This window comes from Amblyomma mixtum, chromosome 7, assembly GCF_055824585.1.
Source record: "Amblyomma mixtum isolate Tamu chromosome 7, ASM5582458v1, whole genome shotgun sequence".
In the NCBI taxonomy this organism is placed as follows: Eukaryota; Metazoa; Arthropoda; class Arachnida; order Ixodida; family Ixodidae; genus Amblyomma; species Amblyomma mixtum.
Window position 1 is genome coordinate 28,068,813 of NC_143018.1, and position 142,138 is coordinate 28,210,950.

General features: G+C 48.4%; 9 protein-coding genes and 3 pseudogenes across 15 annotated transcripts in view; 7 read left to right on the plus strand and 5 right to left on the minus strand.

Moving 5' to 3' along the window:
- The first annotated feature begins 9,417 nt into the window (after positions 1 to 9,417).
- Positions 9,418 to 13,318, plus strand: LOC149335440 (uncharacterized). Of its 2 annotated transcripts, none has more exons than XM_089552130.1 (2): positions 9,418 to 9,554; positions 10,720 to 13,318. In XM_089552130.1, the coding sequence occupies exons 1-2, from the start codon at positions 9,540 to 9,542 to the stop codon at positions 12,766 to 12,768; spliced, it is 2,064 nt and encodes a 687-aa protein (XP_089408256.1). In that variant the 5' UTR covers positions 9,418 to 9,539; the 3' UTR covers positions 12,769 to 13,318. The 2 variants fall into 2 exon arrangements, with proteins under 2 accessions (XP_089408256.1, XP_089408257.1); XM_089552131.1 differs by having other exon boundaries at positions 9,462 to 9,554; positions 10,723 to 13,318.
- Positions 9,450 to 60,586, plus strand: LOC149335441 (uncharacterized). Of its 4 annotated transcripts, none has more exons than XR_016284061.1 (3): positions 9,450 to 9,554; positions 36,215 to 38,353; positions 60,469 to 60,586. XR_016284061.1 is itself a non-coding variant. In XM_089552132.1 (2 exons), the coding sequence occupies exons 1-2, from the start codon at positions 9,540 to 9,542 to the stop codon at positions 38,261 to 38,263; spliced, it is 2,064 nt and encodes a 687-aa protein (XP_089408258.1). In that variant the 5' UTR covers positions 9,450 to 9,539; the 3' UTR covers positions 38,264 to 38,839. The 4 variants fall into 4 exon arrangements, 2 of the variants coding, with proteins under 2 accessions (XP_089408258.1, XP_089408260.1); XR_016284062.1 differs by lacking the exon at positions 60,469 to 60,586 and adding an exon at positions 39,560 to 40,961; XM_089552132.1 differs by lacking the exon at positions 60,469 to 60,586 and having other exon boundaries at positions 36,215 to 38,839.
- LOC149335442 (cuticle protein 10.9 pseudogene) lies at positions 21,480 to 29,626 on the minus strand (annotated as a pseudogene).
- LOC149335443 (uncharacterized) lies at positions 38,213 to 63,282 on the plus strand. Of its 2 annotated transcripts, none has more exons than XM_089552136.1 (2): positions 38,213 to 38,353; positions 60,469 to 63,282. In XM_089552136.1, the coding sequence occupies exon 2, from the start codon at positions 60,478 to 60,480 to the stop codon at positions 62,512 to 62,514; it is 2,037 nt and encodes a 678-aa protein (XP_089408262.1). In that variant the 5' UTR covers positions 38,213 to 38,353; positions 60,469 to 60,477; the 3' UTR covers positions 62,515 to 63,282. The 2 variants fall into 2 exon arrangements, with proteins under 2 accessions (XP_089408262.1, XP_089408261.1); XM_089552135.1 differs by lacking the exon at positions 38,213 to 38,353 and adding an exon at positions 59,211 to 59,365.
- On the minus strand, positions 41,830 to 49,884 carry LOC149335444 (cuticle protein 10.9 pseudogene; annotated as a pseudogene).
- Positions 63,283 to 67,186: 3,904 nt separating the features above from the next.
- LOC149335445 (uncharacterized) lies at positions 67,187 to 68,388 on the minus strand (the record flags this gene model as incomplete). Its single annotated transcript, XM_089553806.1, has 2 exons — positions 67,187 to 67,546; positions 68,227 to 68,388. Coding segments are annotated over 2 exons (522 nt in total), but the record flags the coding sequence as incomplete, so codon positions are not given.
- A 15,135-nt stretch (positions 68,389 to 83,523) lies between these two features.
- On the plus strand, positions 83,524 to 86,070 carry LOC149335446 (uncharacterized; annotated as a pseudogene).
- Positions 86,071 to 87,094: 1,024 nt separating this feature from the next.
- On the plus strand, positions 87,095 to 91,570 carry LOC149335447 (uncharacterized). The gene is made up of 2 exons (XM_089553922.1): positions 87,095 to 89,048; positions 90,828 to 91,570. Exons 1-2 carry the CDS (start codon positions 87,095 to 87,097, stop codon positions 91,568 to 91,570), a joined length of 2,697 nt encoding a protein of 898 aa, XP_089410048.1.
- Positions 91,571 to 96,422: 4,852 nt separating this feature from the next.
- Positions 96,423 to 98,017, minus strand: LOC149335448 (uncharacterized). The gene is made up of 3 exons (XM_089553923.1): positions 98,006 to 98,017; positions 97,440 to 97,619; positions 96,423 to 96,788 (listed from the first exon to the last, which is right to left on the minus strand). Exons 1-3 carry the CDS (start codon positions 98,015 to 98,017, stop codon positions 96,429 to 96,431), a joined length of 552 nt encoding a protein of 183 aa, XP_089410049.1. The 3' UTR covers positions 96,423 to 96,428.
- Positions 98,018 to 107,757: 9,740 nt separating this feature from the next.
- On the plus strand, positions 107,758 to 112,748 carry LOC149335449 (uncharacterized). The gene is made up of 2 exons (XM_089553808.1): positions 107,758 to 107,803; positions 110,964 to 112,748. The coding sequence occupies exons 1-2, from the start codon at positions 107,792 to 107,794 to the stop codon at positions 111,600 to 111,602; spliced, it is 651 nt and encodes a 216-aa protein (XP_089409934.1). The 5' UTR covers positions 107,758 to 107,791; the 3' UTR covers positions 111,603 to 112,748.
- A 7,322-nt stretch (positions 112,749 to 120,070) lies between these two features.
- LOC149335450 (uncharacterized) lies at positions 120,071 to 127,193 on the plus strand. Of its 2 annotated transcripts, XR_016284063.1 has the most exons (3): positions 120,071 to 120,290; positions 121,521 to 126,317; positions 126,569 to 127,193. XR_016284063.1 is itself a non-coding variant. In XM_089552137.1 (2 exons), the coding sequence occupies exon 2, from the start codon at positions 121,533 to 121,535 to the stop codon at positions 123,570 to 123,572; it is 2,040 nt and encodes a 679-aa protein (XP_089408263.1). In that variant the 5' UTR covers positions 120,071 to 120,290; positions 121,521 to 121,532; the 3' UTR covers positions 123,573 to 127,193. The 2 variants fall into 2 exon arrangements, 1 of the variants encoding a protein (XP_089408263.1); XM_089552137.1 differs by having other exon boundaries at positions 121,521 to 127,193.
- Positions 127,194 to 128,191: 998 nt separating this feature from the next.
- LOC149335451 (tRNA (guanine(6)-N(2))-methyltransferase THUMP3-like) overlaps positions 128,192 to 142,138 on the minus strand; it is a 14,448-nt gene continuing 501 nt past the window's right edge. Inside the window, exons 2-8 of the mRNA XM_089552138.1 lie at positions 139,915 to 140,148; positions 137,222 to 137,532; positions 135,865 to 135,934; positions 133,908 to 134,032; positions 132,717 to 132,804; positions 130,863 to 131,000; positions 128,192 to 128,586 (exon numbers count right to left, since the gene is read on the minus strand). Coding sequence (XP_089408264.1) covers positions 128,476 to 128,586; positions 130,863 to 131,000; positions 132,717 to 132,804; positions 133,908 to 134,032; positions 135,865 to 135,934; positions 137,222 to 137,532; positions 139,915 to 140,148 — 1,077 coding nt within the window. The 3' untranslated portion in view covers positions 128,192 to 128,475. The remainder of the gene's footprint in view (positions 128,587 to 130,862; positions 131,001 to 132,716; positions 132,805 to 133,907; positions 134,033 to 135,864; positions 135,935 to 137,221; positions 137,533 to 139,914; positions 140,149 to 142,138) is intronic.

The following is a 142,138-nucleotide window of genomic DNA, read 5'->3' on the forward strand; positions in this document are numbered from 1 at the left end:
CGACATGAGCTTTTTGAACCAGCTTTGAAATATTGCTCCAAGCGATTTTCTGAGGCGGATAACCTAATAAAGGACTTTCAACTGAACTCCGCGTTCTTGGGCGAGGAAGTGGGAATGGCGCATAGGTTCGAAACAAATAAAAAAATGGTTAAGGGGGCTTGGACGTTTCAAAGCGACTCGGGATATGACGGACGCCGTTGTGAAGGATTGTGAGACCTCCGGGGTCGAACCCATTCTTGATACATGGGTCTTATACCTGTCTTTATACATGAAACCCATGCCATTATATACCATAGCCACTGAACCACCACAGTGGCTAACAAAAAAAAACGTTATTCCCTTTATAGTGGTCCACTAAGGTGTTCTTTCTATTGTCATTGATGAAGTGTTTACTAGTGGACTTATATAGTGGCTGAGGGAAAAAACTCGGGTTAATGAAATCCTTGCGCTAAAGAAAAAAATAACGAAACAATTTGTGCACACACAAATCAACAAGAACTCGAAAAGGGCGAAAACAATAACACCAGCGATGAACAAGGCTACTCCTATTCATGCTCATTAGTCAGTAGTGAGAACTGATCATATTTTTTGTTCATCGAGGAAAAAATATTCGTTGCAGTTAATTGCAGGCTTTGTTCATTCCGTTTCCGGAGATTTCGAGCGATCTCAACGGCACTGAGCTTGTTTTTTACTCAAGAGAGGAAACGATTATATTGCCGTTGAGTTCCTCCAAATTTTTTACCGACATTGGTCGTTGATTCAGCAGTGCCTTTCGAAAATGTAATGCTATATGTTTGCGTTGAATTATTTCTAGCTTGCTGATGTTCCATTCGAGTGAAAATTTTACCGCCTGTTACCGCGAACACAGCGAATTGATGTAGTGAAAACAGTTAACAGTCTCTATAAAATTTGGTTCATTAAGACGTCTTGCCGAGAGAATTTAACAGATACTGTTTTGACTGCGCACAGAGCGAATTCATTTAGCCAAGGCACGAAACAAGCTCTTTAAAAAATTCGACTCCTTTTGAAGTCTTACCGAGTCATTTCAATAGAAGTTCTTTTGACTGTCAACGAAGCGAGTAGCTAAGGCACAAAACATGGTCTATAAAATTCGACTGATTTGGAAGTCTTACGGAGGAAATTCAATCTAATTTCTTTTGACTGCGAACGGAGTGAGCTCATATAGCAAAGGCACAAAAAAGGTCTATTGAATTCGACTCATTAAAAGGTATTACGGAGGAAATTCTATTGAATTTGTTTTGACTGCGAATGGAGCGAGTTCATATAGCAAAGACACAAAAACGAGATATATAAAATTCTTTTCATTATAAAGTCTTACGGAGGAAATATTATTGAACTTCTTTTGACTGCGAACGAGTGAGTTCAATAGTGGAGGCACGAAAGAAGTTCTGTGAAATATGGCTGTTATGAACTCTTATTGAGCAAATTCTAAAGCATCCCTGTTGACTGCGCACAGAGCAAAATTATATAGTTAGGTTTCGTTAAAGAGTAAATATACTACTTAATGAGCTGACTCGATTGGCAGCGAGTTCTTATTGAGATCCTTTAGAATCATTAGGCTCCCCATAGATGTTCAAAAGAAACTCGAAATCCATTTTTGTAAGGGCGTTGGCCCACGTAACGCTTGGTCCGTTCACCATTCGTTCAATATACATTTATTTTCGAGCTTGTCTCCGTCCTGCTTAGTCGTCTTGTTACCAGTCACCCTTGTTTCACTAATTTCACCCAGTTCAGCTGCAGGTAGCGTCCTTATTTATAGCCACACACTACAGAATTTACCTGCACTTCACCACATTTGCAAATGGCGGACATGCATTGGCCTACACTCCCTCCACAAGAGCGTTACCTATTTACAAGTCTGTTATGAATCTGCAATACTTGATAGGCCACGTAACACTTGGTACCTTCACCTTTCGCTCAATATAAATTCTCATTTTCATGCTTGTCTCCGTCCTGCTTAGTCGTATTGCTGCCAGTCACCCTTGTTACACTAATTTCGCCCAGTTCAGCTGCAGGTAACTTCATTTATAGCCACACACTTTAGTTTATCTGCACTTCACCGCATTCGCACACTTCGTACATGTATCATTTGCACCTACACTGGAGTTAGACTTCAAACAGTAAGCATTACTTTTGTATTCGTAACATTCTTGGTACCCGCAAACACTTTCCTTCTAAGAAGCCTCTTGCTGACATCTTTATGTGCTAAAGTTGTTTCCCTTTTCATTTTCATAGATTTGGCTTTTCATCGTTGTTTTTGAATATAAGGTCGAATGTGCAGATGTTTCGCGTTTCTTTACATCATCAGCGTGACTACGCCCACTCCAGGGCAAAGGCCTGTCCCATGTCCCTCTAATTAACCCTGTCCTTTGCCAGTTGCGGCCACTGTACCGCGGCCAACTTCTTACTCTCATCCGCCATCCTAACTCTCTGCCGCCCCACAGCTACCCTTCCCTTCTCTTGGAATCACCTCGGTTACGCTTAAGGACCAACGTTTATCTTGTCTTCGCGTTACATGCCCTGCTCAAGCAAAGTTCTTCCTCTTGATTTCGACTAAGATGTAATTAACCCGCGCTTGTTCCCTTACCCACTCCGCCCGCTTCCGATCTCTTAATGTTATACCTATCATTTGTCTTTCCATAGCTCCCTGCGTTGTCCTCATAATTATTTGTTCATTCCTTGATCATTCTCTCATTTACTGCAAACTCTTTCACCCGTACCTGTGCAATTCAAACGCAAACAGACGTTCTCATCAGTGCAGTCATTCCAGATCACCTGTATATGCTAATTAGCACCTTTTGCGTACTTTCAAGGGGGCCTCTTGACCAGGCAAGGTGGACGTCAGTCCGGCTCTTTTGTGGTGTGCAAGGTTGCTTTCTTTTATAAAATACTTTTGTCTCTATTTCTCGACTTCTTTCCCTGCCTTTCCTGTCTCCTTACGTATTTCGACTGTATGTTCATATCTCAGCCTTTGTTGTTCTGTTCGAGTGTACAGAGATGTTTAGTGTGCTTCCTACTGCTGTGAGCTGGAGCACAAAGTTGGATAAAATGATACTTGTGGGACGTGCTCAGAAGAAAAAAACCGATGCGAGGATTACAAAAAAAAGAATACCGACGTGGCACAACTACTCCACACATGGAGAGAATAACGTTCTAATAGCCAGTGGTGCAACGTGGCAAGCGGGCTTCTTCGTCTCCTTCCCGAAGCCTACCGACCGGGTGTGATCACCAACCGTTTCCACGCTGCTGCTTCCCGTCAACGCAACGAGGGTTCCTGGTCAGCGCCTCTGGGAAATCGACGCCGTGATTTTCTGCTTCCGGACCGTCGTCGTCACTTCGAGGGCTCCAGTGTGCCAGCTCCTAGTTGCTGCCGACGGGGCGTCCCTGTCCGCGGCCACCAACGACGGGAGGCGGCGCGTCGAGGCCTTCAGTGTCTACCCCAAGTGAGCAAACGGCTTTCGCACTTCCAGTGATCATTTACACTTATCAGTGCTAGCTGTTAGGGTGCCCTGAGAGGTCGCATTATCCACGCACACCCTTACACCCACCTAATGTAGTGCACACAGCCTGCACAGCCACCACACTCAAGGTCAACCTGTGCCGCAAAATCCTCTTATGCACTAAGAAACCCCAAAAAAAAAAAACGCACACCCGCATCGTTGACTGCTTACTGTATCCGGGTGGTCCTACATTGTCAACGCTGCATTTCCACACCCGACCATGTTCCTAGATATATGGATAGATGAACGACCATTACCTACCGTGCCCTAATGACACAACGCTACCCTTTGTCGCTTTGTCACCGGGTAAGTGTCCGGTCACTCGTCGTCGACCACGCACGACAGCTATCCATGAAATTCACCTTAATACAAAGCCAAATGTCGGGGGGTCTTAATTTTTTGCTACAAAATAAATTTGCTGGTCCCATAGTTACATTGGTTGAGTGCGGTCAGAGTACTCGGAATTCCTGGCTTGTGTCATATTGTTTTTTGTTTACATCGCCTTTTGTGTCTGCAGGTGGGCTGGCTGCGTATTTCGTGTATCGGGCGGGGCCGCCTCTGATCTCGGATCTGGCCCTGCAGTGACAGCCGCGGGTCGTGCAAGAGTACTCTGTTCCTCACGGTACTCGGAAGAATCTGGTTGTCCTCCTCGATCTGGAATGTGCACCGTTACTGCATTCAGCGTGCTCTTGCCATGAACGGATCGTCTTCGCTGCGGTGTTAAGCCTGTTCTTCCAGCAACGTACTCCACCGCCTTCATTTCAGATCCATACTCTAAATAAAAAAAGACTTCTGCCCTGCAGTGGGAGTGCTCAGGCTGATGATTATGATCATGAATGCACGCTTTGCTTGCAGGGATATATTTGCTTCCTAGGACAATACTTAAGGGTAGCGGAGTGGGTTCCAAGAGAAGGCAAGCGTAGCAGGGGGCGGCAGAAAGTTAGGTGGGCGGATGAGATTTAGTTTGCGGGGATATGGTTGCCGCGGCTGGCAAAGGACTGGGTTAATTGCAGAGACATATGGGAGAGACTTTGCCCTGAATTGGGCGTAGTCAGGCTGATGATGATGATGATGATGACAATAGTTATCGTCTTGTCCAAACGTTCATCAGCGAAGAGAAGCTCCCTCCCTAACCTTGTTCATTTGGTGCTATTTATGAGCCCGGAAGTTAAATAAATCAGCTCTGGCCGCAGTGAAACTGACCAGTCAAGTCTCATATCTCACTTAGAAAATAAGCAAAACCCTCATTCGAGAAGGAGGCCAGTTGGGATCTGCACGAGACTGAAGGAAAGGCTCGTCTCCTCTGCCAGCCACTCATATCCGTCAAGAAGAAGAAAACTTTATTAACCAAAGGTCCCCACTTCGAGGCCGGGATGGGATTCAAAGCGACTCATCGCTTCCAGAACCAGGCGTCTGGATTCCCCGTGCGTCTTGCCCGTAGCCTCATCGACTGCATCGATAAGCGATTCGCACGTCGCCAGCAGTCGGAGGGCCTGCACCGACTCATCGTCACCGGAACAGTTTAGTACGCACTGGACTGCTCGGTTGAGAAGAAACCGATTTCTCCTTAAGGCATTCAGGAGCGGGTACATGTTAACATCATCAGAATCGTAACTGAACTCGAGGCTCAGAAGAACAAAGTTGTCCCTGAGTGCCCGCGACAACGAGGGGAGGGCGCTGTCCGCAAAATAGTGTGTCCTAAATTTTAAAGTCTGCAACGTTCTGTTTCCACAAAGCAAACCGATCAGAGCCTTGAGATCTTTCTGTCCGCTAAGATGATATAAGAAATCCGCATCAACGACACTTTTCTTTCGGACAAGACCACGCATGAAGGCAGTTGAAAGCCCGGAAGAACTTTCCGACTCTTCGACGGTAAGCTTTTTCAAGGAGTTTGTTGACTCCAGAATGGCCACGAAGGCGCTGGAGCACGCTTGCTTACCAGCACCACGAGAGTCGATGACGATCTCTGTAACTGAAACGAAACTCATGCTCAGAGCGGAGAAATAATTGACCACAGCTGCTAGCTTAATGCTTTGCGTCCAGCTAACGTACAATCAAGTAGAAAAGTAGTTTTCTTTTCATTGACAGGCTGTCCAGTGTTCTAGACCAGACGTGTTCGACGCCATCCCCAGACGAGCATACTGGTCCGCTGTGAGAGTCGAGGGTGGAGTCCAGTCTTCAGGAACATCGACGCTATCCAGACGCACGTACTCAAGAGCGCTGTTTCGTGCAAGGGCTTCAGCAAAACTCGGCACGCATTCAACCGTCAACCTACAATAAGACAAATCCAGACGCCGTAAGGAAGAATTGCGTTCCAGCGCCCTGGCTAGAGCGCAAGCGCCCAAATCGCCAATAGTATTTACAAAGAGGCACAACTCCTGAAGGGTGTTATTTTCCTGAAGAATGTCCGCGATCACCAATGCCACGCTGGTGGCCAATTCTAGGTTCTGAAGCTTGAGGTACTTGAGCCCCTTATTTGCGCGCAGTGCTTGCAAGCCGTCCCACATACCGGACTCAGGAGGTGACCTACTTGAGGAAAAAAATAGCGCACACGAGAAGATGGGACAAGCGAGGACACACAGACAAGCGCTAGCTTTCAACAGACGGTTTATTGCAAAATCGGGAGCATATATACACATGTCCAGAAAGGCAACAAAGAACAGGAACGAAAATAACATAAACAAGACACACACCCCCTCGGCAGCCATCTGCTTATCGTGCCAGATATGCAAGGTCTTTTTTTGACAAATTAACGGAATGTTCACTGACACAATCCGGTCCAGAACGCACTATGTTCGACGCTTCAACAATCTCCCTGCTAAGTTGGTCGCGGTGATGGTACAAGATTACAGTACCTTCAAAAATTGGACGGCAAGGAGGGTCACCGTCACATGTCTTGCAATGCAAAGCCAGATGCCCGTCGACACCACCTCTGACTTTCTTCGCATGCTCTTTTAGGCGTACGTCTTTCGATTTATGAAAGAACTGGAGACCTTAATTTTGGGATGACCCTCGTACATCACTCTGCCATCAATGCAGTACATGACATTATGTACCAATGGCTACCAGGGCACAGCGCTTAAGGCAGATTCACACGACGGGCCGTTCGCCCGCGGCCCGCGCACTACGTGTTGATGCGTCAGCACATTTAGAGGCGCGCTGCCGGCCGTGAGAGGCCGCGGCCGGCAGAGCGCCTCTAAGTGTGCTGACGCATGAACACGGTAGTGCGCGGGTCGCGGACGAACGGTCCGTCGTGTGAATCGGCCTTTAGCAGGCAATCACCGCGCGGATGAGGTCGTGCGAATTGCTCACCAGGACGGCGATTTTGTGTCGATCCCCCTTTCGAGATCAGACACAGCGGGCAGGCTTCGCGCACTTGCGCGGGACATCCCGATTGCCGCGTGGAATTCCGGCCAATTTGCTAATTCACGTTTAAAATCCTTGGACCCAGATCTGAAGCTCCGGCATACATCCGGGCTACCACGACGTGAAGAAACTTTACTGTGTCGCCTGTGTCTTAGTGTGGCTTTCACCAACCATTACTCTTTCATAATCGGAATGGCCGATAGCCCTGCATGAGCCATCTGCGGGTATGACGAGGCTATATCCCACATTATTTGACTGCCCTGCCTACAGCGCCGAAAGGCAGCCTCTCAGCCGTGCGCTGGAGCGTCTGGATCCACGCCCACTGGCGGAAATGAAGATTCTCGGCCACTGGCCACGGCGATCGTCGGCGGTTAAGGCCTCCAAGGCACTGCTCCGTCTGTTGCGAACTTCTGGCCTGCATGATAGGCTCTGACTTACCGAACGTTGACTTTACATGCGACTTCAATTTTCAGTTACTCTCCTTTCTCTTTCATTTTTTTTATCCCTTCAACCCCTTCCCCCCGTGTAGGGTAGCAAACCGATAATTGTACCGGTTAACCTCCCTGCCTTTCCTCTTATTCCTCCTCATCCTTTCTACAAGATTTCTATATTGTGTGTGAATTACGTCATATGGGGTCCATAACTTCCTCTACGCGCTATCCATACAGTTAATGACTCCATGTGCTCTATGTAGACTCTATATGACCTATGTGGAGAATATGTGGAATTACGGGATTCATCATATGGAAAGTTTCAGTAGTGTATGTATGTCCATATGTGGGCTGTTCAATTAGATGCAAATCTGATGACTTTCTATTTCATTGTCCCAACTTCCTCTGCACCTCAATTTCTTCGCGTTACGAGGTTCCTATGTAAGTATTTAGATTATTTGGGCCGTACTTTTTTGCTTAGCACTTTTTCTTCATATTTAAAAAACTTTTATCACACGCAAAACGTCGAAGTATCCTTGCTGCCTATTTTTGCTTTCGTTTCACAAGTCAAGAATGAATTGTTGCGTGGTATATCGGCAATCATCACCTTTTCATCGTGGTTATGCGGCGCAGAGTTATTTTCTAATCATATTTTTTTCGGTTCATACACCGTTCACGAATTCAGTTTTGCTTCCCAGACTCTTTTCTTCACACAAGTCTAAATGCGTGTCGGCACGTTCGCATGTCTGTTTCAAAGTGACACGGAAATGCAAAAGTTACATGAAAGAAAACGCAGTCAATCGGATGTTATGTCACGTAAAGTAAAGTAATTTAAATCCTTCACACGGCCATCAACAATTTGCGTATTTTCTGTTACCGTGCCCGGGGGCCCTTACCTACTCCCTGTGCTGATCACTCGGCCAGGATTCCCCTACCCATGCAACCTTACTTATCCATCAAACCGTATCGGTCGCAAATGGTACGGGGACGTTAATTTTATTTCTTGTTTACTGTCCAAGCTAACGAATATCCCGCCGCCGCGGTGGCTCAGTGGCTATGGTACTCGGCTGCTGACCCAAAAGACGCGGGTTCGATCCCGGCCGCGGCGGCTGGAATTTCTTTGGAGGAGAAATCCTAGAGGCCCGTGTACTGTGCGATGTCAGTGCACGTTAAAGAACCCCAGGTGGTCGAAATTTCCGGAGCCCTCCACTACGGCGTCTCTCATAGCCTTAGTCACTTTGGGACGTTAAACCCCAGAAACCAAACCAAACTAACGAATATCAAAGAGTCAATGGGCCGGGACATCGTCCACTCCTCTCAACATATCAATGCCAGTGCAGTCTTGCAATATGATAACTTCATAATGGGCCACTTTGTTGCATCAGTACGCCCATGATTATTAGGTAAGACCCTTTAACCACCCATGTAAGAGCGCACGGACTCGGACACGGATTGCCCAAATAAAACAGTCCATTTCGTCATTCAAATTTTCTTCTTCGGGATGTTCTCCAGCTCAATAGTAATCTCATGAGCAGACACGTAAACAGTATATATTCCTCCCACCATGCATTGATCTGTTTGTTTAATGTCAACCGTTTCAATGTCACATGCACAAGAGCAGCCTGGTCCTTACACGAGCACATAATCTGAGTGTTCCTTGAGGCGCAGCGGGAAGTAAGGCTGAAAATATAGACGGAATTTCCTTTCTCTTCATAACTATTTCACAGATCTACTTACTCAAGTTGGAGTACGTTACGATCACAGCTGTACTACGGTGCATATAGCGCTTAATATTTCGTCAAGCCGGAAGCCACGCAGCTGTACGCGCACTGCCGCTGGACTCGTGGAAATGACAAAACTACAACAGCGCCCCAAGCGGACACACGCTTTCGTCTGCAATCGGGCAGAGTGAGCCTCGCCGCCCTACTAAGCAAACGCTGTGAACGAGAGCTCTGAAGTGCTGATCTCGGAGGCGAGAGGAGTGTTGTTCGGCATAAATCAGAGATGGCGACAATGCAGCTGTTTATGGGGCGTGTACGGTTATTGGGACAAGGGCGTTTTGAAGGCTTTCGGGCATGGTGCCGTCGCCGCTGTGTGAGAGCGGCGCAATGTTAAGCGCTTGCTGCAGTATATGCAATAATCCGTGCGATCACAAGTGCCTCCTCTGTTACATCCGCCACTACTCGCCAGCTGAACTGTAGACTGCAACCCCTGTGCCTGTATGCTTTTGCCCCACGTGAGTTTTGTAGGTCCCCGTGCAAGCGTTTCTTCTATCGTCATCCACTAGAGTAGCAGTCATGTTTTTTTTTACCCGTGTGCACTGCTTGACGCCGCGTTTTGCCTTGATAACTGTAGAGAACTGGGCTCTGATTTCATTATTCTCTGCTGCATTTACGGAATACGCACCTTAAAACTGTGCTTGCAACGTTTTGAGGAAAAACACAGCGCACTCCTAAGACACGGACAAAGAAAGGCTGACGGACAAGGAAAGGCTGATCTGTTCTGACTGACATTTCCCTCCGTCTGAGGACGTCAGTGCTACATTCTGCTCCGCTGAATGACGTTTAAAATAACTGTCTGAAGCAACCGGTGAATATAATTAATATTGAGCGTTTCGACTCACCAAAGACTGAGCCCTTTCCAACGCTGATCGCTGTAGATACAGCAACCTCCGCTTACAATTTAAAAAAGCGCGGGTGTTTTGAATATACTCAAATCACAAGGTCAGGTTATTTGGCCCTACTTTAGTTAGGCGCTTGTTGGCGTATGTTCACAAACTTTGCGTTACGTGTGTCTGCTAACAATAGGCTTGATGGCCTGTCAAAATGCGTTTCAGTAATGCTTACTGGCGGACCAGTTGGTGCATATTTTCGTAAAAGGACTTAGCGCCGAAACAGACAGCACAGAGTATAAAAGAGACGAGATAAGCGCAACTTTCAACTATCATTCACAGCGTATGCGAGTGATCATATGACAGTCTGAAGAGGGAGAGGAGGAGCCAGGAGGGAAGAAATGCCTTTTCACACATACCGATCTCCTATCACCAACAGATACTCCCAATAAGATGACCAATCTTATATGCGAGGCTTTCAGCCTTGGTCAGCTAGCCCATGATTGTGAGCACACGGAAGTGTTGCGTAACACATCCACGGTTACAGCTGCATGGCTCGCTCGCATCCATTTGATAAGTTCTTTTTTTTTATTTGTTTCAGAGTATGACGATCTAAGAGCCTCGTTTTCCAAACCTGGCAACAAAGTGCTGTTTGGTGACCTAACACAAATTCGCTAACGTGTTGTGTCCTCATCTATACCCCCATATGAAAGCGCAGTTTTCTCATCATGTTCTCCCTTTTGATGACATCACTTGATAGTTGAAGTTACTCTGCTTGCTTTCATTCCAGAAGAACATCATGAAGATGGCGCAAAATGATCTTCGCAGTATAGAAAGGGAAATACATTGTTTGGATTCTACACGGATTGCTAGCAAAATCAAGAGTTTGTTAGCCGCGTTCAATGATCGTGGCGTGGACCTCAACGCACCTTGCGGCGGCACTGGGAATCGTACTACGTGCTGGCTGGCCTTGCACCTGCCCGATTTGAACAGAGTTCTCTGCACAGTCTCAGTGCAGGTCGTGGAGCACACGCCTGGTGCATTTACTATGAACTGTGTTTCAAATGGTGACACGGACTACGACAGCTTTTATCTCGATAGTGCCCTACTGGCGTACTGGCTTCTCAGATGCCATCGTTGCATCAAGCGACTTGAGCTCGCTGGTGAAGTAGTTTTCCTAACCAACTTCTCTATGCTGTTTTGCAAGGCGCTAAGGGCTAATAATGGTCTAGAGCAAGTCCTAATAGACACCACTCATATGTGGAATACTTGGCATGGAATGCACGTGTACAGTGCCCTGGCTTCTACCCTAGCAAGTATGTCTGTTCGCCTAAAATTTTTGGACATCCAAAACCTAATGGCATCCAGCATCGCCGTGCAAGAAGTGGTCAATACTATCAGGAGAGGTGCAGTGGATCGCTTGGCCGCGTGGAACGGCATGTCAAATAGAAGTGCATCGAAGCTATTACGTGCTGTGGGCAATTCTTCTTGCTTGAATGTTCTTGAGATGCAAGGGTCTCTGATATCACCTTCAAGCGCTGCTCTTCTTGCGACAGCTTTGAAGGAAAACATGACACTACGGAAGTTGTCTGTGTGCTATCTGGGCGCAGATGTTGTGGGTACCATCCTTACCTCTCTAAAACACAACAATACTCTTGAGGAACTGTCACTCCTATATGCCCATGAAATATCGGACAATACAATGTGGGATGGCTTGCAGGCATTGCGGACGAACACCAGCCTCAAGTGCCTGAAGCTCGTCCAGACATTCTTTACAAGCAGCTGTGCAATAGTCATAGCAGAAATTTTGTGGGAAAACACTGCACTTGAAGAGCTCTATCTTTCGGACAATCCGATCAGCAACCTCGGAGCACAGGCATTAGCTAAGGCTCTGCGCGAGAACGCTTCTTTAAAGCGTCTCGATGTGTCCAACTGCAGATTGACTGAAGACATTTTGTCAATCTTCGTGAAATCTGTTGCCCGAAACACCACTGTAGAGTGTGTGCGTCTCGGGAACATTGAAGTTTCTGAGGAATGGACACCGTCTTTTGCTCTCACACCAAGTGTGTTTACGCGTCTCGATGTGGCATGGAACACGCGTGGGCTTGAGCAGTGGGTGACGTGCATGCCGCAAGATGATCAGAGCCGCTCTCGACTGAGCATTTCCTGGACAGAGAGCGCCGATCCTAGCAGCATTGCAAGGTGGTGTCACTCGGCACTTGTCAGCTGTGCTTCGCTTACGGAGCTGGTCATTACTTGTCCCGACACACTTGCACCGGAGTGTGTGGAAGGTTTTGTCTCCTTTCTGGTGACGACAGATGCGCTGAAAAAGTTTACTCTAGGTAGAGTCACGCGACGGTACAACGTTGTGACCGAGATTATCTGTGGCCTTGCTCGGAACAAGACTGTACGTGAAGCGGAGTTTTGTCAGCATCTCCACACTGACCAGGATGTCAAGGCACTCCAGGAATTGCTGCGCACCAACCGAACCTTGCACCGACTGAAGTTCAGGACGTACAATCTTGGCAAGAAAGCCATTCGTTTGCTTGCTCAGGGATTAGAAAGCAACTTTGTGTTTCTTTCTCTAGACTTTGAAAACTTCCCTGCATTGAAAACGTACCCTCTTCAGTGCGCCCTCAACAGGAATCAGTCGCTTCTCAATCGTGCAGTGGAGTGCGTGTTGAACTCCTGTGTGGATGTCGAGTCGATGCAAGCTTTTTCTCTTCTTTCCACTTGTGACTCGCTTCTGGATGCCGTGGCAGTTGTTTCCGGCAAGACACAGGAAGAATGCAAACGCCTGGTGCAAGAAGCAGAATGCCGGCTGTCGGGTAATGTTTGAAATCGATGACAATGTGTTCTTTGAAGCAGCCTCAGTGCGACGTCTGGATTTCAATTCGAGGCTACCGCTTAGGTCAATTCACAAAGTCAGTGTAAGCATGTTCCTTCCCCCAAAAGATATGTCCTTTGCTCATTTCGTGAAATATTTCAAATTTTGTAGCAGTAAAGAAGTAGAATAATGGTTTTCACCGGAACGGCGCGCACTAGGACACGGACACGAAGGGAGACGCGACACACACGAGCGCTGTGTTTGTCGCTCGTGTCGATTGGCTTGTGTCGCTTCACTCGCACACAAATTTTAAGTAAACACAGTGACCAATTAACACGCGAAATAATCGAAGCAGCGCACATCGTCTGGGCTAAAGACGCATGCGTCAGTAGCCCCTCCTTATCGATCGGTTCTAAAGAATTGGCATTTTTAGCAAAGGGAAAATGATGATGTTGTTATCGTCCTTGTTCAGTGCGACATGCATGAATTGACTATGAATCTATGAATGGATGGTTTGTTTTCTTTGTGTTGTTGGAACTGTATATATGCCTCGTTCCAAACAATAAACACCAGTTGAAAGTACAGCGCTCGTGTGTGTCGTGTCTCCCTTCGTGTCCGTGTCTTAGTGCGCGCTGTTCCGGTGAAAATGAGTTACCAACTTGACCAAGCATCTGTTTTGTAGAATAATGGACCGTACAGTTCCTAGAGAATCTCCAGTTCTTCCTTGAAACTAAGGATGTTGTCGCCGTTTATTCAGTGCACACAGCCTGTAGTTTGCTTAATGCGAAATTCCAGCACCATTTCTGTACTCCCATCTGCTAATGCTTTTTTTCTAAAGATATGGGTACCTTGTCCTTGTACACATATGGTAAGTTTTCTAACCGAGATGTAAACTAAGAATTAGCAGTAGTTCAACTCTCTCTGCCTTTTCTTGCATCCTGTTCTTCATTAATGCTTCCTTCTTGCTCACCATTTCACCTAGTTTCGTCCCCGTCGGTAGCGGCTGCCTGCTCTGGTGTGGCAGTGTTATAATTTTTCCTAAACTTGGTCCAATCTGGAAGTCGGGCTTGTGTTGTTGGTCGCGCGAAAGGATGGGTCCTAATCGTAGTGTTCAGGAGGCAGTGGTCGCTGCCGAGGGTTTCCTCGGTGTTGACCCAGTCTGCATACTGAATGTTGCGGGTGAATGTCTTTATCCCCGCCCGTGTAAAACTCTCTCAAGGGCGGAGGAGCGGCTTCTGCTTCGCCTGTATACTAATACTTTGCTGTGCCCGGCGGCTCTCAAACACTTCGACCCTTCGTTCTCGGGCAGCTGTGCGCACTGTGCGGAGAAGTCTTCGGACATCTACCACATGGTGTGGGCCTGCCCTTCGACCCTGCTGTCCCCCTCACCCCAATCCAACCCGGGAGGACCGGGATGCGACCCTACTGGGCTGCTCTGACCTGCAGGCCCAACGGGCCTTGGTCGCGCGAGCCCGGGCTGCGGCCGACGCCTCTGGGGTCCCGAACTACGGACCTCCTCTAGTACTTGTAAGGGCTGACCCCCTCTGGGTCAGCTCATGCATAACCTCCTGAAGTGTATCTGTACATAAATCTGTACTCTTCCACCACCACCTGCTGTTCTAGTAGTTATGTAAACTAATATGATTGTAGTTGCGGAATTTTTCATGCCGGCTGCACATTCAAGAAACCCACCTACTCGGCAATGTTTCAGGCCCTCGGCTACGTCGTTCATCGTGGCAAGGGCTTTTTAATTATATAACTATAAATCAAAACCTGTTATGCGCTGCAATTTTCCGCTCGCGCCTTTCAACGACTAAGCATGCAAGGCAGATTGCTAGTTAATTACGCAAGTATATTGCATTAGAGATGGTGGGTTATTCCAAACGGAACACCAAACCCGCTTGCATCCTATAGGAATACATGAAGTTCTCAAAACGACAATTCCTAGGTCAATAATTGGCAGTAAGTCCGACCCCTCCATTAAACAGATAGTCCACAGATACCGCAGCCAGAAATACGTTAACCAAAAAATGACCTTGTCGGTGACTTATCTTTTCGGTGCCTAAACTGTGAAGTCTGAGAGAAAATTTGGTTCACTTAGTGTTCTCACGACCTCTAAGTACAATACCAAGTCCCTTTCGAGATCTATAATTAATAGAGAAGCCACGTTAGAGCCCGAACTGTCAGCCTGCAGGTAATGTTGGCATAGCAGCATACTTCTGCGCCTACCGAAGTACAGGTTTCTGAGTGCTGCGACTTCATCCACAGTATCATTCATCCAGGCAAGCTAGAAGAGAATTCATTGGAGTAAGAGGACTTACGAGTAAAGGGGTGAAATTCTGTGCTTCAGCCGTTGGGCTATCGGAAATATTGGGAATGTGTAGGTATGATATTCCTTTCAATCAAATCTGTAGTTCACTTGAGGCTGTGGGTAAATTCGCATTCGGACCTCAGCTGTTTCCTTCGCCACTAAAGGACTCCTACTTCGCATTCTTCGCGCAAATTCTATGAACTGTCTATCAAGTTCGAGCTCTTTGAAGCTATTGTTGGTCCTGAAAAATGCAAGGCCTTGTTTCTGAATCTGTCACTATCGTTTAAGAGGGGGCGCTAGCGTCGGTGACGGGAGCGGTCGCATACCGCGTCGGCTCCGTGACAAATCGCAATCAATTGCGATACACCAACTTTTTCCCCTGCAAGCCTGGTATTATCGTCTCCAGGAACCTCAGCGGCACCCGTCTACACCACGTTTGTTAAGGTGGGGCCAATTTTCGACCACTTTTCGGTCATTTGAAGCTTTCGTCACGCCGCGGTGGTGCTAAGCCTAACGGCGCCGGGGCCTGCGATGGCCCCGGTCGGCGATCCCTCGGCCTCGGCGGCTCCAAATCACGTCACCGGGTACGACCCACAGTCCTTGCGGATCGTAACAATGGATACAAACCAATCCGAGGGTACTACTCAAGGCGAGGATCCTCTACCAACCGAGGACGATTACCTTGAAGATATGGTCCGCGTCTGGCGCGGAAAGAAGAACGCGGCGGCGGCATCGAGGGACGCTGGTGCTGCTGCCACCCAGCAACAGGCGCCGGCTAGCTCTACGAACGCAACCTCGAACGCAACCTCGAAGCGCTCCAGGCAACTCCGGTGGCGGCCGCAGAACACGCCGCGTATCGAAAAAGACGACATCGTCGTGGTGCTGAAACCGCGAAACACGGTCGACCTCAGAGCAACTTTTGGTCCCGGACAAGCCGGCGCTGCAATCCGCAGCATCCTCGGGGACGACGCAAATGCAGGACTTGCGGTGTGGCCTGTTTGGGACCAAAACGTGCTGGTATGTGCGTTGAAATCAGTCGACGCCGCGGAGAAGCTACTCCGGGATGTTGTGCTGCGGGTTGGGGAACGCGAGCTACCGTTCCGGGGACACCCCAAACTCTCCGGTGCGTTCTGTCGCGGCGTCGTGAGTGTTTCGCCTGACGAAACGTCTGAAACCGTTAAAAGAAAACTCTGTGCGGAACCAAATGTGGTGTCTGTGCGCAAGCTGGGGGGAACCCCGGTTGCGGTGATCACCTTCGCGGGGACTAAGGTGCCACGGACGGTGTTGTACAGCTACGAACGGCTCCCTGTTCGCCTGTACAAGAAAACAGTGCCTGCATGCCACCGCTGTGGCACAGTGGGCCATCGGGCCGATGCGTGCCCGCGACCGCAGCCGGGGCGCTGCAAAGGCTGCGGAGTCCAGGTTCCCGATGCCACTCCTGACGGCCCGGCGGAACATGACTGCGTTCCGAGCTGCCTCATCTGCGGAGGCGGCCACCCTACCGGAGCTCCTGGCTGTGCCGGGCGGTTCCGGAAACCCATCAAACCCAGCTCCCCATCAGGATCCAAACCGAAGACAAAGACGGGGCCCAAGCAGGCTCCTCCGCCCAAGACCAAGAAAGCGTCAGTCGATCAGGAAACCAAGGCCAAAACCGGGCCATCGAAACCTGTCAAGTCCGCGACCCAGGCGGCGCCCCCGGTCCTCAACGCCAGGGACTTCCCGCCCTTGGCACCCGTCCAACCACAGGTGAGCAGTTGGAGTAGGGCAGTCTCCGGGCCCACTACCCGTCCCTCCCCCACCCGCCCTCCCCTACCGAAACCGCCCTACAGCAGCAAGTAGAGGAGCTCAGGCGCCAGAACCAAATTCTAGCGCGCAAAATTCAGGAATTAGAGGCCAAACAGGCCGGGTCATCTGAACCAATGCAAGAAGCTGAGCCAGACGACGAGGATGACGGATCATCCGTAACATCTTGCCTCACTAGCGTCTCGCGGCAGAGCGGGGACACGGTAGTTGGATCAGCTGGTCGCGTCGCCGGCCTAGAGGCACTGCAGCGCCAAACCGAGCAACTGGAGGAGCAAGTGGCGGCCCTCCCGAACCAAATCATGTCAGCAGTCAGCGAGTCCTTCCAGGATATGTTCAAGGCAGCTTTAACGCAAGCACTTCCCGACCTTATGGCCCAGGTCACTGACTCGGTCCTTAAAGCCGTGCAGCCCTGGGTCAGCACCCAAATTAAGAACGCCACAAGCTGCGAATCACATCACCTCAAACGTAAGACAGCCTTCCGTCAGGCAGCGGAGGAACATGGTTCAGGCTCGGCAGCTGGTGGGTCGGTGCGGCCCCTCACTGGGGTTGCGCCGGCTTCCGGCCAGAGCTATTCCGATCACCCTTAAATAAATACGACAAGATGGCTAGCAGATGTAATAGGAATGCTAAAAACTTTGAAAAATTCCAGATCATTCAATGGAACTGCAGGGGTTTCAGATCTTGGAAAAAGCGGTCACACCTCCAGCTTTACCTGCAGTCCCTAGGTGACATGCCGGCGCTCATTGCCCTACAGGAGCCCGGCATAGACGCTAAATTATCAGGCTACAGCACCTTTCAGGGGGGCCCCTCTACGTGCATCCTGGTGAATAAGGCTTACACCGTGGTTCAGGTCGACTTAGACTTGAGTACCGAGCAAGAATATACAATGGTCCGAGTATTGCCTCTCAGACGCCGCGACCCGTCAATACATATCCTCAACATATACTGCCCTCCGCGTAAGCCGCGCGTAACTTTCAATGAAATCTTCCTTCGCGCGATAAAATTGGCAGCCAAAGAGCCTCTAGTGATCGTTGGAGACTTCAATGCTCCCAGCCTTCATTGGGGCTACCACTTCGAACAGGCAAGAGGACGTAAGCTGGCGGAGCTCATCTCAACCCTCAGCCTCACGTTGCTCACGGACCCGGCGTATCCCACTCGAGTGGGGAATTCGGTAACCCGCGACACGTGTCCAGACCTTTCTCTCGTTAAAAATGCTAGAGCGGCTGCATGGGAGAACTTGGGAGATTCTCTAGGCAGCGATCACCTCCTTCTCCGGATTACACTCGAGGCAAAGGCAGCGCGCAAAAAATGGGGTCAGGCCAAGCTGACCGATTGGCACAAATTCCGGAATCACACTATCCCTCCCGTACTATTTTCCGGCGGCTACGCGGAATGGGCTAACCACATATACAACATTCAGAAACAACACGTCACAACACTACAAACCACCGAAGAGATCCCCGCAGTGGACACCCACCTCCTGCATTTGTGGGAGGCGCGCCGGAGCTTAACTAAACGGTGGAAAAAGCAGAAAACTAATCGCAAATTACGCGACCGCATAGCCAAACTCACAGAGCAGGCTGCAGCGTATGCTGCCGAGCTCTCAGATTCAAATTGGATAGCACGCTGCGACGCCGCAGCTCATCAGATGAGCTCGAAGGGGACGTGGCGTCTCTTTCGCAGTCTAATCGACCCCTCCCAAACGAGAGGGGAGACGCAAAAGCAGCTCCGGCGGGCTCTGCAAGGGTATCAAGGTACGACGGCGCAACTTGCGGACACTCTGTGCGACAGATATCTCTGTCGTATGGAGGACCCGCCTGGGCAACAGTACATGTACTCTGGCAGGCCTAATGAAACACTCGATGCCCCTTTTGAGTTGCACGACCTTAAGGCGGCCTTAGCAAAAATGCGCCGGGGTACGGCTCCGGGACGGGACCACATAACAGTGAACCTGTTGGCGAACCTACCGGACTCAGCCTACCTTCATTTATTAGAATACATCAACCAGATCTGGGACGGGCGTCCACTCCCTCCCGAGTGGAAAACGTCACTTGTGACGTTTATCCCTAAAACAGGTAAGGCCGTGAATACGGACAACCTGAGGCCCATATCACTGACCTCATGTACGGGCAAGCTTATGGAGACGATGGTACGGGATCGCCTCTCTCCATACCTGGAGAGTAAGGGCTTCTTTGCAGTCACCATGTTCGGGTTTCGCCCTCACATGTCTGCACAGGATGTCCTTCTCCAGCTGCACAGGGATGTAATACGACCCACAACTATGCAACACAATGACAAACCCATCCTCGCCCTTGATCTGAAAGGGGCTTTCGACAATGTGAAACACGGAAGCATCCTGGCCAACTTGAGTTCTACCGATTGTGGGGCTAGGACCTACGCGTATGTAAGAGATTTCTTGTCAAATCGCCAGGCCTTTCTTCGGATTGAGGGCGAGGAATACGGCCCTTACATGATGGGAACACGGGGTACCCCTCAGGGAGCAGTGTTATCACCGCTCCTGTTCAACATTGCTATGATGCGCCTCCCAAGCCAATTGGCCCGGGTGGAAGGCATTCAACACGCGTTATATGCAGATGATATTACAATTTGGACCACTCAGGGTAGCCTTGGAGACATGGAGGACCGCCTTCAGCAGGCTGCTTCCATAGTCGATGCGTATGCTAATGACTGTGGGCTCCAATGTGCTCCAGCGAAATCAGAGCTTCTGCATGTCAGAGCGAACCCAAAGGATAGGACAGCAATACACATCTCTCTGTCAGGAGGTCCTATTAGAGAGGTGGAGGAGCTCCGTATCCTGGGCCTTTTCATTCACCAGAGACTCAGACCGGACTCCACTATTGCGAAACTCAAGAGAGTAGGCGAACAGGTAGGGCGCATGATCCGCCGCGTTTCCAACAAGCGGGGTGGTCTGCGGGGCAGGGACGCGCTTCGGCTCGTCTATGCCTTCGTGACTAGCCGGATCCTCTACGCCGTGCCATATCTCCGCACTACTAAGCAAGACGAGGCGCGAATAGACGCCATCATCCGCAAGGCAACTAAGCGAGCCCTGGATCTCCCGGTGGCTACCTCTAATGCCAAACTCAAGGCATTGGGGGTGCTAAACTCCTACCAGGAGCTGCGGGAGGCCCACCTCGTGAACCAATACACGCGGCTCACGCAGACGGCTCCTGGGCGCCGCCTGCTAAACCGCTTACACATCCAACACGACTGCACTCCAGAGGAGGCGGAGCGTGCCCAGTACTATGGCGCCATATGCTCTGGGTCTCCCCGCTCCCCCGTAACATGGACACCGACATGCATGAAAACAGACGACAAGCGCGGGCTCGGGCTCTTGAGAGACAACACGGCTCCCGACCCGGTGTATATTATGTAGACGTAGCAGGGCCATCGCCCACGGGATTTTACTCGGCCGCTGTCGTTCACCAGGAAATGCACGTTGATGGACTCTCCTTTCGAGCCCCGAATTCAATGCGGGCCGAGGAAGTAGCGATAGCGCTTGCTGCCGCCCACGCCAATTCGAGAATAATCATCACGGACTCCCGAAAAGCATGTGAACATTACTTGGCAGGGGAGATCTCCCCCTTAGCTGCTTGTATTCTACGACGGACTGCCACTGATCCAACACCCAAACGAATCATTTGGGCTCCTGGCCACCAGGGCTTACGAGGTAATGAGGCCGCTGACGTGGCTGCCCGAGCGCTTACTCACCGGGCTCCTCATCCCAGCTCTTCTGGCTCGGAGACTAACCAGCCGCTGCTGCGATTCAGGGAAATATTAACACATTATAGCGACAACCACCGCCTTTTCCCGGCCCCTGCAAAAGGGCTGAGTAAGACGGAGGAGCGAACTTTAAGGCGCCTGCAGACAGGTACTCTACTCTGTCCTGCAATAATAAAACATTACGATCCTAACACGGATGGGCGATGCCCACACTGTGGGGAGACCTGTGATATCTTCCACATGGTGTGGGCATGTACTCAAAATCCCCACCTCCCCCCTTCCCCTACCCCTTCCAGAGAGGCATGGGAGACTGCCCTCCTCAACTGCTCCTCGCTTGAGTCCCAAAGGGCTCTGGTGAAACGGGCGAGAGACGGGGCCTCGTCGTGCGGTGTCCCGGACTAGGGACGCCGACCATGTAGCGGGGCCACTCTGTGGCTCCCAAACTCTTTTTTTTTTTACAATATAAAAGTTTTCACCACCACCACACCGATAGCGAGTTTTCACCACACCGATAGCGAGAGTGCCAGGAACATTCCATTTCCTAAAGCGGGGGTGGCCGGCAGAAAGCAGCACATATTCTCGTTTTAATTTTTTTTTTGCGCTGGCGGGGCGAGCAACGTTATCTTTATTGCCGTTTTCCTTTAAAAATTTTTTGTGGATGCTCTGTCAAAAGTAATGTGTGGCAGTGCCGGCTTTCGGATGGGCTGCTTTCTGTCGGCCACCCCCACTTTGGAAAGTGCAATGTGCCAGGTATCTGCGCAACTGCTACAATAGCGCCGCGTCTCGCAATTTTTCCGCTCCGGTCATGAGTCACTTGTGCTAATCTTTTTCCGTTGCAGCTAAGAAGCTGGCAAGGAAGCCTGCATGGTCGCAGTTGCATACATTTATTTACAAATGCTCTTTACAACGTAGCTGGAGCTTAACGAGATTCCGGCTTATGAAGACCACGGAGCACGCAGGGCGTACGCGTTGTGTGCAGCGGCGTATGCCGGGGCCACAGCGTACACAGGAATTGGAGCCGAGGCCGACTTGGCTGCGGCGGCCACGCGGATCGGTTTGGCGTTGTAGGTTGCGTCGGCGCTCTAACCGGGGGCCGTGCCCGGCTCATTGCTGTCGACAGTGGCCCGGAAACCGTTGGCGTCGGCGACGTAGGTGACCCGCCTGTAGATGCCGTTGGCGTCCCGGTAGCCGTACGATCCAGTCTTCACGTTGTTGGCGTCGCCTTTCTCCTTGTGGTATAGGACTGGGTGCCGTACTCGTCAACATTGTCGTAGCCGAAGCTGTATGGCTGCGGCGGCTGCAGATTTTTTTTTTCATTGCAAATGGTGTTTTGTCACCTTCTCCTTAGAAAAGAATAATCAAATGTACTGGAGTAACTTAGTATATAAAAAAACTGATCTAGACTTGAGCATCCTTTACATTACCACCGCCAATTGCAAAAATAGTTCGCGACAGTGTTCTTGCTCCAAAACGACAGTTAAATGGATGTCTCCGCAATGTCCCTACCAACAGCCTTATCTGCTTTCACAGCGTTTGAAGCTCACAAGCACTAACTGCTTGCAGTGCGCTCTATTGACAACAATAGATACCTGCCTAGAATGCGTAGTTTATGGCTTCCAGCTTTCTTTTCTTCAAATAATCTATTTCCTAGAGCGAGTGGAGGTCTCTCTCTATCAAGCAGGTTAGGTCGGACATGAACACACTATTGAAGCGGGTTGATGCTCAAGACGCTAGAATTGATGCCCTTACCGCTAGGGTAGACAAAATAGCCGAACGTGCTGACAATCTGACGGCGGAATTCGTCATGTTCAGGGAACGAACCATGGGTTGCTTCCAGCAAATTCTGGAACAACTAGCAAACATAGAAGCCAGGCTTCCCCCTGTTGCCGGCAACACCCTCCCCTCGCTGCAACCGCAGCAGCAGCCTCTATAGGACATCATGGCCCCTCGCCAACAAATTAGAATCTGGCAGTGGAACTGCAGAGGCTTCCAGTCCAAAAGATGGAACCTGCAGGCATACATTCAAAAAAACATAACACCGGACGTAATCACGCTGCAGGAGGCAAGCGGCATGGTCAAATTAAATGGCTACGCCGCGTACACCCCGCTAGAAGTGCAAAAAGAGCACAAACCCAAGTCGTTCACGGCCACGCTAGTGCAAAGAAATCTAACGGCAACACAACACGCACTCGAAAACACAAGCGAGGACTTCGTGATGTTAGAAATAATCCCAAACAGAAAAGGGGACAACAGTCTCTTTGTTCTGAATATATACAACTCACCGAAAAACCGGGGCACAGGGCTGGCGGACCTATTACGTAAAGCCATTAGACTATCTTATAAGAAGGGATTAGTAATCACGGGGGACTTCAACGCCCCGCATCCGGCATGGGGATATCGGACGGCCTCCCCTAAGGGAAACAAACTATGGACAGAAATCGAAATCTTAAGGCTCACGCTACTAAACAACCCGCAAGACCCCACGAGGATAGGCAATAGCGTCAGCGTAGACACGTCCCCAGACTTGACGCTAGGCAAAGACCTCGAGGTTGAAAGATGGTCAAACACAGGACACACCTTGGGTAGCGATCACTACATCATAGAGATTGAAACACAAACCAGGCCGATGAAGGGGAAGCTGCGCGAAACGAAGCTGACAGACTGGGACACCCTCCGAAAAGTCCGGGACAGAACCGCTCCGAGGGAGATATCGGATCTAAATCAATGGGTTGAGACACTCAAAAGAGACGTAAACAGTCACACTAGACAGACCCCAACCACCGAACATGACATCACAGACTCGAGGCTGGCCCACATGTGGGAAGCCCACGAGGGCCTCTTGAAGAGGTGGAAAAAACAGAAACACAATAGAAGGCTAAAGAAGAGAATATCGACACTCGAAAAACAGATAGAAGACTACACAAACGAGCTTCAGCGTCATCACTGGGGACAAATTTGTGATGAAATGAATGGAAAGCTAGGGTGCAAGAACACGTGGCATCTTCTTCGCCACTTACTAGACCCAGGACAAACAAAGTCGGCGGCACAAGGGCAGCTTAAACGATTGATTCACAAATACCAGGGAACAGCCGCGGACCTAATAGAGGAACTGAAGAGCAGGTACCTTAACACAGACAAAGGGGGTTCATCTCCAGCTTACCAAGGAGCAGAGAACACACAGCTAGATGAGGACATCTCGATAGCGGAGGTATGGAGAGCAATGAGTCAACTAAGAACCACGTCGGCAGCGGGGACAGATGGGGTAACCAACAAAATGCTAAGGAACCTAGATCTAGCCTCGGTCACGGCAGTCACAGATTACCTAAATGAGATATGGAAACGAGGTAGTCTACCTTCACAATGGAAACATGCCAAAGTAATCTTTATTCCAAAACCCGGGAAGAAACTTGAAGTGGGCAACCTCAGGCCGATATCGCTAACGTCCTGCCTGGGGAAGCTGATGGAACATGTCATATTAAACAGACTCCAGGAATACGCAGAGGAAAGGGAGGTATTTCCTGAAACGATGCTAGGCTTCAGGAGCAAGTTGTCCACACAGGACGTCATGCTCCAGCTCAAAGCAGACATCATAGATCCGCCCAACAAAGGGGGCGCCAAAACTATACTAGGTCTAGACCTACATAAAGCCTTCGATAACGTCAAACACGAGGTCATACTAACTAATCTGGCGGAGATTGCCCCTGGAAAGCGGACCTACGATTACGTAAGGGACTTTCTAACCGGCAGAACCGCAGAAATAAATCTAGGAGACATCCAGTCAGAAACTATTAAGCTGGGAGACAACGGAACTCCGCAGGGCTCAGTGCTCTCTCCTTTCTTATTCAACCTGGCTTTGAATAACCTACCGCCGCTATTGAAGACTGTCGAAGGTATAAACCATACGCTATATGCGGATGACATAACAATATGGACGCATACAGGAAACGATGGTGGCATAGAACAAAATCTCCAACACGCGATCGATATTGTCCAGGATTACGCGGAATGGGCAGGACTAAAATGCTCGCCAAGCAAATCCGAACTTCTGGTGATCCGGGGGGCTAGCAAACGCGATACCAACGCAGGAGACATTCACGTACTGGTAAATGAGACTCCGGTAGCCAGAGTTGACAAAATCAGGGTCCTAGGACTTATAATACAGGACAATAGAAAGAACACAGACAATAAACAGGCTTAAGTCCACAATTAACATGACAGCCACGCTCATAAGGCGAATAGCTAACAAAAGACGGGGAGTCAAAGAGAAAGATCTCTGCCGAATGGCAGAGAGTCGACGAAAGAGATCGCGAAAAGACTGCGTTCATCACACCAGACGGACTCTTCGAGTTCAAGGTGATGCCATTCGGTCTCTGCTCTGCCCCAGCGACGTTCCAGCGAGTAATGGATACGGTGCTCGCAGGCTTGAAGTGGCAAATTTGTCTACTCTACTTAGATGACGTTGTTGTCTTCTCCACAAGCTTTGAAGACCACCTCAGAAGGCTTCGGACAGTGCTGGAAACAAGTCTTCAGGCCTAACACTGAAACCAGAGAAGTGCCACTTCGCCTACGAGGAGCTGCTGTTCCTTGGTCCCGTCGTAAGCAAGGATGAAGTTCGCCCAGACCCTCAGAAGACAGCTGCGATCGCAGAGTTTCCACAGCCTAATGACAAGAAAGCTATACGCAGATTTCTTGGATTGTGCGCTTATTACCGGCGATTCGTCAAGAACTTTTCGCGCATCGCTGAGCCTTTGACCCAACTTACCAAGGCGGACGTGCTTTTAAATGGGAAATGCCGCAAGAGGAAGCTTTCAAAGAGCTAAAGCGCCGCTTACAGTCTCCTCCTGTGCTCGGGCAATTTGATGAAAACGCCGAAACCGAAATCCATACCGATGCAAGCAGTGTGGGCTTAGGAGCGGTGCTCGTTCAGAAAAATGGTGGAGAGGAAAAAGTTATCGCGTACGCTAGCCGTTCACTGTCGAAAGCCGAAGCCAACTATTCGACGATGAAGAAAGAATGTCTCGCCATTATTTGGGCCACGTCCAAATTTCGCCGCTACCTATACGGACGACCATTCAAGGTTGTGAGCGATCACCATGCTCTGTGCTGGCTGGCCAATTTGAAAGATCCCTCCGGCCGCCTTGCTCGTTGGAGCCTGCGTCTTCAAGAATTCGACATAACTGTAGTCTACAAATCTGGCCGCAAGCATTCCGATTCAGACTGCCTATCGCGAGCCCCCGTAGACGCAGCACCGGAAGAGGAAGACGACGACGCTTTCCTAGGACCGGTAAGCGCCAGCAGTTTCGCGCAGCAGCAGCGCTCGGATCCTGAGTTGCAAAGCATAGTTGATTATTTGAAAGGCAAGACCGCATCGCCTCCCCGGGGGTTCAAGCGCCAACTGTCGTCCTTCGTCCTTCACAATAATGTCCTTCTGAAGAAGAACTTGGCGCCCAACAGGACAGTGCATCATCTTGTCGTGCCCAAAAATCTCAGGCAAGAAATTATGCAGGCATGTCATGATGAGCCGACTGCAGGGCATCTCGGGATTGCTCGCACGTTGCACCGCATCCAGGAGAAGTACTATTGGCCGCGGCTAGCTACCGACGTTTCCCATTACGTGAAAACGTGCCGTGAGTGTCAGCGACGCAAAACGCCTCCGACTAGACCAGCCGGACTACTGAACCCCATACCACCGCCAACTAAGCCCTTTCAGCAAATAGGGATGGACCTCCTCGGCCCCTTTCCGACTTCATCATCAGGTAACAAGTGGATCATCGTGGCCACCGACTACATGACCCGCTACGCCGAAGCAAAAGCGTTGCCTAGTGGTACCGCAACAGAAGTTGAAAAATTTTTTATCGAACAAATCCTCCTGCGACACGGCGCCCCCGAAGTGCTCATCACAGACAGAGGAACGGCGTTTACAGCGGAGCTGACGCAAGCCATTTTAAACTACAGCCAGACAAGCCATCGGAGGACAACTGCCTATCATCCGCAAACCAACGGACTCACAGAGCGTCTGAACAAGACCATCGCAGACATGCTCTCCATGTACATCGACGCCGAACACAAGACGTGGGACTCCATTCTGCCCTACGTGATCTTCGCTTATAATACTGCCGTCCAGGAGACAACCACGTTTACCCCATTCGAGCTGGTATACGCCAGGAAGCCCACGACAACACTCGACGCAATGCTCCCCCACGTTTCCGATGAAGACAACCTCGACGTCGCCGCATAGCCTACCTTCATCGCGCCGAGGAAGCCCGAAGACTTGCGCGGCTTCGCATTCAAGACCAGCAGCACACCGACGCCCGACGCTACAATCTGCGCCGACGAGACATGCATTACAAGCCAGGTGATCGTGTTTGCATATGGACGCCAGTTCGCCGCCGTGGATTGAGTGAAAAGTTGGTGCGACGCTACTTTGGCCCGTACAGGGTCCTCCGTCGCATCGGTGACCTGGACTATGAAGTCATCCCCGACGGCACGACAGCATCTCAGCGACGCCGCACACGCCCGGAAGTCGTACATGTCGTACGCCTGAAGCCATATTATGAACGCTGAAGGACCCAAAGTTTGCATTTTCCGTGTTTATTTTCATTTTAAAGCATCGAGACGATGCTTCTTTGGGAGGGGGGTAATGCCACGTATCATTGTAGCGTCCGTTCGTTCGCGCAAGGCCGCAGAAAAGGGGTGTTATCATTTTTGTTCGAGACGCGAGAAGCGACCGGTCTAATCTCCATTGTTCACAGCCATGAACAGCTGCATCTACGTGTTTCCAGATTACTCTAGATGATCTCGACCTGTTATCTCGAAGTTTCCTTGGCGACTTTAAATTGAACGATGCCGCGAGCAGCGGGCATTCGTAGTTCGACGACCGACGAGCACGCTTGTTGCTTACGCCGCTGCCGAGTGATTCAGTTCTTTTCCGGGCGCAAGTCAGCCCAAATAAAGAGCTTCATTTGCAAGTCTTTCTGATGTCTTCCTGACCGCTGGACTGCCGTCACTACAACGTGACAATATTTCCATGAGCATCATGCAAACCGGGTGCACGTCTACACCGACGGCTCAGTGAACCGTAACAGTTCTTCGGGCTCCGTAGTCATCCCTGCAAGGACTACAGAAATCAGAGTTAGGATAGCTCACCAGGCTTCTTCGACGAGTGCAGAACTCACCGCTTTTCGTGTCGCCGTTGATCACATCAAACAGCAGCGCCCTCAGCAGTGGTCCATTTTCACCGATTCCAAAGGTGTCCTCCAAGGCTTACAAGCTGTTCTTCGCCGTGGAGCCCATAAACAACTGGTCGCGGAAATTTGACAACTACGTACATCACTCTGCCATCAATGCAGTACATGCCATTATCTACCAGTGGCTACCAGGGCACAGCGGCTTAGCAGGCAATCACCGCGCGGATGAGGTCGCGCGAACTGCTCGCCAGGACTGCTATTTTGTGTCGATCCTGTAATGCCAGCCAATGGCGCTGTGGGTATGATGATAAATAAATAAATAAATAAATAAATCCCCCTTTCGAGATCAGACGCAGCGGGCAGGCTTCGCGCACTTGCGCGGGACATCACGGTTACCGCGTGGAATTCCGGCCAATTTGCTAATTCACGTTTAAAATCCTTGGACCCAGATCTGAAGCTCCGGCATTCATCCGGCCTACCACGACGTGAAGAAACTTTACTGTGTCGCCTATGTCTTAGTGTAGCTTTCACCAACCATTACTCTTTCGTAATCGAAATGGCCGATAGCCCTGCATGTGCCATCTGCGGGTATGACGAGACTATATCCCAAATTCTTTGTGACTGCCCTGCCTAGAGCGCCGAAAGGCGGTCTCTCAGCCGTGCGCTGGAGCGTCTGTATCCACGCCCACTGGCGCAAATGAAGATTCTCGGCCCCACGGCGATCGTCGGCAGTGAAGGCCTCCAAGGCCTGTTGCGAACTTCTGGCCTTTAACGAACGTTGACTTTACATGTGACTTCAATTTTCAGTTACTCTCCTTTCTCTTTCATTTTTTTATCCCTTCAACCCCTTCCCCCCGTGTAGGGTAGCAAACCGATAATTGCACCGGTTAACCTCCCTGCCTTTCCTCTTATTCCTCCTCCTCCTCATCCTTTCGATAAGATTTCTATATTGTGTGTGAATTACGTCACATGGGGTCCATAACTTCCCCTACACGCTATCCATACAGTTAATGACTCCATATGCTCTATGTAGACTCTATATGACCCATGTGGAGAATATGTGGAATTACGGGATTCGTCATATGGAAAGTTTCGGTAGGGAATGTATGTCCATATGTGGGCTGTTCAATTACATGCAAATCTGATGACTTTCTATTTCATTTTCCCAACTTCCACTGCACCTCAATTTCTTCGCGTTACGAAGTTCCTATGTAAGCATTTAGATTATTTGTGCTCTACTTTCTGCTTAGCACTTTTTCTTCATATTCAAAAAAACGTTCATCACACGCAAAACGTCGAAGTATCCTTGCTGCCTATTTTTGCTTTCGTTTCACAAGTAAAGAATGAATTGTGGCGTGGTATATCGGCAATCATCACGTTTTCATTGTGGTTATACGGCGGAGAGTTATTTTCTAATCATATTTTTTTCGGTTCATATACCGTTCACGAATTCAGTTTTGCTTCCCAGACTCTTTTGTTCACACAAGTCTAAATGCGTTTCGGCACGTTCGCATGTTTGTTTCAAAGTGACACGGAAATACAAAAGTTACATGAAAGAAAACGCAGTCAATCGGATGTTCTATGTCACGTAAAGTAAAGTAATTTAAATCCTTCACACGGGCATCAACAATTTGCGTATGTTCTGTTACCGTGTCCGGGGGCTCTTACCTACTCCCTGTGCTGATCACTCGGCCAGGATTCCCCTACCCATGCAACTTTAAACTTATCCATCAAACCGCATCGGTCGCAAATAGTAAGGGGACCTTACTTTTATTTCTTGTTTACTGCCCAAGCTAACGGATATCCCAGAGTCAATGGGCCGGGACATCGTCCACTCCTCTCAACACATCAACGCCAGTGCAGTCTTGCAATATGAAAACTTCATAATGGGCCACTTTGTTGCATCAATACGCCTATCATTATTAGGTAAGACCCTTTAACCACCCATGTAAGAACGCACGGACTCGGACACAGATTGCCCAAATAAAACAGGCCATTTCGACATTCGGGATGTTCTCAAGCTCAACAGTAATCTCATGAGCAGACACGTAAACAGTTTTTATTCCTCCCACCATGCATTGGTCTGTTTGTTTAATGCCAACCGTTTTAATGCACATGCACAAGAGCAACCTGGTCCTTACAAAAGCACATTATCTGAGTGTTCATTGAGGCGCAGAGGGAAGTAGGACTGAAAATATAGTCGGAATTTTCTTTCTCTTCATAACTATTTCACAGATATACTTACTCAAGTTGGAGTCCATGGTAGAGAGAGGGTGCGGTAGATGGTCCTTGGCGATCACAAAATGAACAAGGGTGGGGAAGGGCCTTGCACCCTTCCCACGTCATATCTTCCACCACATTTCCGGCCTTGTCACCCTCTCCCTTTGTTCACTTTTTTTTTTCTCCTAATCCCCTGCTACCAGTTCTCGGAAACCATGACACTCCTGTTACCCCCTCCGCCCCCACTTTTTGGCTTTCTCTGAACACGAGCCATTTCCCCCCCTCCCCCTGCCTTGTCCTTCCTTGGAAATGCCCCCCTTCCTTTCTCCTTCCAGTGCCAGCTTCTTTTTTTTTCCCTTGTTCTCATTTCCCTGTACCACGCTGACTAATCCTTTTATCTGAGTTTTGCAGGTTCACCCAGCGCCTCCTCCCCCGTCGCAGCCCCTTCAAAGCCTTTTGTTCATTACACACCCCCCGGATATAAGTTGTTCCACTATTGCAGCCTAAGGAATCATGATTCACCTCCCTCCCCTTCCTGACACGCATCCCCTCCCACATCACTTTCCTTCCCCACCCCCGGGGCCTTCCTCCTCGGAGCGAAGGCCCTATTTAATCCCTGCCGATGATGAACGCTTTGCCCAGACGAAGACAAGTCCCCTTGTCGAAACGTTGGCTCTAGCAACCTGAGGTTTTCCCCTCCCTTGTTCATTTTGTGATTACTCAAGTTGGAGTACGTTACGATCACAGCCGTACTACGGTGCACATAGCGCTTAACCCTTGCGGCCCTGGCGGTGTCAACTGACACCACAACACAAATATTACCCCCACGCCTCAGTAACAGAAGAAAATAGTATTAATTTTTAATACAATAGTTCCTTAGGGATCCCTGCTGCTATCGACATCGCTGTTCACGGACTTCCATTGAGCTGTGCGGTCTAAGGAAGAAGAAGTAGCAGCATGGGAGGCATGGAGTGAAGAAGCCGAGGTGTAGCAAATTTGTTCATTTTTATCTCACTAAACCAATACCTTTAATAGCATCACAGACATTCAGAAAAAGAACAAAAGGATCTATCCTCCTCCGGATAGATCGCTTAGCTCGGCTGAGGCCTATGACTGGAGAAGACTCCAAGCTAGAAACTTCGCATCCCCGCTCTGGAGGAGCTGGACAGGAGGTGACACGAGGGAGGATGCGGAGGTGTGCGAGTTCTGCGGGCATACCGCTACACTCGAACACATACTATGGAGATGCCCCAGTGCCCCAGGATATAGCAGAATCAATAATGCAGAGGAATGGGAGACCATACTCAGAAGTGCCGACCTTAGCATACAACGATATGCTACCCGCCTGGCAGTAGAAGCTGCGCGACTATACCGTTGCTAGTCTTCCAGCTGCGACGCTGCCCCTCCCCGGACGCCTGCGTGCGGACCCGGAGGGGCACGGGTCTTCTTCTGGCGGAAATAAAGTTTCTTCACTCACTCATTCGTTCTTCTGCGCTCAGATTTTTATATGTTGTGCGAAACGCCTATCCAAGCTCACATCCCCGTCGTAAATATTACTGAATGCGTAGACGCTGCGTTTGAACACATTTTTGGCATGTGCGATTTTGACACCATCAGGGCTCAACGGTTGCCAGCGGTGGCCATTGAGTGATGATAGGTCATCTTTGTAGAATATTATCTGCTAGTATTTTAGCAGATGCACCTATACTAACGGCCTTTTTGGACTGCTGACATGAATGTTCATTACAGAAAATGGATAAAAGCTTAAAATTTGCTTTCAGATGAATTGGAAAATTGAAATTTTGGCTATCATATATGGTGAATATTCGGATTGAGCCTGGAAATAACCATGCGGATGTCGGCGAACAGCAACCGGACCAAAGGAATAGCGAGAACAAATGCACGCCTGACCTTGCGCTTTTATTCCTTTTTTTTACCTCCCTCCTCCTCCTCTCAGCTGTGAGCATCGACACTGAGCTGCAAGAAGCGACCGGGGTATTTGCACTGAAACTCGCGCTCCGCCGCTCGTGCAGCACGTGTGGCGCGCCCTCGACGCTCGGATCAATGCAGCGTCTTTGGCTGTGTTTTCTTGAGAAAGCGTATTTGGTGTGCTGATAATCAGCTTCTGCTTTCTCCCTGGCCGAGAGATATCCCGAACTCATAAGTCTAACGCGCAGACAACCGATGTGGGCGCAGAACACATGGAAGACATTGATATTGATTTGCGAGGAATTCAAACATTGTTAGAAAAATTGAATGCTTCAAAAGCCACGGGGCCAGACGGCTTACCGGCTGCATTACTTTCTTCGTGCGCAGGCCCGGTATCAAAATACTTGTTTGTTATTTTCACGAAATCGCTTCAAGAAAGTGCTTTGCCAGATGACTGGAAATTTGCTCACGTCGTGCCCGTGCACAAGTCGAGGCCCCGCAGTATCGTTTCAAATTACCGTCCAATCTCGCTAACGAGTATTAGCTGTAAGGTGCTTGAACATATCTTCTTTACTAGCATAATAAATCATTTGAACGCTTTTTCGTTACTATCCCCCCAGCAACATGGTTTCCGTAGTGGATTTTCTTGTGTCACGCAATTGAGCGAATTTACATATGATCTGGCTGGTGCCTTGGACGACGGATTCACTAATGACTGTTTATATTTGGATTTCAGAAAAGCCTTCGACTTAGTCCCCCATTCTTTACTGCTTGAGAAACTATCGTGGTACAACATAAATTGTTCAGTTATTGCCTGGATTAAAGAATATTTACATTTGAGACGTCAGATAGTAGTGTTAAATGGAGCGCAGTCTGATCAGGCAGACGTATCGTCTGCTGTACCTCAGGGGTCGGTTCTGGGGCCACTCCTCTTTTTAATCTATATGAATGACATATGTTGTGGTATTTCTTCAAAAATGCGTCTGTTTGCAGACGACTGCGTTCTATACAGGGTCATCCATACTTCCAACGATTGCAGTGCCCTACAGAATGATTTGTCCTTGATTACTAACTGGTGCAATACTTGGCGCATGGATATTAACGTGAAAAAATCTGTGTACATGTGTTTTACTAGGAAAAAAAAATGTCATGACTTTTCATACAGTATTAACGCGGAAACATTGTCAAAAGTGTTCAAACATAAATATCTTGGTATTTTCTTTACTGCAAATTTATCCTGGCGTGACCATATAGATTACATTACTAACAAGGCTTCCAGAGTGCTGGGTTTTCTTCGCAGAAATGCGAAGAATTTACCGCCTAAAGCCAAAGAGCTCCTGTATAAAACTAACATTAGACCAGTACTTGAATATGCTTGTTGTGTCTGGGACGCTTGGCTGCTGGTAGATATTCATAAGATTGAAAGGATCCAGAACTTGGCCGTGCGATTTGTTAATGCCAACTACTCCAGAAATTTTAGCGTCTCCGCTGCAAAGAATGACCTTGGATGGGAATCACTCCAGCAGCGAAGGAAACTTCTTAGACTAAAATTTCTCCACAGTGTCTTTCACAATAAGACTGGTATTAACAGGGATCATTATTTGCGACATCCCGATTATGTCTCACCGCGTCTTGATCATGAATTAAAATTAAAGAGATCAGGTGTAAAACGAACTTCTTCAAGATGTCCTTCTTCCCCCAAACAATTCGAGAATGGAATAAACTCCCCCATGATATTGCTACCATTACCTCCACTGATGTTTTTTTTCCTCACTGCGAAATATGCATTGTAATTGAGCCCTTGTTTCTACAATGATTGTAAAAGTGTTACCTGTCTGCTTGTTTGATTGTAAATTCAGTTGCTTGCCTATCTTCTTTTTATCTGCATTTCCTGCTTTTTCGACTGTGTTTGAGTCGTCTTCCCCCCCCACTGTAATGCCTAACAGCGCTGTGGGTACTGTAATAAATAAATAAATGGATGAGAGGGAATTTCCTGTCACCTGTAGGGAATATCATTCGGTCAAGACACAGAAACGACGAGGTTATGTTCCACTTTATGAATTTTTCTATAGCAAACAGCTGGTTTGAAAACAAGCGCGAGCGAGATGCAGTATGCCGCGCGCAAGCTTAGAACTTAGATTTGCCGACCTTCGCGCTGGGCGCTACGGAAGTGCTTCGTGAAGCTCGATAGATGAGGGCGTTACAGATTCGAGGGAAGCCTTTATCTTGACCACAGTCGCCTTCCAGGAAGGCTACGCAAGTTTTGAACATGTGAGCTGCTGACGTGACGTACACAAGCTGGAACACAAACCTGGCAGGAACAAGAACGCGGAGGTATGATACAAAACGCAAGGTAAACAGGAGAGAGCGAAGTTTTTTGTGGAAACTGCGAGATTATCTATCCCTTACAAAGTAAAAAAGCTTCTTTATAGGTCTCCACACTGCAAAATAAGAAATTTTTTCGTTAATTTCTTTCTTGTCGGTTGCGGTTACCAAAACGGTCCCACTAGCATTTTACACCCATTGAGCCCTGATGTCCGATTTTGACACCATACCTGTAAATCGATTAATACTCGCACCACAAGCTTTAAATTTTCACTGCGTGGTTATGGGGCCTTGGGCATTGTAAAAACGCGGAGCAAAAGAATCTACGGCCGAAATAAAAAATCCAGGGCCGAAAGGGTTAATATTTCGGCAAGCCGGAAGGCACGCAGCTGTACGCGCACTGCCGCTGGACTCGTGGAAATGACAAAACTACAGCAGCGCCCCAAACGGACACACGCTTTCGTCTGCAATCGGGCAAAGTGAGCCTCACTGCCCTACTAAGCTAACGGTCTGCACGAGAGCACGAAGATGCCGATCTCGGAGGCGGGAGGAGTGTTGTTCGGAAGAACTCAGAGATGGCGACATTGTAGCTGTGTATGGGGCGTGTCCGATTATTGGGACAAGGGCGTTTCGAAGGCTTTCGCTCATGGTGTCGTCGACGCTGTGTAGGAGCGCCGCAATGTTAAGTGCATGCTGCAGTACCTGCAATAATCCGTGCGGTCACAAGTGCCTCTGTTTGTTACATCCGCCGCTTCTCGCCAGCTGAACCGTAGACTGCAACCCCTGTGCCTGTATGCTGAGGGTGGCCTCCTTTTGCCCCACGTGAGTTTTGTAGGTCCCCGTGCAAGCGTTTCTTCTATCGCCATCCACTAGAGGAGCAGTAATGTTTTTTTTACCCGTGTGCACTGCTTGACGCCGCGTTTTCCCTTGATAACTGTAGAGAACTGGGCTCTGATTTCATTATTCTCTGCTGCATTTACGGAATACACACCTTAAAACTGTGCTTGCAACGTTTTCCTGTTTTGTTTTCCGGTCTGATGTGTTCTGACTGACATTTCCCTCCGTCTGAGGACGCCAGTGCTACATTCTGCTCCGCTGAATGACGTTTAAAATAACTGTTTGAAGCAACCGGTGAATATAATTAATATTGACGTTTCGACTCACCAAAGACTGAGCCCTCTCCAGCGCTGATCGTTGTGGATACAGCAACCTCCGCTTACAATTAAAAAAAGCGTGGGTGTTTTGAATATATTGAAATCACAAGGTCAGGTTATTTGGCCCTACTTTAGTTCGGCGCTTGTTGGCGTATGTTCACAAATTTTGCGTTTCGTGTGTCTGCTAACAATAGGCTTGATGGCCTGTCAAAATGCGTTTTAGTAATGATTACTGGCGGACCAGTTGGTGCATATTTTCGTAAAAGGACTTAGCACCGAAACAGACAGCACAGAGTATAAAAGAGACGAGATAAGCGCAACTTGCAACTATCATTCACAGCGTATGCGAGTGATCATATGACAGAGACTGAAGAGGGAGAAGAGGAGCCAGGAGGGAAGACATGCCTTTTCACACATACCGATCTCCTATCACCAACAGATACTCCCAATGAGATGACCAATCTTGTATGCGAGGCTTTCAGCCTTGGTCAGCTAGCCCATGATTGTGAGCACACGGATGTGTTGCGTAATACATCCACGGTTACAGCTGCATGGCTTGCTCGCATCCATTTGGCAAGTTCTTTTTATTTTCATTTGTTTCAGAGTGTGACAGTCTAAGAGCCTCGTTTTCAAACCTGGCAACAAAGTGCTGTTTGGTGACTTAACACAAATTCGCTAACGTGTTGTGTCCTCATCTAGAGCCCCATGAGAAAGCGCTGTTTTCTCATCATGTTCTCCCTTTTGACGCCACTTGATAGTTGAAGTTACTCTGCTTGCTTTCATTCCAGAAGAACATCATGAAGATGGCGCAAAATGATCTTGGCAGCATAGAAAGGGAAATACATTGCTTGGATTCTACACGGATTGCTAGCAAAATCAAGAGTTTGTTAGCCGCGTTCAAAGACCGTGGCGTGGACCTCAACACACCTTGCGGCAGCACTGGGAATCTTACTACGTGCTGGATAGCCTGGCACCTGCATGATTTGAACAGAGTTCTCTGCACAGTCTCAATGCAGGTCGTGGAGCACACGCCTGGTACATTTACTATGAACTGTGTTTCAAATGGTGACACGGACTACGACAGCTTTTATCTGGAGAGTGCCCTACTGGCGTACTGGCTTCTCAGATGCCATCGTTGCATCAAGCGACTTGAGCTCGCTGGTGAAGTAGTTTTCCTAACCAACTTCTCTATGCTGTTTTGCAAGGCGCTAAGGGCTAATAAAGGTCTAGAGCAAGTCCTAATAGACACCACTCATATGTGGGATACTTGGAATGGAATGCACGTGTACAGTGCCCTGGCTTCTACCCTAGCAAGTATGTCTGTTCGCCTCAAATTTTTGGACATCCAAAACCTAATGGCATCCAGCATCGCCGTGCAAGAAGTGTTCAATACTATCAGGATAGGTGCAGTGGATAGCTTGGCCGGGTGGAGCGGCACATCAAATAGAAGTACATCGAAGCTATTACGTGCTGTGGGCAATTCTTCTTGCTTGAATGTTCTTGAGATGCAAAGGTGTCTGATATCACCTTCAAGCGCTGCTCTTCTTGCGACGGCTTTGAAGGGGAACATGACACTACGGAAGTTGTCTGTGTGCTATCTGGGCACAGATGTTGTTGGTACCATCCTTACCTCTCTAAAACACAACACTACTCTTGAGGAACTATCACTCCTATATGCATATGATATATCGCACAATACAATGTGGGATGGCTTGCAGGCATTGCGGACGAACACCAGCCTCAAGTTCCTGAAGCTCGTCCAGACATTGTTTACAAGCAGCTGTGCAGTAGTCATAGCAGAAATTTTGTGGGAAAACACTGCACTCGAAGAGCTCTATCTTTCGGACAATCCGATCAGCAACCTCGGAGCACTTGCATTAGCTAAGGCTCTGTACGAGAACGCTTCTTTAAAGCGTCTCGATGTGTCCAACTGCAGATTGACTGAAGACATTTTGTCAATCTTCGTGAAATCTGTTGCACGAAACAACACTGTAGAGTGTGTGCGTCTCGGGAACATTGAAGTTTCTGAGGAATGGACACCGTCTTTTTCTCTCACACCAAGTGTGTTTACGCGTCTCGAAGTGGCATGGAACACGCGTGGGCTTGAGCAGTGGGTGACGTGCATGCCGCAAGATGATCAGAGCCGCTCTCGACTGTGCATTTCCTGGACAGAGAGCGCCGATCCTAGCAGCATTGCAAGGTGGTGTCACTCGGCACTTGTCAGCTGTGCTTCGCTTACGGAGCTGGTCATTACTTGTCCCGACACACTTGCACCAGAGTGTGTGAAAGGTTTCGTCTCCTTTGTGGTGACGACAAATACGCTGAAAAAGTTTACTCTAGGTAGAGTCACGCGACGGTACAACGTTGTGACCGAGATTATCTGTGGCCTTGCTCGGAACAAGACTGTACGTGAAGCGGAGTTTTGTCAGCATCTCCACACTGACCAGGATGTCAAGGCACTCCAGGAATTGCTGCGCACCAACCGAACCTTGCACCGACTGAAGTTCAGGACGTACAATCTTGGCAAGAAAGCCATTCGTTTGCTTGCTCAGGGATTAGAAAGCAACTTTGTGTTTCTTTCTCTAGACTTTGAAAACTTCCCTGCATTGAAAACGTACCCTCTTCAGTGCGCCCTCAACAGGAATCAGTCGCTTCTCAATCGTGCAGTGGAGTGCGTGTTGAACTCCTGTGTGGATGTCGAGTCGATGCAAGCTTTTTCTTTTCTTTCCACTTGTGACTCGCTTCTGGATGCCGTGGCAGTTGTTTCCGGCAAGACACGGGAAGAATGCAAACGCCTGGTGCAAGAAGCAGAATGCCGGCTGTCGGGTAATGTTTGAAATCGATGACAATGTGTTCTTTGAAGCAGCCTCAGTGCGACGTCTGGATTTCAATTCGAGGCTATCGCTTAGGTCAATTCACAAAGTCAGGTAAGCATGTTCCTTCCCCCAAAAGATATGTCCTTTACTCATTTCGTGAAATATTTCAAATTTTGTAGCAGTAAAGAAGTAGAATAATGGTTTTCACCGGAACGGCGCACACTAGGACACGGACACGAAGGGAGACGCGACACACACGAGCGCTGTGTTTGTCGCTCGTGTCGATTGGCTTGTGTCGCTTCACTCGCACACAAATTTTAAGTAAACACAGTGACCAATTAACACGCGAAATAATCGAAGCAGCGCACATCGCCTGGGCTAAAGACGCATGCGTCAGTAGCCCCTCTTTATCGATCTGTTCTAAAGAATCGGCATTTTTATCGAAGGGAAAATGATGATGTTGTTATCGTCCTTGTTCAGTGCGACATGCATGAATTGACTATGAATCTATGAATGGATGGTTTGTTTTCTTTGTGTTCTTGGAACTGTATATATGCCTCGTTCCAAACAATAAACACCAGTTGAAAGTACAGCGCTCGTGTGTGTCGTGTCTCCCTTCGTGTCCGTGTCTTAGTGCGCGCTGTTCCGGTGAAAATGAGTTACCAACTTGACCAAGCATCTGTTTTATAGAATAATGGACCGTACAGTTCCTAGAGAATCTCCAGTTCTTCCTTGAAACTAAGGATGTTGTCGCCGTTTATTCAGTGCACACAGCCTGTAGTTTGCTTAATGCGAAATTCCAGCACCATTTCTGTACTGCCATCTGCTAATGCTTTTTTTCTAAAGATATGGGTACCTTGTCCTTGTACACATATGGTAAGTTTTCTAACCGAGATGTAAACTAAGAATTAGCAGTAGTTCAACTCTCTCTGCCTTTTCTTGCATCCTGTTCTTCATTAATGCTTCCTTCTTGCTCACCATTTCACCTAGTTTCGTTCCCGTCGGTAGCGGCTGCCTGCTCTGGTGTGGCAGTGTTATAATTTTTCCTAAACTTGGTCCAATCTGGAAGTCGGGCTTGTGTTGTTGGTCGCGCGAAAGGATGGGTCCTAATCGTAGTGTTCAGGAGGCAGTGGTCGCTGCCGAGGGTTTCCTCGGTGTTGACCCAGTCTGCATACCAAATGTTGCGGGTGAAGGTCTTTATCCCCGCCCGTGTAAAACTCTCTCAAGGGCGGAGGAGCGGCTTCTGCTTCGCCTGTATACTAATACTTTGCTGTGCCCGGCGGCTCTCAAACACTTCGACCCTTCGTTCTCGGGCAGCTGTCCGCACTGTGCGGAGAAGTCTTCGGACATCTACCACATGGTGTGGGCCTGCCCTTCGACCCTGCTGTCCCCCTCACCCCAATCCAACCCGGGAGGACCGGGATGCGACCCTACTGGGCTGCTCTGACCTGCAGGCCCAACGGGCCTTGGTCGCGCGAGCCCGGGCTGCGGCCGACGCCTCTGGGGTCCCGAACTACGGACCTCCTCTAGTACTTGTAAGGGCTGACTACCTCTGGGTCAGCTCATGCATAACCTCCTGAAGTGTATCTGTACATAAATCTGTACTCTTCCACCACCACCTGCTGTTCTAGTAGTTATGTAAACTAATATGATTGTAGTTGCGGAATTTTTCATGCCGGCTGCACATTCAAGAAACCCACCTACTCGGCAATGTTTCAGGCCCTCGGCTACGTCGTTCATCGTGGCAAGGGCTTTTTAATTATATAACTATGAATCAAAACCTGTTATGCGCTGCAATTTTCCGCTCGCGCCTTTCAACGACTAAGCATGCAAGGCAGATTGCTAGTTAATTACGCAAGTATATTGCATTAGAGATGGTGGGTTATTCCAAACGGAACACCGAACCCGCTTGCATCCTATAGGAATACATGAAGTTCTCAAAACGACAATTCCTAGGTCAATAATTGGCAGTAAGTCCGACCCCTCCATTAAATAGATAGTCCACAGATACCGCAGCCAGAAATACGTTAACCAAAAAATGACCTTGTCGGTGACTTATCTTTTCGGTGCATAAACTGTGAAGTCTGAGAGAAAATTTGGTTCACTTAGTGTTCTCACGACCTCTAAGTACAATACCAAGTCCCTTTCGAGGTCTATAATTAATATAGAAGCCACGTTAGAGCCCGAACTGTCAGCCTGCAGGTAATGTTGGCATAGCAGCATACTTCTGCGCCTACCGAAGTACAGGTTTCTGAGTGCTGCGACTTCATCCACAGTATCATTCATCCAGGCAAGCTAGAAGAGAATTCATTGGAGTAAGAGGACTTACGAGTAAAGGGGTGAAATTCTGTGCTTCGGCCGTTGGGCTATCGGAAATATTGGGAATGTGTAGGTATGATATTCCTTTCAAACAAATCTGTAGTTCACTTGAGGCTGTGGGTAAATTCGCATTCGGACCTCAGCTGTTTCCTTTGCCACTAAAGGACTCCTACTTCGCATTCTTCGCGCAAATTCTATGAACTGTCTATCAAGTTCGAGCTCTTTGAAGCTATTGTTGGTCCTGAAAAATGCAAGGCCTTGTTTCTGAATCTGTCACTATCGTTTAAAGATGTATAAATATAAACAACATCGTCATCACTTATCAACGATATTATCGGTGGGTCACATGGTTTTATCGAGATGGAACGGTGGTTGTTCACTTGTCTAGATATCTATGTATCCAGGGCACGGTGATCCAGGGACAACCTATTTCGAATATGTTATCGTCAAGCATGCGTTTTTTTCCTTGCCACAGAATCTCCTAGTGCCTGTTGTTCGTAAGCTGTTAGTCGTTGTTCGTTGAGCTGTTGTTTTATTTTTTAACAAAGGTGTATCCTAGTAGAAAGAACTAAACCAAGATCCCTGTCGCACGTTCACACCGCGCCTAGCCTTAGTATATCGCATGCCACTTGGCAACTCTGGAACAAATGTCCCTTTATTCCTGTCAGACCAATAACTACAATAAATGTATCCCTTCTGAGCTTTAATCAGCTCTACACATAAAGAAATATGTATTGTGGCGAATAGCTTTCTAAGGCCGATATGTTAGTACAGCTGCAACGGAAAAAGAATGACACAAGTGAACCATGACCGGAGCGAAAAAATCGCGACACGCGGCGCTATTGTGGCCGAGTACACCGATAGCGAGAGTGCCAGGAACATTCCATTTCCTAAAGCGGGGGTGGCCGGCAGAAAGCAGCACATATTCTCGTTTTAATTTTTTTTTTGCGCTGGCGGGGCGAGCAACGTTATCTTTATTGCCGTTTTCCTTTAAAAATTTTTTGTGGATGCTCTGTCAAAAGTAATGTGTGGCAGTGCCGGCTTTCGGATGGGCTGCTTTCTGTCGGCCACCCCCACTTTGGAAAGTGCAATGTGCCAGGTATCTGCGCAACTGCTACAATAGCGCCGCGTCTCGCAATTTTTCCGCTCCGGTCATGAGTCACTTGTGCTAATCTTTTTCCGTTGCAGCTAAGAAGCTGGCAAGGAAGCCTGCATGGTCGCAGTAGCATACATTTATTTACAAATGCTCTTTACAACGTAGCTGGAGCTTAACGAGATTCCGGCTTATGAAGACCACGGAGCACGCAGGGCGTACGCGTTGTGTGCAGCGGCGTATGCCGGGGCCACAGCGTACACAGGAATTGGAGCCGAGGCCGACTTGGCTGCGGCGGCCACGCGGATCGGTTTGGCGTTGTAGGTTGCGTCGGCGCTCTAACCGGGGGCCGTGCCCGGCTCATTGCTGTCGACAGTGGCCCGGAAACCGTTGGCGTCGGCGACGTAGGTGACCCGCCTGTAGATGCCGTTGGCGTCCCGGTAGCCGTACGATCCAGTCTTCACGTTGTTGGCGTCGCCTTTCTCCTTGTGGTATAGGACTGGGTGCCGTACTCGTCAACATTGTCGTAGCCGAAGCTGTATGGCTGCGGCGGCTGCAGATTTTTTTTTTCATTGCAAATGGTGTTTTGTCACCTTCTCCTTAGAAAAGAATAATCAAATGTACTGGAGTAACTTAGTATATAAAAAAACTGATCTAGACTTGAGCATCCTTTACATTACCACCGCCAATTGCAAAAATAGTTCGCGACAGTGTTCTTGCTCCAAAACGACAGTTAAATGGATGTCTCCGCAATGTCCCTACCAACAGCCTTATCTGCTTTCACAGCGTTTGAAGCTCACAAGCACTAACTGCTTGCAGTGCGCTCTATTGACAACAATAGATACCTGCCTAGAATGCGTAGTTTATGGCTTCCAGCTTTCTTTTCTTCAAATAATCTATTTCCTAGAGCGAGTGGAGGTCTCTCTCTATCAAGCAGGTTAGGTCGGACATGAACACACTATTGAAGCGGGTTGATGCTCAAGACGCTAGAATTGATGCCCTTACCGCTAGGGTAGACAAAATAGCCGAACGTGCTGACAATCTGACGGCGGAATTCGTCATGTTCAGGGAACGAACCATGGGTTGCTTCCAGCAAATTCTGGAACAACTAGCAAACATAGAAGCCAGGCTTCCCCCTGTTGCCGGCAACACCCTCCCCTCGCTGCAACCGCAGCAGCAGCCTCTATAGGACATCATGGCCCCTCGCCAACAAATTAGAATCTGGCAGTGGAACTGCAGAGGCTTCCAGTCCAAAAGATGGAACCTGCAGGCATACATTCAAAAAAACATAACACCGGACGTAATCACGCTGCAGGAGGCAAGCGGCATGGTCAAATTAAATGGCTACGCCGCGTACACCCCGCTAGAAGTGCAAAAAGAGCACAAACCCAAGTCGTTCACGGCCACGCTAGTGCAAAGAAATCTAACGGCAACACAACACGCACTCGAAAACACAAGCGAGGACTTCGTGATGTTAGAAATAATCCCAAACAGAAAAGGGGACAACAGTCTCTTTGTTCTGAATATATACAACTCACCGAAAAACCGGGGCACAGGGCTGGCGGACCTATTACGTAAAGCCATTAGACTATCTTATAAGAAGGGATTAGTAATCACGGGGGACTTCAACGCCCCGCATCCGGCATGGGGATATCGGACGGCCTCCCCTAAGGGAAACAAACTATGGACAGAAATCGAAATCTTAAGGCTCACGCTACTAAACAACCCGCAAGACCCCACGAGGATAGGCAATAGCGTCAGCGTAGACACGTCCCCAGACTTGACGCTAGGCAAAGACCTCGAGGTTGAAAGATGGTCAAACACAGGACACACCTTGGGTAGCGATCACTACATCATAGAGATTGAAACACAAACCAGGCCGATGAAGGGGAAGCTGCGCGAAACGAAGCTGACAGACTGGGACACCCTCCGAAAAGTCCGGGACAGAACCGCTCCGAGGGAGATATCGGATCTAAATCAATGGGTTGAGACACTCAAAAGAGACGTAAACAGTCACACTAGACAGACCCCAACCACCGAACATGACATCACAGACTCGAGGCTGGCCCACATGTGGGAAGCCCACGAGGGCCTCTTGAAGAGGTGGAAAAAACAGAAACACAATAGAAGGCTAAAGAAGAGAATATCGACACTCGAAAAACAGATAGAAGACTACACAAACGAGCTTCAGCGTCATCACTGGGGACAAATTTGTGATGAAATGAATGGAAAGCTAGGGTGCAAGAACACGTGGCATCTTCTTCGCCACTTACTAGACCCAGGACAAACAAAGTCGGCGGCACAAGGGCAGCTTAAACGATTGATTCACAAATACCAGGGAACAGCCGCGGACCTAATAGAGGAACTGAAGAGCAGGTACCTTAACACAGACAAAGGGGGTTCATCTCCAGCTTACCAAGGAGCAGAGAACACACAGCTAGATGAGGACATCTCGATAGCGGAGGTATGGAGAGCAATGAGTCAACTAAGAACCACGTCGGCAGCGGGGACAGATGGGGTAACCAACAAAATGCTAAGGAACCTAGATCTAGCCTCGGTCACGGCAGTCACAGATTACCTAAATGAGATATGGAAACGAGGTAGTCTACCTTCACAATGGAAACATGCCAAAGTAATCTTTATTCCAAAACCCGGGAAGAAACTTGAAGTGGGCAACCTCAGGCCGATATCGCTAACGTCCTGCCTGGGGAAGCTGATGGAACATGTCATATTAAACAGACTCCAGGAATACGCAGAGGAAAGGGAGGTATTTCCTGAAACGATGCTAGGCTTCAGGAGCAAGTTGTCCACACAGGACGTCATGCTCCAGCTCAAAGCAGACATCATAGATCCGCCCAACAAAGGGGGCGCCAAAACTATACTAGGTCTAGACCTACATAAAGCCTTCGATAACGTCAAACACGAGGTCATACTAACTAATCTGGCGGAGATTGCCCCTGGAAAGCGGACCTACGATTACGTAAGGGACTTTCTAACCGGCAGAACCGCAGAAATAAATCTAGGAGACATCCAGTCAGAAACTATTAAGCTGGGAGACAACGGAACTCCGCAGGGCTCAGTGCTCTCTCCTTTCTTATTCAACCTGGCTTTGAATAACCTACCGCCGCTATTGAAGACTGTCGAAGGTATAAACCATACGCTATATGCGGATGACATAACAATATGGACGCATACAGGAAACGATGGTGACATAGAACAAAATCTCCAACACGCGATCGATATTGTCCAGGATTACGCGGAATGGGCAGGACTAAAATGCTCGCCAAGCAAATCCGAACTTCTGGTGGTCCGGGGGGCTAGCAAACGCGATACCAACGCAGGAGACATTCACGTACTGGTAAATGAGACTCCGGTAGCCAGAGTTGACAAAATCAGGGTCCTAGGACTTATAATACAGGACAATAGAAAGAACACAGACAATAAACAGGCTTAAGTCCACAATTAACATGACAGCCACGCTCATAAGGCGAATAGCTAACAAAAGACGGGGAGTCAAAGAGAAAGATCTCTGCCGAATGGCAGAGAGTCGACGAAAGAGATCGCGAAAAGACTGCGTTCATCACACCAGACGGACTCTTCGAGTTCAAGGTGATGCCATTCGGTCTCTGCTCTGCCCCAGCGACGTTCCAGCGAGTAATGGATACGGTGCTCGCAGGCTTGAAGTGGCAAATTTGTCTACTCTACTTAGATGACGTTGTTGTCTTCTCCACAAGCTTTGAAGACCACCTCAGAAGGCTTCGGACAGTGCTGGAAACAAGTCTTCAGGCCTAACACTGAAACCAGAGAAGTGCCACTTCGCCTACGAGGAGCTGCTGTTCCTTGGTCCCGTCGTAAGCAAGGATGAAGTTCGCCCAGACCCTCAGAAGACAGCTGCGATCGCAGAGTTTCCACAGCCTAATGACAAGAAAGCTATACGCAGATTTCTTGGATTGTGCGCTTATTACCGGCGATTCGTCAAGAACTTTTCGCGCATCGCTGAGCCTTTGACCCAACTTACCAAGGCGGACGTGCTTTTAAATGGGAAATGCCGCAAGAGGAAGCTTTCAAAGAGCTAAAGCGCCGCTTACAGTCCCCTCCTGTGCTCGGGCAATTTGATGAAAACGCCGAAACCGAAATCCATACCGATGCAAGCAGTGTGGGCTTAGGAGCGGTGCTCGTTCAGAAAAATGGTGGAGAGGAAAAAGTTATCGCGTACGCTAGCCGTTCACTGTCGAAAGCCGAAGCCAACTATTCGACGATGAAGAAAGAATGTCTCGCCATTATTTGGGCCACGTCCAAATTTCGCCGCTACCTATACGGACGACCATTCAAGGTTGTGAGCGATCACCATGCTCTGTGCTGGCTGGCCAATTTGAAAGATCCCTCCGGCCGCCTTGCTCGTTGGAGCCTGCGTCTTCAAGAATTCGACATAACTGTAGTCTACAAATCTGGCCGCAAGCATTCCGATTCAGACTGCCTATCGCGAGCCCCCGTAGACGCAGCACCGGAAGAGGAAGACGACGACGCTTTCCTAGGACCGGTAAGCGCCAGCAGTTTCGCGCAGCAGCAGCGCTCGGATCCTGAGTTGCAAAGCATAGTTGATTATTTGAAAGGCAAGACCGCATCGCCTCCCCGGGGGTTCAAGCGCCAACTGTCGTCCTTCGTCCTTCACAATAATGTCCTTCTGAAGAACTTGGCGCCCAACAGGACAGTGCATCTTCTTGTCGTGCCCAAAAATCTCAGGCAAGAAATTATGCAGGCATGTCATGATGAGCCGACTGCAGGGCATCTCGGGATTGCTCGCACGTTGCACCGCATCCAGGAGAAGTACTATTGGCCGCGGCTAGCTACCGACGTTTCCCATTACGTGAAAACGTGCCGTGAGTGTCAGCGACGCAAAACGCCTCCGACTAGACCAGCCGGACTACTGAACCCCATACCACCGCCAACTAAGCCCTTTCAGCAAATAGGGATGGACCTCCTCGGCCCCTTTCCGACTTCATCATCAGGTAACAAGTGGATCATCGTGGCCACCGACTACATGACCCGCTACGCCGAAGCAAAAGCGTTGCCTAGTGGTACCGCAACAGAAGTTGAAAAATTTTTTATCGAACAAATCCTCCTGCGACACGGCGCCCCCGAAGTGCTCATCACAGACAGAGGAACGGCGTTTACAGCGGAGCTGACGCAAGCCATTTTAAACTACAGCCAGACAAGCCATCGGAGGACAACTGCCTATCATCCGCAAACCAACGGACTCACAGAGCGTCTGAACAAGACCATCGCAGACATGCTCTCCATGTACATCGACGCCGAACACAAGACGTGGGACTCCATTCTGCCCTACGTGATCTTCGCTTATAATACTGCCGTCCAGGAGACAACCACGTTTACCCCATTCGAGCTGGTATACGCCAGGAAGCCCACGACAACACTCGACGCAATGCTCCCCCACGTTTCCGATGAAGACAACCTCGACGTCGCCGCATAGCCTACCTTCATCGCGCCGAGGAAGCCCGAAGACTTGCGCGGCTTCGCATTCAAGACCAGCAGCACACCGACGCCCGACGCTACAATCTGCGCCGACGAGACATGCATTACAAGCCAGGTGATCGTGTTTGCATATGGACGCCAGTTCGCCGCCGTGGATTGAGTGAAAAGTTGGTGCGACGCTACTTTGGCCCGTACTGGGTCCTCCGTCGCATCGGTGACCTGGACTATGAAGTCATCCCCGACGGCACGACAGCATCTCAGCGACGCCGCACACGCCCGGAAGTCGTACATGTCGTACGCCTGAAGCCATATTATGAACGCTGAAGGACCCAAAGTTTGCATTTTCCGTGTTTATTTTCATTTTAAAGCATCGAGACGATGCTTCTTTGGGAGGGGGGTAATGCCACGTATCATTGTAGCGTCCGTTCGTTCGCGCAAGGCCGCAGAAAAGGGGTGTTATCATTTTTGTTCGAGACGCGAGAAGCGACCGGTCTAATCTCCATTGTTCACAGCCATGAACAGCTGCATCTACGTGTTTCCAGATTACTCTAGATGATCTCGACCTGTTATCTCGAAGTTTCCTTGGCGACTTTAAATTGAACGATGCCGCGAGCAGCGGGCATTCGTAGTTCGACGACCGACGAGCACGCTTGTTGCTTACGCCGCTGCCGAGTGATTCAGTTCTTTTCCGGGCGCAAGTCAGCCCAAATAAAGAGCTTCATTTGCAAGTCTTTCTGATGTCTTCCTGACCGCTGGACTGCCGTCACTACAACGTGACAATATTTCCATGAGCATCATGCAAACCGGGTGCACGTCTACACCGACGGCTCAGTGAACCGTAACAGTTCTTCGGGCTCCGTAGTCATCCCTGCAAGGACTACAGAAATCAGAGTTAGGATAGCTCACCAGGCTTCTTCGACGAGTGCAGAACTCACCGCTTTTCGTGTCGCCGTTGATCACATCAAACAGCAGCGCCCTCAGCAGTGGTCCATTTTCACCGATTCCAAAGGTGTCCTCCAAGGCTTACAAGCTGTTCTTCGCCGTGGAGCCCATAAACAACTGGTCGCGGAAATTTGACAACTACGTACATCACTCTGCCATCAATGCAGTACATGCCATTATCTACCAGTGGCTACCAGGGCACAGCGGCTTAGCAGGCAATCACCGCGCGGATGAGGTCGCGCGAACTGCTCGCCAGGACTGCGATTTTGTGTCGATCCCCCTTTCGAGATCAGACGCAGCGGGCAGGCTTCGCGCACTTGCGCGGGACATCACGGTTACCGCGTGGAATTCCGGCCAATTTGCTAATTCACGTTTAAAATCCTTGTACCCAGATCTGAAGCTCCGGCATTCATCCGGCCTACCACGACGTGAAGAAACTTTACTGTGTCGCCTATGTCTTAGTGTAGCTTTCACCAACCATTACTATTTCGTAATCGAAATGGCCGATAGCCCTGCATGTGCCATCTGCGGGTATGACGAGACTATATCCCAAATTCTTTGTGACTGCCCTGCCTAGAGCGCCGAAAGGCGGTCTCTCAGCCGTGCGCTGGAGCGTCTGGATCCACGCCCACTGGCGGAAATGAAGATTCTCGGCCACTGGTCACGGCGATCGTCGGCAGTGAAGGCCTCCAAGGCCTGTTGCGAACTTCTGGCCTGCATGATAGGCGGTGACTTAACGAACGTTGACTTTACATGTGACTTCAATTCAGTTACTCTCCTTTCTCTTTCATTTTTTTATCCCTTCAACCCCTTCCCCCCGTGTAGGGTAGCAAACCGATAATTGCACCGGTTAACCTCCCTGCCTTTCCTCTTATTTCTCCTCCTCCTCATCCTTTCGATAAGATTTCTATATTGTGTGTGAATTACGTCACATGGGGTCCATAACTTCCCCTACACGCTATCCATACAGTTAATGACTCCATATGCTCTATGTAGACTCTATATGACCCATGTGGAGAATATGTGGAATTACGGGATTCGTCATATGGAAAGTTTCGGTAGGGAATGTATGTCCATATGTGGGCTGTTCAATTACATGCAAATCTGATGACTTTCTATTTCATTGTCCCAACTTCCTCTGCACCTCAATTTCTTCGCGTTACGAAGTTCCTATGTAAGCATTTAGATTATTTGGGCCGTACTTTTTTGCTTAGCACTTTTTCTTCATATTTAAAAAAACTTTTATCACACGCAAAACGTCGAAGTATCCTTGCTGCCTATTTTTGCTTTCGTTTCACAAGTAAAGAATGAATTGTGGCGTGGTATATCGGCAATCATTACGTTTTCATTGTGGTTATGCGGCGGAGAGTCATTTTCTAACCATATTTTTTTTCGGTTCATATACCGTTCACGAATTCAGTTTTGCTTCCCAGACTCTTTTGTTCACACATAAGCCTAGATGTGTTTCGGCACGTTCGCATGTCTTTTTCAAAGTGACACGGAAATGCAAAAGTTACATGAAAGAAAACGCAGTCAATCGGATGGTCTATGTCACGTAAAGTAAAGTAATTTAAATCCTTCACGCGGCCATCAACAATTTGCGTATGTTCTGTTACCGTGCCCGGGGTCCCTTACCTACTCCCTGTGCTGATCACTCGGCCAGGATTCCCCTACCCATGCCACTTTAAACTTATCCATCAAACCGCATCGGTCGCAAATGGTAAGGGGACGTTAATTATATTTCTTGTTTACTGCCCAAGCTAACGAATATTCCAGAGCCAATGGGCCGGCACATCGTCCACACCTCTCAACACATCAACGTCGGTGCAGTCTTGCAATATGAAAACTTCATAATGGGCCACTTTGTTGCATCAGTACGCCTATCATTATTAGGTAAGACCCTTTAACCACCCATGGAATAACGCATGGACTCGGACACAGATTGCCCAAATAAAACAGGCCATTTCGTCATTCAAATTTTCTTCTTCGGGATGTTCTCAAGCTCAACAGTAATATCATGAGCAGACACGTAAACAATTTATATTCCTCCCACCATTCTGTTTGTTTAATGCCAACCGTTTTAACGCCACATGCACAAGAGCAACCTGGTCCTTACACAAGCACATATTCTGAGTGTTCCTTGAGGCGCAGATGGAAGTAGGACTGAAAATATAGTCGGAATTTTCTTTCTCTTCATAATTATTTCACAGATATACTTACTCAAGTTGGAGTACGTTACGATCACAGCCGTACTACGGTGCACATAGCGCTTAACCCTTTCGGCCCTGGCGGTGTCAATTGACACCACAACACAAATATTACCCTCACGCCTCAGTAACAGAAGAAAATAGTATTAATTTTTAATACAATAGTTCCTTAGGGACCCCTGCTGCTATCGACATCGCTGTTCACGGACTTCCATTGAGCTGTGCGGTCTAAGGAAGAAGTAGCAGCATGGGAGGCATGGAGTGAAGAAGCCGAAGTGAAGCAAATTTGTTCATTTTTATCTCACTAACCATTCGTTCTTCTGCGCTCAGATTTTTATATGTTGTGCGAAACGCCTATCCAAGCTCACATCCCCGTCGTAAATATTACTGAATGCGTAGACGCTGCGTTTGAACACATTTTTGGCATGTGCGATTTTGACACCATCAGGGCTCAACGGTTGCCAGCGGTGGCCATTGAGTGATGATAGGTCATCTTTGTAGAATATTATCTGCTGTAGTGTGCCAACTGTGACAGGTTCCGCTACCGCCATGCGCCGACACTGCGCTGCGCCTGACGACGACGAAGTTATGCGCCGACACTACGCTGCGCCTGACGACGACGAAGTTGCCCCGCTCTCTTGGTGCTGGCTACGCCCGTCTACGCTGCCAGATCCTGCACGGCGGTTCGGTCTCTTGAGGACGCCTAATAAACGCACCCCTACAATTGGTGGAGGTGCTGAGTTCGTCCCCTACCAACCTGAAACTCCGGAGCCGTACGCTGCCGCCTGTGTCAACCATGCCAGATGAGACTGCCCCAACACCGGCGGCCAGTTCAACCACCATCATTTGTTCTGGCGCCATCCGGCAGCGTGACCCTGCCCTCTTCAGTGGGACTGCCGACCAAGATGTTGACGACTGGCTGTCATCGTATGAGCGAGTGAGCAGCTATAACAAGTGGGATGACACTATCAAGCTGAGTAACGTCATCTTTTATCTCACGGACGTGGCGAACCTCTGGTTTCGAAACCATGAGGCGGACCTACCCACTTGGCCCGTATTTAAGAAGAGCTTTGCGGAGGTGTTCGGCCGCCCTGCGGTGCGCAAGCTCCGTGCCGAACAGCGCTTACGGGACCGCGCTCAACACACCGACGAGACCTTCACAAGTTACATTGAAGACATCGTTGACCTCTGCAAACGTGTCAACGCCGCCATGCCAGAAGCGGACAAGATCCACCATATCCTCAAAGGCATCGCTGACGACGCATTTCGGATGCTCCTCGCGAAAAATCCCACCACCGTCAGTGAGGTCATTAAGCTTTGCCAGAGCTACGACGAGCTCCGCAAGCAGCGCGCTTCTACACGGCGTGCCGGTGTCTGCGACGAAGCCCTCTCCACTCTTGCCCTGAGCGGTACTACTCCTGAGGACTCCCCTCTTCTCAACCACATCAAAGCTTTCGTTCGTGAAGAGGTCGCTCGCCAGCTGTCCCTCATATCCCATTTTCAAGACCCCGCCCGCCAAGTTCCTGACTCGACCCCGTCTTTGGCTCCTACCATTCGCCGTGTCGTGCAAGACCAAGTCGCTGATCTGCTACCGTCCAGCCCTGTGCCCGCGCCTGTGACAGCACCCCTGACGTACGCCCAAGCGGTGGCCAGGCCACGACATACGCCGGCAACCGATTCCTACCAGGCCGCCCCTTCTTTCCGTCCTCCGCCGCCGTCTGAGCCCCCGTCTCAAGCTCCGTTTTCAAGGGTTCGCCCACATCCTACCAATCCCTGGCGTACTGCGGACAACCGACCTATCTGTTACGCCTGTGGTCTGCCCGGCCATGTCGCGCGGCTTTGCCGCCAGCGCCTTCCGCCTTCTCGACCTGACCTGCGCTCCTACCCGTACGATGCCGAACTATCCTCGCCGAGAAGGCCACCTGGTCCCCCCTTTGTTTCCCCTGATAGCCAAATTTACACCACTCGCCGATCGCCTTCCCCTCGACGCCGTTCCCCTTCTCCGATGCTGCGACGTTCTAGCTCCGCGCTTGAGGGAAACTAACAGCCGCAGTTCCGGGGGCAAGAACTGCGCTTGTTTCGAACTCCTCAAGTCCTCCGTGTCGTCCCGCTAATGTAATCGTAGTGTTCGTGGAAGGTGCCAAGGTTCTCGCCCTCGTCGACACGGGCGCTGCAGTATCTGTCATAAGTGAAGCTCTCTGCCGCCGACTCCGCAAAGTGACTACCCCAATTTCTGACTTTTCGCTTCGCACCGCCTCATCACAGCGCATTCATCCCTCCGCCGCATGTACGGCCCGTGTCCTCATTCAAGATGTTTTGTACACCATCGAGTTTATTGTGCTGTCTCACTGCTCACACGACATCATCCTGGGATGTGACTTCCTTTCGACTCATCGTGCCGTTATTGACTGCGCTCGAGCTGAAATCGCCTTTTCTCCGCTGTGTGACTCTCCCTTTTGCGACGTACCTACGCAGTCTGCCAAACTTGTGGTCGCGACTGATACCGACATTCCTCCGTTTTCTGCTGCCCTCGTGCCGCTCTCCTGTGTCGGCGTCCCTCATTCAACTGTTTTCTTCACGCCTTCCGAAACCGCTTCCCGCCATCCCTGTCTCCTGCTTCCCTTTGCTGTTCTGACGATCGACCATGGACAAAGTGCAATTTACGTCTCGAACCCATCTTCGTGCCCGTCAGCAGTGCTCCGAGGTGAATGCCTCGGGCGTATTGAAGAACTTGATTCCTGCCTTCCCTACCCTATTCTCGATACCACCGCTTCCTTCGATGTCGATGTGCTCAGCTCTTGTGATGTTCAGAATGATCCACCGCCCTCCGACGTCTTCCACCGTGCCATTGACGCCGACCTTCCACCCGCGCTACGTGATCAACTCGTCGCCCTCCTCCAGCGCTTCAGTTCTTCTTTCGATCTTCCTCAGACTGCCTTGGGCCGTACGTCTGTCGTTGCGCACACCATCGACACCGGTACACGCGCCCCTCTTCGCCAGCGCCCCTATCGTGTCTCGGCTTCAGAGCGCCGCGTCATTTCTGATCACGTGGACGACATGCTCCGTCGGGGTGTCATACAGCCCTCCCACAGTCCCTGGGCGTCTCCTGTTGTGTTGGTAAAAAAGAAAGATGGTTCCATCAGGTTCTGTGTTGATTACCGCCGGCTCAACAACATCACACGCAAGGACGTCTATCCCCTGCCACGAATCGATGACGCCCTGGACTGCTTGCAGGGAGCTGAGTATTTCTCCTCGCTGGATTTGAGGTCAGGCTACTGGCAGGTGCCCATGGCTGACGCTGATCGCTCAAAAACTGCCTTCGTAACACCTGACGGCTTATATGAGTTCAACGTCATGCCGTTTGGCCTTTGCAACGCCCCGGCAACTTTCGAACGCCTGATGGACACTATCCTTAGTGGACTCAAGTGGGAGAGTTGTCTTTGCTATCTCGATGACATCGTCGTCTTTTCTGCGGACTTTTCTTCTCATCTCATCCGCCTCGAGCGCGTTCTGACTTGTCTTACTGACGCTGGGCTCCAGATGAATTTGAAAAAGTGCCGCTTTGCTGCCCGACAACTCACCATTTTAGGACATGTAGTCTCTAAAGACGGCATTCTTCCGGACCCCGCCAAACTTCGTGCAGTTGCCGAATTTCCGAAGCCCACCTCACTGAAGCAGCTCCGTTGCTTCGTTGGCCTTTGCTCTTACTTCCGTCGCTTCATCTTGAATTTCGCCACGATCATCGCTCCTCTGACCCAGCTACTCGCAGGCAGCTCCAACCTCTCCGCTTGGACGCCTGCTTGCGATGACGCCTTCGACACCTTGCGCCGCCTTTTGGTTTCGCCTCCCATCCTGCGACACTTTGACCCGACTGCGCCTACTGAGATCCACACTGACGCCAGCGGTATTGGACTGGGTGCCGTTCTCACTCAACGCAAACCTGGCTTCCGTGAATATGTGGTCGCCTACGCCAGTCGGACCTTGAGCAAAGCGGAGGCCAACTATTCTGTTGCCGAACGAGAATGTTTGGCCATCATTTGGGCTATTGGAAAATTTCGTCCCTATGTCTATGGTCGCCCGTTCTGTATAGTAACCGACCACCATGCCCTGTGCTGGCTGGCCTCTCTCAAAGACCCGTCAGGCCGCCTAGCTCGCTGGGCTCTGCGATTGCAGGAGTATGACATTCATGTCATTTACCGCTCTGGAATCAAGCATAATGACGCGGACGCTCTTTCCCGCTCGCCGCTACCTAGTGCTTCATCATCTGCTCCTGTGTCTGCTTACGACTTGTCCTCGTTTGCCACTGCCGACATGGCCACCGAGCAGCGGGAAGACCCTTGGATCGCCACTCTTATTAACTTCCTTTCAAGTCCTACGACTGATAATTCGTCCCGTTCCCTCTTACGTCAAGCCCGTCACTTTTCTATTCGGGACGGTCTCCTCTATCGTCGAAATTACCTGTTCGACGGACGCAAATGGCTCCTAGTGATCCCCCGCCATCTACGCACCGACATTTGCACCGCTTTCCATGCGGACCCACAGTGTGCACACGGCGGCGTGTTGAAAACCTATACGCGTCTGCGTCTCCGATTCTACTGGCGTGGCATGTACCGCTTTGTTCGCCACTTTGTGCGATCTTGCCCATCCTGTCAACGGCGTAAATGTCTGCCTCACACCTCGCCTGCTCCACTGCAGCCGTTACCCTGCCCTGCCCGCCCGTTTGACCGCGTTGGCATAGACCTCTACGGCCCCCTCCCTCCCACTCCCGCTGGTCACCGCTGGATTATCGTGGCCGTGGATCATCTCACACGTTATGCTGAAACGTCTCCATTACCATCTGCCTCCGCCCGCGACGTGGCTTCCTTTCTTCTAAAGAACCTGATTCTTCGCCATGGTGCTCCTCAAGAACTGCTCAGCGACCGTGGACGCGTATTCCTGTCTGACGCTCTTGAGGCCCTCCTCAAGGAATGCCGCATTATCCATCGAACCGCTTCGTCTTACCACCCTCAGACCAACGGCCTGACCGAGCGTTTCAACCGAACCCTCAGTGACATGCTGTCCATGTACGTCGACGCCAACCACTCCAACTGGGACCAAGTTCTTCCCTTCGTCACCTACGCATATAACACTGCGACACAAACCACCACTGGATTCTCTCCCTTCTTTCTTCTGTACGGCCGCGAGCCCCCCTGCACGATGGATACTCTTCTTCGCTACCAACCCGACATTTCCGAGTCCACGCCACTGTCCGACGCTGCCAGGTACGCCGAAGAATGCCGCCAGCTTGCTCGCTCGTTTACCACGCAGACCCAGTGGCAGCAAAAACATGACCGCGACACTTCCGCGGCCTCTACCTCCTACCCTGCCGACTCCCTTGTGTGGCTCTGGGTGCCTCCCACAACTCCCGGCCTTTCGCGGAAACTGCTGCATCGGTATCATGGCCCCTACCGGGTTCTCAAGCAAACATCTCCGGTCAATTATATTGTTGAGCCTGTTGCACCCGCTGCGGACTTGCGTCGCTGTGGCCGCGAAACCGTCCACGTCGACCGACTGAAGCCGTACTACGACCCCTCTGTTCTTCCTTCCCCTTAAGACGCCAGGATGGCTCCTTTTCACCGGGGGGAAACTGTAGTGTGCCAACTGTGACAGGTTCCGCTACCGCCATGCGCCGACACTGCGCTGCGCCTGACGACGACGAAGTTATGCGCCGACACTACGCTGCGCCTGACGACGACGAAGTTGCCCCGCTCTCTTGGTGCTGGCTACGCCCGTCTACGCTGCCAGATCCTGCGCGGCGGTTCGGTCTCTTGAGGACGCCTAATAAACGCACCCCTACACTGCTAGTATTTTAGCAGATGCACCTATACTAACGGCCTTTTTGGACTGTTGACATGAATGTTCATTACAGAAAATGGACAAAAGCTTAAAATTTGCTTTCTGATGAATTGGAAAATTGAAATTTTCGCTATCATATATGGTGAATATTCGGATTGAGCCTGGAAATGACCATGCGGATGTCGGCGAACAGCAACCGGACCAAAGGAATAGCGAGAACAAACGCACGCCTGACCTTGCGCTTTTATTCCTTTTTTTTTTACCTTCCTCCTCCTCCTTTCAGCTGTGAGCATCGACACTGAGCTGCAAGAAGCGACCGGGGTATTTACACTGAAACTCGCGCTCCGCCGCTCGTGCAGCACGTGTGGCGCGCCCTCGACGCTCGGATCAATGCAGCGTCTTTGGCTGTGTTTTCTTGAGAAAGCGTATTTGGTGTGCTGATAATCAGCTTCTGCTTTCTCCCCGGCCGAGAGATATCCCGAACTCATAAGCCTATGGATGAGAGGGAATTTCCTGTCACCTGTAGGGAATATCATTCGGTCAAGACACAGAAACGACGAGGTTATGTTCCACTTTATGAATTTTTCTAAAGCAAACAGCTGGTTTGAAAACAAGCGCAAGCGAGATGCAGTGTGCCGCGCGCAAGCTTAGAACTTAGATTTGCCGACCTTCGCGCTGGGCGCTACGGAAGTGCTTCGTGAAGCTCGATAGACGAGGGCGTTACAGATTCGAGGGAAGCCTTTATCTTGACCACAGTCGCCTTCCAGGAAGGCTACGCAAGTTTTGAACATGTGAGCTGCTGACGTGACGTACACAAGCTGGAACACAAACCTGGCAGGAACAAGAACGCGGAGGTATGATACAAAACGCAAGGTAAACAGGAGAGAGCGAAGTTTTTTGTGGAAACTGCGAGATTATCTATCCCTTACAAAGTAAAAAAGCTTCTTTATAGGTCTCCACACTGCAAAATAAGAAATTTTTTCGTTAATTTCTTTCTTGTCGGTTGCGGTTACCAAAACGGTCCCACTAGCATTTTACACCCATTGAGCCCTGATGTCCGATTTTGACACCATACCTGTAAATCGATTAATACTCGCATCACAAGCTTTAAATTTTTACTGCGTGGTTATGGGGCCTTGGGCATCGTAAAAACGCGGAGCAAAAAAATCTACGGCCGAAATAAAAAATCCAGGGCCGAAAGGGTTAATATTTCGGCAAGCCGGAAGGCACGCAGCTGTACGCGCACTGCCGCTGGACTCGTGGAAATGACAAAACTACAGCAGCGCCCCAAGCGGACACACGCTTTCGTCTGCAATCGGGCAGAGTGAGCCTCGCCGCCCTACTAAGCTAACGGTCTGCACGAGAGCACGAAAATGCCGATCTCGGAGGCGGACAAAGTGTTGTTCGGAAGAACTCAGAGATGCCGACATTGTAGCTGTGTATGGGGCGTGTCCGATTATTGGGACAACGGCGTTTCGAATGCTTTCGCGCATGGTGTCGTCGACGCTGTGTAGGAGCGCAGGGTTGCCAGATTGGGCTATTAATAGCCAAATTGGGCTACTTTTGGTCCGAGTTGGCGTCAGAAATTTCGTTTTGGCTATGTGGCTACTTTTGGGCTACATCTTTTTCATGAGTGAAAAAAAAAATTAAGTAGTTATAATGTGCTCTGTACAGTGAGAGAAATAAAAGGCATGCTGGAATCAAAGTGCAGGCTATAGCAGGTTAAAGAAATTGAGCGCGTCTGCTACAAAATGACAATATGTAAACGCTGTGTTCGAGAAAACTTATGTGTTTCAGGTGGTCAAGGATCATGGCCCTTCGATTTACGTGAAAGTTTCCCCCTGGAAACACTCCACGGCCTATAGATTCCACTTAATCCGCGCACTAACGCCACCCACGCGCCACCGAACATAGACTGTTGCCGTCTGCACATGTGAGCGTTCTCCCATTGACGGTGCACCGCGGGTGATCATGGAACCAGAATAAAGGGAAAACACTAAGACAACTTAAGTCGCCCTAAGTGGTGCGAACGCGTAAGCATTAAATGCTACTGTTTCGCTTCTGTTGCCTGGTTTCGTGATCCTCACATGTTAACCGTTTACCGCGTAGACGTGGCCTAGTGGTTTGGGCGTCCGCTTCGGCTGCGGTAGGTGGCTGGTTGGAAACCCACCGCCAGGCATGTTCTTTTCTTGTATTGTTTACTCTGGTTCTGCGGACACATTCTGCTCAAGATACGCATGAGGCAAGTAATGCTTACGCAAAATCTTTTTGTGTTTCTTCCTATTCTCGTGGTGGACACAGCAAGCGCGGCACTCGCAAGAGCCTACGCTTTTTCTGCAGCCTCAAGCGGCACACGTGCAGCCCTCGAGATTCATTGCGAGCGACGCGAGAGCGCCGTGTCCGTTGCGTAATCTGCGTGCACTCATGCGGAGTCATGGAGCCATCCTTCGGCGCGGCGCGGAACCCACTGTAACTAACGAAGGCGGAATGTAGCTTCAAGAAGGCGCATGCTTTTGAGGTGACGCTCTCAGTGAGAACATTTCTCTTAAAGCATATAAAATTGAAATGTGAGCCTACGTAAGTATACAGTAAGGTATTTTCACTTTCGATGTGCCTAATCTGCGCGCGAACATTCAAAAGGTGAAATATTCCTAAACTAAAGCTACGATTGCGTTATATAGCGCCGCCGTTCTTTTCCGCGTGCAGACTGGCTGTCGTCACCCGCCTCAGGAGATATGGCATACTGCCGCGCCTGCAAAGTGGAACTGCGGCCCCATCTTTAGGACCTGGTTAGCGCACCTGGTTAGCCGCACTGGTTAGCGCGCATGACGGATGCGAAACGTAACAACGGAAGAACACGCCGTGCGCACCCCGCCAGACATCATGTGCGGGACAGAAATCCAATACGTAAATATTGCTGCCTAAAATTAATTCAATATAGCTTAAGAAATGTCGTCACAAAAACATATGTTTTTGGCTACTTTTGGGCTACGCAAAAATTTCGCTTTTGGCTACGTTTGGGCTACTACGGAGGCCAATTTGGCTACCTGAGGTCGTAGCCATCTGGCAACCCTGTAGGAGCGCCGCAATGTTAAGTGCATGCTGCAGTACGTGCAATAATCCGTGCGATCACAAGTGCCTCCTCTGTTTGTTACATCCGCCGCTTCTCTCCAGCTGAACCGTAGACTGCAACCCCTGTGCCTGTATGCTGAGGGTGGACTGCTTTTGCCCCACGTGAGTTTTGTAGGTCCCCGTGCAAGCGTTTCTTCTATCGCCATCCACTAGAGGAGCAGTAATGTATTTTTTTTACCTGTGTGCACTGCTTGACGCCGCGTTTTCCCTTGATAACTGTAGAGAACTGGGCTCTGATTTCATTATTCTCTGCTGCATTTACGGAATACGCACCTTAAAACTGTGCTTGCAACGTTTTCCTGTTTTGTTTTGCCGGTCTGATCTGTTCTGACTGACATTTCCCTCCGTCTGAGGACGTCAGTGCTACATTCTGCTCCGCTGAATGACGTTTAAAATAACTGTATGAAGCAACCGGTGAATATAATTAATATTGACGTTTCGACTCACCAGACTGAGCCCTCTCCAGCGCTGATCGTTGTGGATACAGCAACCTCCGCTTACAATTAAAAAAGCGTGGGTGTTTTGAATATATTGAAATCACAAGGTCAGGTTATTTGGCCCTACTTTAGTTCGGCGCTTGTTGGCGTATGTTCACAAACTTTGCGTTTCGTGTGTCTGCTAACAATAGGCTTGATGGCCTCTAAAAATGCGTTTTAGTAATGATTCCTGGCGGACCAGTTGGTGCATATTTTCGTAAAAGGACTTAGCACCGAAACAGACAGCACAGAGTATAAAAGAGACGAGATAAGCGCAACTTGCAACTATCATTCACAGCGTATGCGAGTGATCATATGACAAAGATTGAAGAGGGAGAGGAGGAGCCAGGAGGGAATACCGATCTCCTATCACCAACAGATACTCCCAATGAGATGACCAATCTTATATGCGAGGCTTTCAGCCTTGGTCAGCTAGCCCATGATTGTGAGCACACGAAAGTGTTGCGTAATACATCCACGGTTACAGCTGCATGGCTTGCTCGCATCCATTTGGCAAGTTTTTTTTTTTTTCATTTGTTTCAGAGTGTGACGATCTAAGAGCCTCGTTTTCCAAACCTGGCAACAAAGTGCTGTTTGGTGACTTAACACAAATTCCCTAACGTGTTGTGTCCTCATCTAGAGCCCCATGAGAAAGCGCTGTTTTCTCATCATGTTCTCCCTTTTGACGCCACTTGATAGTTGAAGTTACTCTGCTTGCTTTCATTCCAGAAGAACATCATGAAGATGGCGCAAAATGATCTTGGCAGCATAGAAAGGGAAATACATTGCTTGGATTCTACACGGATTGCTAGCAAAATCAAGAGTTTGTTAGCCGCGTTCAAAGACCGTGGCGTGGACCTCAACACACCTTGCGGCAGCACTGGGAATCTTACTACGTGCTGGATAGCCTGGCACCTGCCCGATTTGAACAGAGTTCTCTGCACAGTCTCAATGCAGGTCGTGGAGCACACGCCTGGTGCATTTACTATGAACTGTGTTTCAAATGGTGACACGGACTACGACAGCTTTTATCTGGAGAGTGCCCTACTGGCGTACTGGCTTCTCAGATGCCATCGTTGCATCAAGCGACTTGAGCTCGCTGGTGAAGTAGTTTTCCTAACCAACTTCTCTATTCTGTTTTGCAAGGCGCTAAGGGCTAATAAAGGTCTAGAGCAAGTCCTAATAGACACCACTCATATGTGGGATACTTGGCATGGAATGCACGTGTACAGTGCCCTGGCTTCTACCCTAGCAAGTATGTCTGTTCGCCTCAAATTTTTGGACATCCAAAACCTAATGGCATCCAGCATCGCCGTGCAAGAAGTGGTCAATACTATCAGGATAGGTGCAGTCGATCGCTTGGCAGGGTGGAGCGACACATCAAATAGAAGTACATCGAAGCTGTTACGTGCTGTGGGCAATTCTTGCTTGAATGTTCTTGAGATGCAAAGGTCTCTGATATCACCTTCAAGCGCTGCTCTTCTTGCGACGGCTTTGAAGGGGAACATGACACTACGGAAGTTGTCTGTGTGCTATCTGGGCACAGATGTTGTTGGTACCATCCTTACCTCTCTAAAACACAACACTACTCTTGAGGAACTGTCACTCCTATATGCATATGATATATCGGACAATACAATGTGGGATGGCTTGCAGGCATTGCGGACGAACACCAGCCTCAAGTGCCTGAAGCTCGTCCAGACATTGTTTACAAGCAGCTGTGCAATAGTCATAGCAGAAATTTTGTGGGAAAACACTGCACTCGAAGAGCTCTATCTTTCGGACAATCCGATCAGCAACCTCGGAGCACTTGCATTAGCTAAGGCTCTGTACGAGAACGCTTCTTTAAAGCGTCTCGATGTGTCCAACTGCAGATTGACTGAAGACATTTTGTCAATCTTCGTGAAATCTGTTGCACGAAACAACACTGTAGAGTGTGTGCGTCTCGGGAACATTGAAGTTTCTGAGGAATGGACACCGTCTTTTGCTCTCACCCCAAGTGTGTTTACGCGTCTCGAAGTGGCATGGAACACGCGTGGGCTTGAGCAGTGGGTGACGTGCATGCCGCAAGATGATCAGAGCCGCTCTCGACTGTGCATTTCCTGGACAGAGAGCTCCGATCCTAGCAGCATTGCAAGGTGGTGTCACTCGGCACTTGTCAGCTGTGCTTCGCTTACGGAGCTGGTCATTACTTGTCCCGACACACTTGCACCAGAGTGTGTGAAAGGTTTCGTCTCCTTTCTGGTGACGACAGATGCGCTGAAAAGGTTTACTCTAGGTAGAGTCACGCGACGGTACAACGTTGTGACCGAGATTATCTGTGGCCTTGCTCGGAACAAGACTATACTTGAAGCGGAGTTTTGTCAGCATCTCCACACTGACCAGGATTTCAAGGCAATCCAGGAATTGCTGCGCACGAACCGAACCTTGCTCCGACTGAAGTTCAGGTCGTACAATCTTGGCAAGAAAGCCATTCGTTCGCTTGCTCAGGGATTAGAAAGCAACTTTATGTTTCTTTCTCTAGACTTTGAAAACTTTCCTGCATTGAAAACGTACCCTCTTCAGTGCGCCCTCAACAGGAATCAGTCACTTCTCAATCGTGCAGTGGAGTGCGTGTTGAACTCCTGTGTGGATGTCGAGTCGATGCAAGCTTTTTCTCTTCTTTCCACTTGTGACTCGCTTCTGGATGCCGTGGCAGCTGTTTCCGGCAAGACACAGGAAGAATGCAAACGCCTGGTGCAAGAAGCAGAATGCCGGCTGTCGGGTAATGTTTGAAATCGATGACAACGTGTTCTTTGAAGCAGCCTCAGTGCGACGTCTGGCTTACAATTCGAGGCTACCGCTTAGCTCAATTAAAAAATCAGGTAAGCATGTTCCTCCCTCCATAAAATATGTTCTTTACTCATTTCGTGAAATATTTAAAATTTTGTAGCAGTAAAAAAGTAGAATAATGGACCATACAGTTCCTAGAGAATCTCCAGTTCTTAGTTGAAACTAAGGATGTTGGCGCCGTTTATTCGGTGCAAACAGTCTGTAGTTTGCTTAATGCGAAATTCCAGCACCATTTCTGTACTGCCATCTGCCATCTGCTAATCCTTTTTTTCTAAAGATATGGGTACCTTGTCCTTGTACACTTATGGTAAGTTTTCTAACCGAGATTTAAACTAAGAAATAGCAGTAGTTCAACTCTCTCGGCCTTTTCTTGCATCCTGTTCTTCAGTAATGATTCCTTCTTGCTCACCATTTCACCTAGTTTCGTTCCCGTCGGTAGCGGCTGCGTGCTCTGGTGTGGCAGTGTTATAATTTTTCCTAAACTTGGTCCAATCTGGAAGTCGGGCTTGTGTTGTTGGTCGCGCGAAAGGATGGGTCCTAATCGTAGTGTTCAGGAGGCAGTGGTCGCTGCCGAGGGTTTCCTCGGTGTTGACCCAGTCTGCATACCGAATGTTGCGGGTGAAGGTCTTTATCCCCGCCCGTGTAAAACTCTCTCAAGGGCGGAGGAGCGGCTTCTGCTTCGCCTGTATACTAATACTGTCACGTGCTGCGCATGGGCTCTGAGGAACAAAGAAGACGTGCGGCGGCTGGAAGAAGAAGAGAAAGTCCAGTATCCTGCCGCCGGCGCACCAGGCTCTTCTCGACCTGCCTTGTAAATAGTATTTGTAAATAGAACCTGTAACAATACTTTGCTGTGCCCGGCAGCTCTCAAACACTTCGACCCTTCTTTCTCGGGCAGCTGTCCGCACTGTGCGGAGAAGTTTTCGGACGTGTACCACATGGTGTGGGCCTGCCCCTCCGACCCTGCTTTCCCCCTCACCCCAATCCAACCCGGGAGGACCGGGAGGCGACCCTGCTGTGCTGCTCTGACCTGCAGGCCCAACGGGCATTGGTCGCGCGAGCCCGGGCTGCGGCCGACGCCTCTGGGGTCGGCCGCAGTTGTTGCGGACGGAGGGGCCCTGGTTTTGGGAGGGTAGTTCAGGCACGCAGGTCGCGGCTCCAAATCTCATTGTCTAATTTAGTCTTCTCACAGATGCTTTCAAATATGTCAAGAAATTTTGAAATGCTCTCGCCTTTCTTGAAAGCTCGCAGCCGAGATCGCGTCACATCCCAGTCTCCCCTGACAATGCTTTGGTTGATTTTTGCCATGATGCGCTTGTGCTCTGCCTGTTCCGCCTTCTTGTAAAGTTTAAGGCTGCCTGCTTGCGCATGTTCTTGGCACTCTGCCTTCTTACTCTCCGCTTTCATCGAAGTTCCGCTTCCCTCATTCCTGACTGCGCCTTGTTGCATCTCAACTCTAAGCTGCAACCTTTTCAACTCCCGCTCCTCTTGCTCTGCCTTTAGCCGCTGCTCTTCTACTCTTTTCAGCTCGGGTTTGAGGAGTTCCCAAGTAAACTCAATTGTTTCCTCGTCAGCGGTTTCTAAGAGCGACTTACAAATATCGGCTTTCTCCATCTCCTCCTGAACAACCGCACCCAACTCCTCGCACAACGCTAGCAAATCTGCCTCCGGCCATGTCATGAGATCTATGCTTGCTGCTCCAAGCCCCGGCTTTGCTGTTTAACTGTTGTCGTGAGGTTAACACACATACGCCTCATCGAACAACTTCCCTCGATTCCCAGCAGTTCAAAGTTATAACCCAAACATCTGAAGCCTGGCAAATCTTAAGCAAAGTCCGAGCACTCACCCAAAGAAGCAGCACCACGAAGCATGGTGCTATACCAGGTACTATACCAGGAGCTTTAGTGTTTCGCGTGCAAAAAACTCGCTGGGATGGAAGACGCTTGAAAAACGTAGATATTGTTTGAGGTTAAAATTTTTTCATAGCATTTACTATTCCAATACTGGCATAAACCGTGACCTGTACATCCATTCACCAAACTATATTTCGCTAAGTTAAGGAAATTAACTGTAAATCAGAGATGTGCAAATATGCTTTTTTCCCTAGGTCTATAAGAGATTGGAACCGGCTCTCTGAAGAGGTGGTATTAATTACGTCAGGTGATTTATTCTCTTCATCTCTGTGAATGCTGTTTTTAGGCTGTATTAATATTGCATCATGGTTGCATTGTATGTGCTGCACTTTGTTACCTTTTTTTTCGTTTGTATGATGTGTTATTCCCCCCCCCCCCCACTGTAATGCCACTTGTGGCGCTGTGGGTATTACAATAAACAATAAACAAATAAACAACTACGGACCTCCTCTAGTACTTGTAAGGGCTGACCCCCTCTGGGTCAGCTCATGCATAACCTCCTGAAGTGTATCTGTACATAAATCTTTTCCACCACCACCACCTGTTCTAGTAGTTATGTAAACTAATATGATTGTAGTTGTTGCGGAATTTTTCATGCGGGCTACACATTCAAGAAACCCACCTACTCGGCAATGTTTCAGGCCCTCGGCTACGTCGTTCATCGTGGCAAGGGCTTTTTAATTATGTAATTATAAATCAAAACCTGTTATGCGCTGCAATGTTCCGCTCGCGCCTTTCAACGACTAAGCAGGCAAGGCAGATTGCTAGTTAATTACGCAAATATATTGCATTAGAGATGGTGGGTTATTCCAAACGGAACACCGAACCCGCTTGCATCCTATGGGAATACATGAAGTTCTCAAAACAACGACAATTCCTAGGTAAATAATTGGCAGTAAGTCCGACCCCTCCATTAAACAGATAGTCCACAGATACCGCGGCCAGAGATACGTTAACCAAAAAATGACTGCCGTAAACCTTGTCGGTGACTTATCTTTTCGGTGCCTCGGCTATCTTCGTCGTAATTTACGTCTAGCTTCACCAGCAGTTAAATTACTAGTTTATAAAACATTAATTCGGCCAAAGTTAGAATACGCATCTGCCATCTGGGACCCCGCTCAGCTTAACCTAACTAACTGTATTGAACTTGCCCAAAATCGCGCCGTTCGATCCATCTACTCAAACTACTCATACTCCACCAGTGTTACTTCCCTCGAAAATAATGCATGCCTACCTAACCTCAAGCAACGTCGCACAGTTGCAAGGCTGTGCTTGTACCACAAAATGTATCATAACTTTTCTTCCCACTGTCCTATTCAGCCTGGTCATCGTTCTTCAGCCCGCACAAGCCACCAAAATGCCGTTTACCCACCCCCTGCTCGCACCGTGACCCATCTTCATTCCTTCTTCATCCAAACAGCGCGTGACTGGAACAGTCTTCCCACAAGTACCATCCTTCATACAAACCCGGACCATTTCAAGAAAGCCATCGAAAAAATCTATTAACACCAGGCTGTTAGCCCACCCCTCATGTAAAGCCCTCACCCGAGGGCCCTTGAGGTATTTGTAATAAATAAATAAATAATAAATAAACTGTGAAGTCTGCGAGAAAATTCGGTTCACTTAGTGTTCTCTAAGTACAATACCAAGTCCCTTTCGAGATCTATCATTAATATAGAAGCCACGTTAGAGCCCAAACTGTCAGCCTGCAGGTAATGTTGACATAGCAGCACACTTCTGCACCTACCGAAGTGCAGGTTTCTGAGTGCTGGGACTTCATCCACAGCATCATTCATCCAGGCAAGCTAGAGGAGAATTCATTGGAGTAAGAGGACTTATGAGTAAAGGAGAGAAATTCTGGGTGAGCAATTGTGTGCTTCAGCCGTTGGGCTATCGGAAATATTGGGAACGTGTAGGTATGATTAATATTCCTTTCAAACAAATCTGTAGTTCACTTGAGGCTGTGGGTAAATTCGCATTCGGACCTCAGCTGTTTGCTTTGCCACTGAAGGACTCCTAATTCGCATTCCTCGCGCAAATTCTATCAGCTGCCTATCAAGTTCATGCTCTTTGCAGCTATTGTTGGTCCTGAAAAATGCAAGGCCTTGTTTCTGAATCTGTCACTATCGTTTAAAGATCTATAAATATAAACAACATCGTCGTCACTTATCTACGATATTATCGGTGGGTCGCATGGTTTTATCGAGATGGAAGGGTGGTTGTTCACTTGTCTAGATATCTATGTATCCAGGGACAACTATCTCGAATGAGTTATCGTCAAGCATGCGTTTTTTTTTCCTGCTACAGAATCTCCTAGTGCCTGTTGTTCGTAAGCTGTTAGTGGTCTTTCTTTGAGCTGTTGTTTTATTTTTTAACAAAGGCGTATCCTAGTAGAAAGAACTAAACCAAGATCCCTGTCGCATGTTCACACCGCGCCTAGCCTTAGTATATCACATGCCACTTGGCAACTGTGGAACAAATGTCCCTTTATTCCTGTCAGACCAAGAACTACAATAAATGCATCCCTTCTGAGCTTTAATCAGCTCTACACATAAAAAAAAATATTGTATTGTCGCGAATGACTTTCTAAGGCCGAAGTGTTAAGTACAAGAAGCTGGTAAGGAAGCCTACAGGGTCGCAGTTGCATACATTTATTTACAAATGCTCTTTACAACGTAGCTGTATCTGAACGAGATTCCGGCTTATGAAGACCACGGAGCACGCAGGGCGTACGCGTTGTGTGCAGCGGCGTATGCCGGGGGTACAGCGTACACAGGAAGTGGAGCCGAGGCCGACTTGGCTGCTGCGGCCACCCGGATCGGTTTGGCGTTGTAGGTTGCGTCGGCGCTGTAACCGGGGGCCGTGCCCGGCTCATTGGTGTCGACAGTGGCCCGGAAACCGTTGGCGTCGGCGACGTAGGTGACCCGCCTGTAGATGCCGTTGGCATCCCGGTAGCCGTACGATCCAGTCTTCACGTTGTTGGCGTCGCCTTGCTCCTTGTGGTAGGACTGGGTGCCGTACTCGTCGACATTGTCGTAGCCGAAGCTGTATGGCTGCGGCGGCTGCACATTTTTTTTTTCATTGCAAATGGTGTTTTGTCACCTTCTCCTTAGAAAAGAATAATCAAATGTACTGGAGTAACTAACTTAGTTTGTCAAAAAACTGATCTAACTTGAGCATCCTTGACATTACCACCGCCAATTGCAAAAATAGTTCACGACAGTGTTCTTGCTCCAAAACGACAGTTAAATGGATGTCTCCGCAATGTCCCTACCAACAGCCTTATCTTCTTTCACAGCGTTTGAAGCTCACAAGCACTAACTGCTTGCAGTGCGCTCTATTGACAACAATGTATACCTGCCTAGAATGCGTAGTTTATGGCTTCCAGCTTTCTTTTCTTCAAATAATCTATTTCCTAGAGCGAGTGGACGTCTCTCTATCAAGCAGGTTATGAAGTAGACAACCTTGAAAATTTTATGCTACCTTTTAGTTATGGGTAATTCGATTATAGCAGCTGTACAATATAACAACCTTGGCAGAAAGCCATCATGTACAGACCAATCGGTTATAAATGTGTTTCAGTTCCGCTGCGTGAGTTTTCTTCACGATAACAATTTTCTGCCGTTTCATCGCCGCTGTGAACGATTAAAAAGACTTGTCGGCGCTTGATGACTTGGAGCCATAATAACATCAGAAGAGAAGGCTATTCTTCGGTTATTGTATTTGATCAAAAGCGCCTTACATAGAAGGGCTCCACGGATGAGACGCCAGGTGTAGCAGCCGCTGCTACAAGCGGTCCCTGAAAGCGGTCATACAGGTAGCCCTGGTTACTGTACACTTCTTCTGCGAGTACGCAGGAGAAGATGCAAGCAACGACGATCTGAAACAAGAGAGAAAGATTAATAGCAATCACATCTCACGCCTACTGCAGATTATCAGCCTGCTTTTCGATTGAGTAGCAATAGTATATAAAAGCCTCGCGTATCATATATCGCTGCCACGCAACGTATTCTTCGTGATTCGCAGTTCATAGCCGCCTATAGATTGCGCAGCTTCAATTTTAGTGCTTCTAACCGCTGCTATCGATTCAATATTTTCGTGATATTTATCGTAACGGTCACCCTCTGCTTGATGACGTTGGCATTTTCCGAGAACGCCAGTATAGGGTCTAACCATACCTTTATATTTATGCGGATTAGATTACATGACTTGATTTAGCAGTGATGCGGCAATAATTGGCTAATGCAACTGAATTTCGAGCCCAATGCTCAGAATTCGCGGAAAATAAAACATTCTATACATGTATACTTACGTTCGCAATCATTGTTACTATCCTTCTACGAACACACGGAGTGATGAATACTTCTGTACTTGTTAGTAGAACTGTTTCTGGTTAGTAGTTGTCACAAGCGAGCTCGAGCGACTTGATTCCAAGGCATGCAAGAGCTGGGATTTATAGTGTACGAACACGCTTTCTCCCCCAACTCTCTGCCTTGTCTCTCCCACAGTCGCAGAACAGGAAGACGTCAAAAAAATCTTGCTGTTGGCTCATACGCGGCGGCAGCCAAGAACGCGGGGAGGCTGCGGGGCTTTTGTTTGTTGCACTCTCGTTCTGCATGTTATGAGGAAAGCACAGCCTTCCACGTGTACTTTGTCTTCTTAAAGCGCTCAGCGTGTACGCGTAGCGTGATGTCATTTTTCATTTTATGTCGTCGCTAATTCCAGCAGCGACGTGCAGGAAGTCACGAGTTGGGTCTACTCCGGCATCTTCCGACTTCCGGCGACGCATTCGACGCAGCACACTGCGGAATCTCAAGAGAGCGTTTACAAGCTTTGGATTGGATGGTGTAGAGAAGCAATCGACTGATTGGAAACGGCAGCTTTAGGCGGCCGCATGCGACAATGAAAAGGCGGCCAAGACGACCAAAGGCTCCGCTGTAAGGCCGATGTTTAGGAGAGAACGCCACAAAAAACGGGAGTACGACCTAGCCGAGACTGCCGAGTATGTCATTAAAAGAAACACCATTAATTTCCTAGTGTTTGTAAATTGAAGGTGTAGAATGATAATGTACGGTGTCAGCACTGTATAGAATGTCCGGGGTTCACTTTCCGAAGCCGCACGAGTGCTATGAGGAACATCGCACCGTCCCATCGGAGGGCTAATTATCGCCCTGAATTTGTTTGCTTGTTTGTTTGTTTATCTCAGGGGCCCGAAAGTAAGGCATTACATGACTGGTGGGGTACAAAAATGTTCCTGAAACAACGAACGCTCTAAACGACCAATTAGTCCCCCTTTCCTTGCGCCGCCACGGTGGCTCAGTGGCTATGGTGCTCGGCTGCTGTCCCGAAAGACGCGGGTTCGATCCCGGCCGCGGCGGTTGAATTTCTTTGGAGGAGAAATTCGAGGCCCGTGTACTGTGCGATGTCAGTGCACGTTAAAGAACCCCAGGTGGTCGAAATTTCCGGAGCCCTCCACTACGGCGTCTCTCATAGCCTTAGTCGCTTTGAGACGTTAAACCCCATAAACCAAACCAAACCAAACCTTTCCTTGCTTCAATAAGGAAACAACGTATAATAAAGGCACTTGTAATGATAAATTACACACTATGGCACCTGCCGCAAACGAAGAAACGCGCACAACGCTACACACAAGCTGGCGCCATCTATCGATAAATATTTTAGCATAGTAGTCGCTCATTACATAGAGTTAATGCATGTTCAGCTGGTCACCCGATGTTGTTTTCGGTGGACTCGGATAATTGTTCTCTGATGTACGGAAGGTCAGACGATTAGACGCAATACAATAGAAATGTATTCTTTGTCTTCTGAAGGGCGCGTGTAGGGGAAGAAGTCAGAAACATGTTTTGCCATTTTCTCAGAAAAGAGGTCATGTTTTAACGTATGAAAACGCTTTGCTTTGTCTCAGAGTGTAATCTGCTGGTGTAGGGATGCTTTTGTGTCCTTTATTGCTTACCTTAAGTCTACCTTTAACAAAGGAACAGCCGTAGCAATTTGCAGCCGGAGATGCCCAGACAGCACACATGACAGCTGCACAATAATGACAAATACTTCCAACGAAAAAAAAGTCACCTCGAACTGCCCAAAATGCGTGACAGTCAGGGGCAGGAAGCTAAGCACCACCCTTGGTAATATTCCTAAGGTAAACTGAAACGTGACGTATCTGCCTGTGGACGTCACCACTTCAATTCTGTAAAGCGGATGACGGCCCAGGAATTAAAGCTGCTCTTCCAGAGTAGCGGTCTCAAGCTGTGCGAGCCGCGGCGGGTTCCACCTCTCGTTTCGGATAATGCCCGGCCGTGGCAATGTGGCAGGATCACTCATATTTTTTCATAGGAGAGGTAGGTGGCTATAATGTTTACAAAAACGAAGCACTTAGGTTTAACGTCACGGCATGCATTGTAGAAAGCAAAACACGATCGGCTACAGCACGTAAACAACCGAAGGAGTAAAATGAACGTTCAAAGTATGCATGTATGCCTTCCATGTCTTAGTGTGACATAAGTAATTTGAAGGAGGCACTTACAAAGTTACAGCCTTCGAAACGTGGAAACGAACTGATTGCCGCGCATAGTTTGACAAAAACGAGGAACGCATCAATCAATGCACTTGCCACTATGATGATGATGATGATGTGGAATATGTATGCGGCAAGGGCATATGTGGCCATAGAGCGCCTTGGCACAAGTTTTTTCTTCTGCTCAAAGGAGGAAGGTGAGGTCAAAGACCGATTTCCCAAGTATTTCACCGTAAAGAAGCCGAGCACTAGGCAGGGGAAAGCTTGTACCCATCACCGGTGGTTACTCGGCGGCAGTGGTGATGATGGCGAACCGGACGCTGAAACGACTAGACCACCGCTGCGGTCGACAGGGATAGAGTCTCTTATATCCGTACCTGGGGCTCCCTTACCAAAGTGGACAGTCACCACAGAATCGTACGGCAAAGCAGAAACGTAGGGGCGTGAGGAGCACTAAATCTTTGTCAATTCGTGTAGATGTCCATCGCTCCAAAACTTCGATGTCCTCTATCAACCTCGCGCGTCGTCTAAATACCAGTTGTCTTGTAAAGATGCTACTTCGGACGCAGAGAAAGGATGGTATGAGTAATTTCTTGATGGTCCGTTGAGTTCTTCGGAAGGGCTCAGACCCTTCCAATCGTTGATGATTCGGCGTTCAATAAGCAAGACGGCCAGACGTAGAAGTAGACGGACAAAGGAAAGATTATATTTACATGTGTGTTCAGAGGCAAACTGAGTTACAGAAACAGTCACAATCGCACTGCAACTTAATGGGACATTTTCATACAGAGAAAGCTCTCTGCCTGACCTTGCTTGTCGACCGGAGGGTTCCGGTTAAAGCCTAGGAGCCAGAAGCATGTGCCAAGCACGGAGTCCTTCCCCAGACTGCTGCCCAGTGCTGTTACTTGCATATTTATATGCTTCAAACATAAAGTAGTTAGGGAGGTCGTTTTTCAAGGCCCGCCCTAGACTTCGTTAACCAATTAAATTTTAATATACAGTAACCACAGCCCTGGAAGGTTGGGCACATCCTTGAGCCCGGGGCCTGGTTTTAAAAAATAGAAACACATAAAGAAAACATTCAGGAGACCCTCTCCACGCGGGACTCCTCGCTCTCTCCGTACTCTTTCCGCTCTCGCCGCCACACCCGCGTGTCGCTTCTCCAAGGATGTCTTAGAACGCGCCGGTACGAAAAGAAATTTAACCGAGAAGATGACACATGTGCATTGTGGGGTAGATCTGTGGAAGCAATTGAACACCTCATACTCAAATTCGATGGTATCCATCCGGATGTCGATGCAGGCACAGTCACTCTTTCTGAGGCCCTAGGGTTTAAAGATAACAATGGTCACGTAAAGAAATCTGCACTGGAAGTTAGCAAAAAGCGATTGGAGGATTGGTGGCTGAGAAGCAGAGATGTGGCATAAGGTTAGAATTGTAGGAAACTGTAGGTAAAGAAGATGGCGAATCTTAATGAGAATCGACAACACAGTTGAACAAAAATAAAGAAAGACCCCGTTTCAAACGGGGCGCTCCTATCCATCCATTCATCGAGTTCTATAGGTGAACGACAGGGCGAGTCACTTGCTAAATCATCTTTCGAGTGTCTAGTGGCAGAGGCAGGAAACGAGTCCCGCGGTGCTTCGGTGCTGGCAATAATGCCAGCAAACAAAAGGGCCCTTCGCGGAACTCTTAATTAAACGGTTCGCAGGTTTCCGCAGAATGGCACAGTAATCCGCTGCCACGCTTTCTTGGTGCCCCATTAGACACCCGCGGTTGACAATGCTAGCAGTCGGCAGTCGTGGCGACGCTGCTGCGTTGACAATAGGCTTCCGCGTTTTTGTAGATGTTTGCGGGGGACACGCGGGTGCGGAGCCCGTGGCCTTACCGAGAAATCACCGCTTAGACCGGAGGCGCTCAGTGGCCTCAAGATAAAGTTAAGAAAGATGGTGGCGGCCTTACAGTATGTATGTTTTTCGCAATTAACAAAAAAAAAGATCTATCTGGAAGGTGTTTTCCGCTACGAAGGGGCCTGCGCTACGTGCGAGTATTGGACACAGGCTCCCACGACGTCACTTGCCAACATTCACCTCTAAAACTTCAGTTTTTGTAATCACCGGGATTTTTTTTTGTCCTCTGTCGCAGTTTCTCCAGTCGTATAAAATGTTTACACACTTTATCTAGATTGGGTCAACATCTCTAGTGGCCCTTTATCGGCGTGCATGAGAGCTCACGATAAATATTCTGACAAAAGGGCAAGGTCTGAGCGCAGTTGATAACGGGTCTCAAAAGCAAGAGCAATCTGTCTTGGAATCTATGATTTCGCAGCAATACAGAAGTAGCGAGCATATGAGGACTCGACCTGTGTGTAACAATTTCTTTTTGAACCTTAGGTGCGTTGCTGCTTGTTGAATACACCCACCAGAATTGAAGAAATGCGTGGCGGTTTAGCAGTGCTAAGCATTGCTCGAAGTGGTTTAGCTCTGGTTAAACCTGGAGTATTTCGAAAACAACGAGGAGAGAGAGAGGTGCGACGGAGAGCGTGCAGCAGCTGCGGCGGTCCCGGCACGCTAGCTACGCGCCGCTACTGTGCATGCGCAACTTGTGAGCGCGGCGGCGGCACCTCCGAGTCACCCGCGCAGCGACGGCGGCGGCGCGCCAGCTGTGCGCCGTGTGACGTCACTGCTCCTCGTGCATGTGCAGTATGGCCTTGCCTCAGCTCCGCGAAATGGCTCGGCGACACGCGTAGTGTTGCTTTCGCAACAAAATGTGCCCGTAGAGGCTGGTACACAATGTAACGTCAGAAAAAATCACTGCTCACCGGTTGTTCTCCAGACGAAGTCATGAAGGCTGAAATGAGCACAGCACAGACTTTGTCGCAGGCTTTTCAGTGCGAATATTGATTAAATATAAATGCTACAGCAGGGTGAGAAAATGAGGAAAATGAAGAAATACAAAACAACAGGACAGTTCTGTAGTTTGGTATTTCTCTTTTAGTGTGAAAGCACTCATACGCTCACCACCCCCCACCATGAATCTTGTCAACCGGTCATTCGGTCTGGAGCCGCTACCTGGCAACAGCGACGCCATGTGAAGTTTCTTGTGTGTGAATCTTGGTTTAAGGCAGTCTTCCGGTGCTTACAGAACTTCCCCAACAGCAAGTCTGTATGTGGAAACTACTGAACCTTCCTTAGAAGATCGAAGAACTGCACTAACTTGTACATACATCCTCAAAATCCTTTCTCAGCCCAAACATCTCTGTTACTCAATTGTCACGAAATGCCCATCCCGAATACTCTTCAACAACAAGCCTCACGCGATTAAGCCGTTGCTCGTGCGCTTCGAAGAAAAATGTCATGCTCTGAACATACTAAATGAAATCAAAAATATTGCCCCAAGACACGAAGGGCTACCACCGTGGTACACTCTCCCCACAGTGTGTGACGTCACACTAACACGCCTCAGGAAAACCTCTACACCACACGACCATATAATACAAGAATATCTAGCAATGCAAGAAAAATACAGAAATTATACTGCATTTTATACTGATGGGTCAAAAACTCATGCTCATGTTGGAAGCGCAGTAATACAAGGAAAAAATAAAAATGCAGTACGACTGCCCTCATGTGCTACAGTTTTCACCGCTGAGTGTTATGCCATTTGTGTTGCGGTACAGAAAATAACAAATGAAAACATCAAAAACAGCATCATTTATACAGATTCACTGAGTGTCCTTACAGCATTAAACTCCAAAAATGCCACGGAGCCACTGATTGGAAGCATCATACACAATATAGTAAAGGTCACAATACAAAAACATGTTATAAAATTTTGCTGGGTTCCCAGTCACGTTGGTATTAGGGACAATGAGAGAGCCGACATGTGTGCTGCACAAGCCAGAACCATGGAAATAAAACAAGTGAATTTGCCTTCTAGGGATTACATGAAGTTAGTACGTAACAAACTAAGAGCCAAATGGCAAGCTTCCTGGGAAAATGAAGGAAACAACAAGCTGCATACTGTAAAGCCCCTTTTAAAAGAATGGAAATCAAGCCGCCATAAAGAGCGTCGTTTACGCATAGGTCACACACACATCACCCATAGCTTCTTATTAACAAAAAAAGACAAACCTGTGTGTGAAATAAGTGGTAAGGAGCTCACAGTTAATCACATTTTAATTTCTTGTTCGCGTCTCGAAGAACTTACAAAAAAAATTTTTACGGTATTTTACAATGAACACATTCCATTTCATCCCGCATTGCCTTTAGGCGAGCAAACACTTGTCGAGTTTTCACTTGTTTGTAAGTTTCTAAAGAAAGCCAATGTTTTAAATCTATTATAATCTAACCTCTGTACACTTGACATAACATCATCTAACCTTGTGTTTGGCGCATGATAGCCATAGTTGCTTATACGCCATAAAACCCCATATAACTAAGTAAACTAACTTTCTTGTGTGTGAAATAAATAAATAAATATTGTCACTACTGTGATTCGAATCCGCGGCTGCGCGAAGAGGCCAGCTTCTCACGCCACTGCACGATAGCAATATATGCTATCGCCCCAGCCGATCACATCTCGTGTTAAACTGCAGCTCACTCTCGCGATATGCACTGCACATCGTCGTCTTCATCAATTTTCATCTGCGGCGCCAACTTATCCCATCAGCTTAATCTCGATCATAGATTAACCTCAGCCGTATATCGCCAGAAGTATCGACGAACCAGCAAACCAAAGCCATGAGCCAATCATGCTAAACACACGCTTTCGCTTGGCTGCGTAACCTTGTTATTGGTCCTCTCAGAAAATAGAAAAAAAACATAAAATAAAGAGAGAGAGTGGGAGCCCGGACCAGCGACGCTCTGCCATGCATAACGCCAATTCACGTTCAGTGAAAAGGAGCTAAATGCTCAAAAGAAAAAAAGAACAATTTAAACGGAAAAGCAGAACAGTGAAAAGCAAAACAAAACTAAATGCAGGAGGAAACCGAAAGCAGGGCACAGTCAAGTCACAGGCAGACAGTCAAAGCACAGAGTGCAGGCCACGACGAAAAAAAAAGTAATATGAGAAAAGCAAATATACAGTACAGTCAGGGTCTCAGTAACAATCACAGACAGACAGAGTGTAGGTCAAATAAAGCCTTTAATTAACTTCATAATCATTTCCCTGAAGTGGTAATCAAGCGGCAATGCTGCAGGTTTTCCTCGCCTTTGACCGTGCAGTGCGAGCAATTAGGTAGACTTAAAATGCGAGTTCTTTGGTGCATTTTTTTCTGCGCGTATTGTGTGCTTACAAGTGCACATGGTTTTTATACTTATCTGTTGCTGTGTGTAAAACGCAGTCCAAAGTGCAATAATATGGTAAACGCGCAGCCACTATGAGTGCATTAGTTTGGCATGAGACTCCAAAACAAGCCGGACGCCTTTCCGGTATCAACTCTCCAGACCGGTTTGGAGAGTAAAACGGCGCCACTGTACGTGAAAGTTGCGATGCTTATTTCTGGAAATGAGCACGCGATCTTTTTATATCACGGTGAAATAACCGAGTGGAAGACAGTGATGCGCGAAGACCAGTGAGTTGACGTTGTCAGAAGGGTAGGGGTCTTCGCACCCCGAAAACGTCTTGTCCCAGGTGTACGGGGCCAACGCTGCCACGCTCCCAAGGACCCACGCGTCGCTTCCTCGAAAGTTCCCGACGCAGCGAGACCGCTCCCACCAATGTTGGGGAAAACCGGCTGCAGCACGCTGGAACAGGAACGTTGGGGGGCCGGCAAGGGGCCGGCAAGGGGCGAGAGGGGCATGGGGTGGAGAGAAGATAGCGTGCAGTCGACGCCTTCGCTTGCGACCCACGCCTTTGCACACGCCAATATTCTCTCATCCCCCTTTCCTTTTTTTTCTACCGCGCTTCTGCTTCTTTACACACGTGCTTGTTCTCCTGACCGACTCAGTCCGTCCCAGTCGGTATGCCCGAATGCTTTTCGCTGCCTGCCGACGGTCATGGCTCTCCCTGCAGACTGCATTTCCGTGCCGGATCCCATGAGTCGTCCGGTAAGAAAGCCTTCTTTTTCATATGCCTAACGCTAGCTCTGTGAATCGGAATTTTGTCGGCTACAGTTGTCAAGAAGCGAATGCCTAAATATTTGTAGGAACTTCCAAAGACGCGAATTGATTATATGACGAGGTTTTTAGCTGGAAATAATCCTGTGTGCCACCAAGACCGGCGTGACGAATCCGTATGTAGTTGCGTGTCGGCCTAAGCCGGAGCACCCGGGTTCGAACCAGACCACGGCGGCCGCGTTTCGATTGAGGCGAAACGCAAAACGAGTCCGTGTGCTGTGTGATGTCAATCAATGCACGTTAAATTAAGATCCCCGGGTGGTCAAACTTATTCCTGAGGCCCCCACTATGGCATCCTTTTCTTTCTTTCTACTTTCGCCCCCACCCCTTCCCTTATGACGCGGTTGAGTTGTCCGCCGAGAAGTGAGAGAGTTACTTCGTCATTTCGTTTGCTCAAAAAGCACTAAACCTATTCGTGGAAATGTGTAAGTTTCAAGGCGCTTCATACGCTGCTACTGAGCTAATGTTTTCACCGCCATCTACTGAGCTCAGCAATGGCAACTTCTTCTTCCTGGTCGGAATGCAAAGGGACATGTTCTTTTGTCAGACAGGTAAAAGCTCACGGCGGTAACAGGCGCAGGTTCATGAGCTGGCATCGGAAATGCGGGAGCCGCCGCTGTGTTATCGTAGTCGGTGCAGATACCATTATCGCTCTCAACGTCTTTATACGCAAAAACACACTTTTAGGCTATAAAAGCACCCTTGTCTACATTCTGGTAACAACATTTTTTAGGAATCGTCACTGCAACCTACGGCCGAAGTAATTTTAAGGCGAAAGCCTTCAGAAGAGCGTGCTGTCGGGCTAGTTGGTTCTGCATAGTATATAAGTGAAATGCGCAACAACTTAGACAGGACACAGAAAGAAACACATACAACAGTTCACGAGCGCAACTACAAACTGTTTAATGGGGTGAAACAACAACAGCATATATACAGAAAAGCAGCGCATGCGTAAAGGTAGAGCAGGCACACACATCACAAAGACCGCAATTTTATACAAACGAATCAAGATAAGAAACTTCAGCATCATAGGTCTGCAACGAAGCATCACTTACACGGCGATCAGATTGTTTTTTTTAACATGGAATGCCTCTAAGACAAGCCGGGCTTTTACATTGGTACTCCTGCCTAGAATCTTTGTCATCTCAAATCTTGCCCTACACTTGCAGGAAGAAATGTGCCTTACAAGGTTTGATTTTTTATCATTATTGTCAACATTTTTTGCATGCTCCCGTAGCCGTGTAAGTGATGCTTCGTTGCAGATCTATGATGCTGAAGTTTCATATCTTGATTCGTTTGTATAAAATTGCGGTCTTTGTGATGTGTGTGCCTGCTCTACCTTTACGCATGCGCTGCTTTTCTGTATATATGCTGTTGTTGTTTCACCCCATTAAACAGTTGGCAGTTGCACTCGTGAACTGTTGTATGTGTTTCTTTCTGTGTCCTGTCTAAGTTGTTGCGCATTTCACTTATATACTATGCGAAAGCCTTACTAGCCCAATTGACAACTTGCAGAATTACGAGTGCCCTCTACAATTTTCCAACCAAAAACCGTTGTTCGCAGACGGCAATCTCGCAATCTTCTTCGATAAGGGACGGAAGAGATGTCCCTTTATCTGTAGCCGGGACGCGAACGCGAGGAGCAAGTCGAGACAGGAACTCGTCAAGGGAATGCGTCATTTTAACCTTCGCACAACTTTCCTTTGCACTTAATCTCGAAAGCTGGTCATGTCCGGAGGGGTTTCAGGATCACGCAGATATGGGGGGCAGCCCCGCACACCTTTTCGAAGAAGGATACAGTGTAGGGCTGCTGACTCATCTCGTCCCCTCGCGCTAAGCCCTTCAGTCAGCAGGGCAGGAAGAGAAAACGTGTCTGTGAACGAGGGTTTTTGCTTGGAAAACATTTTCCTGTAAGTCAGCTTTCCTACAATTTTGCAAGTTGTCAATTACGAGAAAAGCAGGCGGCGTGTGTCAGTCTTTGTATTAGTGTGCGTACTCGCAGATGGTACAGAAAATCCCAGCGGTGGCAAGAAAAATTGGGGGTTGTTATGACACGGCCGTAGGACGCACGCAGCAAGCCGAGCACCAAAATTTTAGCCAGTTACATGTTGCTGCTACTGCAGAAAGAAGGATGAAACGGAAAGTGCAGGGGCCTGCCCATTGGCTCGAGCTGAGCCACAATCGCTACTGCGTAAAGACAGGGGAGAGCTTAAGCAGTAAATGGAGATATGTATTTACAAAATTCACAGTAATCAAACTACAAGTTGCAGGAGCGCAGACACAAAGTCATATACACAGACTGAATTAAGACCACTCTCACTTAGAAATTACTCTGTAGGATCGTCCTTATCCATTGATAGTTTTAGCTAAAGCCTAGGTGTTCTAGAATTACGTGCCAAGTATGGATCCCCTACCTAAACTATAGTGGCCTGGCAGGGACTATCATTTACCGCGTTTTCTTGCTTCTTTAAACCTTTCACAAAAAAATAAGCGCGAGTTCTCATTTATTGAGCCCGCCCTAATGTTCTAATGACTAATAAAATCCTCACTCATGTGACGTTCCCGCAACCCTTGAGGTTGGAGACAACCTCCGACCCAGGGCTCTACTGATGCAAAAAAAAAAAAAAAACAACGAAATCAACAGTGCCATACGAAGCACCTTTTCTAATCTTGTTTAGGTTTATCCGGCTGCCTTGCCTCTGACATGCGGTCCTTACCACCCTCCCTTCTAAAGTGCTGTTTTAGTAGCTCTGACGATGCGGTCACCGATATTTTTACCGTAGGACTGGGGGATAGACAGAGAGATGGCTGCCAACAGCCAGCTTTTGTGACAGTAGCCAGGTTTACGTGGCTCCGGCAGAGTAGCAGCGAGACCGGTTTTCGTCTTTACTACTTAGGCCTGATCAACTCGCTTGACCCGCCTTTTGAGTCGGAAGAGTCGGGTTAGCGAGAGGGGAGAGGATAAATGCGAACCTGTTTTCCGTTTGGCCGCCGCGCCTGCCAGACAGCGATGCCATGTCGAGATCTTGGAGGCCGCCATTGCCCTTTCCCGCTGTGCTGCTCGACACGTCGTGTCGCTTCAGTTGAACCTCTCTCGACTCGCTAAAATCAAATTCATGCAAATACGCAGTCGTCGAGTTGGGCTGACCTTGCTAAACTCGATCCCCTGACTCGACCCGCCGCTGTCGGGTTCATGTAAACGAGGCTTATGGGGTCGTAGCGGAGTGGCTGCGCCAGCTCAGGGTGGATCGGGGACCGACCGCGCCTTCCAGAAATGCATGTAAGCCCGAAAGCGCGTCGCATCGAAGCGAGGGGGGACTCGGAGGAGTGTTGGAGCGATGAGCATTTCAAAAAGGACGGCGAGCCAGCAGCGGGAGAATTCGAAACACGAGGAGTGTAGTTACTTCAAGCTGCGTGAAGTGGATCCTTCGACACCAAACGATGGCCCAATAGCCCTTTCCAGAATCGCATGCCCAACATTCTTGGACCAAAAATTTCAATAACGGGCTATTGTAAGATTCTATTGCGGAAATATTGAAGGTAATGGCGCATTCTTCTGATGCGTAGCGAAATCTAATTTTTTTCCATCGCTCGCATCGAGTAGTTAAGACTGCCATAGAAAAAGCAATGGGGGGAACGTTTTCCGCACTATCAATTACGTTAATAGCAAAAAAAAAATGCAGACCTGCAGGCGAAAAGTATGCGGAGATATGTATAGACTGCTATCGTGAAATCTTACAATGCGTTAATGAACTCTTTACCGTTGAGAAATGCTTTTTTTAGAACTGCTGGGTATTGTTTGCTGAGTTCCGTATTAATATTTTGTATGTATATTTTTTAAGCAGCGGTAAATTTTGTATCTGGAAAAATGGTGAGCTGTATGAACTAATGGTTTCGCGACCATGTTAAATGAACGCAAAAAAAGATATCACAGAAAAAATCTGTCACTCAAGGTTTTAAACTTGAAGAAAAAAAAATGGGAATAATTTTTTTGTTTATTTTTAAATACTGCTTCTGGGACCATAGCAGGAGGACGAATGAATTGTAAGTTCAAACAGTGCACTCACGGAATGCGTGTCAGAAAGAATCACTGGTGAACACAAAATAACAATGAAGCTTGAAAGCACAAGCTGATGGGCGAGTTGGTTATTCATTGTTTGATTTGAAGCAGCGCAAGGCCGAAAGCCAAAGAAGAGAGCAGAGAAAGAAACGGACAACACAGCGCTGATAACCAAGACGAAAAAACAGGGCCTTTTGTACTAGAAATGAAGCTTGAAAGCACAAGCTGATGGGCGAGTTGGTTATTCATTGTTTGATTTGAACCAGCGCGAGCCGAAAGCCAAAGAAGAGAGCAGAGAAAGAAACGGACAACACAGCCCTGTCAGCGCTGTCACTCAAGAGGCGCAGGTGGCGGCGGAGCCGCCGCCGAGCGCTGCTCCGCCGGTCGACCTTCGCCTTCGTTCGCGCGCTTTGCGCGTGTTTACCGAGTGTGCATCGACGCGCGCTCGGCTTCCTCGTATGACGCTACTTGGAGCCGCGTGTTTACCACAGTTACTACGCGTGCGGAAGGAGGGCTATATAACGCGTATGCCTACACCGTTATCGTGGTTCTCCCAGTGCATTGTGCGCGAACTGCGACAGCCATGACGTCAAGCAAAGCATAAATGCAGCTTTTCGCTTGTATATCCAGGCTTAACCAGAGCTAAGCCACTGCCAATTTTTTTCACTCGTGCGCACTACTTGACGCCGTGTTTTGCCGTGATAACTGTCAAGAACTGAGCTCTGGTTTCATTATTCTCTGCCGCATTTACGCAACACGCACCTTAAAACTGTGCTTGCAACGTTTTCCAGTTTTGTTTTCCGGTCTGATCTGTTTTGGCATTTTCCCTTCGTCCGAGGACGTCAGTGCTACATTCTCCGCCGCTAAGTGCCGTTTTAAATACCTCTGAAGCAACCGGTGAATATAAATAGTATTGAGCGTTTCGACTCACCAAAGAATGAGCCCTCAGCAGCGCTGGCCGTTGTGTGTATACGGCAACCTCCGCTTGCAATAAAAAAAAAGCCCGAGTGTTTTGAATATATTCAAATCACAAGATCAGGTTATTTGGTCCTACTCTAGTACGGCGCTTGTTGGCCAATGCTCACAAATTTTGCGTTACGTGTGTCTGCTAACAATAGGTTTGATGGCCTGTCAAAATGCGTTTTAGTAATGCTTACTGGCGGACTAGCTGCTACATATTTTCGTAAAAGGACTGGATCTTTCCTTGTTGGCGTTGCATAACCCTTCTCGCAGCGGCGCCCTTCCTCCTCCGCTCTAAGAGTGTGTTCGTCGTATTTTCCCGTTTTCGTTTGTTTATTGGATGTTTGTTTTGCACTGACCTGTGCACCTTGTTTGAAATATTCGTAGCTGCGACTTGGGTTTCCCCGGACTGAACTTACGCTCATACCGCGAAAACGTTAGCACGCTCAGCAATTACCGGATAAGTCTTGTATTCGGCATTCGAGGGAAAAGGCAAGAAATTAATTTATGTTTGAACAAATGCAGCGCGAATGAAACAAACTAGTTGCAGCATCAGTATTCTCTCTGTAGACTTTTTCAGAGCTGCATTCATTCCTTCTAGGACAGTGGCAAGCAGTAGGTCAACTGCATACAACTTTATTTTCCTCTGGTACAAAGTAAGGAGTGCCAACATTATAAGAAAACCCAAGTCGCCGCTACGAATAATTCAAAACAAGGTGCACAGATCAGTGCAATAGAATCATCCAGTAAACAATCGAACACGGGAAAATACGACGAACGCACTTTAGAGCGGAGGAGGAGGGGCGGCGCTGCAAGGAGGGTTATGCAATGCCAACGAGGAAAGAGCCAAACGACTTAGCGCCAAAACAGACAGCGCCGAGCAAAAACAGACGGGAGAAGTATAACTTGCAACTGTTATTCGTAGCGCATCCGAGTGAACATAAGACAAAGAAGGAGGAGGAACCAGGAGAGATACCGATCTGCTATCACCAGCAGATACTCCCAAGGAGATGACCAATCTCTTATGCGAGAGTTTCAGCCTAGAGCTTGGTCAGCTAGCCCGGGCTTGCGAGGACACGGAAGTGTTGCGTATTACATCCACGGTTACAGCTGCATGGCTCGCTCGCATCCATCTGGCGAGCTTCTTTTCTCTTCTTTGTTTTGTAGATTGTGAAGATTTATGAGCCTCGTTTTCCAAACCTGGCAGAAATGTGCAGTTTGGCAACCTAGCTCAAATTCGCTAACGTGTTGTGTCCTCATCTCGAGCCCCATGTGAAAGCGCTGTTTTCTCATCATGTTCTTTCTTTTGATGACGTGACTTGATAGTTGAAGTCACTCTGCTTGCTTTCATTCCAGAAGAACGTCATGAAGATGGCGTAAAATGATCTTGGCAGCATTGAAAGGGAAATACCTTGTCTGGATTCGTCACGGATGGCTAGCAAAATCAAGAGTTTGTTAGCCGCATTCAATGATCGCGGCGTGGACCTCAACACACCTTGCGGCGGCACTGGGAATCGTACTACGTGCTGGCTGGCCTGGCACCTGCCTGATCTGAACAGAGTTCTCTGCACAGTCTCAGTGCAAGTCGTGGAACACACACCTGGTGCATTTACTATGAACTCTGTATCAAGTGGTTGCATGGACTACGAAAGCTCTCGTATGGACAGCTCTCGTACGGACAGCTCTCGTATGGACAGCTCCCTACTGGCGTACTGGCTTCTCAGATGTCATCGCTGCATCAAGCGACTTGAGCTCGCTGGTGCAGTAGTTTTCCTAACCAACTTTCCTATGCTGTTGTGCAAGGCGCTAAGGGTTAACAAAGGCCTAGAGCAAGTCATAATAGGTACCATTATTATGGGGAATGCTTGGCATAGAATGCACGTGTACAGTGCACTGGCTTCTACCCTAGAAAGTATGTCGGTTCGCCTCAAATCTTTAGACATCCAAAACCTATGGGCATCCAGCATTGCCGTGCGAGAAGTGGATCGCTTGGCCGAGTGGAACGGCATGTCAAAGAGAACTGCGTCGAAGCTGTTACGCGCTGTAGGCAATTCTTCTTCCTTGAATGTTCTTAAAATGCAAGGGTCTCTAATGTCGCCTTCAAGCGCTGCTCTTCTTGCGACGGCTTTGGAGGAGAACATGACACTACGGAAGTTGTCTGTGTGCTATCTGGCCGCAGATGTTGTTGGTACCATCCTTACCTCTCTAAAACACAACACTATTCTTGAGGAACTGTCACTCCTATATGCAGAGGGTAAGTCGCACAATACAATGTGGGAAGGCTTGCAGGCATTGCGGACGAACAGCAGCCTCAAGTGCCTAAAGCTCGTCCAAACATTCATTACAAGCAGCTGTGCAATTGTCATAGCAGAAATTTTGCGGGAAAACACAGCACTCGAAGAGCTCTATCTTTCAGACAATCCGATCAGGAACCTCGGAGCACAAGCACTAGCTAAGGCTCTGCACGTGAACGCTTCTTTAAAGCGCCTCGATGTGTCCAACTGCATATTGAATAAGGGCATTTTGTCAACCTTCGTGAAATCTCTTGCACGAAACAACACTGTAGAGTGTGTGCGTCTAGGGAACATTTACCTTTCTGAAGAATGGACACCGTCTTTTGCTCTGACACCAAGCGTGTGTACGCGTCTTGATGTGTCATGGAACACACGTGGCCTTGACCATTGGGTGGCGTGCATGCCGCAAGATGATCACAGCTGCTCTCGACTGTGCATCTCCTGGACAGTGAACGCCGATTCTAGCAGCGTTGCAAGGTGGTGTCACTCGGCACTTGTCAGCTGTGCTTCGCTTACGGAGCTGGTGATTACTTGTCCCGGCACATTTGCACCAGAGTGTGTGAAAGGTTTCGTCTCCTTTCTGGAGACCACTAATGTGCTGAAGAAGTTTACTCTAGGTCCAGTCACTCGACGGTACAACGTTGTGACCGAGATTATCCGTGGCCTTGCCCGGAACAAGACTGTACGTGAAGCGGAGTTTTGTCAGCATCTCTACACTGACCAGGATGTCAAGGCACTCCAGGAATTGCTGCGCACGAACCGGACCTTGCACCGACTGAAGTTCATGTCGTACGACGGCGTTGGCAAGAAAGTCATCCGTTCACTCGCTCAGGGGTTAGAAAACAACTTTGTGCTTCTTTCTTTTGAATTTGAACACATCTCTCCAGTGAAACCGTACCCTCTTCAGTGCGCCCTCAACAGGAATCAGTCGCTTCTCAATCGTGCGGTAGAGTGCGTGTTGAACTCCTGTGTGGATGTCGAGTCGATGCAAGCTTTTTCTCTTCTTTCCACTTGTGACTCGCTTCTGGATGCCGTGGCAGCTGTTTCCGGCAAGACACGGGAAGAGTGCAAACGCTTGGTGCAAGAAGCAGAATGCCGGCTGTCGGGTAATGTTTGAAATTGATGACAATGTGTTCTTCGAAGCATTGTATTGAACAGACGCCTCACTGCAAAATCTACCTCTAGGGTCACTTCACAAAGCCAGGTAAACATGCCCCCTCCCCCCCAAAAGTTGCGTTCCTTACTCGTTTCGTTAAATCTTTTAAATATTACAGCAGTAAAGAAGTAGAATAATGTACCATGCAATTCCTAGAGAATCTCCACTTCTTCCTTGAAACTAAGGATGTTGGCGCCGTTTATTCAGTGCTCACAGTTACGAAGCCTGTAGTTTGCTTAATGCGAAATTTCAGCACCCTTACTCTGCTGCCATCTGTTAATGCTTTTTAGAAAATATGGGTACATTTGTTCTTGTACACATATGGCAGGTTTTATAACCGAGATGTAAACTAAGAAATACCAGTAGTTCACCTCTCGCGGCCTTTTCTTCCAACCTGTTCTTCACTAATGCTTCCTTCTTGCTCACCATTTCACCTCGTTTCGTTCCCGTCGGGAGCGGGTACCTACTGTTACGTTTCGCCTTCATCGCGAGAAGAAAATCGGCGCGGTTGCAGCGGAATGCCGATGAGTCACGAAAGGCATGCGGGGTCAACGCCTGAATTAGCCACGGAAGCGGCGTCAGTCATCCACCCCGCATTTGGCCAGCCAGCTCTGCAGTACAGAAAGAAGTTAGCTGCCACGGTTCGCATTACTAGACATTCCAAGGGGCACATCAAGTTGACAGCAGCAGCCGTCTTCCAGGGAGAAGTGGTCATCGACCGTTTCCCCTACCCCGAGCACGTGCGACCACATGAAAGGCGCAGGAATGCTGTTCGAGAGCATTCCAGAATCTGCGCGACGCAGAGTGCATCCTTCTCTCCCAACACGTGACGGGGACGTGTTCCCTATTGAGTGTGTGTGTGTGTGTGTGTGGGTGCCACAGTGAACTTTCAGGACCCTCCTTTCCCGACAAGCCCGCCCCCATCTAGGGAGCCCAGGGACAAGGAAGGATATAAAACTCGGCGCCTTGGACGGCCGAGTAGCTCCTGACCATCTGAGCTCATCGACATGTAGCTTTGCTCCTCGTTTTGAGACTCTCTCACTGAGACGTTCCCTCAGTTGCTGTTTGTATATATGTAAATTCCCATGTATAAAGTTCTTCTTGTCTTTCCCTTAAACCTCGCCTCCGACCTTCTTCATCCCCTCTCCGGCACGACCATGCTACCTGATCTTTAATAACTGGTTGCCAGCGGTGGAATCGAGTCAACGGACGCCAGCGGAGAGACGTGGTCAACGGTTTGCTGAGCAGCAGTTCGGCGAGTCGGGAGCAGTGCAACAGCCCTGTGTGATGACTGGTTGCCTGCAGCGGAACGACTGCGCTGGATTCTTGGCTGCGAAGTTTGGTGAGTGCGGGACTTTCCTCTACTAAGTTTTGCCAGGCTTTTGTTAAGTGTCAGAAACAGAGCTGGTAATTGGGATTGTCGTTGCGGCCGGGTTAGTGCGGCAAGACAATAGGGGCAGTAGAGAAAGCAGCACTCTGAGCGGCCATGGATCTGAAATCGTTACGCAAACCGAAGTTACTGGAACTTGCAAGAGAGTTGGGTCTGGATGTCTCAGACAAACTCAGAAAACCAGAGCTGCTGAAGGCTATTCTTGCGTTGGAGGCTGAAGATGATGAGCTCGCGGAATGCCTTGAGACCATTGAGGAGAAGGAACGTAAAGAACAAAGAGAACAGGAGGAACTTGAACGTAAACAGAAACAAGAGAAAGAGGAACTTGAACGTAAACAAAAACAAGAGAAAGAGGAACGGGAGCGTCAACACGCTTTGGAAATGAAGCGTCTCGAAATAGAGATGGAACGCGCTCGTAGTGGAGGTCAGGCACACAGTGCAGGAGAGCGGGTATTGTACAAAATGACTGACTTGATGCGGTCGTTTAAGACTGGAGAGGACATTGGTTTGTTCCTTGTTCACTTCGAGCGAACGTGCGAGCAGCAGGGGTTTTCTCGGGAAACATGGCCACGGCGCTTGCTCACTTTGTTGCCCGCTGAGGCGGCCGACGTAATCGCTCGCCTGAAGAAAGAGGAGGCAGAGGATTTTGATCATGTGAAGTCGAGTCTGCTAAAAAAGTACAGGCTGTCAGCGGAAGCGTTCCGTCGGAACTTTCGCGAAACTGAGAAAGACAAAAATGAGTCGTATCCGGATTTCGCCTACAAACTTATGTCAAACATGCAGGAATGGCTCAAAGAGGAGAAGGCCTTTGGTAATCACGAGAAGGTTCTGCAGTGTTTCGGGCTGGAACAGTTTTATAGACGGTTACCGGAGAACGTTCGGTACTGGGTCTTGGACAGGCCAGACGTCAGTACGGTGGCGAGAGCCGCCGAGCTGGCAGAGGAGTTTGTGACTCGTCGGGCTCGCGGAGCTAAGGACGGTCAAAAGAGTGAATTCGGCTCGAAGTTCGAGAGGCCGAAGTTCACGCCCATTAGAATAAAGGAGGGCAAACGTGGTGCGGACCAGAGTGAAAACGGTCCGTCCGAGCGCAAAGAGACGGCGGAAGCCGAACGCAGAAAGAGGTTCGAGGCAAGGCAGCCGCGCGTGTGTTATACTTGCCAGAAGCCGGGACACTTTTCGGCGCAGTGTCCCGAAGCGAAAACAAAGCTCGTGCTTTTGTCAGTATGCAGTGGCGACGAAAACATGAAGCTTCTCGAGCCGTACATACGAGACCTCGTTGTGAACGGGAAAGAGTGCCGAGTTCTTCGGGATTCTGCGGCGACGATGGATGTGGTTCACCCCTCGTACGTAGAACCCGATATGTTCACGGGCGAGTGCGCGTGGATCAAACAAGCCGTAGAAGCACACAGCGTGTGTTTGCCCGTAGCAAAAGTGCGTATTGAAGGACCTTTCGGCGCACTTGAGACAGAGGCCGCGGTGTCATCTATGCTCCCCCCTCAGTACCCGTACCTATTCTCAAACAGGTCCGATCAACTCTTGCGCGAAAAGGGACTTTTGTTTGGTGAGGCTAGTGTTCAGGCCTTAACTAGATCGAGAGCTCTGGAGCTAGCTGCAAAGGCGGTAGTTGCGGAGGCGACGCTGCCGAACAGTGGAAAAGGGTCGGAGATACAGCACACCGAGATTGAGAGCATATCTGCACTGTGTAGAAAGGAGCCTGAAACGTTGAAGGCATCGGATGTGCCAGAGAGAATGCCGGACACCGAAAAATTAGAGGAACTACCTGCGGACCTGCTCATCGCGCCTACGTCAGAGGGACTTAATAGGTTACTAGAAGTCCGCAGTTGTGATCTGATAGCAGAGCAAAAAAAGGACCGCAGCCTAGAGAATATCCGCTGCAATGTGAGAGAAGGGATCGCCCAGAAAAATGTCCGTTTTGTAGAAAGAAGTAGGATCCTGTACCGCAAGTATCTCGACCGCAGGGGAGTTGAGTTCGATCAGCTCGTCGTGCCTCAGCGCTATCGTCAGGATTTGTTGCGCATGTCTCATGGAGGTTCGTGGTCCGGGCACCTAGGAGTTAAAAAGACTAAGGACCGTCTTTTGCAAGAATATTATTGGCCGGGGTGTTTTCGTGACGCAGAACTGTTCGTAAGGACATGTGACACCTGTCAGCGTGTGGGCAAACCTGGGGACAAAGCGCGAGCGCCGTTGAAGTTGGTGCCTATCATTACGGAGCCCTTTAGACGACTCGTTATTGACACAGTAGGACCACTGCCGGTAACGACCTCAGGCTACAAACACATTTTGACTGTGATCTGCCCAGCAACAAAGTTCCCCGAGGCCGTACCGCTTAAAGAACTCAGCTCGGTTGAGATTGTTAATGCACTACTGTCCATATTCGCGCGGGTTGGTTTTCCTGCGGAAATCCAGTCAGACCAGGGCACGGTGTTTACAAGCGCTTTGACCACGGCCTTTCTAAAAAGGTGTGGAATAAAGCTTTTACATAGCTCCGTGTACCATCCCCAATCGAACTCCATTGAGAAGCTCCACTCCGTCATGAAGCGGGTATTGAGAGCGTTGTGTTTTGAAAAGAAAACAGACTGGGAGCTATGCTTGCCTGCAGCGATGTTTGCATTGAGAACCGCGCCCCATGAGGCTACGGGGTTTTCGCCAGCTGAGCTTGTGTATGGTCGCACGCTGCGGTCTCCGCTACGCATGCTTCGTGAATCGTGGGAAGGCCGGGGCGACGACCCAGTCGTGGTGGAGTACGTACTGGGGCTGCTCGAACGTTTAAAAAGGGCACAGGAGTTGTCAGGTGAAGCACTGAGAAAAGCCCAGCAGAGGGCCAAAGTTTATTATGATCGGACAGCAAGGGCCCGTCGTTTTGAGGTGGGCGATGACGTAATGATTTTACGGACATCGCTGAAAAACAGGCTCGATGTGCAGTGGGAGGGTCCGGCACGGATTGTGCAAAAACTGTCGGACGTTAACTACGTAGTGAACCTACCAGGAAAACGTAAAGTACAGCAGGTTTACCACTGTAATCTGCTCAAACCATATAGACAACGGGAAGCAGTGGTGTGTATGATGGTAAACGCTCCCGAAGAGCTTCCGGTCGAGCTTCCGGGATTGGGTTCAGTGACGAACAGGGAAGGCACTGAACAAGTAATTAGTGACTTGGTATTGAAAGCACCGCTATCGCCTGAGCAGAAAACCGAGCTGCACGAGCTCTTGCAAGAGTTTCGAGGTCAGTTCTCTGATAGGCCAGGTAGGACTTCCGTGCTTACTCATGACATAGAACTTAACTCGGCAGAGCCGGTACGGTCCAAGGCGTACCGGGTGCCGCCGCGCCAGCGCGATATTATGGAAGCTGAGGTAAAGAAAATGCTTGAGCTGGATGTTATTGAGGCTTGTGAGAGTGATTATACCTCCCCTTTGATTTTAGTGGAGGTACCGGGCAAGGACCCTCGTCCTTGCGTCGATTACCGCAAGCTTAATTCCATCACTAAGGATCAAATTTATCCGATTCCAAACATCGAGGAGCGCATCGAGAAAGTTAGTAACGCTCAGTTTATCTCCACACTAGACCTAGTCAGGGGTTACTGGCAGGTTCCCCTTACAGAGCAGGCTAGTAGATATGCGGCGTTCATTTCACCAATGGGAACATTCCGTCCTAAAGTTTTGAGTTTTGGTTTAAAGAATGCGCCGTACTGCTTTTCTAGCCTCATGGACAAAGTGTTGCGGGGACAGGAAGAGTTCGCTTTGCCGTATTTAGACGATGTAGCAATATTTTCCGCATCGTGGCCTGAGCATAAGGCACACTTGCGGGCAGTTTTAACCCGCCTGCGCGACGCGAGCTTGACGGTCAAGGCTCCTAAGTGCCAGTTGGCACAGGCCGAGGTTGTCTACCTCGGTCACGTGATTGGCCAGGGCCGTCGCCGCCCTTCGGAACTAAAGGTAGCCGCGATACGAGACTTCCCGCAGCCGCGCACAAAGACTGATATCCGGTCTTTCTTGGGTGTCGCCGGCTACTATCAGAGGTACATCTCCAGGTATTCTGATATCGCGAGTCCCTTGACGGATGCTCTCAGGAAAACAGAGCCACAAACAGTCGCCTGGGACGAAAAAATGGAAACAGCCTTTAGCACCCTAAAGAGCGCTCTAACGAGTCAGCCTGTGCTACGATCGCCTGACTACTCTAAAGGTTTCGTGGTTCAGTGCGATGCTAGTGAGCGGGGCATGGGCGTTGTGTTGTGCCAGAAGGAAAATGGAGAAGAGGAGCACCCTGTCCTGTATGCTAGTCGTAAGCTGACCAGCCGTGAGCAGGCGTACAGCGCCACCGAGAAAGAATGCGCGTGTCTCGTATGGGCCGTTCAGAAATTGTCGTGCTACCTTGCCGGCTCGAGGTTTATCATAGAGACGGATCATTGCCCTCTCCAATGGCTGCAGATAACCTCTTCCAAAAATGGCCGCCTCCTCCGCTGGAGCCTCGTATTGCAACAATATTCTTTTGAGGTGCGTTACAAAAAGGGGAGTCTCAACGGTAACGCCGATGGCTTGAGTCGAAGTCCCTAGCGCAAGAATCAGCCTCGAAGTTGCTGCTTACTGGTGTTTTTTTTCCTGATATAGGCTTTTGAACATATTGTTTTGCTTTTTTGTTTCAAAGTGAGACGGGTTTTGCAGTGTAATGTTCGGATTTGTGGACAATGAGTGCTGCTGGACTACTCCCAGGGATTAAAGGATTAAATGACTGAATAAGAGGGAAAGAGCCTGGCATTGCTTAGTGTGGATTGTGTCGTGCTTGCTGACTGACCGGTTGGGTTTTCGGCGTAGTTCTAACGCTAGCAGGGAACCGCTCATTTTGAAGTCACGTTGCAGTGCCCTTTGTGAACCTGAACGTGCGAAGGAAGACTTCGAGGTGCGCTGGGCTCAAGAAGCAACGAGAGATGACCGACTCCAGTTAAAAGCAGCCTCGAGCGACATCCCTCCAGACAGCGGATGCAGTCCCCTGTCCATCGGGATCTCCTTCTCCCGGCGGGGCAGTCTGTTACGTTTCGCCTTCATCGCGAGAAGAAAATCGGCGCGGTTGCAGCGGAATGCCGATGAGTCACGAAAGGCATGCGGGGTCAACGCCTGAATTAGCCACGGAAGCGGCGTCAGTCATCCACCCCGCATTTGGCCAGCCAGCTCTGCAGTACAGAAAGAAGTTAGCTGCCACGGTTCGCATTACTAGACATTCCAAGGGGCACATCAAGTTGACAGCAGCAGCCGTCTTCCAGGGAGAAGTGGTCATCGACCGTTTCCCCTACCCCGAGCACGTGCGACCACATGAAAGGCGCAGGAATGCTGTTCGAGAGCATTCCAGAATCTGCGCGACGCAGAGTGCATCCTTCTCTCCCAACACGTGACGGGGACGTGTTCCCTATTGAGTGTGTGTGTGTGTGTGTGGGTGCCACAGTGAACTTTCAGGACCCTCCTTTCCCGACAAGCCCGCCCCCATCTAGGGAGCCCAGGGACAAGGAAGGATATAAAACTCGGCGCCTTGGACGGCCGAGTAGCTCCTGACCATCTGAGCTCATCGACATGTAGCTTTGCTCCTCGTTTTGAGACTCTCTCACTGAGACGTTCCCTCAGTTGCTGTTTGTATATATGTAAATTCCCATGTATAAAGTTCTTCTTGTCTTTCCCTTAAACCTCGCCTCCGACCTTCTTCATCCCCTCTCCGGCACGACCATGCTACCTGATCTTTAATACTACTCTGGTAGTTATGTAAACTAATATGATTGTAGTTTTTGGTGAATTTTCATGCGGGCTACGCACGCGGGAAGCCAACCTGGTCGGCAATTTTTCAGGCCCTCGGTTGCATCTTTCGTCGTGGCAAGCGATTTTAATTACATTATAAGTAAAAACCTGTCATGCTCAGCAATGTTCCACTCGCGCCTTTCAACGATTAAACAGGCAATGCAGATTGCTAGGTAATTACGCAAATATATTGCATTAGAAATTATGGATTATTCAAAACGGAACAGCCAACCCGCTTGCATCCTATAGGTTTACGTGAACTTTTCAAAACAATGAATTTCTAGGTCAATAATTGGCAGTAAGCCCCTCCCCTTCATTAAGCAGATAGAGTGCACAGATACCGCGGCCAGAGATGCGTTAACCAATAAATGACTGCCCTAAACCTTGTCGGTGACTCATCTTTCCGGTGCCTAAAGTGTGAAATTTGCGAGAAAATTCAGTTCACTTTGTGTTCTCACGACCTCTAAGTACAATACGAAATCCCTTTCGAGATCTATAGTTTGTATGGAAGCCACATTAGAGCCCAAACTGTCAGCCACCAAATGACAGCAGAATACTTATGCACCTACCGAGGCACAGGTTTTTGAGTGCTGGGACTTCATCCACAGCCAAGGGCGTCCGCAGAATTTTTTGCAGGGGGGGGCCCCATTGGTTGTTGGCGCCGGAGGGGGGGGGGGGGGGGGGGGCATGTTCGTAGCAAAAAGGCACTATTTGCGGTATGAATTTATTTATTTATATATAAATAAAAAATAAGTGAAATACACACATGAAATAAAAATTACAAACAGCAAATTAAAGTGTGGCTAGGAGAGATACATTGCAGTTTATCAACGAAGAAACAATTAAAATTAATAAAAAATCCAAAAATATACTGTAACTTCGTGGAGAAGAGTGCTCAGTATTGCTGCATACGGGTTCTCGACTCACCCGGATTGATGACCAGCACACAGCACAATATGGTCACAAACACGCAACTACAGTCACTCAGTCAGTCTTCCTTGAACAGCAACTGTAGACTCCACGGATTTTTCTGGGCGAATTGCGTGATTACACGGGTGATAAATTCATTTCTGTGCTTCATTACACGCTCTCGGTGCACACTCGTCACACACATTGATTGGAAAAACGGTTGAACGCGCACGTTGAAAACAAAAGATGTCTATACATACAACGAAAACTTATTTACAAGATAAATGCACGCTCGCAGCTTCATACACCTCGCTCCATCTTGCTCGCGCATCCGCACAGTCGAGCAACCGCACGCACACTGCTCGCCGCTCGTAGTTTTCTCGTCCACTGTCTTGGTTGTTCTCAGCTTCGTTGACAAACGGCCACTAAAAACACCGAAGCACAAATACAGAGGCGCGCACACGTGCAAGGGCTTACTTCCGTGCGACTTCCAAGGGGAAGGGACACTCGCCACTCCGGTAGGAAAATTTATTTTGTGTGTTTTTATGGGGTTCAGAGCCCCAAAACGACTCAGGTTATGAGGAACGGAGTAGTACAGAGCTCCGGATAATGTCGACCACCTGGGTCTCTTTACCGGGCACTGACCTCGCACAGTACACGGGCGCTGTTGTCATTTGAGGCCCAGCCAGAGGTGACAGGCGAGCCAGGCAGGCGCCATCGGGCTGCGTTGACCAAAGGCGCTGGTTTTCGAAGAAGACGCAAGGGACGCTGGTGTGGGGGCGCCTCTGGAGACTGCGTCGCCGTGAACAAAAGATGCTAATCTCCTTTGCCGAAGATTCTGATAGCGGCGCTTCTACCGCACTGCGCTCTCCCGTGGATCGGAGGCACAGCGAGCGGCGGCGGCGCCAACTGATCGCCCGCTTGCCCATGAGCAGCCCGACAAAGCGGGGGTGGACACGGCTGATTTGTCTTTCCCTCCTGAAGAATTCATCGGTGGCCGGCATAACGAAGGCGAAAACAAGATGCACTGTGCACTGTCTGCCTCCGTGTCGCTATCTGTCTAGAGATCAAAGAAACAGGCACCCATTTCAAGACGGCTTGAAACACATGCTCGCCGGTGCCGCTGTATGTCTGCAACAGGTCTGCCTTCAACAGAGCTAACGATGGCGTGGTTTGAAAACGGCATAAAGACGCGTGCCCGGACGCGGCATTTCGCAGATGTGACCCAAAGCGTGGAAGCGGAGCTGCTTTTACCCTTTTGGCTGAGCCCACCACGGCCCCTGGCGTGCGGCCATCACTCACGGTTCGAGGGAGTGATTTTCCAGGGGGGTGCAGCCGCCCCCCCTTGCCCCCCCCTCCGGACGCCCATGTCCACAGCATCCTACATCTTAGCAATTCATTGGAAGCAAGAAGCAAGAGAATTCATTGGAGTAAGAAGATTTCTGAGTAAAGGGGAAAAATTATGGGTGAGCAATAATGTGTTCCAGCCGTTGGACTGTCGGAAAGATTGGGAACATCTAGTTAAGGGTAATATTCGTTTCAAACAAATCTGTAGCCCACTTAAGGCTGTGGGTAAATTCGCATTCGGACCTGAGCGGTTTGCTTACCACTGAAGGATTCCTAATTCGCATTCTTCGCGCCAATTCTATTAACTTTTTATGAAGGTCATGCTCTTTGAAGCTATTGCTCGTCCTAAAAAAGGCAAGGCCTCGTTTCAGAATCTGTCACTATCGTTTAAAGATCTACAAATATAAACAAAATTTGTATCACTTATCTACGGCATTATCGATGGATCACATAATTTTAGCGAGATGGAATGGTGGTTGATCACTTGTCTTGATGTCTCTGTAACCATGGACAGCCTATCTCGAATGGGTTATCGTCAAGCATACGTTTTATTTTCCTGCCACAGAATCTGCTAGTGTCTGTTCTTCCGCTGCTAGCCGTTTTTAATTGAGCTGTTCTTTTCTTTAACAAAGGCGTATCCCAGTACAGAGAACTAAATCAATATCCCTGTCTTATGTTCACACCGCGCCTAAGCTTAGTATATCGCACGTCACTCGGTAACTGTGTAACAATTGTCACTTTATACCTGTCAGACCGAGAAGTACTATAAATGCGTTCCTTCTGAGCAGGCGGGCTTGACGTCCCGTCTGTTCTCCGCCAGGTAGTTACGTGCAGTGACCTGAACGCTCCGCGCGTGCTACCTCGGACGATGAACAGCTGGACGCCCCCACTCCAGCTGTTTTTGTGCTTTGTGTCGTGCGCGTGTGATTGAACAGTGATTTCCCAGATCTCCACGCGCGTGCGACCTGTATATATGTATATGATTACCATGTAGATATGTAAATAGATTCATTGAAAGTGTACCCCTCCCCCTGTCCTTTCTACTGTCCCCTCACCCCTTTCTTTCACTTCTACTCTCTGCCTGCTATCCTTTATTTCGCTGCCCCAGCTCAGGTGCTTCCAGTCGCGATAGCAGATGCCGGGGCAGCAAACATTCTTTTACCTTCCATATCAAATGTCAATAAATAGCCACTACTACTACTTCCTTCTGAGCTATAATCAGCCCTACCCCTAAAGAAACTGTATTGTGAAGAATGGCTTTGAAAGGCTGAAATGTTAGCACAAGAAGTTGGCTGGAAGCCTGCACGATCGTAGTTGCATACATTTATTTACAAGTTCTTTATACAATGTAGTTGTAGCGTTACGAGATTCCGGCTTATGAAGACCACGGAGCACGCAGGGCGTACAAGTTGTGTGCAGCGGCGTATGCCGGGGGCACAGCGTAGACAGGCAGTGGAGCCGAGGCCGACTTGGCTGCTGCGGCCACGCGGATCGGTTTGGCGTTGTAGGTGGCGTCGGCGCTGTAACCGGGGGCCGTGCCCGGCTCATTGGTGTCGACAGTGGCCCGGAAACCGTTGGCGTCGGCGACGTAGGTGACCCGCCTGTAGATGCCGCTGGCGTCCCGGTAGCCGTAGGATCCAGTCTTCACGTTGTTGGCGTCGCCTTTCTCCTTGTGGTAGGACTGGGTGCCGTACTCGTCCACATTGTCGTAGCCGAAGCTGTATGGCTGCGGCGGCTGCATGTTTTTGTTCATTGCAAATGGTTTTTTGTCACCTTATATTTAGCCAAGAATAATGAAATGTACTCTAGTAACAAACTATGTTAAAAAATGTATATAGGCTTGAGCATCCCAGACACTACACCATCAACTGCAAAAATATTTCACAACAATCTTCTTGCTCCAAAAAGACCTTTTAATGGACGCCTCCGCAATGTTTCTACCAGAAAGCCTTATTTGCTTTCAGATCGTTTCAAGCTCTCGCGCCGTGATTGGTTGCAATGGGCTTTTTTGAAAACAGTGGAGCTTTCGAATGCCTACTTTATGGTCTCTGCAAATAATGTACTTCCAAGAGCAAGTCCTTTATCAACCAGGTTATGAAGTAGGCAACCTTCAAAATAACACTTGTTATGAGTAATTAGACTGTAGCTGCTGTACAATATAACAACAACATTGGTGGAAAGCCATCAAGTACAGAGCAATCGGTTACGAAAGCGCTTCCGGCCGGGTGCACGAGTTTTCCTCATGATAACAATTTTCCGCCCTTTCACCGACGCTGTGAAGGATTAAATATTTAAAGACTTGTCGGCGCTTGATGACTTATGGCCATAATAACATCAGAAAAGAAGGCTATTCTTCAGTTATTGTATTTGATCAAAAGCGCCTTACATAGAAGGGCTCCACGGATGAGACGCCAGGTGTAGCGGCCGCTGCTACAAGAGGTCCCTGAAAGAGGTCGTACAGGAAGCCCTGGTTGCTGTACACTTCTTCTGCGAAGACGCAGGAGAAGATGCAAGCAATGGCAATCTGAAACAAGAGAGAAAGATTAATAGCAATCACATCTCGCGCCTACTGCAGATTATCTGCCTGCCTTTCGATTGAGTAGCAATAGTATATCAAAGCCTCTCGTATCATATATATCGCTGCCACGCAACGTATTCTTCGTGATTCGCAGTTCATAGCCGCCTATAGATTGCGCAGCTTCAATTTTGGTGCTTTTAGCCGCTGCCATCGATTCAACATCCTCATGATATTTATCGTAACGCTCACCTATTTACTGCATGATGACGTTGGCATTTTCCGGGAAAGCCTGTATAGGGTCTAACCATTCCTTTATATTTGTACGAATTAGATTGCATAATTTGATTTTGCATTGAAGCTGGAAGAACTGGCTAGTGCAACTGAATTTCCAGCCCAATTCTCAGAATTTGCGAAAAATAAAGCATTCTACTTACGTTCGCAATCATTGTTACTATCCTTCTAGAAACACACGGACTGATGAATACTTCAGTACTTGTTAGTATTACTGTTTCTGGTTAGTAGTTGTCACAAGCAAGCTCGAGCGACTTGATTCCGAGGCATGCAAGAGCTGGGATTTATAGTGTACGAGACACTTTCTCCCCCAACTCTCTGCCTTGTCTCTTCCACAGTCGCAGAACAGGAAGACGTCAAAAAAATCTTGCTGTTGGCTCATACGCGACGGCAGCCAAGAACGCGGGGAGGCTGTGGGGCTTTTGTTTGTTGCAGTCTCGTTCTGCGTGTTATGGGGCGAACAGAGCCTTCCATGTGTATTTTGTCTTTGTTAAGCACTCAGCGCGTGCGCGTGGCGTGATAATATTTTTCATTTTAGGTCGTCGCAAATTCCAGCAGCGACGTTGGGTCTACCCCGGCAACTTCCGACTTCCGGCGACGTATTTCACGCAGCACACCGCAGAATCTCGAGAGAGCGTTCACAAGCTCTGGAACGCTGCTCGGATTGGACGGTGCAGAAAAGCAATCGACTGATTGGAAACGGTAGCTTCAGGCGACCGCAATGCGACAATGAAAAGGCGGCCAAGACGACCAAAGGCTCCGCTGTAAGGCCGATGTTTAGGAGAGAACGCCACAAAAAATGGGAGTACAACCTAGCCGAGCCTTTGTCATTAAAGGAAACTCCATTGATTTCCTAGTGTTTGTATGAAACATAGAATGATAATGTACGGTGCCATCATTGTATAGAATGCCCGGGGCTCACTTTCCGAAGCCGCAAATGTGCTATGAGGAACACCGCAGCATCCGAACGCTGGGCTACATATCGCCCTGAATTTTTTTTTTATTTATTTATTTATTTATTTATTTATTTATTTATTTATTTATTTATTTACTTATGCGTTTGTATAACTCAGGGGCCGAAAAGTAAGGCATTACATGACTGCTGGGGTACAACAATGTTCCTGAAAGAACGAGTGCGCTAAATGACCACCTAGCCGGCGTTTTCTTGCTATAATAAGGGAACAACGTATAATAAAGGCACTTGTAATTATTAATTACAGACTATGGCACCTATCGCAAACGAACGAACGCGCACAACGCTACGCACACAAGCTGGCGCCATCTATCGATAAATATTTCAGCATAGCGGTCGCGTATTCAGCTGGTGAAGCGGTGTTGCTTTCGGTGAACTCGGTTAATTTTTCTCTGATGTACGAAAAACGAGACGATTGGGCGCAAGCAAACCTAAATGTATTCTTTGCCTTCAGTAGAGTGTATGTAGAGGAAAAAGTCACAAACGTCTTTTGCCATTTTCTCTGAAAGGAAATCATGTTTTAAAGTATGAAAACGCTTTGCAGTGTCTCAGAATGTAATCTGCTGGTGTAGAAATACTTTTGAGTCTATTATTGATTGCCTTAAATCTACCTTTAATGTCGAAACAGCCGTAGCAATTTACAGCTGAAGATCTTCAGACAGCACTCATTACAGCTGCACATAAATGTCAAATAGTTCCAACGAAAAAAACTTGTTACCTCAAACTGCCCAAAATGCGCGGCAGCCAGGGACAGGAAGCCCAGCACCACCCCTTGTGATATTTCCAAGGTTAACCGAAACGTGGTTTATCTGTCTGTGGATGTCACTACTTCTATTCTGCAAAGCGCCGCCGCGGTGGCTCAGTGGTTATGGTGCTCGGCTGCCCCGAAAGACGCGGGTTCGATCCCGGCCGCGGCGGTTGAATTTCTATGGAGGCGAAATTCTAGAGGCCCGTGTACTGTGCGATGTAAGTGCACGTTAAATAACCCCAGGTGGTCGAAAATTCCGGAGCCCTTCACTACGGCATCTCTCATAGCCTCAGTCGCTTTGGGACGTTAAACCCCACAAACCAAACCAAACCTATTCTGCAAAGCGGATGACGGCTCAGGAAAGGTGCTCTTTCCTGAGTAGAGGTATCAAACTGCGCCAACCGCGGCGAGTTCCGACTCTCGCTTCGGATAATGCCCTGCTGTGGCAACGTAGCAGGATCACTCATATTTTTTTTTTTTTAGTAGCGGGAGGTGGCTATAATGTTTACAAAAACTAAGCACATAGGTTTAACGCCACTGCAATCATTGTAGTAGGCACCAAGCAAAACGCGATCGCCTACAGCACGTAAACAACCGAAGGAATAAAATGAACGTTCAAAGTATGTACCCATGTTTTCCATGTCTTAGTGTGACATAAGTACGCTGAAGGAGGCACTTACAAATTTAAAGCCTTCGAAATCTGGAAACGAGCCAACTGCCGCGCTTGTTCTGGCACAAACGAGGAACACATCAATCGATGCGCTTGCGGCTGGGGTAGATGATGATGATGGCGAATTTTTATGTCGCAAGGGAATCTGTGGCCATAGAGCGCCTTGGCACAAGTTTTTTCTTCTGCTCAAAGTGGGGGCTGAAGACCCATTTGCCAAGCATATCACGCTAAAGAAGTCGAGCACCTTGCAGGGGAAGCTTGTACCCGTTGTATCGCCGGTGGGTACCCGGCCGCACTGGGGTTCGAACCCCGCACCTCCTGCATGCGAGGCGGATGCTCAAACGACTATAGGCCACCGCTGCGGTCGACTGGGATATAACCTCTTACATCTTTACTTGGGGCTCTATTACCAAAGTGGACAGTCAATGTAGAATTGTACCGCGAAGCTGAAACGTAGAGGACGAGGAGCACTAAGGCTTTGTCAGTTCGTGTACATTTTCTTCCCTCCAAAACGGCGATATCCTTTATCAACCTCGCGTCGCCGAAATATCATTTTTCTTGTAAAGTTGCTATTTCGGACGTAGACGGACGTTGGTATGTTTTTCGCAATTAACCGAAAAAAAAAAATGCCCAGGCTTAGCTTGGTTAAGCCAAGAATGCGTTGCATATTGCGCGGTCTTTTTGCGCGAGGTATTGCTTGGCGGCACTCGATTTTCTCAGCAGCTTTTCCTCCGTGACGTATGGATGGATGGATGGATGGATGGATGGATGGATGGATGGATGGATGGATGGATAGGAGCGCCCCCTTGAAACGGGGCGGTTGCAACCGCCACCATGCTCAGCCGTCCTTTTTTTTCTACTTTTTTTCTTTCCTTTTTTTTTACGTGGTGACGTGACGTCACCAAACCACGTGACGTCACGTCACGTGGTTTGGTGGCTGCCCGGCCGCGCCCAAGGGCTGAACTGAGTGATTGCAATATGCTACGCATAAAAAACGGTCTCTCTTTTCCTACTACGAAGGGACCTGTGCTACGTGCGAGCATTGGACACAGGCTCACACGACGACTGAAAGTTGGACTCAACTTGCACACATTCACCTACTGTGACCAGTTTTTGTAATCATCGAGATTTTATTTTTTTTTTTAGTTCTTCCGTCGTAATTGCTCCAGTCGAATAAAATATACTTTGCCTAGATTGGGTCAACCTCGCTAGTGGCCCTTTATTGGCATGCATGAGAGCTCACGGTAAATATTCTGACAAAAGGACAAGGTCTGAGCGCGATTGATAACGGGTCGCAAAAGCCAAAGCAATCTCTTTTGGAATCTATGATTTTGCTGCAATACGGAAGTAACAAGCATTTGAGGACTTTGTCTGTATGTAACAATTTATTCTGAACCTTAGGTGCGTTGCTGCTTGTTGAATACACCCACCAGAATTGAAAAATGCGTGGCGGTTTAGCATTACTATGCATTGCTCAAAGAGTGTCCGTGATCAAGGCACAAGTGGTCGCTGCTGAAAAATATCCTCGTAGAGGCTGATACACAATGTATATGTCAGTAACAATCACAGCTCACCGGTTGTTCTCCAGAAGAAATCATGAAGGCTGAAATACCCGCAGCATAGGCTTGGTCACACGCTTTTCAATGCGAATATCGATTACCCAGCAATGCTAGAGCAGGGCGAGGAAAACTAAGAAACACGAAACAACAGGACAGTTCTGCAGTTTATATGCTTCGTATTTCTCTTTTAGTGCGAAAGTATTCATACGTTCACCATCCCCGACCATGAATCTTGTCAACCGATCATTCGGTCCTGAGCCGTTGCGTAGCAAAAGCGACGCCGTATCAAGTTTCTTGTGTGTGAAATAAATAAATAAATTACTTAATATTGCCATGATGAGATTCGAACCCGCGGGGCCCGAACAGATCAGCTTCGCTGGCCACTGCACGATAGCAGTATATGCTATCGCCGCAGCCGATCACGCCTCGTGTTAAAACTGCAACACCCTCTCGCGCTGTGCATTGCACATGGCCGACTTCATCAACTTCCACCTGCGGCGCCAACGTATCACATCATCTTAATCTCAATAAGAGCTTATAACCTGAGATAATGTGGTCGCCAGACGTGCCGACGACCCAGCAAAGCAAAACCATGAGCCAATCATGCTAAACACATGCTTTCGCTTATATACTCGGTTTAAAACCCTACCATTTTTTTTCATAAGTAACCTTGTTATTGGTGCTCTCATAAAATATATAAAAGAACATCAAAGAAAGATAGAGAGGAAGCCCGGACCAGCAACGTTCTGCCAGGCTTAACGCCAATTCCCTCATTCCCTTCCCCTGTGCAGGGTAGCCAACCGGAATCCTTTCTGGTTAACATCCCTGCCTTTCCCTCTCTCTCTCTCTCTCTCTCTAAGTTCAATGAAGAAGAGCTAAATGCTCAAAGAAAAACAATTTAAATAAAAAAGCGAACAGTGAAAAGAAAGACAAAACTAAAAGCAGGAGGAAACCGAGAGCAGAGCACAGTCAAGCCACAGGCAGACAGTCAAAGCACAGAGTGCAGGCCAAAGGAAGCCTTTAGTTAAAATGCGAGTTCCGACTGAACTTACGAGTACATTAGTTTGGCGTGAGACTCCGGAACAAGGCGGACGCCTTTCCAGTATAAACTGCCGAGACTGGTAGCTTGGTCTGTTCTCATTGGTAACAGTTCTTCGAAAACATATGGCAAAAAGGACACGGACGACACAGAACTGGACAGGACAGGCGCTTGTTGGGACAGGCGAGACTGGTTTGCCGGTCTGGAGAGGAGCGCACCTCCTCGAGCCCGGCTGTGTCAACTCTCGGGCGATACCGGAGGCTGCCGCATGGCAGCGACACTGTACGTGAAAGTTGCGACGCTTATTTCTGGAAATGAGCACGCGATCTTTTTATATCACGGTGTAATAACCGAGTGAAAGACGGGCTTTATCACAAATTGAAGTGATGAGCGAAGACCAGTTAGTTGAAGGAGAGGGCTGAGTCGGGCTGGTTGGTTCATGTTGAATGGTACGGCAAAACAGCGCTGACGGACGGGACAGAAGAAGAGACAGACACACTTGTGTCTGTCTCGTCTTCTTCCGTCCCGTCCGTCAGCGCTGTTTTGCCGTACCATTCAACCAGTTAGTTGCCCGCGCAAACGCCTTGTCCCAGGTGTAGGAGGCCAACGCTGCCACGCCCCCCAAGAACCCACGCGTCGCTTCCTCGAAAGTTCCCGTCGCAGCGAGACCGCTCCCACGAATGTTTGGGGAAAACCGGCTGCAGCGCATACGAGCACGCTTGAACAGGAACGCTGGGAGGCCGGCAAGGGGCGAGAGGGTCATGGCACTGTAGTCATGGGGTGGAGAGAAGATAGCGTGCAGTCGACGCCTTCGCTTGCGACCCACGCCTTTGCCCACGCCAATATTCTCTCATCCTCCTTTCCTTTTTTTTTTCTACCGCGCTCCTCCTTCTTCACACACGTGCTTGTTCTCCTGACCGGCTCAGTCCGCCCCCCCCATTCGGTACGCCCGAATAAGGCTTTTAGGAGGCGCAACTCCAGGCCCCCGCGGCCGGCGCGGGCGGCCAGAAAACGTCACGTGGAGGAGAGGAAGGGAGGTCGGTTTCCGTGGCGCGCGGTAGATGGCGCTCACGCGCGGTGCCCGCTAGAGTCACTGGAAAAAATTTCAGAGTACCGCATTTCTTTTCCCCGCGCCGCCGACGCGGTCATTGGCCCAACCGTACCACGTGGTCTTGGGGTGCCATATACCTTCCAAGCGCCGGTCGGGCCGGCTGAGAGGAGCGCAGGTTCCCGACGTTTCTCGTGTTGCAACTGTCGCTCTCGTGTTTGATACTGAAGAAATCATGTCTGGCTGCTGCGCCTTCGGATGCAGCAACCGAACCGAGTCCGGAAAGACTTTTTTTCTCGATTCCGACCGGGAAAAATGACCGAGAGCGTCGTTCTGCGTAGTTGCACAGAATCGGCCGGGAGAACTTCAAGCTTTCAAAAAACACACGCTTGTGCAAGGTAAGTGCACCTTGCTTGTGCTTTTTGGTGCTGTTTTAGAAGGTATGTAATCGCAGTGCACGCGGTGTTAGCGATGGGATGCTAAGAAAATAGGTGTTCACAGCAAGACCGTCGCGCATGTCGCGCAGGGATCGTTCGCGGCTTGCCCGCTTGACGCGGGTACACGTGTGCGCGCTTGTTGCTCAACACACGCGGCTCTTCCGACTATTCCGTGCTTGTGGCACGCGAAGGCACATTTGTCGCGCGAGAATTCCGCGTCCTAACGTGCACCAAGCACTCGCACGATCTTTCCGCGCCTCGAGTCATTCGACCTATGGCACTTGTTTTTCGCGGACCGTGACGATCGCAGTCAATTAAAGCATGGTCGGGCATGGCTTACGTTCACGTAACGGCCGCTTTATGTTCGGTTGTGTTGGGACTGGTAGAAAAATAGTAATGGGTCAAATGTTAGCAATCCTTGAAGCTGCGTGTTTGCGGCGACATGCGTGTTTACATCCCAAATGAGCTATTTTAAGTGTCACTGCGTAAACTTAGAAACCTTTAAAACGTATTCTTTTTCTTCGCCTCTTTATTTGGGTGTTTCAGCTTATTATTACAGCTATATTCCATGTTTTTCTTGTTCCACATATTTGAAACAGGGCTTCACTCGAAAAAGCCCTGGGAGCCTCCTTGGGCAGCCCAGCATTCGGGTGACCAGCATCACTCTTCTAACTGTACAACAAACATTTGCAGGACCACTTTTGCGCTGAAGACTTCGAGAAGACTAGAGTGGATGGGAAGAAGAAGCTAATGTCAAGTAGTTTCGTCCTCCTTGAACGAGACGGCGGTCCCATGGCGGTCCACGATGATCACTGCCCAAAAGCACGAGCTTGTCTCTTTGCTGCTCGGAGTGGCGAAATGTTTCCTTCGTAGCTTGCTTCGCGGAAGGGGAAAAAGAGGCGTGCACAAGCTCCCGATAGCAGCGCTAAGATGCTGCTCACAATCATAGTACAGTTCCTGCAGTAAACGCAACCGCGGAGTAAAACAACCGCCGGCTGCATTACTCGCACAAAATGACAATATTTTTTTCTCTTCTGAGTAACCATTGTCTCCGAGCACGAAGTATTTGCGCTTCAGTGAACACTCAACCCGATATGTCACCGAATATCAAGCTCTTTCAACACGGCGACCTTCCTGCGACGCAGTCGGCTTGGAAGGTAAATGGCGGTGGCCGCTCAGTGTTGCCAGTCAAATTCCGACCTTTGCGGTACTCTGAAATTTTTTCCAGTGACTCTAGTGCCCGCTGTTGAAAGAACGTTGACTCACAGTGGCGGAAAAGAACTAGAAAACTAACCAGTAAGTATGCCGGTCATGAGGACGGAGAAAGAAAGAGCATTAAACGACAGGTCAAAAACGCGGAAGTTAAACATTGGATGAATTCAATGGAAAAGAAACATAGTGTAGAACTATATCGATTCTGGAAAAGGCAGATCAGGAAAGAATTTTTCTATGATAACTCAAGAGGCAGTGCCCTACTTTTTGAAGCTAGATCAGGGTGTCTTAGAACGCGCAGCTACAAAAAGAAATTTAGCGAAGATGACACATGTGCAATGTGTGGTAGATCTGTGGAAACAATTGAACACCTCATAATCAAATGTGATGGTATCCATCCGGATGTCGATGCAGGCACAGTCACTCTTTCTGAGGCCCTAGGGTTTAAAGATAACAATGGTCATGTAAATAAATCTGCAGTGGAAGTCAGCAAAAAGCGATTGGAGGATTGGTGGCTGAAAAGCAGAGATGTGGCATAAGGTTAGAATAGTAGGAAACCGTAGGCAAAGGTGATGGAGAATCTTAATGAGAATTGCCAACACAGTAAACAAAAAAATAATAAATAAAGAAAAGCTGAGCATGGTGGCAATTGCCACCACCCCGTTTCAAAGGGGGCGCTCCTATCCATCCATCCATCCAGCTGTGCCCGCTTGCGCAGCGCGAGGTACCGCGCTGCGCGGTGCATGGCGCGGTTTCGGGACGATTCTATCTCCGTGGGGACGGCGGAGTGTGCAAAAAAAAGCAGTGCGGGAATATATTGGCGGGGTGTTACAGGGAACCCCTCCGTTTGTGGTCTGGGGCCGCTGATGGGGTATCAAGAATGTTACCGTTCCAGCCGGCTTGCACGGAGAACGGCGGCTAAGTAGTTGTAGACGCCGTGCTTGTAGCTGTGGCTAAACTAGCCAGCTCACGGACGGGCTCACATTTTTTTTTTAACATTGCACCGCTCCCTTTTCATCCCCTGCGGTCAGAGGGACGCCGAAGTGGGCTTCCAAACGCTGTACTTTCCCTCCCACGATGAACGAGCCCAGCTGGCTCCTTATCTCCCCTGCCTCTTTAGCTGCAAGGGCATCACAACGCTGTCACTGCTAATTGGGCACTGCACGTATCGATACGGCTTCGTGTCACCGAGCGGCCTCTTTCATCTTGTTGTGGAGCGGTCCATTGTAGCTAGTCATGCTTGAGCTCTTCTATTTGGGTATTCGGGTCAAAATGGGCTAACACAATGCGTCGCTGCCCCGGTCAGACTGTCTTGAGAATGGCGAGCAAGACAGCCCTGCTTGTGCACAGTGACGGCTGGGAAACGCCCCCCCCCCCCCCCCCCCCCCCTCACTCCCTGCAGAGGAGCTCCGCCAAATCTTTTAGCAGCTTCGGACACAAACTGGCGGAAGACAAGAAACCAAGAAAAAATAAAAAATAAGGAATACACTGTAACACGTAACACCCTCGAAACAGCGAGTGGGGTCGTGTGTTCTAGTCTCCAGAAGCTGTGTGACCGGCGTGGTAGAGTGCTCGCGCTCGAGTCCTGGTTTATATATATATCCGTGGACCTACGTCTTACTGCCTCGTTATAGCATACGATGGGACGTAAGTGCTTTGTTCCGAACTGTAATAGCGGATACAAGTCCTGCAAAGAAAGTGTCATCTCCTTCAAGGCTCCCAGTGACCAGCAGCGATGTGTATCCAACGAATTTCTTTCAGGACCATCAAGTAAAAAAGGGCAGCCATCGCGCGCGGCAGTGCCCACCAATAGGCGGAAGAGCGCCAAGCCGCAGGAAACATCAACGGTTAGAATTCGAATGTCGATTGCCTCCCGTACTACGAAGCCACGTTTTACCGCACGATAACTCAGGGCAGCATGACATTATTGTGAAGAAAATGTTGGCCGCGCAAATGCTCTCCCGCGGAAGCACTGAAATGCGCGCGACGGCGCGAGCGCGCGTCGTCCTCGGGAACTAGGGTGCCTCGCGGAGCGCGCGCGCATCGAGGCACCCTATCGGGAACTATCGGGAACCTGACGAGGGCGGCATCCGGCGGCGGTCGAAGGAAGCAGACAGCGCCTGTGACTCTCTGCGGTCGCGGGAGAGAGGCGACTTTCGCCTCCTAAATGCTTCCCGAATGCTTTCCGCTGCCTGTCGACGGTCATGGCTCTCCCTGCAGACTGCCTTTCCGTGCCGGATCCCATGAGTCGTCCGGTAAGAAAGCCTTCTTTTTCCTATGCCTAACGCTAGCTCTGTGAATCGGAATTTTGTCAGCTATAGTTGCCTAGAAGCGAATGCCTAAATATTTGTAGGAACTTCGAAAGACGTGGATTGATTATATGACGTGGTTTTTAGCTGGAAATAACCCTGTGTTGCCACTAAGACCGGCATGACTTGAATCCGTATGTAGTTGCGTGCCAGCCTGAGCCGTAGTGTCTGGGTTCGAACCCCACCACGGCAGCCGCGTTTCGAAGGAGGCGAAACGCAAAGGAACACGTGTGCTGTGTGATGTCAATGAATGCATGTTAAATCAAAATCCCCAGGTGGTCAAACTTATTTCGGAGGCCGCCACTACGGCATTCCTTTCTTTCTGCTTTTGCCCCACGTTCATCTCTTCCCTTATGGCGCGGTTGAGGTGTCCGCCGAGAAGTTAGAGAGTTACGGCGTCATTTCCTTTGTTCAAAAGCCACTAAACCTATTCGTGGAAATTTGTAAGATTTCAACGCACTTAGTCGCTGCTATAGTACTGAGCTAATGTTTTCATCACCACCCACTCAGCTCAGCAATGGCAACTTCTTGTTCCTGGTCGGAAAGAAAAAGATGATGTTCTTCTGTCAAAGGGGTGAAAGCTCAGTTAAGTGCCGAAAAGTACTTCAAATCGGTAACAGGCGGAGGTTCATGAGATGGCACCGGAAATGCGGGTACTGCCGCTGTGTTGGAGTCGGTGCAAATACCATTGTCGGTGACAACGCCCTTAAACGCGAAAACACACTTTTAGGGTTTAAAGGACCCTTGTCTATCTTCTGGCAGAAAGATCTGTGCGGCATTCACGGCCGTAGTACGCACACAGCAAGCCGATCTCCACCCCTCCAGACAATCACATGTTGCTGCTACTGCAGAAAGAACGAAAAGGAAAGCGCAGGGGGCTGCCTACTCGCTCGAACTGAGCCACAATCGCTGCCACGTATAGGAGAGCTGATAGATGTTTGATTTGGTTAATGGGATTTAACGCCCCAAAAGGCCGATTCACACGACGGTCCGTTCGCCCGCGGCCCGCGCATCACGTGTTCATGCGTCAGCACATTGAGAGGCGCGCTGACCAGGCCGCGGGCCGACAGCGCGCCTCTCAATGTGGTGAAGCATGAACGCGTAGTGCTCGGGCGAACGGACCGTCGTGTGAATCGGCCTAAAGCGACTCAGGCTATGAGGGACACCGTAGTGAAGGGCTCCGGAAATTTCGACCACCTGGGCTTCTTTAACGTGCACTGACATCACACAGTACACGGGGGCCTCTAGAATTTCGCCTCCATAGAAATTCGGCCACCGCGGCCGGCATCGAAACCGCGCCTTTCGGGCCAGCAACCGAGCGCCGTAACCACTGAACCACAGCGGCGGTTTGACTTCCTAGGAATTAATCCGTGACGTGAACTGAGATAATGAGTCTGCTGTAATGACTGAAGGATCGAGGCAATTCAGTTTTGTGATCACGCCATGTTACAGCGACGTTCCCGGTAGCGCACAAGTGCCGCAAGGATTAAAATAATACGCACTTTCGTCCACGTGGACAAAACTTGCAGCATTTGTAGTAATAAGCGCATAGTGGCGTTTCCGAACATAGCGGACGCAGTTCGCAGGAGCCTCGGTCTGTTTGAGGCTCTCAGCTTCGATATAGACCTTAGCAACGCAGCGGCTTTTCCTCGTCAAAGTTCCAGCCAATGGCGTGGGCCGGTTCTCATCACCCCTGCTAGCGTGGCAATGCAGGGAGCGACTCCACAATGGAGAGAGGGGTCTATCCTGAACCATAGAGGAAAGGGATTATCCCCTTTCATCACCACTCCCTGCTGTTCTTAGAACGAAAACCACGCAAAGGACGATACACAGGGAAGAAGTAGACAGGACGAGCGCGGACTTGCAACTGTTTATTGAAACACATCTTCCTTCCATCAACAACCCTACGCATGCGCTACAAGCAGTCTCTATCTAATCGAGTTCAGGAACTTCAGTTCCTTCCTATACAGATGGACCGAAGCCTCGCTTACACACTTATCGGGCCCATATCTGTCAATCTGCCAGGCTTCGATGACCTCACGTGTTTTCTGGTCTTTGGCCCTTCCGATTATCTTTGTACGCTCAAAGAGTGGCGTGCATTTTTTGTCACATGAAAGACAGTGTTTTGGCAAATGCATGCCGCTGTGAGAGCCCAACGAATTTTTATGTTCTTGGAGGCGCTTATTAATGCAGCGTCCCGTTTGTCCCACGTAAACTGAGCCGCAACTAAGCGGGATTTCATACACTACTCCCATTATACAGAACACAAACTTGATTTTGTGGTTTGCACCACAGCCTGCTTTTGTTCTTGATTAATTGTTAGTTAGCGCGCACAAACGGGACAGCTTACAAGGCGCCGAAAAGAAGATTTCCACACCGAATTTTCTTGCCACCCTCTTCAGGCCTAGTGAGGTCTTATGTACATAGGGCAGTACTTCAAACTTCCGCCTCTCACGAATGCCAGATTATCGAGCACTATAAGCTGGGTGCAGGGTTTTCAACAGAGACCCGGCAGCGGCCTGCAGAAGCGACGAGGGAAACCCAGCAGAACTTAGGCGTGCGACACTTGAGCGGAAAAGCTGAGTGAAACGTGAAAACAGGACTTAAATAATGATGACCTCAAGCAGGATGAAGCAATTCCTCTCTTATTGATTTAATGACCATAGAAAGAACACCTCAGTGGACCACTACAAAGGAAATAACGTTTTTTTTTGCTAGCCGCTGCGGTGGCTCAGTGGTTATGGTGTATAATGACATGGGTTGCATGTATAAAGACATGTATAAGACCCATGTATCAAGACATGGGTTCGACCCCGGAGGTCTCAGAGTCCTTCACAACGGCGTCCGTCATAGCCCGAGTCGCTTTGGAACGTCCAACCCCCCCTAAACCGTATTTTTTATTTGTTTCGAGCCTATGCGTCATTCCGACTTCCCCGCCCAAGAACGCTGAGTTCAGTTCAAAGTCCTTTATTAGGTTATTCGCCTCAGAAAATCGCTTGGAGCAATATTTCATGGCTGGTTCAAAAAGTCCATGTTTGTTAGTATTCCTTCATTGACACTGATTTGACCCTGAATGCTGAGATATGACTGGCTTTTCTCATTGCAGGAAGGCGAGTCCATGGACTGTTCTCTGGACAGCGATCTGACAGGCACCGAAATTCCTTGCCTCGACTCTGCACGGCTTCTGACAAGAGTACGACTACTACTGCGTGCGTTCAAGGATCGGGGCTTGGACTTTGAAGCGCCGTGTGCTAATATAGAGAGCCATGATGCATGCTACTTGGCCCGGCACTTGCCTACACTTAACGAAGTGCTCCACAAGGCTTCCGTGCTTCTCACAGAGCACCGTCACGGCGCCTTCACTTTGTTCTGCTCTGACGACATGCACATGGCTCCGCCAACTCCGCCTCCCCCAAGGTACACGTGGGCACCCTTCCTGACCAGACGGCCCATTCCCGACGATTACCTTCTCGACAGCGCCATCCTGGCATACTGGCTGTTGAAACGTCACAGCTGCATGAAACGGCTAGAACTGGGATCAGAAGCCGTTCTCGTTAGGCACTTTCCAACACTGGTGTGCAAGGCGTTGGAAGCCAATGAAGGTCTAGATGAGGTGAGAGCTGTGCCAGAAATTGGGGCTAGAAGTTGGAGCAAATCAGTAGTGGCGTCTGCGTTGGGTAAACTGTCGCATCGGCTCAATTCTCTCGACATCAAGGCATTCGCGGTCGACCCCCTCTCTGCTTAAGCCATTGCCTACGCGGCTAATCAGGGCAGCTTACGTCACCTGGCCGTATGCTGTGACATGCCGAGGAAAGCCGCGGGGAAACTTTTCTCCGCAGTTAGCCATTCTTGCCGCTTGAGCTCGATCGAGATTGAAGGCTTACCGTGGTTCACACGGTCGAACGCTTTGCTCCTCGCGACTGCGCTGAGAAGGAATAAGACGCTGCTGAAGCTGTCGATAGGAAGAATAGAAAATGGTGTCGGAGATATTATCCTGCAATCGCTAAAGGACAACGCTACATTGGCAGAGTTGACACTGCAGAGTTGCCAATTCTGTTCTCCGCCGTTGTACGGCATTGAAGCACTCCGCACGAACCGCGGGCTTCGTTGCGTCACCCTCATCAATGTAAATTTTGACGACGAGGCCGCGGACACAATGGCAGAAGTCCTTCACGAAAACTCAACAATTGAAGAACTCTGCCTTCGGTTTAACTCGTTCAGTATTGGTGGTGCTAGTGTTTTAGCTGATGCCCTGAGCTACAACTGCGCGTTAAAGCGCTTGGACATCTCTTTTAACAAGATGGACGAAGAAGTTGTCGACCCCTTTGTAAGGGCCCTCGCTAAAAACAGCTCCATCGAGCACGTGCATCTCGGCAAAGTTAAGATTTGCGAATCCTGGAGGCCATCATTGCCTATGACGGGAGACATCTACACCAGACTACAAGTGACGTGGAACTCAACACACCTCGAAGAATGGGCTGCATGTCTGCAAGAATGTGAGGGCGTTCCTCGACTGTATGTTGGTTGGACTAAAGATGTCCGCCTCTCTGCAATTTCAGCCTGGTGCTCAGCGGCAGCTCGAGTGACCTGTGCCTCGCTTACGGAACTCACCATCCAGTGTCGTTCCTTCGTGAAGCAGAGTACCGCCAATGCGATTGCGCACCTTCTGGATGCAGCTTGTTGCCTGAAGAAGCTAAGTGTACACTTGAAAGGCGGTACATTCGCAACGGCGGTCTTAGGCTGCCTCGTCCATAACAGGACTGTGTGTGAGCTTGAGCTCAATGAGGAGTTCTGCAGCAGAGATGTCGAGGTTCTTCAGGCTGTGTTTCGCACTAACAGAACGTTGTACCGTCTGAGTATGGGACCCATTGGCGCTGTAGTGAAGCCTTTCGGTGCGCTGGCTCTCTCTTTGGAAGACAATTTTGTGTTTTTAGACCTTTATTTCGAGGACACCCTTTCCCACAGTGGCAGGTACCCCCTCCTGAATGTGCTGAACAGAAATCGCTCATTTCTTAATCGTGCAGTGGAGTGCGTTTTGAAAGGTAGTGCGGACTCCGAGTCAGTGCAAGCCCTTCACGCCCTCTCCGCATGCGAGTCCCTCCTCGACGCCGTGGCTGACGTTTCGGGGAAGGAACGAGATGTCTGCAGGTGTCTGGTGCGTGAAGCTGTCCGCCGACACGAGAAGACACGTCAGCAAACGTCAGCCGAAACACGGTAGGTACAAGTCAGCTAACGCAAAAACACAACTATGCTGAGCATTCATTCATCAAGATTTCCTTTAATCGTGGTCTCAGCACAGCCACGGAGTTTTCTGCATTGTTCAGTCGATATGCCCCTATTGATAGACATCAAATATAAATGCGGTTTTTGGCGTATCCATGTTTTGGAGCAATAAATAGGCGCAAGCTGTTCGTTGAGCCCTCTGGTGAAATTCTACCTCCTGCCTCGTTCTCTTTTAATGCAGGAATCCATTAAATGGCTACGTTTTCAACTCCCATTCTCCGAGTGAGACTCAAAAGAGTTTCGAAAATTCTCGTATGTTGTTTGTGATTTTAATCAAGTATCGTGAAGTGAAGCAGTACTAAGAACGTATTTGTTTTAACTACTACCTGCAATAATGACACTGCGAAGGCACAATATTGGTAGTCTGGAAAAGCCCGGCCGCCAAGGGTTGCCGCCGCCGCGCACTTCACAGCAGTTTAAAACAAGAGTCGCGGTAGGGGCACCAGATGGCGCCACTTGTTGGCACGGTGGCCGACGTGGTTGGTGGCCGACAATTCGGTATCTCGGGGCCAATGAGCCCGTGTGCAGTGGCTGGCGCGTGAATAAAAATCAGTTTCCTCAAAAAGTGTACTTTATTTATGGCAATAAAACATGGCTCAGCACGCATGCATTTTTGCATTCTTGCAATCTAGGCGTAGCATGGATTAGATGGATTAGGCGTAGCACCCTGTGGTATTCGGGTATGACCGCTAAATAATTTAGTTCAAAAGGGTTGAAAATTGGGCGAGTTGGTACGAACTCATACTGGTGTGGCACCACAGGGACAGAGACAGAGTGACAGCAACACAAGTGCTCACTAACAACTGACAAAATTTATTAAAAGCACAAAAAATATATTGACAAAACCAATGGTTACATGCACAATCATAACACGGTTACAAAGGTTACAGGCAAGAACACACGTTAAATCACGACGAATCTACCTGCTATCATGGTTTAGTGATCTTTGAAGATAATCAACCTCGGCGTCAAGCAGCAGCAAGGATGGCAAACTCACGCATACATCTGCCGGCTTCCTTATGCGGAAGGCCTCCATAATCTCCCGGGAAGTCTTATCTTTATGCTTCCAGAGAACGCGCGTTTCCTTGAATAACGGGGCACACTTGTGGCTTTTTACATACTTAGTCAGGTGTGTCCCCAAACCCCCGTCAAGTGACCCCGTCAAGATTCGTTGTGATTTAACGTGTGTTCTTGCCTGTAACCTTTGTAACCGTGTTATGACTGTGCATGTAACCATTGGTTTTGTCTATATATTTTTGTGCTTTTAATAAATTTTGTCAGTTGTTAGTGAGCACTTGTGTTGTTGTCACTCTATCTCTGTCCCTGTCCCTGTGGTGCCACACCAGTATGAAATAATTTAGAATTGAATTTCTTGACGCTGTTTCGGTTTCATCAACGGAAGGATGACTGTGATGCGTAGTCGGCGTTTAGGTCACATGAGGCATAAAAAATCGGCTATATAATTGCTGACTGGTCATTTTTGGTCATTCTGGGTCTTAGAAGAATCTGGATTAAATGTGGTAGTGAATTAAAACTACATATCAGAGATTATATTAAGGTGTTCCTATAGGCAACGGGCAGTCGTCAGGAGCCGCCACGATCGCTGAACAACCAGCGCCATCTAGCGGGCAGGCGGGGAACATATCGCAGGATTGCTCCGCCGTAGCAGACGGCATGGCAGCCTTGCGCGAGGCTGGTAGAATGGCGGTGGAAAGCGTGCCGATAGTTATATCAGCGTCATTTCGCGATTTGGACGATTTGAATTCCTTCTTCCGAGAAGCGAACTTGAAAAAGGGCAAGCTCCGCGGAGACATTCCAGATCTCGGAATGCCTTCGAAACGCGAACACAGCCCGAAGCGGCGAGTAGCCGTCGCTGCCGCCGTCGCTACGCCCCGCCCACAGCCGCGCGACTGCTTTCGGCTCTGTGGCTGTTCATTTCGATACCCGCTACTCGCTTTTTTCTGCTGTTTGTTTAGCAAATAGTTCATGTTCCGTCTAAGTGAGTGCTTGCAGATAATAGTACACCAACGAACATTTACCGCGTGTGCATGAAATTTCCCCAGGAGTGCGCCGATGAGGACGACTGTACTCATGCTGCTACATGTTTACATCGCTGCGTATGAACAGCTTGTACTGATTTGCAAGACATAAAACGAAATATGCGCTTTAGTTCTATTAAATAATCTCTTCTCTTCTGTACCGGTTGTACCCGTGCCTGTTTACGCAGTGCGACAATCTGTGGGAAGCGCCGACACGATCGCTCGCTTGAGAAACACTTGACAGCCGGGTTGTTGACATCGCCTAGGACCGGCGCTTCTCGCTAATTTTCCCGGCTTCCTCCGACATGCCCCGCACTTTATTTTAAACTACTTTATCCAGAAGTATGTTTGGTGACCGTTCGCATTAACTGAAATGGCTTAACTTGATACCCACAAGCTAGCGACAGCGACGACTGCTGCTGGCCGTAAAGCACTGCTCGGCAGCCCGAGTCACACCACCGCTTCCCGTTCATCGTATGCGCGTCCTGCGATCTAAGCAATAGTTGATTTCATGTCACTCTTGTCAAAACTACACTCGTTGACCATTTGCATTCGCTAAAACTTGTGAATTCGTTCTTCACAATCACCGATCCAACCCTGCGGGCTCGCTAGGCCCAGTCGTCGCTGAAGGGAACGGAGTCGTCGTCGACTGAAATTAATTTGGCAAGTGGTTATCGCTAGTGAGTGTCCATGTGTGCACATGTGAAATATAGGCGCTCGTTTCGCTTATTTCCAATCCGCATAATGTATAAGCGCGCACGTATTCGCACCGTCACCTCATCAGCGCGTTTTCGCTCAGCCGCCGAACTCCCGAGGGCATGAAAGCTGACCGTCCGCTGATCGGACTCGTCGGTGTCGTTTAGCCAAAAAACTTGTGCCACTACAATAATATTATAATGAACTAGATAGTTCACTATAATCATATGCTGCTGTTCACCGTGATAGTGCCGTTGTCGGACTAGCGTGACCGTAGTCGTCGTTGTACACTGAAAACGAGCTGAGAATTTCGAATGCGTTTGGAAAGTGCCGTGTAGCACCGCGGGAGTCCCTCGAGTTCGAATGCCATTCCAAGTCTCGACTGCCATTCGACTCAGATGTCATTCGAAAGTACCCGTGTAGCACAGGTTAAAGCCCCTCGCACAGGTATAATCAACGCGCCGCCGAAGAGCGTGGAGATCGAGGTAAGCTACGTCTGTTCATCGCTTGTATTTTTCTGGCTCGCATCTCTCATTGTTATTTCAGATTGACAACAGCAGGAGAATCATTCGTATTTGACCCGGGCATTCTTCGCAAAAAGAGTACGCAGACCAGCCGCAGCGATCAGATTGCATGCGGAGCTGACTGCCAATGTGTGCGACGGCGAGCGTATCCTGTCTCCGGTGCGCTGCTCGCCGCGAGAGGCGCCTCCGTCGGCGCAGGAGTTAGGTTCGCCCGTTGCCTATAGTCGGATACAACTTAAGAACGAAGCGGCTTTTCTCGGTCAAAGAACCCCCCTCCAGCCAATGGCGTCGGCCGATTCTCATAACCCTGCTAGTGTGACAATGCAGGGAGTGATGCCAGAATGGAGATAGGGGGCTACCCCGGCTATTCATCTGCCACTCCTTGCATTGTCACGCTAGCAGGACAATGAAAATCGGCCGACGCCATTGGCTGGAGGGGGGTTCTTTAACAGGGAAAAGCCGCTTAGTTAAGTTGTGTCCGACTATAGTGGATCATGTGACCAAAATATCAACTTGACGTCATAGTCATCGTTCGGTAGATGAAACCGAAACAGCATGAGAGAAGAAATTCAATTATAAATTAATCCATGAATTATAATGTCTAATGCATAGTTTGACCGAAGAAAACACGCAATAAAATTAGGTGTTTATAGTCCTTTAAAGGCATTATCTGATATGACAGCAGCTTTGTCGTCTGAGTGTAACGTAGCGAGATAGATGCCTGTAACCTGTTGTACCAGGCATCGCGTGTCGCACAGAAGCCATAGCGGCTGTGCTTTAGCTACATTGCCATCACATGGAGGCCCCCTGGTTACGAACGCCACGAAAGCAAAAGTAGAACTCTAGCTTGCTCTCTCGTGAACGCCTTCACAAAAATTGAGAAAAACCTTTTTTTTTTTTGCGCCGCGAAAGGGCGCATACTTGGTGAAATGGGACTGCAGCAGGGACGCCGCGCAGCATATATACCTATAGTAGTGTTTTGTGGAGAACTAAAACATTTGGGCGTGTATAGTATGCAACACATCAGGCAGGCTTTCGTAGTTCGCTGTTGTTTCGTTCAAAGCTTGGTTTGGTTTGTGGGGTTTAACGTCCCAAAGCGACTAAGGCTATGAGAGATGCCGTAGATGCCGAGAAGACGAAACATAGATACAGCTGAGGAAGTTGCAATAGCGCTCGCATGCGTTGGAACGAAAGCAAACATCATAATTAGCGACAGCAAAACGGCTGTCTGGAATTTTAGCAAAGGAAGGGTCTCGAAAGAGGCAAACAAAATTTTAGCAAGTTCGGAATTAAACCGTAAAATTACGATAATCTGGACCCCCGCACATGAATCAGTCCCAGGCAACGAGGCAGCACATGAGTTAGCCCGAGCTCTCTACTTCCGGGCAACCGTAGAGCCGCGCCCGACTGTCGTGGACTGGATGAGCGCGCGCAAACCTACACTGAAATCGTCGAGCACTATAGAGTTGGAAGAAGGTCTCTGCCACCGCCGGACCGAACTTTAAGCAACAGAGAGGCTGTCGCTTGGCGGCGCCTGCAAGCTGGGAATTTCCCAAATCCAGTCTGGTTGTTCCTCACGCGAATAGACGATAGACCTGATGATAAGTGTAAAATATGCGGAGATAGGGGCACTCTTGATCATATAATCTGGCAATGTCCTGACTCCCCACGCGTCAGGAAGAACATTAAAAGTAGAGATGCCTGGGAGGCCTTGCTGCGAAGCGAGTCCCCCGCCGACCAGCAACGAGTCATCCGCCTGGCGACGGAAGCCGCGAATAAACACTGCAACTTCGCCTGTTTTTAGTCGCGGAAGCCCCGGCCCCCGCCCCTTGAGCACGCGTCGGTGGAAAATAAATTTCTACTACTACTACTATTATGTCTTCTTTCTCTCAGTCGCAACACCATCAAAAACAAAATATAAAAAAAATTACCGAAGACGCTTCAGTCGTCGCGCAGCGGCGGCCGGTAGCTACGCGTGAAAGAGAGAGAGAGAGAGAGAAAATCTTTAATGAAATACAGAGAATTTAGCCGGCGTTTGAAAATCGCTGGCATGCTACTATGCGTAGGGAGGGGAATTTGGGAGATAAAGACAAGGAGAGCAGCGTGGAAGAGGTAAAAAAAAAACGAAGATAAAATGCGGCCATGAAATGGGTACTAAGGATGCAACGGCGAGTATTGATGTAACCTATGGAATGATGGAGTGCATAGTCCGTCAAATGGGCTGACGAAGTTCATTGCACGAAGAATGCATGAAGGTAACGTGCAAGGGAATTTAAAGCTCATCGAGATGCCACGCGTGATCTGTAGACGCGGCGCACTGCGTTCCTTCACTTGGAGGCGCTGCGCTTTTGCTTTCGCAACCTACCAGGCTTAACCAAAGCTAAGCCCCGGCCAATTTTGTTTTTGTTTGTTGGCCTCTATTACTCCGCTAGCGTATAACAGCAGCAAACGAAATTAGCTTTTTGACGTTGAACTTTATTAAACAAGCCAGATATCAAAATTCTAGACGTTACAATTTCTTTCTTGTGATTAGCTTCTTGGTTAGGTAACAGTAAAAGTTGGTTGGTTGGTTTGAGGGGTTTATCGTCCCAAAGCGACTCAGGCTATGAGGGACGCCGTAGTGAAGGGCTCCGGAAATTTCGACCACCTGGGGTGATTTAACGTGCACTGACATCGCACAATACACGGGCCTCTAGAATTTCGCCTCCATCCAAATTGGACCGCCGCGGCCGGGATCGAACCCGCGTCTTTCGGGTTAGCAGCCTAGCGCCATAACCACTGAGCCACCGCGGCGGAAACAAAAAAAGTTTTAACAATGGACTCTTTTTGCGTCTTGGAGGAATTCTGTGCGGAGGTCCTGAATGGGGGCGGAACTTCACTGTAGACTTAAGCTGCATCTGTCTGTAAGCTCAAAAATTTTGATTCCTCTGGCTTATTTGATATAATAAAACATTACAAAGCTCATTTCGTTTGTTCTTGTGACTAGCCATACGGAGTAATGCATCATGTCGCAGATCGTGGCCTATTGTCACGAACTACTACTGTTCAAGTTATTTCTATCCACTGCAAATGCAGAGAGTCCTGGAAAAGGAATTACTAACTTTCGGTAACGAAATAATTTTAAACACTTACAGACTAAATTACGACTCTTACAAGAATGTTAACTTGTAGCCGACTCCTGCATAAGGCTTTGCAATAAAACGAGCAGTCATTTGTAAACAAATAAATAATTACATTTAGACATAAATAAGCTATGAAAATCCTTATAGCTGCCGGCTCTAACAACCTGGCCGCTAGAACGATAGACTAAATTCTGCTCCCGAGACCACACCTAACTAAACCGAACAATAAAAATAACGTAGAAAAGACTTTCTAATTTAACAATGCTTTGGCGTCACTGCCGCTGTCGTCAGTACGTCTGGGTTGCCTGTTCTCTGTAAAGGCTTATAAAGGGACTTTAGTTCTCTGACGCCTCAAAATCCGGCGTCAGCGCCCCTTCCGGCGTCAGCGCCCCTTCCCTGCGCCTGCGCTTTTCCATGTGCAAGCAGACAACGTGCCTAACTATATTTCGCGCAGACCGCGCGGGTTACGCACATCTCGGAGGCGGCAGCAGTGCTTTTCCGAACAATAAGCAGATGGCGGGAGTGTAGCTGTTTACGCGGAAACTCCGCTGATTCACTGAACCTGTACGGGGGCGTTTTGTCGATGTTGCGCGTAGTGGCGTCAAGAGTGTTGCGGTATCAGAAAGCAATCGTGCGCTGGGGCATGCGAGTCGGTCACTGCGGTCGTGACTGCCCCTTGTGCCCGATCGAAGACCGCCGTCCCTCGTGAGCTCGGCCGTGGTTTCCAGCGGTTCTGCCCGGGTGCCAAACGCGGCCTGCTTTTGCCCACGTGAGTTTCGCAAGTGCTCGAGTTCGCATTCCTCCTAGTCATCATTCGTTCGGGGCGCAGAGATGTTAGTTGATTCGTGTGTACGGTTTCTGTCGCGTTTTGCCGTGATGTAATGGCTGGTAATTGATTCTGGGTTCTTCGATTGTAGGCGTTTTTACGTAGCTGACTGCTTGAAATGCTTTTCAGCACCCGTAAGCTGCTGTATTCGTTGACATTTTCACCTTGTCTGAAGGTGTTACCGCGGGCTTCGGCACCACTGTATGCGCTCCGAAGCCTTCATCTCACGTAGCAAGTTAATGTAATTGATGCCAAGCATTGTGTCTCACGCAAGACGGAGAAATTACTGTACGCGATGGATCGCATTTAGCGTTGGCCGGTTGTTGCCGATCGCTTGATGCCGGCGAATGTCGGGAAACGGCGCGAGTTTTAAATGATTGGAAAAACGAGGCTGCGTTACCTTGCTTTACACTTAGCGACTGTCTTCCGGGCGAGGTAGTGCAGGCTTGCAAACCGTTCGTTACCCGCGTCTGTTAACAAGTTTTAATGGGCCGTCACTTCGTTTAAGAGACGTGCCGACTGACAATCGCCGCGCGAAACAGCGTACATGGAGCGGACAAATCTAGTACGGTAGCATTCTACCTTCGGCAGTAGGAACAGTGAGGGCTTTTTTGGCGGGCTCGTTGGTGCATGAAGTTTAGTGAAGGAAATAGCGCTAAGACCGGGATGTGACTGGACAGGCGCTGAACTAAGAACTGCGGTTTATTGTCAGAGGGAATTTATAGGTCACACAAAACAGAAACAAAAATGCACCAATAGGGCTAATCAGCTGATAAAAGGCATAAAGGGAAACTTTAGCGCGGTAAATGGCGTTTGCACTTTTGTTTGTTTTGTGTGACCTGTAAATTCCCTCTTTGCCTGACAATAAACCTCAGTTGTTTGTTCAGCGCTTGTGTAGTCATATCATGCCCCGGTGAAGGAAGCGCTGTTTCCATCACTTAACACAACAGATGCACATTTTGGCATATTAAATTAATAAGCAAGAAAGGCTGTTGCCGCCACTTTTCACCCCAGCTGTCTCGCTGTAACAAAGGCACTTAATGTGAATATTAGCACGGCCAAGTACTAGCAATACTTTGATATTGGCCCTTTACAGTGTGATGCAGTTTAGAAGCCTCAGTTTCGATGACAACAGTTAAATGGCTAAAGCAACACTGGTTCTTTTCATTCCAGAGAAACTACACCATGAAGTTGGCACATAGTGATCTTGGCGGTGTTGAAAGTGAAATCCCTTCCCTGGACCCCAGTCGGATTGCTGCCAAAGTCAAGGCCCTGTTGTCCACATTCCAGGACCATGGCGCCGACCTCAATGCACCTTGCGGAAACGCTGTCAATCTTACAAAGTGCTGGATAGCCTGGCATTTGCCCGATTTGAACAAAGTTCTGTGCACGGCTTCAATGCAAGTCATCGAACACGCTCCTGGTGCATTCACACTGAGCTCTTTTTCAGATGATTATGTGGATTGTGAGAACTCTGAGGCCACCTATCTAGACAGTGCCATATTAGCCTACTGGCTGCTCAAATGTCACCACTGTATCAAGCGCCTTGACCTGGCTGACTCAGCAATTTTGTTCAGCTCTTTTCCAGTCTTGCTTTGCAAGGCGTTGCGAGCAAACAAAAGTTTAGAGGACATCCGAATAGATCCTGATAATGTATGCGGTGCTTGGAGTGGAATGCAGGGACCCAGTGTTTTGGCTTCTACGCTAGCCAGGCTGTCCGTTAACCTGAAGTCATTGAATATCCAACAGATCATGGCTGCTAATGTGACCTTGCAAGGAATTGAAAGCACTATTAGGAAAGGTACGATGCGTCACTTGGCCATCTGGAACGGGATGTCAAGGAGAACTGCATCGAAGATGTTCCGTGCTGTTGCCAGTTCTTCGTGCTTGAGTGAGCTTGATATTGGAGGTACCGAGATGTTCACTACTTCGAACGCTCTCCTTCTCGCAGCAGCCTTGAAGCGTAACAAGACACTACAAAAACTGTCTCTGGACTGGATGAGGGCAGACGTTGTTGGCATCATTCTCGCCTCCCTTGAACACAACAGCACTTTGGAAGAGCTGTCACTTTTTCACTCGCATGATGAGTTGCATTCTACACTGTGGGACGGTCTTCAAGCACTGTGCATAAATACCAGGCTCAAGCGCTTGAAGATCATCAATGCGAGCTTGAAGAACAGCTGTGCAATGGTCATTGCAGATGTCCTTCAGAAGAACAGCACACTTCAAGAGCTCGGCCTTTCCATGAATACGTTCGGCGACCTCGGAGCGCGTGCATTAGCTAAAGCTCTACGAAAGAACTCCTCTCTGAAGCGCCTCGATGTCTCCGACTGCAGACTGACTGAGGGTGCAGTGTCGAGCTTCGTGGAATCTCTCGCGCTAAACAACACAGTTGAGCGCGTATGTCTAGGGAACATGGAAGTTACAGAAGAATGGGCACCAACTCTGCCTCTCACAGCAAATGTGTGCTCACGTCTCGAAGTGACATGGAACACACGTGGCCTTGAGGAGTGGGCTGCATGTATGCCGCAAGATGACCAAAGCTGCTCTCATCTTAGTGTTGCCTGGACAGCGGAAACCAATCCGGGCGGTGTTGTAAAGTGGTTTTCTGCAGCACGAGTGAGCTGTACTTCCCTCACGGAACTGGTCATCAGTTGCCCCGGAACTGTACCCTCAGAGTGCGCCAAAGCCTTTGTCTCCCTTCTAGAGGCGACAAATTCTCTGAAAAAACTTACCATAGAAACAGTTGACCACTCGTACAATGTTGTGACAGAGACCATCTGTGGCCTTGCTCGCAACAAGACTGTGCGTGAAGCCGAATTTCATCAGTACCTCCACACAGACCAGGACGTCAAGGCACTCCACCAGTTGCTGTGTACAAACCGGACCTTGCACCGTCTGAAGTTCAGGGCGTACAATCTTAGCAAGAAAGCCCTCCTTTCGTTGGCGTCGGCTCTAGAAGACAACTTTGTGTTTCTATCTCTAGACTTCGAGTACTCTCCTGCATTGAAAACGTACCCTCTACTGTGTGCCCTGAACAGGAACCGATCGCTTCTCAATCGCGCAGTGGAGTGTGTGTTAAACTCATCTGTGGATGACGAGTCGATGCAAGCACTGCGTCTCCTGTCCACCACTGACTCACTTCTCGATGCTGTGGCTGCTGTTTCTGGCAAGCCGCATGAAGAATGCCGATGCCTGGTGCAAGACGCAGAACGCCGCCTCTAGGACGCTTGTGCAAATTTTTTGTGATATGTACATAATATGAAGCTATTTAGGGGACAGAAACCTAACTATATGAACTGAACTGCACTTTCCTGTCATCTAGGGCTACTACTGTGCGTCTGCTTGAAGGTGACATAGTAAGTTGCAGATATTGTTTGAAACTATCTCAAAGCTCTCTTCCCGACATGGAATGTAATATTCCCATGCAATGTACAGTCTTAGATCCCTTAATGTGTTCTTACAAACTGCGTAAATGTAAGAAAATACAACAGGGCCATGCAACTGCTGGTTAGCCCCGTTCTACCTCGTAGCTGCGTACACTGGCACCATTCATTCTTTGTGCAGAAATGCGACTCACTGTAGTCGCTGAAATAATGGCAACACAAGCACTTGTGGTGCCATTTGCCAGTAAGTTTTTAAAATTATGAATATGTTTGGCCTTGGTTTACATGTGGGCTATTTGTGAATCCCCTAAATGGACTTAGGTGAGCAGCTTTTTTTTTCTGGCCTTTCCTCCTATCAACCTCTTAGTCACCCACACCTTAGCTTTGCTCAATGTCTTTCAGCACATGCATTTGCATCTGTAACATAATGTGAACCACAATGGTGGAATTTATTGTTGATGTGCTCCACATGTGGAATTTAAAAGTGCAAAGCTTGTTATCTGTTCTCCACTACAGCTGTCTTACTACAGGGTGTTGCTTTGGCATCTGAAAATCTAACTCTAGTACTAGTAGTTAAATTAATCAATGTATTATCGATTAAAAGTAAGAAGTTTGCATTGAGTCAACTCAGTGGGGAAGCTGCACAAATGTTACAACCAGATACCTGATTCAAAAGTTTGCTCTCTGCTAGTCGTGACAAAGCATAAAAAATCCCCAAGAGGCAAGTACACTAAGTTTGAAGGTGGAAAGGGTTAATGACCGAGCGTGCAAACATCAGCTGGACCCTGTGGACTGTGTAAAAAATCCCCAAGAGGCAAGTACACTAAGTTTGAAGGTGGAAAGGGTTAATGACCGAGCGTGCAAACATCATCTGGACCCTGTGGACTGTGCCAGTCAGTGCAGCTTAGGGAAGAGAGAAAAAAAGATGTGCCTCCATGCTTACACTAAGGCGGCTAACCTGGCGAACTCGAAATTCTTTCTCAACCAGCAATTAAGCACTCGATTACGAATAACGAGAGACAGGGTTTGACTAGTTAGTGGCATGTCAAAAATTCATGGCGCACAAAAAGAATAGAGAAGAAAAGAAAATAGGTTTCATAATAAGGGAGTAATTACTCATTGACGTCCACCCGAGCGCAGCCATACAGCTACAAAGGAAAGCTATACAGCTTTCTCAGAAACTTCGCAGTTAAAGAAAAATTCGTCCTGGTCCGGGGTTCGAACCCGGGACCACCGCTACACCGGAGCAGTCGCTCTACCAATTGAGCTAACCGGGACGGCAAGCTTATAGTGGGCCGAGAGCGAATTGATCAATAACTCGATGTGGGAACAGTGTTGACCAAATGTTTTTAGGGGAATCCCCGAAGGTGGAGTAGATTTGTAATAAGGGAGTAATTACTCATTGACGTCCACCCGAGCGCAGCCACCTTGGGGTGATTCCTCTCCACCTTGGGGGATTCCCCTAAAAAGATTTGGTCAACAATAGGTTTCAGTTCCAATGGTAGCACTAAACTGATGCGTTGTGTGTCCCTTTTTTTTTCTAAACTTCACCGTGCTAAAGGCCCTGCACATAGAGCAACAAAACGTTTATATACGCTGCTGCAGTATCACTTGTAAAAGGCAACAGCATGGCAAAAAGATTCTACAAGCGAACACCACTGCCAGTTTTTGCTGCTTGTGCTTCCAGCCGGGTACTGACGTCACATGCAGTAACACTGGTCAGTACAAGTTATTAGCAGACTTCTAGAGGAAACAAATGCCAGTAGAGTGATATATTGCTCCAGCCACTGGCTGTAGGAATGGTACAGAATGTCAAGGAATTTCTGACTGCCCCTTTAAAGCCACCTTCAATGTCTCATTTGAACCCCACTCAAGCTCAGTAAAAATGCACAGTATGGTATGGTACGGTACGGCACATGTAGGTTAATGGACCAAAGCTGTACCTAGGCAGCGAGTCTCTGGATTACTTTCGACCATCCGAAGTTCCTTAACTAGCGTTAGTATCGCACTAGTTACAACTCGCAAAACTTATCTCATACAATAAAATAGTATGGATTGATGTTTATAAGGTAGGCTGCGAAATCTATAACTGCTGCATATAATCTGTATGAATGAATTGCATCCATGTGTTAACGTGTGTCTGAAGTTAAGTTGAGGACAGTGCACTGAGCTGTGGAAACGAAAATTAGTGGTCCAACTTAAAGAGACTGGGAGAGAGCGGAATGGATCAGGAAAGAAACGCGAGCGAATAATACACTAGTTGAAATCAAGAAGAAATGGAAATGACTAGAGCAGTGGCAAAATGGTTCGAGCTTCTGCCTCGCACGCATGAGGTGCGGTGTATGATCCCCATTGCCGCCGAGTACATACAAGTAATACAATGGGTGCAGGCTCTCCCAAGCCCGGTGCTTGTCTTATCAGGGGTCAAATGCTTGGGCAATCTGTTGCAGACTCCACCTTGAGTAGACGAAAATACCTTGTTCCATGGTGCTTACTGACCAAAGCTGCCCTTGCATCATTAAAAATAAACATCGTATGGCAATGACGTGTAATCCTAAGGCGAGATAACCGATCGTTCCTTAAGGTTTGGTTTGGTTTATTGGGGTTTAACGTCCCAAAGCGACTGAGGCTATGAGAGACGCCTTAGTGAAGGGCTCCAGAAATTTCGACCACCTGGGGTTCTTTAATGTGCACTGGCATTGCACAGCACACGGGCCTCTAGAATTTCGCCTTCATCGAAATTCAGCCGCCGCGGCCGGAATCGAACCTGCGTCTTTCGGGTCAGCAGCTGAGCGCCGTAACCACTGAGCCACCGCGGCGGGGCTGTTCCTTAAGGGCAGCTGGATGCATTCCAAGAGAAGGCAGCACAGGGTGGTAGGAAGTCCTGCAGTGGATATAGTTAGCTTGATGATGATGGTGAAACACATGGATTGTTCTGGCAAAGAGTACAGTGTAATGAAGTTTTGCTGACTAGGCATTTTTATTCAATCCATAAACATAGACATTACAGTCTATACCACTGATGAACTCTGAGAGAGGGCAGGTTTGGGAAATTGCCCCATCCCCTGTGCAAAGCTGTTTGCTGTGACCTCTTTCCCACCTCCCCAAGGCATGCTCGGCATATGGGCATGCTTAATGTGCCAAGCTCAATGCAGCTTCATTGTAATGGCAGAGCCACCTTCCTACCAAAACTTTTGTGCTTGCCAAACTAAAACAGCCTCAGATCTTTACATACTGCTGGCATCATTATGGAGTACTTGCATCGTGTTTTGATGCCTTGTGCCGCATCAGTTTTCATGTGTGCTCTCTTTTTTCTGGTAATTCTGGCTCTGCAACGTATATTTGTTTTTTTGTTTGTTCTGAAGAAAAAGTTTCACCACATTCAGAAACGTTGCAACTGTTGTGGTTCTCCCCAGATGCCCTGTGAAAAATTGTTCAATAAATTTCACTGTCTGAATGAGTCGCATCTTTGTCTTCGTGGCTTTGTCGGCAAAAAAGTCACCAAGAAAAGCAGTCACTACAAAGCACAAAAGTTGCATTACGAAGAGTACATGAGCCCAGAAGTAAGGGTCCGTGTCTGCCCCTAGCCTGGACTCACCGTGCAATCAGCCGAAGAATCCGTGCAAGAACACGTGACTTCCGGCACATATTTTGTCATGCAGCTCAGACAGTCAGGGCCTCTCCTAGCCTTTTCTTCCTCAGTGCTGAGAATGATGGCACAGATGTATTTAGCAGAATAAATCATTATGACACAAGCCCAACACAAAATCCTGCTCAGTAAAGGTATTAAAGGTGCACTGAAGAGGAATGTGAACTTGTCTTTTTGCCGCGGGAACTCAATCTACACGTTCCTAGCATTCTTAGAAACTGCGACTTATTGCCCTGTATGGCCGATTTCCCAAATTAAATCGAATTAACGGCCGGCTCCCGCCCTTTTTTAATTCTGCCTCGTACGGTGGGCGGAGTCGACCAACGCGTGGAGTGCCTTTCACCCAGTCCTGTGGCGGCTTGCCGCTCTGCCATCGGCAGAGTAATACGTAGTAGTCCGTAGTAGCAAATAGTCCGCGCGTATTTTTATTTCTGCAGGCTTATTTTGCGGCCATATTATCTGCGAATGAAACTATTTATTCATGGAAATCTAAAAAACAAAATAAAGCGAAAGCAAAGCCTCCACGAAGCTGGCTGAAAGGAACTTCACGCGTTGGTCGACTCCGCCCATCGTACGAGGCAGAATTAAAAAAAAAGGGCGGGAGCCGGACGATAATTCGATTTAATTAGGGAAATCGGCCATACAGGACAATAAGTTGCAGTTTCTAAGAATGCTAGGAACGTGTAGATCGAGTTCCCGCGGCAAAAAGACAAGTTCAGAATCCTCTTCAGTGCACCTTTAAAAGAACCTACAATGACCCTGAACTTCAGTGAGTGGTGCAGAGCTTCTCTAAAGAAAGAGGCAACAAAAGCAAATGCACAAATCTTTATTGTGCAACAAAGGTCAGCATTTACAGCTGTCCTCTTGACACTAACCAACAAACTCCAGGCAGCTCGTCCGCCCACTGTTCGCTTGCTGTAAGAAGTGCTGAACAGTGGGAACCAAACGTCAATGGTCGTCCCTAGACTCTCTCCACTGCCTAGGAAATGCACATGCACACATCTGGCAGTCACTTGTAGCCAGTCAAAGTAAACTCCGCTGCCATTCGTCACAAACTGCAGCCTTTAATGTCCGACTTGAGATCTCAACGGGCTCAGAGTTTGACGTCCGTGCGCCTCAGGACGTAGATGGCTGCTGACAAGCCACCCACGTTGACACCGTGCACTCGCCCCTGTCGCCACAGCCGACCAACGCGGCCGACAGCCTGCACATGCATGAAAAGAGTCGTGGACAGAGTGAGATCAGAACAGAGACATTCAGCGCACTCTCATTAATTTGATTGCTTAATTCGAACTGACACTTTGGAGTGGGCAACGTCAAGCATATTAAAAAGGCTCCCTTATTTCGAAATTCAAAGCATTCCAACCAACTTTATTTATTTGTTTATTTATCAAGCAACCCACGGTGCCAAAGATATTACGGTCCTCTTCAAATATGAATTATCCAGAGCCATCCGTAGCACTAGAAGGTACAACATACAGCAAAACGTCGTTAAGGCGTACTCACTTAAGCAGTAGCTTCGCTTCGAACATAGTTACCATTTATTGCCATGTGAATCAGCTTCTCCGCAGTTCAGGCATTCAGGCTAGTTGGAGCCGCCGCTTCCAGGTTGCTAGCTGGCTGGCGTCACAGCACGGCTGTGGTTTGACACTGTCTAATTCCATTGTCACTATACTGACGTCAGCACTGATTACACGCGTCCCATGTGCAATGCTTCCTGAGTGACATCACTCCCCACCATGTCTCGAGTAGCTCCGGGTGGTGGCCATCGAGGAAAAGCACAACATTAGTCGCTTTGGCTGGTTTATGGGGTTTAACTTCCCAAAGTGACTAAGGCTATGAGAGACGCCGTAGTGGAGGGCTCCGGAAATTTCGACCACCTGGGATTCTTTAACGTGCAGTGACATTACACAGTAAAGCACAGCATTATACAGAACATCTACTGTGGGATGAAATCTGCGTGTCAGAGGGACCTTCTACTAACAGCAGTGTATGTAGTGTGGAACAAGGCTCTTTCCTGTTCCACAGTCCACACACTGTTAGTTGGTGCAGTCTTTGAGACCGCACTAGTAGCCGCAAGGCCTCCTCGGCAGCAGACAAAAATAACATATCTCTTTTGTGCAAAGTGAATGAAAAACCTCTGCAGGAGCCTTCCGTCGTCCAATCCTCGTCCTCTTATCAGGTAAGTGGAAATATTACGCGATAGAATAAGAGCTCCATATCCCCGCTGCCAATGTCACACTTTGCCATTTGCAAGGTGGAAAGTGACATCTTGGCACATGGCTCTTTCCACCTGCCACGGCTGACAGGTGACAAAGTGTAGAGAGAAATCCCCCTTTCTACTTGAATGGTAGGTGTGGCCATGCACGACAGCTCGAAACGAGGTTCTCATGCTATTGCATTGACATAGCTAATGGCAATTAGCTGTCCTTCAAGCTATTTCAGTGTACTGCCGTTTTGCGCACAGTTTTTCTGCGGTCCCGCAAGGTATACCGTAACAATGTTTTACTGTACAAAAAACATGCAAAGAGGAAATGAGTACAGAACACTGCCATCCAAATGCCACACATTCTAAACATAGTGCAGGAACACATGCATCCGCTTGCAATTAACAAATTAACTCGGTGCAGATTTATTCTGTGCCCATGTAGGCTGATGTCTTCTGCAGTAGCAACTCCATATCCACTGATGAAGTCTGGACAGTGTGTACTTTGCAACAGCATGTTGTTCTTGGACAAAGTAGGTCTGCTGTTAGCAACAGGGCACCTCTATATAGGTTTGGTTTGGTTTATTTTGGCTTAACATCCCAAAGCGGCTCAGGCTATGAGGGACGCCGTAGTGAAGGGCTCCGGATAATTCCGACCCCCTGGGGTTCTTTAACATGCACCGACATTACACAGTACACAGGCCTCTGGAATTTCGGCTCTATTGAAATTTGGCTGCCGCAGCCGGGATCGAACCCACGTCTTTTGGGTCAGCAGCCGAGCGCTGTAACAACTGAGCCACCGCAGTGGGGGCACCTCTGTATAATGAGATGGGAAAATGCATCTCTTCCATTGCGTTGTCACGCGACATTACTGAACAGAATATGGGAACATCATTTCCGAAAAATATATCTAAATGAAATCACTCACTTTTAGGTTCACAAACTGGGCCTTCTGGTTTCCTCAAGCACCTAAATCTAAGCACATGTCAATCCTCCTCCACTCCCCCCCCCCCCCCCCCCCCCCCCACCCCTCCTTCCTTATATCAATTCATATTGAGAGTTCACACACTGCTCACAGCAAACTGCTTAACTGTATGAACAGTCATTACTAATTAAACTTGGCCATCTTTCTGAGAGACCGCGTGTCCGTACACTCTTTTTTTTGCGTGCATCTCAGGTAGGAAGGGATGTATGCCAATGCACATGGTGTTCCTTGGCACCTTCTGAGAGCCGCTGGGATTACCCCACCCTGTTGCAGACCAAGCCACACTCACCAGGGAGAGACTCTTCTTGTCCTGAGTGAGGAGCACGGCCCGGCCAGTGCGCAGTCGAGCCACTCGAGCGAGCTCGTTCAGGAGCCGCGGGTAGAGGAGCCGGTTGTCCGGCCGAGACCCCATCCGCTTGCCAAAGGGCTGTACGACACACAGGGACGACGTGCAAGTGGGCAGCCCGGACAAAGGCACGGAACAAGAACACACCAGAGGATAGAATAATATGACATTTAAATAGACGAGTTTTAGACAGACACTCCATACAATTTTTGTCCTCAGTAAGAATCTACTGCTTGGGCTCTTCGCAGCTATGCTGATTTTTTTTGCAGCAGCAGCAGCAGGTAAAGATGTATGTAACACTGCTGAAAAAATTCACCCCGAGAAGAATTTAAGGGCGGCCTACCAATGGGCCACAACGCACAGGGATTAGATCTCAGCAAATCACTGCCACAGTGAGTGTGTTCACCGCCACATAACATGGCATAACAAGAGAGAGCTACAGGCAGTCACAGTGGAGGCTATAATTTAATACTTTTTCATTTTATGTGAAGTTGCTTCATAAAAGATTACAGGTACAAGGATGTTTATGATCCACCTGGATTTCATGTAAGGTATTAATTAAGATCCACCTTGCTAGTTGAATAAAGACATGAAGAGAGCTCACGATGTGATTGCTCAAGGCATATTTTATTTTGGTGGGGGGCAGTAGCTTCTGCATTTGTCCAGACTGCATCCTGAAGCTGCTATGCAAACCTCAGGCACAGATTCTAGAACATGGTGACAAAACAGCACACTGGCTCAGAACACGAGAAATGCTTGCACAGCTTTTGTAAAAGATATACTGCCCACTGGGCTTGTTTCTTAGTAAAGCTAAGTGGCTTGCTTTGCATCGCCAGCGAGCTCTAGGTACTAAATACAGAATGTGAAAGGAACTTTAACCACCACCCTTTTGAAGCTTTGGAACTTGCAGGGATTCTGAAATGAGCCCCACCAGGGTGCTCTGACGCAAACTGCTTGGGATGTGTATATTTTTGACAGCAGCCTCACAAAGTTTTCTCACTGTTCTCTGCACCAACTAGCCCAACTACTAACCATCATTCAGTGCCAATGATGGTCCCAAACCTCTTCCCGCTATTGAAATTAATATTCTGCAGCTTATTATGTGACGAGAGAAAATGGAATGAATGCATGCTGAAACATCTTTAGAGCAGAAAATTACTACTATTTCCTGCAGCTCTAGCGCAAGGCCTTTCAGCTTAAAAGCATGAGATTTTAATCTTGGCACAGGTCAGTGTGTTGCAGTAGAATAGAATGTCAAATAAACACACAGAAGACATATTACCGAACACACCTGTGGCACACTTAGAATACCTTTCGGCTTGCAAAAGAGCCAAGTATTTAGGGGACATTTCAAGGACATCCTTTTCAGATATTTCAGTCATCAACGTTATGTCCTCACTCAAAATGTTTAGATGGCTCAATGATGTCCAAAGTGTGGGTAAAGATGTGAAGGAACAGAAAAGTCAAGTCCAGGTACAGTTTACAGTGTTCACTAATTTTGGCTCAACTCCTAGCACGCCAATTGGTAAAAAAATGTTGAATAAGCAACAGACCTTAACAAACATCATACACTACAGTTTGAGCATGGCACAGTTTAACTACACCATTGCAGCACAATCTGAATCTCTCAGTCCAAATGTGGCAGAACGCAGCAAAGTTTGCTCTTTGGCACAGTTCGGTGCATTCGGAAAAGCACTGATGTCACTGCAGGGTGAGTAATAAATACACAGTCCTGACTCCCGACAGCCTCAGTGTAGACTCGATAACAGAGATTTTGGAGACCAAAGAGATGCTCACCAGGTCAGTTATGAAGACGTCAACAGAGGCCGTCCTCAGTGGCAGGGCACACGCATTCCACTGGCACACATCAAGGCACAGCTCACCCCTGAGGGAACACCGACAGACAATCATAACACCAGTTTCAACACAGCAGCAAAGGCTGTCAGCGGAAGGCGTAGCCCACGATACGAGCAATCTGATAAAACAGGCGACTAGGAACACGGAGAGGTGAAGATGATGCAGGCATGTCTTGTCCCCAAGAGTATGTGTAGGCATAACGTTATCTTTGATAGGAAGTTTCTGTCTTAATACAGGAAAGGCAAGAAACTGATGAGAATAGAGAGAAGTGATCAGTGTGTACGTGCATCCCACACGATAGTACCAAAACAAGACTCCACCCCTGTATCTCATGGTAATGCAATGCAAACTCCCCCAAAGAAACATTTCACTTCAACTTCATTAAGGGGGGACACTGGTCTTGAAAAAAAAAATTTTTATTAATGGAGTCACAGTTACGATATCTTCAGGGAATATGTATTTTTGTGTGCTGATTCTAAATATGTCATTTAATTTCATGTAAAACAATTCCTTGAGCACTTATGCACTATTTAGGCTAGTATTTTGCGGAGAGTTTTGAAGAACATTTGCTGTGGGAAACTCACTGAAATGTATGCCATTGGGTTCTCTTGACACCAAGGAATACAATAAGAGTGAAATTGTCTTCCTGCTTATCATAGAACTTAAGTTATAGAGTTTTGAAGTTGTCGCTTCAGAAATGAGAAGGAAAGTGTGTATTCCTGTTTCTGAAGTGGCAGCTTCAGTACCCTATTACTCAAGTTCTATGAGAGCCAGGATGATAATTTTACCCTTATTGTATTCCTTGGTGTCAAAAGAACCCAATGGCATACATTTCAGCGAGTTTTCTGCAGCAAATTTTCTTCAAAACTCTCCACAAAATACTTGCATAAAAAGTGCATAAGTGCTCAAGGAATTGTTCTGCATGAAATTAAATGACATATCTAGAATCAGCGCACAAAAATACATGTTCCCTGAAAATTACACAACTATGACTAAATTAATAAAATTTTCTTTTCAAGACCAGTGTGCCCCCTTAAACTTGCTCTTTGAAACCTTCCCTTTACCATCATGAGGCACCCTTCACGCTCGGAAACAGTTTGAAACCCAGCAGTCCCTGCAAGGGCAGCTCACTTGGCATTTGGGGTTGCTTGAGCGCGCTTCTCGTTGAGTGCACAGTGGTTGTCGTGCGTGCGCTGCACAGCCAGAGGATGGTTGTCTCCGCACACGAAAGCCGTCTGGGGCCAGTTCACACAACCCTGCGTATGCACATGCGCACGAAACAAATGTTGGGTGTCTTCCCATGATGGACAACCCAACCCCTGCTCTGAAATTGAGCAACTGTTGATCAATGTGCGTCAAAGAAAAGCTTTTGACACGACGCGACGCGCTTGAAATTCTTTTTCAGGCGGGGAACAGAGTTTTTGGAAAAAATGGTTTGGTTGGTTGGTTGGTTTGGTTTATTGGGGTGTAACGTCCCGAAGCAACTCAGGCTATGAGGGACGCCGTAGTGAAGGGCTCCGGAAATTTCGACCACTGGGAAAAATATTTTTATTAAGTTACATTTACGATATTTTCAGGGGGCATGTACTTGTACATGCTGACTCCAAATATGTCATTTAATTTCATGTGAAACCAGTCCTTGTGCACTTATGTAATATGTTATGTAAGTTTTCTGCCACGCTTTCAAGAAATTTTGCTGCATGAAACCTGCTAAAGTGCATGGCATTGGTTTCTCGCAATATCAAGGAATATAGTAAGGGCAGAATTATCATTCTGCCTTTCACAGAAGCTGAGTTATAAGGTTTTGAAGTTGCCGCTTCAAAAATGGAAAGAAAACTTAGTGTTCCTGTTACTGAAAATACAACTTCGAAGCCTTATAGCTCAATATTAATAAAAGGTAGGATGATATTTTTACCCTTATTGCATTTCCTGATCTCACAGCAAACCAATGGCATTCATTTTAGCAAGTTCCCTATAGCAAAACTTTTAAAAGCTTTCTGCAAAAGTTAAACAACAGTTACACAACTCTCCTCCCTCCTTAATTAAACAGTAAATGTTTATCCCTACATGTGCTGTTTTAGCGAAGTATACAGCGTGTTAGTATCACTGGGCCTTTAAAATGTAACACTGAGAAGATGCCATCAGCTACTACAAAAAAAGAGGCCAGACAGATATAACACGTATACAAATATGCAATGAAGAGAATGTATACGGTCACTCAGCTAAAGAACAATTTTGAACAAGTTGAAACCAAGGCAATTCAAGAGCCACCTCGCAGTTTATGAGCCGCTAAATGCTAACACTTCATGATCATAGCCGTTTATAATAACTATGCAGCACTGTGCATAGATGTACATTATTTTTTTAACCACGACATCGTTGACAATTATAGACCCTTTTTGGGACAAGGTACAAGTGCCGCTCGACAGGGAAAGGGAACGCCAGCACGAGCGAACCGGGTAAACAACGTGCAGCTGCAATTTTTGTAAGCGGAACCTATGAATATTTTTTTTTGTTTTCTGTGCATAGAGCTCCATGCATTTCGCAGGGAACAAGCATCAGCACAGTGTGCATGCTACTCACGGCCACCGCGGTTCGGCCTTAACTACTTAGATTCTGCAAATAGGTTGGCTGCGTGACTCCTCAATTTCGGATGGTAATTTTTGCAAAAAAAAAAATGCGTAGTTGTGTGCAGCAATGTTAGGCAAGCTGCACTGATTAAAGTGAAAAAAATAGCACCTATTCCCACCTTTTTTCACAATTTCTGGCATGTTTCTTTATGCAATGGCAGCTGTTGCTGGCCAAGAAGATTCCTCCTTGCCACCGGCTACAGAATACTGCTATGCATCCATTAGTACTGTGCAGCTGTGCGACAACCAAAAAACAGCTTCAACCAACCAAAGCAAAAAGCCAAAACCAAAACTAGGCCGAAGCTTTGTTTCCTGCTGGGTGCAGGATGGCACTTTTTAAGGCGCTGTTTGTTGACTACGGTGAATGATGGCACCAAGAAATTCTTATGATGCTAATGGCACAACAGTTTGACCCCTGCAATTATCTAAGAGATCAAGTAAAAGAGAGACACACACACCTCTAGTGGAATGGAACCGCCGCCAACCATGGGATCGCAGACAATGTCACCAGGCTTCAGATCGCATAACCTATAGTAAACAGCACATGGAACACTTAAAACTACATATGCAGGCAACATTGGCTCTCATTCAGTACCCATCTTGGTACAAGAAACAATTGGTCCGTCTCCCTGCTTTAATCAAGTAAAAACATACGGCTCTTCCAGCAGTTCCACCGTGCTCTACACAACAAATTACAGTTGTGTTCTTAAAGCATCCACAGGTGCATTCCTGTGTGCCTCGACCGGATAACATGCCACATTTTCAGGAGTTCTGGCCAAAGATCTTCCCATCAAAATTTTTCTCAAACAAAAATGCCATGCCCACTATATGGCTCCCCCCTATAAGCATGCCATACAATCCCAAAATAAGTGTCACAGAAGCTGATACAATGAACGTTAATAAATTCTCGATTTGTACAGTAAAACCTCGTTAGTTCAAAATGCATTGTACCAAAAGGAATATTCCAATTATCCAGCAATGGAAGAAGCAAAGTAAAATCAAGTTAAAAATAAAGAGGCACCGACCAAAAAGGTGTAGTCAATATGAAAGACGTTTTGTAAAAGTAAAATCAAGTGCGGAACATTAAGCTACACACAGATCACCACAGCATGGGATGATGTCACAGTTGACATTCAGATTTAACGACTCATTTGATACTGCTAGAACAAGAGTGCGGACAGACTCATCACGTCCACAGTCCCTCATCTGTGACCACAATTTTAAACACACCAGTTCAGATGCTTGGTTCTCTGGTGGAACTCAACAATTAGCAAAGGTTACCGTTGGGTTCATCACCACCTGCATGACAGCACATCAAGGATTACAGAACCCAACGTACTTCAAAGTTCTATGTTCCCAAAATTTCTGACACCTTTGCTTTCTTTGTTAGGCACTTTTAAGCCCACTTATATTCGCACATCATATGTTCTACAAAAAGGCAATTTGGAATGAACCCATTTCGAATTGTCGAAGTTTTACTGCAGACGGCAACACATGATGCTGCTACATCAAGTCTTGTACAACTTTTAGCAGTCCAGGCATAACCTCAGCACAAAAAAAAGCTGACGTTTTGCAAAGAAACCAGTGAAAACAGCTATGTCAGTAGCCGAATATCAGTAAAAGGTAGCAACATTGCGCACATAGCATGGTGTAACAGCTGTCCTACCCTCTTCTGACCCTCCACCATTTCCTCTTCACACTCCTTCAGTACATGGAGGCTTAGGCCATTATTTAAAATCAGGGGGTTTTATGCCATTGAGAGCTACCACTGCAAAACTAATCCCCCCCCCCCGTACTTGTGAGTGGTTTGCTCACATGAGCATGTTGTAGGCAATGGTGCAGCGCAGGCTGGTGGGGCCAAAGTGCTCCAGGTGGCGGTGGTGCAGACTGGTTGGCGTCAGCGCCAGGCAGACGTACACGCAGCCGGGGTCCACGTGCAGCACCACCTCCAGGTCAAAGTTGCGCATGTCCACGCCCCAGCCAAAGGTGTCGTTCACGGCACCCCCAAACACGGCAGCTGCCTCCATAGACGTGAACTTGTGCTCGGTGCCCGACCGGTGGCACGTAACCCGGAACTTGGGGCCCTTTTTCTTCTCCTCCTCCCCCTCCTCCTTGCCTGCTTCTTTCTGCTTTGAAAACCATAGGCTCATTATGAGTGCAACACCCTGCATGTTGTGTCCCGACAAATCCTTTGTTCAAGTTGCAATTACTTTCGATTCTCTCTCTGCTGTCAGGAGAATACAAAAGGGCATCATTACAAATTCTATACAGTCAAGCCCACTTATAACAATATTCAAGTGCCATGGAAATACCATTGTTATATCCAATAATTGTTATAACAGGGTTGTGCCGAAAAAAAGAAAAGATGACAAACTTCACCGCATTTATTGACAGTAAATACCCGGAGGGGTTTGACTGTTCTAATGCCTGTAAAAGATCGTTAATTCGAACTTCAGGGAACCGGAAAAATGTTACTGATGACCAAAGCACCGCCATCACTGCGCCACCGGGAGCTTCGCGCACCTCCACGTCACAGGAATCAAGCCGTCTTTCCGGAAGTGATTCTTATGGGAAATTCAAGAAGCATGAGGAACTAAGGGTGCAGTGACAGCTGACAAGAGAAAAACTGTGCTGGCTGCATGCGCGCGCACTGCACCGACTGATTGGGGGTACGCGTGGCGCGCGTAGCCAATGCAGCAATGCAGCAGCTCTCCTGACGCGATGGCGCCTGCCTCTTTTGCTTTCGTGGCGTTGCTGCGCCAGCTTAGTTTATTGGTCAGCCCCCCAAGTGCGCGCTTTTGTGTTGTAAGCATGGTTTTGCTGGTGTGGTTGTAGCATTTCCTTATTTTTTTTCCTATAATGGCTGACACTCAATTACCAGATTTAATTGTTATAATCAGTAATGTGCCTGGACAGCATTGCTATAAGCAGTTTATTTTACTATAGAACACGTGGCAAAGCTGATGGTGTCATGACTGACCATTGTTATATCCGATATATTGTTATAACCAGTATTGTTATAAGTGGACTTAACTGTACAAGTCGGACACAACCCAAGAACTAAATGGCAAAGGCCTCTTCGTTCTCAAGAGGTCCGCCAACCAATGGTGTCGACCTATTGTGACGACGCCGCAATCAGTCACCATGCACTTGCTAACTGGCTGCCCATATATCATAGCAACAGGCCAACACCACTGGTTGGAGGGCCTCTTCTGAGTGGCATTCGCTGCTTGATTCTTAGGCCGTATACGAAAATATGCATTTCGAAATCACACTATTAACAGCATGCTCCGTGCCAGAGACTCCTCTCAGCATTGGTGGTGGCGTACTGGAAGACACAGATGCCGGCTGTGTCATCATCATCAGCCTGACTGTGCCCACTGCAGGACAAGGCCTCTCCCATATCTCTCCAACTAGCCCTGTCCTTTGCCAGCTGCGGCCACCCTATCCCCACAGACTTCTTAATCTGCTATGTTGAGTGAATCATGCACTGTCATGCCGTGTCTTTATTTTGTTTTCCTCTTTCTTATGAATGACGAGCTTGATGATCTGCGCTCCTTTCAGACTAACCTGCGACCCAACTTTAGTTGAGCATGAAATAAGCTAAGGCTAACGCCTAAGGACGACCCTTATCAGGCCTGGAGCTTAAGCCTAATGACACTGTCAAGAATACTCTTTACAGTAGTTTGCCCAACAAAAAAAAGGAGCATAGTCTCAGAAGCGCCACAGCAACCATGAACAAAAACAAACAATTCAAAGAAGCACGATAATGCATAGAGTTTCTTACTATTACCTAGAGGGAAAGCTGACAACCCGTCTATGGGAGTTTGCATGGAGGCCCCTCGTGACCACTTCAGCCACCATGGGCGCTCAAAGCATCACGGGGCGGTGAGCTACCGACTGCAGAACTACAACTTTTGGCCAAAAAATAATCGAAAAATAAAGCTTTTCGATAACTACGAATGTCCTAACATTCAATATCATGTCTTTAAATTGCAACAAACGAGCAGAAAAGAATGTAAATGCAAAGTTTGCCCAAAATAAGAGCTGGCTAGCTTTCCTATTGGCCAAGTAATGAACACTACAAAAACTAATATTTCTTAATTAACTGGCACGATTTTAAAAGTAAATATGTTTTAAAAAAAAATGTTGTTGCTTAGATACTTTAGGAGGTTTTTTAATGGCATTTTGGAAAAGTGAAACCTTTCATTGGCGTCATGTGTCGTCGCGTTTTCACTACTATGGCTTTTGCACACTGCGTTCGCGCGAAAGTCGTCTGCGCACACACGAACAGCGTTTTCGGAATGAAAAGTCTTAATTATGACACTCTGTGTTCCCGAAAAACTACGACTGTTCCGCAACAAGCAGCTCACCGCCCCATGATGCTTTGAGCGTCCATGGTGGCTGAAGTACAGCGCCGCCAGCTTTCCCTCTAGGTAATAGTAAGAAACTCTATGCGATAATGAGCCTTGAATACCCCTCCAAAAATCACAACTGCTTCTCATCACCTGGTCTCCAGCCGCACTGCCTGGTCCATCCTGTTGTTTGCGGAAGAAGTCGGCAAGCTCGAAACCTGCTTCCGGCCGCATGCGTCTCCAGACTTCAAGTGCTGTTTCCCAGCGCATGCGTCCAACTAGCGGGACCAGCGCTGTCTCCATCTCCGCCTTGGTCGGAGGCACATCCAGCTTGTCGAAAGTCTCAATCACTACGAAAAGGTTGTCCACACCTTGCAGGCACCGCACCTGCCACAAATAAAATGGATGAAGTGGTAAGCCTGCAAATCATTCACTTTCACTCAATCACGAAAAATGTCTATCACATGGCGTCCACGTGCAGAAACTGGTTTGGTTTGGTTTGGTTTATGGGGTTTAACGTCCCAAAGCGACTAAGGCTATGAGAGACGCCGTAGTGAAGGGCTCCGGAAATTTCGACCACCTGGGGTTCTTTAACGTACACTGACATCGCACAGTACACAGGCCTCTAGAATTTCTCCTCCAAAGAAATTCAACCGCCGCGGCCGGGATCGAACCCGCGTCTTTCGGGTCAGCAGCCGAGCACCATAACCACTGAGCCACCACGGCGGCCCACGTGCAGAAACTGTCCCCATAAAAGCATGAAATTCTTCCAATTGGCAGCTTTGCACCACATGATGCAACACAAACAACTTAAGCAGAGTTACAGCCAAAGTCAATTGCTAAAGCCCCTGGAGCTCTGTTGTCCCTTAACTGGACTGTACATGATGTCAAGTTCTTGTGATGCAAGTCAACAGTTCGACGCCTCCAAGCAGGGCCATTTGTAGTGCAAGTTCTGTGGCCAAGCAGTCCAACATATTCTGAGTTTAGCTCTCTAGTTCTCTCTGGTTTCAAGCAAGGCAAGACCCAGTCAAAGCAAATAAGTAACAATTGCACTAGTTTTCTGAGCAAAACAATTTTTGGAATGTCTTCTTCAGCAGTCTAAAATTACAAGTGTGACATGTTAACGATCAAAACAGATAACAAAAAAATGCTACAACGCTTTAAAAAATGCGTGCATCAGCTTCTGAAAAAGTTGGCACTAAGTGACCTCTTCCTTCCTGTGCAGCACTCGTAGAATCTTGTACTTACGTGCTGTGAAGCTTTCCCAGTTGCAAGCAGTAAAACAAAAAGGGCGGTGTAGTTTGCCTGATAAAAGCCTGTGTATATAACTACGAATGTACTACAGCTTGTAATTTCAATTACTGTGCACGTACCTCTGAGTAATAGCACCTCCTAATAAAAGGCCAATAGAAAACAACTTTCTAGTTTGTTTTTTTCTAACAGCAACAAACACCTAGTTTTCTTAACAGGAAAGGTAATCAAATAACCTTGAAAGGAAGAGAGCGCATTATAAAGATAAATTTGTTCATTTTTCATTTGTATCACCCTCAAGACCAATCTCGGCAGAGCACTGGGAGACACTAAGAATCATCACACACACGTATCAAATTTGAAACCAAGGTAAAGCTGAAAAGCTCCGCGAAAAAAACGGTTTGGTTTGGTTTATGGGGTTTAACGTCCCAAAGCGACTAAGGCAATGAGAGACGCCGTAGTGGAGGGCTCCGGAAATTTCGACCACCTGGGGTTCTTAAACGTGCCCTGACATCGCACAGTAAACGGGCCTCTAAAGAAATTCAACTGCCGCGGCCGGGATCGAACCCGCGTCTTTCGGGTCAGCAGCCGAGCACCATAACCACTGAGCCACCGCAAACTATGTAAATAAGCGCCCGCTAAAGAGACACAAAAAAAATACCGGAAACTAGAACGTCCAGATACAAACGACCTGTTAGGACTGTATTCTTGTTCTTTTGCGAGTACGTGTGAGAAATTTCATGAACTGGCTGTTGAAACAAGGCAACGGAATTTGTCACTCATGTACCTAAGCGTGCAACAAATATCAACGTGCCGTACTAAATGCTAGCGCCGTTCTAAATATCAATGAAAACTTTTACTCTCTCACAGAATCAAAGAAAAAAGAAAATGACTGTTACTCTCTTCAAAATGAGCCTAAAAAAAAAAAAAAAGACCTCGGTCAAGACGAATTCGTGCTACCAGGCAGTGCCGGCGAGCTGGTGAACAGCGTCTCAAGAACGCGTTTCTCGGACGCGTCTCGTTCCAATGGAACAGCTGCATTAGATTACATGCGTTTGGCGGCAATGATGCATGTTTCATACAATCAAGATGAGAAGGCAATGCAGCGCCTATTCGTTCTTTCAAT

Excerpts from the sequence above, each read along its gene's own strand:
- LOC149335443 (XM_089552136.1), top strand. The coding sequence starts at position 60,478 with ATGAAGATGGCGCAAAATGATCTTGGCAGCATAGAAAGGGAAATACAT.
- LOC149335447 (XM_089553922.1), top strand. The coding sequence starts at position 87,095 with ATGGATCTGAAATCGTTACGCAAACCGAAGTTACTGGAACTTGCAAGA. Across the intron at positions 89,049-90,827 it reads GTTGCGCATGTCTCATGGAG|TTTTAACCCGCCTGCGCGAC; the intron begins GTTCGTGGTCCG and ends ACTTGCGGGCAG.
- LOC149335448 (XM_089553923.1), bottom strand. Across the intron at positions 96,789-97,439 it reads CATCCGTGGAGCCCTTCTAT|CCGCCGCAGCCATACAGCTT; the intron begins GTAAGGCGCTTT and ends AAAAACATGCAG.
- LOC149335450 (XM_089552137.1), top strand. The coding sequence starts at position 121,533 with ATGAAGTTGGCACATAGTGATCTTGGCGGTGTTGAAAGTGAAATCCCT.